The sequence below is a fragment of the Phasianus colchicus genome, chromosome 3 (genome assembly GCF_987193195.1).
Source record: "Phasianus colchicus chromosome 3, bPhaCol1.hap1.1, whole genome shotgun sequence".
In the NCBI taxonomy this organism is placed as follows: Eukaryota; Metazoa; Chordata; class Aves; order Galliformes; family Phasianidae; genus Phasianus; species Phasianus colchicus.
Window position 1 is genome coordinate 66,327,842 of NC_143438.1, and position 144,179 is coordinate 66,472,020.

At 38.4% G+C, this 144,179-nt stretch overlaps 3 protein-coding genes and 1 long non-coding RNA gene across 5 annotated transcripts; 3 read left to right on the forward strand and 1 right to left on the reverse strand.

Moving 5' to 3' along the window:
• The first annotated feature begins 25,819 nt into the window (after positions 1 to 25,819).
• On the forward strand, positions 25,820 to 60,558 carry ZC2HC1A (zinc finger C2HC-type containing 1A). 2 transcript variants are annotated; one of them, XM_031590920.2, is made up of 10 exons: positions 25,820 to 25,915; positions 37,557 to 37,630; positions 38,356 to 38,472; positions 38,672 to 38,807; positions 41,829 to 41,977; positions 42,981 to 43,083; positions 43,945 to 44,053; positions 50,200 to 50,322; positions 54,168 to 54,275; positions 54,845 to 60,558. In XM_031590920.2, exons 1-10 carry the CDS (start codon positions 25,900 to 25,902, stop codon positions 55,029 to 55,031), a joined length of 1,122 nt encoding a protein of 373 aa, XP_031446780.2. In that variant the 5' UTR covers positions 25,820 to 25,899; the 3' UTR covers positions 55,032 to 60,558. The 2 variants fall into 2 exon arrangements, with proteins under 2 accessions (XP_031446780.2, XP_031446781.2); XM_031590921.2 differs by lacking the exon at positions 50,200 to 50,322.
• A 207-nt stretch (positions 60,559 to 60,765) lies between these two features.
• On the forward strand, positions 60,766 to 72,718 carry LOC149918649 (uncharacterized). Its single transcript, XR_016465222.1, has 3 exons — positions 60,766 to 61,319; positions 71,139 to 71,194; positions 72,635 to 72,718. It is a non-coding gene; the product is annotated as an uncharacterized LOC149918649 (long non-coding RNA).
• On the reverse strand, positions 65,609 to 76,373 carry IL7 (interleukin 7). The gene is made up of 5 exons (XM_090137743.1): positions 76,243 to 76,373; positions 72,559 to 72,701; positions 69,051 to 69,137; positions 68,374 to 68,526; positions 65,609 to 66,652 (listed from the first exon to the last, which is right to left on the reverse strand). The coding sequence occupies exons 1-5, from the start codon at positions 76,250 to 76,252 to the stop codon at positions 66,500 to 66,502; spliced, it is 546 nt and encodes a 181-aa protein (XP_089993869.1). The 5' UTR covers positions 76,253 to 76,373; the 3' UTR covers positions 65,609 to 66,499.
• On the forward strand, positions 75,632 to 115,313 carry LOC149918651 (uncharacterized). Its single transcript, XM_090137742.1, has 2 exons — positions 75,632 to 81,517; positions 114,808 to 115,313. Exon 1 carries the CDS (start codon positions 76,297 to 76,299, stop codon positions 77,053 to 77,055), a length of 759 nt encoding a protein of 252 aa, XP_089993868.1. The 5' UTR covers positions 75,632 to 76,296; the 3' UTR covers positions 77,056 to 81,517; positions 114,808 to 115,313.
• The last annotated feature ends 28,866 nt before the right edge of the window (positions 115,314 to 144,179 follow it).

The following is a 144,179-nucleotide window of genomic DNA, read 5'->3' on the forward strand; positions in this document are numbered from 1 at the left end:
CACTTGAACTCTGATGGCTCTCTTTAGTAGTTCTCGTTGTTGTTACTGTTTTTTTTCCTGTGTGCCTGTAAGCATCCTGTGAACCTGTAAGTTTCATGTGAACCAGCTTAAATATAAAGCAAATACAAACAGCAATATAAAAAGATTAATCACCCTGATAGCTATATACTTCAGCACCATGAGCTTCAAAAAGCTTTTATTATAATATACCAGCAAGCACAAACCGTGATTTCATCAAGCTATCATTTTAACCAAAAGTTTACCATGATCTTCTATACAACAATTACTTAATTGTTTTTATAATTACTTTTGTCATGGGTTTTTTTCCCCATGGTTTTAAAGTTTCAGGTGGAAGAAGTGTAAGTTGGTATGAGTGGCAGGTCCTGAGGAGTTAGGTTTCATACACATAGCTGATGGAATTTTTTGGTGTCTGTAAGAAGGGGGCAACAACTGGTTAAGCTGGAAATTCACTGCACGTATGGCTTCCTCAGCAAAACAGTGAAGAATTCCAGGTGTGCTTTATGTTTATATTCAATGTTTCAGAAACATCTATGACTTTTTCATAAAGCAAAGACTGAGAGCTGCTGCTGAAACTGAGCACAGTAATACAAGTTGAACTTTGTCTGAGTTTGTCTTGCCTCAGCAGTAGTCTCCTGCTAAACTGCCATATGTCTGTGCCCTGACCTGTGTCTTTGTTCTGTTTGTTGCGTTTGGATATTTTTCTGTTCTTTGCTTCCCTTAAGTAAAAGAATACCCTAGAAGTCAATGGACACGGAGTACTGTATTGGATTTTCTGTATATTTAACTTACAGTCTTGTAGTAGAGTGTTTCTCTTCATCTTCTTGATCAAAGCACAAAGTTCCTAACGTAAGACAGAAGCAAAAGACCCAAAAAGGAAGTGTGAAGTCAAGAAGGCCAACAATATCAGGAGGATATATTCTCTTAAAAGTAAGGCATGTGAAGACCAATGCAGAAAATAGCTTCCTTCATTATAAGGCAGGCAGTCAGCATGTGCTGATCTCCAGTTAAAAGAAAGAAATTACTCAACTTAGAGTGATACTTTGACATCAAAACAACTTCAGATATTCAGCAGTGCTCCAGAAGATTACATAAATCTGTAGCTCCTACCACTGATACAAATGAAAATCATCAGGTTCTAATGAAAGAGAATGAGATAATACATGGTAGACTCTGAAAGGCAGAAACCATTAACAGCTAGGAAAATTACAGAAATCAAGGTAGTAGCAGGAACCTTCTTACTGTTCTCTGCAGCCTCATGGGCTGACTTATTTCCTTCTTGCTTTCTTGTCACAATCAACAGTACTATACAGAATGCCAGAGAACGCCTAAGGATGGAAGTGTTTAATGTGGATGTTTGGTGCATGTCATTTATGTTACATATTGTTAATATCTTGCAGAGAGTAAAATAATCAAACACAGTGATCTGATCAAATAGGTTAATAGGGTACTGAAACAATTCCTAAGCATATGGAACTAGACTAAGTAGTCTAGTTAACAAGAGTCAACTCTTAAAAGCAGAGAGTAAAGCTAAGAATAAATGCTTAATAAGTGCGGCAATTAAGCAGCATCTTGGACTTCTGAAATTAGCAGTGCACCATGCTGTACCCTCTTACACTGATGCTTTCATTATGGGTTGGATCTGCTTCTTTTTTCAGATGGAGGCAGGAAAGATGTGTCAACTCATGACGTGTACATACAAATGATCACTTAGTGTTTTCAGGCATTATGCTTTAGTAGCCTGAAATGATGTAAAATAAAAAGACTGATACTAGCAATGTCTAGCTTACAAGTCCTTAAGTAAGCGCATTGATGCAGACTAGCATCAGTATACATATTCAATCCTATTTGCCATTAAGAAATTTTCCATGTTGTTTAACGGTTAGTAACCTGACACAGACTTGACCAAGGCAGAACCTTGAGTGCTCCCAAAATGTCTGAGATGAAAACGAATACAAAAATTCCCTCTACCTTCTTTAACTAGCAGGCAGACAGTATTTTGTATCTGTTAAATAATAAACTTATTGAATGAGTGGTTAAACAGTTAATGCTTAATTCTATTTCCATGGGAAAGAAAAAAAATAAAAATTATTTCATCTTGAAAAGTCAATCACAGTTTGTTAGAAAAGAGGAAAAGAAAGAGGGGAAAAAAAAAAAAAAAAAAGGATGATAGAGGAAATTAAAAAAAAAAAAATCAGCTGTAATTTATAGCAAATAGTGACGTATAATCTGAGAGATGGAAGTGAGATACTGTCTGGGAGGTAAGATCTTGAACAGCTCTGCAAACTGTGTTGGGATTAAAGCTACTTGTCATTCCGTCAGCACTAGTGTGACTTAATAATGCACGTTTGCAGGTAAGCTGATCTGTTCTACATCTGTGAAGCTGCATTAGCATGTAAATTAAATCTCATTCTGTTCACCAAACATGGACATTATAAACACAACCAGTAACGATTTTTAAGTATAAGCAGATAAATAGTGGCTTCCAAGGCAGCAAAGGGAAAGGCAGATTTTTGCTGTGTAGCATGGTGACAGGTCTGCTTCATTACTGATACAGTACCATGCATATGTCACTTTTTTTTTTTTTTTTTAATTAAGAACAGCATAGATGTAATTGTGCACACATTATGATGCTGAATTTTTTTGCATCAGCAGAACTATGCATTTGTCTTAGCAAAGTTCTGCTATCACTTGGAATATCAAATGAGAAGAAAGGAGATTTAGATTGGATAGAAGGAAAAAGCATTTTACAGTGAGGATGGAGAGGCACTGAAACAGGTTGCCCAGAGAGGTGGTGGATGCCCCATCCCTGGAGACATCCAAGGTCTGGCTGGATGAGGCTCTGAGCACCTGATCTAGCTGTGAATGTCTCTGTTTACTGCAGAAGAGTTGGACTGGATGACCATTAGGGGTCCCTCCCAACTCTAAAGATTCTATGATTAACCATATCTCGAGTCATGGGACCGGCAGTATCACTACCGGAATTTCACTAAATCTGCTACTTCAATCAACTCACTTGCCTGTAAAGTAATTTCAACTGTCTACATTATTGTCATGTTAGTCATTTAGCTGTCTACTGATTTAAGAACACAGAATGTGAAAACTAACAGCTTAGAATCGTAGAATCATTGAGGTTGGAAAAGACCTCTAGATCATCTAGTCCAACTGTCACAGAATCACAGTATGGCCCAGGTTGGAAGGGATCTCAACGATTGTGGATCTCCAAACCCCCCTGCCACATGCAGGGCCACCAACTTCCACATTTAATACTAGACCAGGCTGCCCAGGGCTCCATTCAATCTGGCCTTGAACACCTCCAGGGACAGGGCATCCACAGCCTCTCTGGGCAGCCTGTTCCAGCACCTCACCACTCTCATAGTAAAGAACTTCCCCCTGACATCCAACCTAAATCTTCCCTCCCTCAACTTAAAACCATTTCCCCTTGTCCTGCAGTTATCTACCCTTTCAAGGAGTTGAATCCCCTCCTGTTTGTAGGCTCTCTTTAGATACTGAAAGGCTGCAATGAGGTCACCCCACAGCCTTCTTCAGGCTGAACAAGCCCAGCTCCCTCAGCCTGTCTTAGAAAGGGAGGTGCTCCAACCCTCTGATCATCTTTGTGGCCCTCTGGACCCTCTCCAATAGCTCTCTGTCTTTCTTGTACTGGTTGCTCCAGACCTGGAGAACTGTCCACCTACCACCAATACTGACTACTAAACCACGTCCTAAAGTACCACATTCTCACATTTCTTGAACATCTCTGGGGACAGTGACTCCACCACCTCCCTGGGCAGCCTGTTCCAGTGTATTACCACTCTCTGTGAGAAGGAAACCAACCTGAACCTCCCCTGGTGCAACTTAAGGCCATTACCTTTCATCCCATCACTTTTCCTTGGGAGAAGAGAACAACCCCCATCTCACACAACCTCTGTTCAGGATGTTGCAGAGAGTGATAAGATCTCCCCTAAGCCTCCCCTTCTCCATACTCAACAGTCATAGTTCCCTCATCCACTCCTCATAAGACATGTGCTACAGACCCCTCACCAGCTTCATTGTCTTATCTGCTGCATTTATAATTCTCTTTATCAACCAAACAGCACTAAGAACTACTCAGAAACTACCTGGAATTTCCATTTCTGGTGGGAATCCACTCCTGGATGAGCCATGATAAGTTTTGGTGGAAGGTGTCACAGACACATAGAAAAGCCCTAGAATATAAATAAACTCAGGAAAGGAGGAGTTGGTGGGGAGCTGCAGGGGTTGCTTTATTTGGGGAGCCATATCCTCAGTGAGATGTTAAGTCTTGGCTGGACCCTATTTTCAACGGACCTTATCAAATAGATTCAAATCTCTGGCAACAGTGTGTCACCACGCATGGCTGATCATATTTTATCAACTAATTATTTTTACCTATGTCATGCTCAGATCAAAACAGATTTACTATTCACTCTGATGTATGCTTAAGAATGCCCAAATGGTAATAAATGTTGGCATTGCTTTAGGTAAGCGTGCTGTATAGGAAGTCTTGTAGTTATTTGTAATGTTCTACCAGTCATAATGGATCTCTCCATATTTTATCCCTATATTTACACTGAAAATACACAAGAAATGCTTCAGTTAAATATCACAGACCAAATGGGGGGTGAGGGTGCAAGATAACAATATTGTGATATTTGGCTTTGCATAGTATGCATTCATCTTATTACTTTTAATTTGGAAGTTATATATGAATGCAGATAAGATGCAATTTAGCGTGTTTCCTGGAAAGATCTTCAATTTTACAGCCTTATCTTTGATCCTGCAATGCAGTCAAAATGCGGACTGTGTAACATCTCATTACAGTCATCATTTCCCTAGCAACAGAATGATATCCTCAATGCATTATACAGTATATTTCAGAGAATAGTGCATGCTGTAAGGGAGAAAAGATGGATGACTTACTAGGCATCTTTCATCTATAATTATTCTCATCCAGGGAAAGAATTCAGTGCACTCTCCAAACACAGCTATGACATCCTCATTTGTTCAGTAGTGAAACACCAACACTCCATAATAATGAAGATTCTATGTAAACTTCTACCACTGTTCTGTTATTACAGAAACTCCTCCCCAGCAAAATAATTTAAGAATGGAAGTGCGCCAGAAAGTAAGCAGTAAATAGCACACGGACACCTCCTGGTGGCACTGGGTAGTATTTTAAATAGCAGGATTAGAATTTATGCTGACAGAAACAAATCCAAAAAGCCATGCTGGACCTGGGAAGATTAAGGTGTTGAGAACCTTTTTTTTTTTTTTTTTTTTAAATTATGAGAGCAAAGTAATGGAAGTGCATCTTCTACATCATTAGTTTATAGGCTTGGCTTTCATCCTTTATCTCTTGAAACACCCATCATTTTTCAGAGCTTGTCCAGGATCTGCATCCCTGCCCCACAAAGAAAATTTCTGGAAGTGCTGGAAATAAACCTGTGATTGTACAGCAGGTCCTGCAGCTGATTCCAGCTGATGACCAGAAACCAGAAGTGCAGTATTCTCCTGTCTTTATGCAGCATCTGATTGCTAGAAGGACAGCACATAGAATCTCATTCTGGACTCACCAATCTGGCAACACCGTCAAAATTTTGTACCCTCCTGGTGACCTTTAACATTAAAAATTAAGAATCTGAGTGTATCACATACGCTTGAAATTGAAATAAGTCCTCACAGCAACAATAGAGAATTTTCTGGGCAGGAGGTGTTGGAAGCTTTTGGAAAGTCCACAATCTAAAATACTTGTCTTCCTAAAGGCAGTACTTGCCAAACTAAAATTTGGCGATGGCAGAATTGTTCATGCATCTCAACCACATTACATCTGCTGATAACAACATGTAATCAGTATTGCCACAACTCTGGTGAATAAATCTAGTTGCTAACTCTTCCCCTGATGTCTGAAAAAGGAATTGTGCTGCAGTGGGCCCCATGGTATGTAATGTTAGCATTGGAAATTTCATTTTGACAAATTTCTCATTGCATTTTCTATAATATGTTGCTTCTTCAAAATCAAGTGTTTGGGCCAGTAAGTCTTAGTTTTACAAAACAGATCTATATGAGACAAAACCACAAAGGGAAATTACATTTCCGTTGAAGTAGCCTATCTATGGCTACTTCCTCAGACTCAGGAACCCCCGAACATTGCAATGTGGTTCTTAATAACAGCTACTTATGTTCTCATATAATGTTAGTCCCAGCCATGGCACAATGTTATGCTTCTATTGCTCGAAGTGTAGCAATTGCTGTTTAGCTGTTCCAAACACAGTTCTACCACACACCACAGCTTTCTACAGTAGTGTTACTGGCATACATAAATATATACATGTGTGTAGCCACATGTTACCTTATCAATTGTGGATCCTGATCCTTCTTTTTGGGAACGCATTCTTCCCCAAACATTTCTTGGCTTTTTTTGAAAGGTGAAAATGATAAATCTCCCAGATGACAGCTGTGTTCTTTCCTGATTTATATATGAGAATATTCAAGGACTGGAAAATATATGTAGACATGCCTTTCTTCAGTGTGTTTTGTACTACTAACTGGCCTATAAAAGTAAAAAAAAAAAAAAAAAAAACAACTTCCCAGTATTCTTCTATTGAATTTTGAGCATAAAATATCTAACATAATTGTCAGCTGTTTGTATTAGCTGTCTCATAGAATCATAGAATCAAGGAATGGTTTGGGCTAGAAGGGACCTTTAAGATCATCCAGTTCCAACCCCCTGCTATAGCCAGGGATACCTCCCTCTAGACCAGGTTGCTCAAAGCCCCATCCTGCATGGACTGTATTTCTGTAAAGATATTGTGATTTCAAAAGATGAAGTGATTTATTTATTCCATCACAGTGATCTTACTATCATTTATGTTGATGCAAATCTTGGACAGAAGCATCTCAGCATATTTCTATCAGTGTTTGATGGCAGGAGACCTGCTTTCATCTCAGCCATCCATGAGATCAGTCAGTGTCTTCCCAAAAGCTCACAAGCTCTTGTCCATCCATCCCTGCTGCCCCCCATGAAATATTCACTTTTCTTTAAAGCATTTTTCTGTTTCTCTAAAATACTTCAGTGATTGCTACCCATGGTTGTGAATTCACAAAATATTTAAAAGTTACAACTTCTGCCTCCCAGATTATTATTCTTTCTCCATTTCTTTTACTTCTTTAGGAAAATTAAGACTATACAGTAGATATTCCTGCTTGCTAAAACAGTTTCGACAGGAATGCTGAGCACGGGTGAATGAGAAGAACTGAGCAGCTAACTGCAGGCGAGGAAAGAAGCAAGTAACTACTTTGAGTTTTAGCACACTACCAATACAAAAATAATAAGTAACCTATAGAATTACAGAATCACAGAATGGCCAGGGTTGAAAAGGACCTTAGAGATCATCTAGTTTCAACCCCCCCTGCAGTGGGCAGAGTTGCCAACTACAAGAGCAGGCTATCCAGAGCCACATCCATCTATGCTCTGTATGTTCCACAAAAATAACTCTTTTTTTTTTAAGGGCTTTGCAGAATTGGACACTAAATGATTTACAATGCAGTTGCTGTTGATAAGCACACAGAAGACACTACTCAGTACATAACAATGTACTGGGCTGGGAAAAAATAAAAAATAAAAAATAATTTTAAAAAAGTTTTGGGAGATATAATCAAAGCAGTACCCAAAAAGAGCACTCATCTGAGCAGTCATGCAAGGGCCTAAAGAAGCACATTGATATCCTTGGTAAGAGGCATCTGGCGCCTGCTTACTGCAGCATCCTTTCTGCACGTAACTACCACTGCCAGCTACATGCCTCCAGCTGTAATGGGCAGCTACAGGCAGCTACAAGGCTCTGCTTTTAAGCCTTCAGTGGTAATGGGTAGGAACTTGAAAATGGAAAGGATCATGACAACAGTAGTATATTTCACATTAAATTTCTCTGCATTACCATGGCAGAAGAAGGAGGAAGATGTATGTCATCTTGAAACATATTTCCTTTCCATTTACCACCGTATTCTTTTCTATTTTCAGACCTGTATGGAGCTGCAAAGCTAATGTAACACAAAACTATCATAACTAATTAGATCAGTGGTGGTATTTGGGACTGAACACAGTATTTAGCAGTCAATATAGCTGCATATAATCTAGTATGTTTTTACCAAAACACATTTTATACATATCAGTATAATATTAGTCTTTTCTTTCTCTGGTTACCTACCATACATTGCCATTTCTCTCAGCTGTTCCCAGAACCTTCAGAATCATGTTTTTCTCTGTTCTTGCTGTGGCTTATTTAGAACACTGTAACAAACATTAGACATCAAAATGGTTTGTTGTGCTGTAAATTGGCTTCTATTTTCAGTAAATTCTTTTGTTGTTACTTCTATTTTTGTCGTGGCACCACCTATATATCTTTTCCCAGTTTGATCCCACTGAATTTATTAAATGTTTTTTCTCAACAGGATTGATTTTCTGCCACTTTTTCTGCTATTCTTTTCTCTTTTACCAAATCATGCACCAGTGAGTTGACTACCAGCCCCACTACGCATGCTGCATTTTGTTCTTTCATTACTTTGTTCTGTTCACCACACGAGTTTGCTTTTGTTATGACAGATAACTTGGCCACAACAATTTCCATGTTCTGAAAAAGCTGAAAGGGGACTTCTAACAAGAATGATTTTACCACAAGCTAGGATTCATTCTTTAGTTTGCTTTAATCTGCATACTTAGTTACAAGGACCCTTGAGACCCTTACTTATACGGTATATGTTATCTGTAGGCTGTCATGCTCCTGTTGATGTTTCCAGAGCAGTTTAGCAATTTGTGATAAAATGTTGTATTTTGCTTTTCTGGTTTTTGGTTGTTTTTTTTTTTTTGTTGTTGTTGTTGTTGTTGTTGTTCTTTTGGTTTTGTTTTGTTTGCTTGTTTGTTTTTAAGTTAGTGCATCTCTCTTTCAATGTTTCCTATCTGAACACTTCATCTTTACTTGAAAACTGCAGATCCTGTCCCAACATCTTCCTTGATGGAGAATTACAAAAGCAGCTCTATAACTACTTCACTATTTCTTTCATTTTCCTTAAGGCCCAGAAGCCCATGAGCTATTGAAATACCTCTAGGTTCTATTCTCTCTTCTTTTTTTTACAGTTCAAGTCACATGGAAATCTGTATTCCAGCTTCATACGTCCCTTAATTTAAAAGATTTCTGTTAGGCTCAGAGATCTCCTGCTCACTTAAGTCTCTAAATAAGAGGAGGTGAAACTGTAGTTTCCCTTCTTGAATATACTGTTGGATAATTTTGTCAAGTTTGTTCTGCTACTGTCTGAAGACTTTAAATACACTGACTTAGAGTTTGAGATACTGACTTAATACTTAAAATACTGGCCAGTTTTGGTCCATTTTGGTTAAGAAAAAAAAGGCTTTCTCGTACATCTACAATCATGTGGAAATTCAGTCATTATTTTTTCAATTTCAGCAATAGGAAAGGCAGAACTTTCTTAACTAGTACAGGCAGGCTGAAGTTATTTCTGTCTTCATTCAAATAAATAAACCGCTTAATTCAAACGTGTATGTTTGATCACTTGTCTAATATGGAGATGTAATGGCAAGATAGCATGTACATTGTGACAAAGATATTGCACATAAATTAAAGGAAAGTACGTAATTTCATCTTAAAAGCTTTTGTGTTGTAGTTTGACAGCTTAGGCTTTGAAATCTGTGATTTCTATGAGCCAGTCTGTCAGACTGCACCACTAGGAAGTACAAATGCACTCTACATGAATTGAAGCTGTAGCATATGCCTTGAAGCTTACACATGGAAAAATAAAAGTTAACCCTTCCTTTCAGTCCTTGTCTTTTAGCTATGAACTGATATCCTCCCTTATTCTTAACAGAAGCCTGAAATAAATGTTGGAGATTCAAGACCAGGTTGGATGGGGCCCTGGGCAACCTGGTCAAGTACCAGTATCCGAAGGTTGGTGGCCATGCCTATGGCACGGGGGTTGGGACTTCATGATCCTTGGAGTCCCTTTCAACCCAAGCCATTCTGTGATTCTGTGATTCTGTGAAGGGTTCTCCCCAGATATTATTTTTGACAAAGCTCATTTCATGGCTCTGAGTAAGAACCTAGTAAGATACAAACTGACTGCCTAAAACCAGGAAGTTGGGTTCCTTTTCCTTTAAACAACCATTCATCTAAAAGACAACAAACAAGCAAACAAACAAACAAACAAACAAAAACCTTTTAAAGCCAATAGTCAAAACTCAAAATCTTAAATAAGGCCTCAGCCTAATGACACTGAGTCCCTTTGCTACTGAAGGTAAGATCTCTTTGCCTTTCCTGCTGAAAGCCCCAGAAGACTTGCAGCATTTTGCTCTTTGAAGAAATAGGGACTAGATAATCATGACAGTAAAGCATGTGTTAGTCTAGCTGTCAGTAACACTGGTCTTCATAGGAAATCATTTTATCAAAGGTTGTAGTAATAACACTTTTCTCAGTTCCTTTCCCCAACAGTCTGCAGATTAAAGTTTTGACCCCAAAGGTGACATCAAAGGTTCAGAATAAATCCTCTACTTTGCAGAGGCTTTGAATCTCCATCATCTGCTTTCTAAGCAAGAAAATATTCTGGTACACCCAAACCCTCCTTTTAAAGATTTCCACACTGCAAAACAAAGAACTGAAAGGCCTTGCCTTCTCCCAGGTGAGTGCCCTAACCACTGGATTACCCGACAATGGGTCCAAAACTACAGTGGTAGTTTTCTTCAAGTTAAAGTAAAAAGAGCCACATGGATGAACTCATCTTCAAAGGAAAGTACTGAAAGGGATTTACTTGCTTAATATGAACAGTTAAGACAAAGAAGAGAAAGGCAGCCCCAAACCAAAGGGAAAGATATACATCCTGGACAAGCAGGCCTGAAGCACCCCATATGCTATTCTCTGTGAGCTCATGGAGCTCAGCCCTCAGCACAACTTCTATAGACACTACTTTTGTGTACAAAGTCCATAGTTACTCTGAGCATTGTCAGAGGGTAGAGAATTGCCATAGCTGTGTCCTCCCTGTAAACAGAGCAAACATTTATTAACTCTTCAGCTCCCAAAAGGAGAGATCATAAAGCACTACTGACCAGAAGCATAAATATAATTTGCCCTCCAACAATCACAATAACAAAAACTCATAAAGTATAACTATCCAACCAACCCCAGAGTCATCTAGAAGCAGATTTCATGCTGGAATTAATATTCCAGGATGATTTTAGGAGAGGTCACTGAAGGACAGCTGTTTTTGAAACTTTTAGTTAACAACTTCCCTATCCCAGGTTATCTTTTTAAAATAAACATGCTTTTTCATGTATGGTGTTCCTAGTTCATACTAAACCCAAAAACATCTTCTATCAAGACAAACATACAACTGGAGGAATACAATGTTGGAATTTTTTTTTGTAACAGAGGGAAAAAAAATCAACAAAACCACTAGTGTAAGTCCTTTCCTGAGCCAGGAAGTTGCTTTCATAGTATTCTGAACAAATACTTTACCAAGACTTTTTCTAAATAAAGATCCATTCTCCCATAAGAATATAGATTTCAAAGAAACAGAAAAAAGCAACAGACCTTATAAAGCTGACTGTATTTAAAGGAAAGGTATGTGTGGTATGCATACAAATAGGAGTATACATATACAACAAAGCAGCATACCATCAACCTATGACTATTGATAGAGAAACTGATGAATTTGGACATTGATATTGAGTGTCCATTTTACAAAAAAGGAGAATTACAAGTGGGAATATTTTCTTGGCTCCATCTCTTTACAATTTATCAGCCTTGAGTAGATGTAGGACTGCTAGAGCAAATTCAGTTTTCTCTTCATATGATGTAATTCCAAAGTAATAGTCCTGAAGCAAATGTTACACCTACAGAGTTGAGAGTAGGGATCAACCGTACACTATAATTTCTGCATCAAGCCCATGCTGTAAATCAGCTTCATATTTTAGCAAGATTCAGATCTCTGTATAGATGTATACTCCTAGGGAGCTTGCACTGTACAATTGCTGCTTCAGGTGAGGGGAGGTTGTGTGTGTCAAACAACGGAATGGTGCTCCCTTTATGCAAAATATACCTCTTTAGCAGAATGCTGCAAAAATATATTTCAGAACTCAGTTCTTTCTACGAGCATATAAATGCAGAATCAGTATTGTTTGTAGTGTGACAGCCATATGACAGCATCTCAGAACAACGTACTGTTCTTAGAGTTAGAAGACCAAGCAATAAACTGGAAACAAAAATACATGAAAAAGAAACCTTCAGTCAAAACCTTTATTAAGTTATTCCTTCCATATTTATTTGGCATTAAACTTTGAGAAGTTATTTGAGGGATCATGAAGAGGGAATAAAATTATTATTGTATTATCATACTTTGACATATGAAATGATAATTATATTTCCTTCCAGTACTAGAAGGGAGCTTATAAGCAGGAGAGAAAACAACTTTTTGCATGTTCTGATAGCGATATGACAAGGGGGAATGGCTTTAAAATAAAAGAGGGGAAATTAGATTAGATTTTAGGAGGAAATTCTTTACTCAGAGAGTGGTGAGGCACTGGCACAGGCTGCCCAGAGAAGCTGTTGATGTCCCATCCCTAGAGGAGTTCAAGGCCAGGCTGGATGGGGCCCTGGGCAGTCTGAGCTGGTTGGTGGCAGCCCTGCCTGTGGCAGAAGGTTGGAACTGGGTGTCCTTAAGATCCCTTCCACCCCAAGCCATTCCATGATTCTTGTTAGAACTAATAATCAACTTAGTATCATATTATTGTACATCAGTATATTAAATGATAATTATTATTATTGATTAGTAGTTATAATTAACAGTTACAACTGACAGTTGTATACTGTGTTCCTTTTTACATGTTAATCTGAGTCTATCAGATTTTTTCATAAAATGCTCAGCTGAATAGAAACATTGTATTATCTCCATAAGGGGGAAAAAAAACACTGTATGAGTTTGTTTAATATATGGTAAGTAATTAAATTAATGTAAGAGTATGTATCAGCAACAGACATCTACATGCCTCCAAGTTTTATCCTTAGGACATACTCAGCCTGGTGACTAACATATCCCTGAAACTGAGTGATGCCACCTCTCTACTTCACCTTCACCATTTTTTTTTTTTAGTGGGAAGAATAAAATGGAAAGTCTTATATACTAATTCCTCAACCAGAGACGTGGTCATTTTTTGAACTCATTATTCATATTTGCTGTGGTCAAATGGTGTCTTCAGTACATCTAGTTTTATTATCATCCAGAAGAGAGGATTTCCAAACAGCAAACGCAATTTCTTTCTAAAGGAAACCACATGAGGAGGAAACCTCTCCTCTCCTCTCCTCTCCTCTCCTCTCCTCTCCTCTCCTCTCCTCTCCTCTCCTCTCCTCTCCTCTCCTCTCCTCTCCTCTCCTCTCCTCTCCTCTCCTCTCCTCTCCTCTCCTCTCCTCTCCTCTCCTCTCCTCTCCTCTCCTCTCCTCTCCTCTCCTCTCCTCTCCTCTCCTCTTCTCCACATGTAGTTTCCTTTAGAAAGAGGGGAGAGGAAAGCAGGGGAGAGCAGCTGCTTTTTGCAGTCTGTTTAAAAGAAGTGTAGTTAAAAATTAGTGGAGAATGAAGTACCTGTCTTTCTGAAAATGAAACCAAAATTATTTCCTTGCCATGTCCTACTATCAGATCATCTTGTGTGGTTTCCTACACCTGCAGAAAGCCTTGCTTTATCAGTATCACTTCCCAAGGAATTGCTGACACCAAGATTAGGATGAGTCATCTGTACCACAGCAGCATATATGTTCAGTCTCTCTGCTGTTTTCTTAGTTCATTCCTGATCTGTAAGAGTAACGTGGAAGTTTCATAACTGAACAGTGTTTTCTCTTGTTGTTTCTGGAGACTGAGATTAGTTGGAGTTCTAAAGCTGCAAACACACACACACACACACACACACACAAAGAGTTGTGATGGAACTTGGAAAGAAATACATTATTTTTGTTAATGAAGAATGAGGAGAATTTGCATTGAAGGGTGTGCATACGTCATTTCAAGAGTTTCATGTAGATGCCTGAATTCATATTGCAAATACAAACAACACAGAGCTCCTGCAAATTCCTGCACAAAGTAGAATGCCTGCTGATCTATATCCAGGATCCATATCCTCATAGATATCCATCTATCATTATAACATCCATGTAGGTACAAGACAGGGATCTTAGCCTGTATATAGAACTGAAAAATGTTTTATGTACAAAAATAATACACAGTAATTGTATATCAGATAGCACCACCAACAAAGAACCAATTACCTCAAAGAATGTCAGTGGCAGCTTTTGGTCCAATTTTTTATTTATGTTTACAGCAAAAAAAACAATAATTTTGTTATCAATAACAGATGTTTATACAGCAAGCACATTAACTGAATGCCACACACTCAAGTATAGGATAAAATACACAAGAGATGACTGATTAAATAATGGATGGTTAAACACAGCAGATGGAAATGGCTTTTAAGATTTTTATGGAGGACTTACATAGAAACATAGGATGGGAAAAGCTTAAAGTAGTAGTTCAAATCCAAGGTCCAAGGATCAAGTTATTGGAAAATGTTTTTCTGGACTACCACTAGAACACATTTGGGGTCTGAATGTAGAGAAATCTATTAATCTATATAAAAGACACTGTAACTCTGACATGAAAATGCTAGTGCAAGGAGTTGTCCAGACTCTGCCCTGGATTTGTTTGTTTGGAACAAGGCAAAAAACTTTGAGATGCCTTGATGCTGTAGGACTGACAACTAGATAGGATGTACCTACACTTAAGTATGGGCTAAATTCAGCAGGTGTGCAGACTGCTGCCTTGTAAGAACACCAACAGGACTTGTTCTATAATGACTAATCCACCATGCCGTAAGCAAAATTCCAAGTGTGTCTGAATGTACTGCATGCACTTTAGAAAGCAATTAGTGACACAATCATCTGAAGTGCAAATAGCCCTAGCTATTTGCCCAGAGCCTGGTTGGACAGCCCTCATGTATCCCAACCACATGCAGCGCTTTTACATCTGACACTGGACAGACACAAGAAGTTGGGTACTCTGAGGTGTAATTTCACACTGGCACTTCACTCAAGTGAAGTGATCCTAGGAACCAGAGGGAGGCAGCTGGAGCTGCAGGAAAGAGAATACTACATTGTGAATTTGTCAGGAGCTGTAACAAGTTGGCATCCTAGAGCTGTCAAAGATTTGGGCTGGCTTAGCAGCAGACTAAAATCACATTCAAAAATGCAAATTTGGGATTGAAGCTCAGTTTCATTTTTTTGTTATGCCTTTTTAACTTCGATCAGAACTTTCAAAGGATCCATTCTCCAAATGTCAAGTTTTTAAAGAAAAATGAAAGGCACACGTCAATAAGGAAGTGCCTGCCAGCAAAACACCTACTTTTTCTCTTATTATTGCCTACAGCTGACATTTGAATTTCTGTTAACAATACTTGGCACCACCTGATACATCTGAGATGGAAATGGCCTTCCCTAATGGACACAAAAAGCTACTAAGCAGAGCACTTAAAATGTGTTTGTGAGTAACAGACTGAAAAGATGTAAGAGATGTGGATGTACACACAAAATAAAAAACATGTAGTAGAGGAATTTTGTCCTGACCATTTTACCTTACTCATATTTTTATATATTATCTTTTCGGTAAGTATAATTGAATCTTGTTTAAAATCAACACATTTCTTAAAAATTACATGAAAGTGATATAAGAATAAAAACCAAAACAACCAAACAGACCATACTTCGATCACTGAAAGTGTTATAATCCATGTGTAAGGTTGTTTTCTCAAAATCTTCTTCAGTTCCTAGTATTAAATGAATGTCAAACTCACTTTCATTTATTTAAAATTATTTTGCAAGTATCCAGCTTTTTCTGTTCAAACAGTAAGACGACTGTGATGCCAGGATACAGAGGGGGTGTCACGGAAAACAATCTCACAACTTATAATTCTGCATGTGACATTTTGTGTGATTTTACTTCCCCTTTCCAAGTCTTATGCTGCCAGCTTCAGTAATAGTTTGAGAATAAAAAATGTCCTTAGCTGCAGGCTGTTGTTGTTGTAACTAATAGCTTCTACATCCAAATACTTTTCTTAGGCTGAATAGTTTAGAGCAAAGATCAGCTTACTTCAGGCTCTGAGTTCAGTGTGTTTTACAGTACAGGATAAAAATAGAAATCCTCAGTTGATTTCAGTTTCAAGACCACTATTTGTAGCTCTTTTAAATCAGTAAGAAATTTCATATTCATCCAGACAGACTGAAACATTGAGCTATGTGTAATCAAATACTTGCTGGTGAATCAAATAATCAAAGATTTTTGCAATTCCAAATCCTACAGTTTGATCAAATGACAAAAAGTATTTAGGAATACATTACAAAAATTATTTTCTGTTGGCCTGAGTCCCCTCTGTTATTGATTTTTATGATTAAAATGAAGTATGCCACAGACAAGTTGTTGAATTAAGCCAGTATGATACCAGCAATACTGTGGGACTATCGCCCAAACTGAAAACATTGACAAATAATTCAGTGTTTCTTGCTGTAGATTCTGTCTAGTTGGTGACTTCTTATAAAGATGTAAAGAAGAATACATTGTACTGTAAATCTAAATTTAAAAATAAAGAACATTGTATGTTTTTCTTTTATGGTAGAGCCTATAGTAATGACTAAAGTTACTCATGAGTAACTTTCATCTCCAAGAATAATATTTTACAATCTAGACTGTGCCAGATGTGCTAAGAAGTTATACAAATCTGCAAGTACCTGGTTTGAAGTATATACTGAAATCAATTTTTTGTCCAAGGGTCTAACTACATGGCAAAGTTGGCATGTACGGAGAAAGTCATCTCAGCTCATGCCAAAGGTCACTACATTTCCCATTATATATATATATATATATATATATATATATTAGATTTCAGTATAGCTAAAAAGCTGTCTATTGAAATACTTTGTTAGATTGGCTCTTAGAAAGGTTGAAGAGCCAATTTTCACCATGCACCACAAGTAGGTGTAATCAATGATAAAACGTGGGACATGTGAATATCTGGCATTCTGAAAACAAAACAAAACAAAACAAAACAAAAAACCTCACATAATTATGAGACAGAATGAATTCTCACCATGAGGATATACCAAATGCTTCTCATAAGAGCAAGTAAAGGGAGAAAAGGCAAAGATGCACATGGAGTAAAGTTGTGATATTTAAAGGAAAAATGTTATGAGAGACAATCACAAGGAGGTCAGCTCCAACTGGAGAGTGTCTGGAGAATTCACAGAATCACAGAATGGCCAGGGTTGGAAGAGACCTCAAGGATCATGAATCTCCAACCCTCCTGCCACATGCAGGGCCACCAACCTCCCCATTTAATACTAGACCAGGCTGCCCAGGGCCTCATCCAACCTGGACTTGAACACCTCTAGGGATGGGGCATCCACAACCTTTGGGCAGCCTGTTCCAGCACCTCACCACTCTCATAGTAAAGAACTTTAGTCTTCTTCTGTTTAATGCAAAGAGAGCAAATCCAGTGAAATGGCATTTGGGTTAGATGAAACTAAATGTACTTTTAGACTATTGCTTTTAAGTTTTACTTTGTTTGCCAAATTGCTATGTAAAAATATTTTGTTTTAAGAAGAATTTTTACAACCAAGTCTGTGAACACATATTACCCAACAGAATTAAAAATGTGTAAATTTAGTCACATAGCAAAAGGTGTTAAGTGATGACACTGCATAATCTGTATGTAGGTTTTTGTCTAAGAATAGAAGAATCATGAGATCACATTTTGAGACAGAGAACTGCAAGAAGCTGAGTATATTCAGCGATAAACAAAAAAAGGAAACAAACATAAGAATATTATTCAGTGATAAATAAAAAAGGAAACAAATATAACAATATTTATTCTAAGCATTCTGAAAGTTCATTTCCAAATGACTTTACATCACTAGTTACCATGATTTAACACATTTTCCTCTGAATATTGAAAAAGAACATTATAAAAATCACACAAAAATATAAATTAAAATGTAATCTTAGTTAAAAAATAAATTCTCATAAAAGAATTATGCCACCTTGTTTTATCCACAAGACTAAGAATACATACGTATAACTTTCATTTTAACTGTCATGTAAGACATTTGGATAATTCTAGAAAACTAGAATATTTTACCTGCTTCGTGGTCTATTGGTTTGTACAATACATAGATACAACTAATTTTTGCATGCCCACCCAGAAAAGTCAGTTTTCTAAGCAAGCACTTAGGGAACAGAAACGCATAAACTACTTTGCACATAAACTCATATCAAATGGCTTTATTAAGTCAGCTTTATATTGTATTGCTTCTCAGTAATCTCTCAGTTTTGGCTTGTGCCATGCCTCAGAAAACAAGACCATGTCCTAAAACAACAAGCTCAAGAGTAGCAGTGTGTTGGAAATAAAACACAAATGATACATGAGATTTACCAAAAGTCAATGTCTGGCTTCTATATACTGTGCTCTGATTTTCCTACTCATTTTTTTTAAAGAACTACCCTGCTAGTAGAGCTGTGAAAACTAACAAATACCCCAACATTTGAAAACTGTTATATAGGTTGCAAATGCCAATATATACCAATAAGTAAACGGTGGAACTACTGCAGTCTGTAAAATTTCAACTGCCTCTCTAATGAGACTTTTGAAGAAAAAGTGATACAGAAAAAGGGGGTATATCATGTAATTTTAAAGTTCAGTATAAAAATGTAGAGACTAGAAGTTTATGCTCAATGCCTAAGTCTGGAATTACTGAATTTTGAGCCCTGGCCCTCACAAATTAAAAGTCTTCTCCAGGTAGAAAGGTGCAGCTGGGGAACTGAGGGAGTGGAACATCAGTAATTCTGTTATACAGGAGAAAATATAAGCAAATATGTAAAATATAAGCACTGTGAAAGTAAAGAACTTAAAGAACCTTGTGTTCCTTCAGTTCTGAAGCTTGGACTTTACAATCCCAGCATTACTGACACAACAAGCATACTTGGTTAGAAGAAAGCTGTTATCAGATAGCAAGAGGACACTGACTCCACATCCTGAACCACAACTCTGAACACCAGGGGTTTGGTCTCGCTCTCTTCTGGAGCCCTGGATTCTGCTTTCTGCTCTGAGCAATGGCATAGGTTGATAGAAGAACATGTCCGGTAGAAGAACCTATTTCTTCAAAACTTCCTGCTGTTCTTATAGTACAGCACTTTCCACTGCTGCTATTTTGGCACAGTCTCTAAATATTAATCAATCTGGAAGAGTAAAATGTCAGGATTTCTTGAAAACACAAGGAAGAAATCCCAAGATTTCATATTTTAGCCAGACTGAGAAGCAAGAAACAGGAATGTCTACCTTCCTTGTTTTGGTCCTTCTATTTTCAAAATGGCTGTTACAAAATCACGAAAGGATTTGAGCTCATTAAAAAATAAATAAATGAATTAGTCCTATGGGATTTATATAATAGACTTGGTAAAGTTTCATATATGTTTTAGAGACAGCACAGCCCAATCCTACACACAGGGCTGTATTTTAAGTTCTTTGTTTTTCATGCTTCCAGATCAAAAGAAAGATGAAACATTTTAACAAGGAAGGGCTATTTACTGAAAAACAAAATCAGAGATCGGAAAGGATATGTAACATCAGAGTTAAGAGATGAGAAACCTGCAGGCTTTTTGCAAATCCTCAGACTTATCAACAGAGAAGATCCTCTGTATTTTGTCACTGCATCCAACAGACTAAGCTGAAGAAATTCCTGATTTTATCTTCTGTTTAAACTAATACAAACTACCAGTAGAAATGTCAGTTCTGTTTTCCTGAAAGATGCTGGCTACCCACTCTGATTTTGATGCAGACACTCAGCCTGTGATGGCTGTTCATGTAGTTCATGTAGTCACACAGGGAAACATAAAGACAAGCAGATCAGATGAGGGTTGAGTATCACTTTCCCAGCCCTGACTGGATAAATTCCCAATCTACTTGAATACAGCAACTTGGGCCAGCACAGTGAAGAGGTCAGAATGAAGAGCTGAGAAACAATGCTTATAAGAGAACAGCTGGGTTCAGTGGCAGCAATGGTTTACAGATCAAGAAGGTAAAGCAATAGAGTATCTGATGGAACAAAAAACAACAGCTTTTATTTTGTTGTTTACTGTCCAATTGAAGAATTATAGACTCAGATACTAAGTCACAATCCCTGGACTCCTCCTCTGGCTTGACAAAACACATCTAACAGCATGGCATGCTAGAATTTAAACTAGCATGTTTATTGTTTTATCAGTGTTTTGGGCATTATTACATCTTATTTGCTCTAACACTGTCAGTTGAGACTCAGCTTTATACACTGGCAATTCATGTTTGAGCAATTCACAAGCAAAATCTGTTCACTCAGGCACTGCTCAACAGTGTTCTTTGTGGCCTCTGGTCTTGTTCCATTTAATATGGGAGTCCCACAGCAAACAAAACTATAATGTGTAATGAAAAAAAAAAGCAAAAAGCTAGGCTGCTAGAAAGATTGATAGGAAAATCACGATACACCAGTTCTGAATATAAATCAGGTCTATAAGCCACAAAAGAAGAACAAAAGGCACTCTTATAGTAGTTCAATTGAGGAATTATTTCAGTAGGAAAGTAATCATTCTTGTCTGTAGTCCTCAATTAGTGTTAATTGTAAGAAAAAGCTTATTAGGAATATTTAAATTTTAAACTCCCCCGTGCAAGCATATCTGAATTCCCAGTAGCTAGTGTGAGTGCAAAGTGTATTAATTAAAATGCCACTTTGGGAAATCCTTCTTTATCCCATGTTCATTATTAAGATGAAAGATAGAGAACAGGTTTTGATTTTCTGTAAAGATCTTAGTCATTGTGACAAGGATTTAAATGGTGGAGGAAAGCATTTGAAATGTTAATGGAATTCTGATCATTTTACAAGACTTAGACGTTTTACGACTCTTCTGACCCAAATGAGGGATTTGCACAGGTTTGCAAAGATCTAGGACAATGCATTGCCAAAGTCTGGATCCCAGGACTTTTTAGTCACTTTCTAAGGTGACTAATGATTTTTGAATGCTTCAGTTTAGATGATCTGCTATATTAAAATATATGTAGATATTTATTCCACAAGTCCTGCTGGCCTGCCTAAACAATTTAAAAGTTTTACAGTCTATTTCATGGAGCCCTCTACCTGGAGTAACTGCTGGCCACATGAGTAAGGGCAAGAATTCAATTCCCATTGCATTTTACTAAATATATCCTGTTATCAATATGCACCTTTCAGATCATCATAATCCAATTATCTCTACATACGAGGAGCTGCATGAGAAGTAGAGAAGTAGAGCTTGCACACAAGAAGGAGCTGGAGTACCTTGTGTCAAGTCAAGAGCACAGTGAACAAGGAAAGAGACAGTCTCACATACAGTAACATCTTGGACCTGCGTGTATGGTCCTGCAGTTCTTCCACAGCAGGCCTTGACAGATTCTGGCAGAAAGATGTAGATTTTGAAACTGATGACCCTTTCACACCTCAGACCAAAATTCCAACTCTCTTGTCTCTTTTGAAAATATTGCCTTATGCAACCAAAGACTAAGCTGTAACTTGCTTCTATGCCCACAGTTGGCAGGGAAATTGGGCCTTTATAATCTGTCACAAGATCAGAACTTCTCCCTGGCAGCTGGCTCCTCTTTTATACCAACTAAAACTGAGAAACTCTCCTGAAAAAATAGCCTTCTGAGAGACACATAAGCCCTTTTGGAAACCGACTCTGAAGCTAAGAGGGTACCTCTATATTCCTGCTGGATGTTTGAGCTGACTGCAGTGCAGCTCTCACCTCCTTTGGAATTCCTCCTGGAATTTGGTCAGGTCTATGCCAGTGTTTATATTTCCACTCTTCTAATGATGTGAGTGGGGAAAATGCGACCACTACACTTAGGGCCATGCTTTCTTGTTCCTTCTCAGAGATATTGAAGAAACTGAACTGAAAGTGTTCAGACTAGAGGCGGACTACTGACTAAAGGCAAAAATTCCTGCCATTGTTGCCCCTGCAAAACAGCTGATATGGAAAAGAAGCTATATATAGACTAGGAGCCTACAAGCTTACAATACCATAGCAAATGTAACCTAAGATGCATTAGTAGAAATACTCCCATCAGAAGTGAAGAACTCTAGCAGATACTGTAAGTATCTTACTTACACATGTGAGTATGAGGAAAAACTTCTTTACTCTGAGGGTGACAGAGCACTGGAACGGTCTGCCCACAGAAGGTGTGAAGTGTCCTTTTCTGGAGACACTCAAAACCTACCTGGAGGTTTTCCTATCCAACCTTCTGTATGGAACCTGCTTTAGCAGAAGTGTTGGACTCAATGATCTCCAGAGGTCCCTTCCAAACCCTATGATTCTCTGATTCTATAATTCTTCTAAATATAAACGAATGTGGTATAGGTTGGTGAAAAAAAAAGGGTACCATGATGATTACTGAAATGGGAAACAGTTTATTAAGACAGTTCAGAAGAGCTCTACTTTGTTTAGGCTAACAAGGCAAATACTGGAACAGAACATAGGCTAATTGCCTATAAATACATCAAAGAGATAAACAATGAGGAAAATATTTAAACTAGAAACCAGTGATGGCAAAAGAAGACAAAGTGCAAACGAGTAATTAATAGATTTAGCATATAATTCAGAAAGGAAATCCTAAATATTATAGAAGTGTCAGACTTGCTTTTGGAGTAGTAAGTCTAGAGCAAAGTAGTATAGGCATGGGGTTTTTTGTTGTTTTTTTGTTTTGTTTTGTTTGTTTTTTGTTTTGTTCCAATATGTAAATAAGATAAAATTATGAGTGTGACATGGTGGCAATGATAATAGAGTATATTTACAACAACTGAAAGTCCCAGTATTGGGCATCCTTTAAGATACGCTGTCCATGTGCATATTTGCACAACAGATGTTCAGACACCAGCCACAGAAAACAGGAGGATCATTCAGTTTTGCTGCAGAACAGCCACTTGCCTAGTAGCTTTGTAAGTCATCTCTTACGTCCTTCACTTCTCAGATGAGTAATGAAATGACACAGTCAGTCAATGGCACCTTGGCAGAGCAAAACTAAGCAGTACATCCATTTCCAGTACAGGATCCAGTCTGAAGACATCTAGGGTAGGATTTGACTACTCTAATGTGGGTGTTGTCTACATTTGAGCTCATCACCTGGCACTAATACCTCTTCAGTTTGTAGTTAGTGCAGAGTTAGTAAGTCTAATTCATCCTCTGGCTAGAGGTTTGGCTCTGATTCATGTCACCCTGAAAAAGGCAGTATGTTTGGCCAGATGGATCTCACTTTTATCCCACAGAATACATAATCCACAGAAACAAATTCCTATTGACAATAATGGGAAATCTGACAAGCTCAGCTCACCATGTTGCAGACCCTTAAAACTGGGTGAGATGAAGTCATCTTCTGCTCTGGTTTCTAATAAAAACAACCACATTTTTCAAAGAGAAACAAGAAACCAAACCAAGCCAAATGACCTAATAAAAACTATTCACTACATTGCAAACATAGGATAAAAGTTGTGCTTACAGTTTCATTATAAAGGATTTGTGTGCTGAAAGATGAAATTACCCTAAGCCTCTGCTTTTGAATTTTCAGCCCAAGTATGGAAATATCACAAAAGAAACTGAACTTCTGCTTGCTACTCTCATAGCTAGGTAAGCAGCCAGCATTTGGAAGCTATGACAAACCTTGGCTCTTTCAAGTTTTATGACAAAGATTTAATGGACAATTTGCAAACATTAGGTCTCTGCAGCATAGTGGCAAATAACTTCCTTCTGCCAGGGCCTGTAATTTTACAAACATGAGCTCCACAGATCAAAAGCAAATTTGAAATGCATTTTCAGCATGGTTCTGAACCACCCAGAGAAACTGTAGCTAGAGTTACTGCACATCTTCAAAATTTTGACTCAATGGATGATTTAAACATATATTTGTCATAGTTTACATGCTGAATATTGGGCATGCAGCACTTAGATCTGTGGAGCTCATGTGATTGTAACAGTGATTCTTTGGACAAGGAAATATGGATTGACTGATTTATCTAGAAGAAACAGAGCCATGATTTCAAAGTGCACAGAAAAGACAGATATAATTTTGGTAAGATTTATTATTGCTTACAATGAGAAATTTGTTTGCCACCATAAAGAAAAATAAAGGAGCTTAAAAAGTAATACTAAAAAATTATTGAAATGCTTCTATTGCTACAGACGTGAAGTTTTACCAGATGAAAAGGAGCTCTGGTAAAAAGCACCACAAAAGCATAGTCACTGACAGTTCAGTGGTATTGTTTTCCAAAAGCAGGCCTTGTTGATCTTGTAGCATGAGAGAATCTCCGTGGATAAGGAACTGGGTGGAATGCCACAGCCAGAGGATTGTTGTCTCTGGCTCTGTGCCCAGATGAGCAGTGATAAGCAGTGTCCCCCAGAGGTCCATCATGGGACCAGTGCCCTTCAACATCTTTATGAGTGACATAGATGATGGGATTGAGTGCACCCTCGGCAAGCTTGCAGATGACACCAAACTGAGTAGTACAGTTGATAAGGGAGAAGTCCCTTACCCTGACAAACACAAAAGGTCCTGATAAACCTAGTGAGGTTCAACAAAGCCAAGTGCAAGATGTTGAGCTTTGTCCAGGCAATCCTAGATATATATACAGACTGGGAGAAGAATTTAAGAGCGGCCCTGCTGTGAAGGACTTGGGGGTCCTGGCAGATGAAAGACATAACATGAGTCAGCAGTGTGTGCTTGCAGCCTGGAAGGCCAACTGTATTCTGGGCTGCATCAAAGAGGGATGGTCAGCAACGGTGGGGAGGTGATTGTCCCTCTCTACTCTGACCTTTGGAGGACCCATCTGCAGTATTGCATCCTTTTCCAGGTTCTCAACACGTGAAAGAAGTGAAGAGCTTCCAGAAAAAGGACACAAGGATGATCAGAGGGCTAGAGGACCTCTCTTACAAAGACAAGCTGACCTGGGCTCGGCCAGTCTAGAGAAGGCTCTAGGGAGACCTCATTATGGCCTTCCAATATTTAAAGGGATATTATAAAGGGAAATATATATATATATATATATATATATATATATATATATATATTTTACATTGGTAGACAGTGTTAGGACAACGGGGGAATGAGGTTTTAAACTAATGGTGGTAAGATTAGATGTAAGGGGAAGCTTTTTTGTTGTGTGGTGAGGTGCTGGAACAGGCTGCCCAGAGAGGCTGTGGATGTGTTCCAGGAGGTGGAGGTGTTCAAGGGCAGGTTGGACGGGGCTCTGGGCAGCCTGGTCTGATGCCTGCTTTAGCGGCTGACAATCCTGCTCACAGCAGGAAGGTTGGAACTAGATGATCTTTAAGGTCCTTTCCAACCCAACCTATTCTATGATTCTACATGCATTTCCTTCATATATGTGCCTCTTTAATGAGGAGAAAAAGACTGCCTACAAACACAAAAACCATTTTTCGTGCTTTTCATTCGGCTGCCCCGTGTTTTCACACCAGCAAAGGCAGCGCACCACACACCGGCCGCCGTGCCCTCGGCCCAGCCCCTTCCCCCCCGCCAGCCGGGAGCCGCGCAGAGGAAGGCAGCAAGCCGCCCTACTCCCAGCCCGGCGTTGCGGCGCTGAGGGCCGTCCCGCCCGCTGCGGCCGCCCAATGGGAGCGGCGGATGTTAGCGGGCCGGGAGGTGGCGGCGTTGCCACAGCAGCGGCGGCGGAGCGGGGCTGGGTTGGGCGCTGGCGGTCGGGACGCGCCATGGAAGGGCTGGAAGGTGAGGGGCAGCGGCGGGGGGCGGCCAGGAAGGTCGCAGCCTTCGTGCGGGGCAGCGGGAACCGCTCGGGGTGGGCAGCGCTGCGGCTTCGCGGTGCTGCGGGCGCTTCTGGGCGGCGGCGGGAGCTGCGGGCCGGGCGCCGCCTTCCCCTCGTTCGGAGCCTCCGGGGCCGCCCGGCTTCGCCGCGCCGTAGTGCCGGGAAGCGCCGCCGGGCACGCTTCGGTGGTCGGCGGGCGGAGGGGAGAGGCTGTGGGTCCGGGCGGGCTGGGGGTGCCGGCGGGCGGGGCCGCGCTTTGTCCCCGGCTCCGCTCCACTGCCGCAGCCCGGCGGGCGGGCTGGGCGGTTCCGCCGCCCGCTCGGCGCTCGGGGGACGCTGCCGCGGGGAGGCCGTGCCCGCTTCGCTGCTTTTGCTCACGGAGGATGAAGTCATGGTACAACCGTAATTCCTGAGGAGTGCTCGGTGCCGCGAAAACGAGGTGTGTGTTTGCTGACAGAGTATTTGCAACTTTATCCCGTGCCAGTTGCTTCAGTGAAGATATCATCACCTTTCCGACCATCCGTCAGTGAGATGCCAGCCTGGAACTTAAGAAGTTGCAGCTTGCCTTAGAACGCTTAGTAAATCTGCCGTTACTGCGTTTGATGAGCTGCTGTAACCATATTAAGAAAAAATGCAGCTCTGTTCTGAGTAACTGTCACAAAACAGTCGTTGAGGCTCCCATGCTGTGCTTCGCAGGCAATAACTGTATGTTTAAACAGAGGTGAGCGCTAGCTAGCCTTTGTCCTTTGTCCCTCCGAGCATTGGAGTCGCTTCCAGTGAGTGTCTGTCCTTTCTCTGATAGACGTTATGGTCATCAGGCTCTTACCCTATGGCTAGCGACTTCAGCAGGACTATAGATCAGGGCAGCATGATTTGGCATTAAAATCCCAAGAGGTTCTCTGTTATTTAATTTGCTCTTATGCCTTCCCTGTTAGTGAGGTTTGAAAGGTGATGTCCAGTGTGTTATCAAATAATAGTTTGGGTTTGGTTTTGTTGTTGATTTTTTTTTTGTTTGTTTGTTTGTTTGGCCTCTGACTGATGACAATCCTATGCTGCCTGCTCAGAAGGGAGAAGCTTGCTTTGGATTTGAGTCAGCTGTCTCTTTGCCTGCAGTTGGGACTGCATATCATCTGCAGCCCATCTATCAATTGATTTGGCTGTGAGCTAATTTAGTGAAGCCAGCTGTGTTGTATAAGCTCCAGTACCTTCGTAATGGAGGGTAGGCAGAATGGTCATCTACAGATTACAGAAGGCTAAAAAAGTTAGTTGTTGTTGGGTTGGATTTCTCCCTGTTCTGACTGCTGGTTGGTGTGCCTTCTGGAGAAGGGTTACATTTCTATTGTTTCAGTAGATATAGGCAGTGGTGAGAGGAAGAACTTCTAAATTGTAGGCTCTCATGTTTACTCTCAGCCCTTCCTTGAAATCACTTTCAAAAGCTAGAGCTTATCAGAGTTATTTTGTTTTCCGTGGCATGGAATGTTCCTTCTGAGCACTCAAGATCAATTTGAACATAGCATGGGTATTAAGATATTTCTAAACCTCAAGATGACCTTTGTTCTGAAGACTCATATCCCACACTGTTATCTAGCTTCTTTGAAATTAAATAATACAATTTTCTTCACCTCTTTGGGTTAGTTTGTACTACTTTCTTGTCTTTAAACATTGCCAAAACACAGAATACTGTTTTTTTGGTTTTTTGTTTTTATCAAAGCACAACCTATTAGTGCTCCTTGAGCTGCAGAGTACATAAGTACAGAGAGCTTTTGTGTACTAGTTTTTCGGTTTAAAACATCTCATTTGAACATTAAGTTAGGCTCTAATGACGTTCATGTAGGAAGATGTCCCCAAGAGAGGAAAACCAGGCAAAACCAATAGTAAAGATGGATTATTTTGCAAGATGTTGTGCTTTTCTCCACTTACTGCTTCACCAGTGACTCAGAAGAAAGTTGCTGATTGTCATTTTGGATTAAATTTGTGTTGAGGAGCACAGTTGCCCAGTCATTCATCCAACATGGAAGCAAGGGCTGCTCCTGAAATCCAGCTCAACCTGCTCCTTGTCTGGTCTCGGGATGGGTCAGGCAAAACCAATTCCCAGGGCTGATTTGTGCAGCTGGTCTGGGGAGTTGTGAGGTGAGGGATATAATTAGGGTGCAGGGCAGGACTTTGGCTTTTGGCTACATTCTCCTGGCCTGTGGAAGGGCCCTCAGGCATGAATTGCCTGGCCAGAACTTCTTGACTTCAGAAGCTGATGCTTTATTTTCTGAAGCTCAGCGATGTAGAAGTGAGATCTGTTTTATTTCTGACAATTCAAGCATGCTTTTAATAAGAAGTAAGTTTACACAGTTTATAATGATTCTTTCCATTATGTGAAGAGTTGAATGTGTATTAGTTGGCTTGCTGAGCTGCATTAGTGACATTTAAGAAGTGGAATAGCACTTTTCATGTTGTGACTGCATTTTTCTCAATATGCACAAGTTTAAATGTTCAGTAAAATGGCAAAGTAGCTTTCTGTACAACTTAAATGTTGCTTTCAAAGTTCACTTGTGCTGCTTTTTTGAAGTCTGCTTTATTTTTTTCAGTTGTTTACCAGTACTGTTGTATTACTAGACTGGTGTTGAAAGTCAGATTTAGAACTACAAAGCTATGTAAAAAGGAATCTGTGCACCCATTTCAAGTGACAAATTTGTTACATGCTTTGAAAGTTATATCTCAGATTCCTGACTTGACATTTATTACTTTGTAGCCTGTGTGGGTTTGACTGTTCTTCACTTCATTTATTTAATTTGTTTAATTTCCTGGCGAACGTACTGAGAGCGATGACTGCAGGAAGCAGTGATCTTTAAGGTGAGTTAAAAGCCCTGCCCTGGGTAACCTAGTGTGTGCTGAGTCTGAAGGCCGCTTGCCATGGTTGGGAGTGTGCTGGTGGCTCTCACTGCTGTATGGCAGGAGGAGAGCTGTCACATCAGTGCAGTTATCCCTGTGCTTTGCTGAAGATGATGGAAGAGGGGCCCAAGCACTGAATTCCTCACTTGAGCAGGAACAGTCCAGTGTGGCATTAGATCAGCTGCACTCTAGGCTCTTGTTTTTTTTTTTTTCTGGGAGGGTGCTGGCAGCAGCTGCTGAAGCTGAAGAAATGCTTATTCCCGCACTTGTTCACAGCTATCCCAGCAGGTCAGAGTGGCTGCTGCCTGGAGGGTGAAGGGCACTGGGCAGCTGTGGGTGAAGGCAGCACCCACCAAGCCCCAGCAGCCAGAGAGGGCTCAAAGGGGATGGGTGGCTGCGGGCGGTAGCCTGAAGCCTTCCCTGCACATGCTAAGCAGGATCTGTTACTGCCATTAAGCTTTCAGGCTCTGAGCAGTCTGGGTGTGTCCCTGTGGACTGTTACTAATAAAGCTCGCTGTATAGCATCTCCTGGGAGCTGAGGGCTGTGCTAAAGGAGCATTTGTTTCTGGACCTTTCACTTATCCTGATAATGTCTGAGACTCCACCCCAAACAGTTGAGGCATAATACTTTTGGGGCTTAGTATTAGTAACATGACCACTGGATGCAAGTGCATGTGCTTGCTTTCTCAGTTTGTGAGTGAGCCAGTGTCCACTTCCTTTGCCTTATTCTTTTTTTATTTTTTTCTTTATGCTGTAGGAAATTATGACTTTGTTTTTGAAACAGAAATGTGAGCTTCCTTTCCCTTTGGTGTACATCTTTGTCTTGCCTCTGGATGTGTACAGCAGCTTCCTTACTTTGGCAGCCATTTTCTTAAGCTGCGTTTAAGGGAGCCTCCTGCGTTTCTGTAACATTCTGGCTTTTTTTTTTTTCTTCTGAAAGTATCTGATTTGTCTGAGAGAAGGAAAAATAAATGTTACAATTCTTAAATCAGCAAGCTGGAAACTACTGTCGTCTGAAATCCAAGACTAACATCAATGTATATATTTTTAAGAACATGTTACTCTAGTAGTTATGAAAGCATAGTAAGTAACTTTGCGTTGTACTTCTTTGTTTTACACGTGTTTGCCCCTCTGGTAAGTGATATAATTTTTACATTTAATACACTGAATAACCATGGATAAATTTAGTTTTTTCACACCTTTTTTATTTTTATTTTTGATTGGTGTTTATGTTTTGGGAAAGAAACTGAAATGAAATGTTTTGGGGACTGCCAATGCAAGGCTGGCAGAGTGTAAGGTCAGCGTGAGGAGGCTTGGCTGCGCCTGGCTATCTACTTACTGTCAACACAGTTCTTCAACCACACATAGATTTTTGCAAGTCATGTGCTTTCTAGTGGTAACTAGCTGATATTAAAGCTCATTAACAGAAGACCAAATAGCGCGTTTGGGAGTCAGATCAATCACGCAGCACTACTTAATTGCCATGGGTTTTGATGTGGTTCTGTATGCGTTGAAGGGGAAGCTCTCATAGGTTTTTGCATGTCATGACTGAGTGCCTCTCCAAAGTGCCTGCACACCTGTGCTCAAGTGTGTGGAACAAATTGAAGGAATTGGAGATCTGTGCTCAGCTGCAGGGTTGCAATGTCACTGTGGCCACAGGAACGCAGCAGTGGCTGCTGCATTGTGGTTGGGTACAGGCTGTGCAGGAAGAACCAGCCAGATGGCAAGCAGAGGTTGCCTTTGTGTGGGAGAGCAGTGGAGCCTTACTGTGGGACTGAAAAGGATCAAAGATGGCATGCAGAGCAATATGGGAAATGTTGTGTCTGCTACAAGCCACTTGATGAGGCAGAAGAAGTCCTCTTCAGATAAGTGGAAAGAGCCTTGGTCCTCACAGGAGACTTTACCCATCCTGTCTGTTATCTGCTGGAGGAACAAGTCAGTGGGGTATGAGCAGTCCAGAAGGTTTTTGATATGTATCAGTGACAACTTCCTGACCCAGGTGAAGATAGACATGGAGAGGTCTGCTGGACCTTGCAGTACAAGCAAGGAAGCATTGTCTGCAGGGGTGAAGGTCAGGGCAGCCATACATGTCTTGGCCATCAGGGGAATGCATTCAGGGTCCTGAGAAGAGAGGGCAAAAAGGAAAATCAGGACCCTGGGCTTGAGGAGAGAAGACTTTGGCCTGTTTAGGGGAAAAGTAGTTCCAGGAAAGATAGTGTGACATCAGCATGTTTTCACATTAGAAGTTATGCTTCAGATGAGAAAGGGAAGAAGAAAGGGGTAGAGAGTTGCAGAAAAGTGTAACACACCATGATACATGTTTTGCACGTGCATCTGTTACAGTTCTAGACTGCATGGAATTCACTTCTCAGTCACAAAAAGAACTTACTCACAGAATCCTCCTCCAGGTTGTCATTCTGAGGCAGAGGGGTTCTCCTCAACATGTTATTTTCAAGGAAGTAATACAGAACTCACCATAATCAGACTCATGTTCATTACAGTAATTTTGGCAAATATAGTACATTTGCATTGTCGGGCTGGAGAGCTGATAGAGGAATATGCAGGAGGTACTATGAAAGCCTCACTGAAGCTTTTCAGCTTGAAGGATTTGAAGTTTTGCTGCTTTCTGATATCTTTAGTAAGCAGAAGTGACAGGTTTACACAAGATTAGACTTCATTGTCAATACAGTAATAAAAAAGAATTAATCTCTTCTCTGAAGTTAGGCATAGATAGAAGTAGACAGAGTCACAGAATGACTTGGGTTGGAAGAGACCTTACAGATCACTTAGTTCCAAACCCCTGCTGTGGGCAGGATCCCCACCCACCTGATGAGGCTGCTTATGGTCCGTCCAGCCTGGCCTTAAACATCTCCAGGGATGGAGCATCCACAGCTTCTCTTGGCAACTTGTGCCCAGTGCCTCACCACCCTCTAAGTAAAAAATGTCTTCCTGTCATTCCCCTGAATTTCCTCTCTTTTGATTAAAGCAATTCCCCCTTGTCCTATTACTATTAGACCATGTAAAAAAGTTGGTAGAAGTAGATTGGTTTACTACTTATTGTGAATAACCCGATGGCATAAAAACTTTGAATTATGCAAGAAGGCTGAATATAAAGAAGGACCTTATTATGATTTCCTCTTGCTTTTTCTTCCTGCGTACTAGTGAGTAGCATGAGTTACTAAGGGCTAAGTTGGAATCTAAATCATTCCCGTCATCAAACACTTCAGCAAAGTACTGCCCACTGTTAAGCAGAATGATGTTTGATTTTATTTTTTTCATTTTTACTTCATACTTAATTTTTTCAAAATAACAAAAACTTGTAGAATTAACATTCCATTTTTTCAGTCATTTCAGCACCAGGTCAGTGCTGCTTAGCAGACATGTGTTGGAGTCTAATGGCCCCCAGGAAATGATGTTGTGGATTGATGATACAATTCCTCAGTCAATGAGGGGAGTATATGCACAGATTTTTTTTTTTTTTTTTTTTGTACCTGAAGCATGCAGATTTAAGCACAAAATAACTGACTTTTGGGGATGGGAGTTGTGCCAAAAAAATACATTCAATTTTCCAGGGGAATTTGGCATGTACTCTTCTACAAATAACTTTCAGTAGTTGTAGACCACTTGGCAAGTAGGTGATGCCAAAGCTGGAATTCATTCCAGAGTGTTTCTGCATGTTTGAATGCAGTTGGACTTGGTGGGTCTTGTTATTACAGTTGTCTGGCCAAAGTCATTTAGTACTGTCATTGCTGCAGATAAATTAAAGGCTTAGAAGGGCAATCAAACATCTCATAACATTACAATATACTGTTTTAAGACCAAGTACTGCTTTAATCTTCGTAGTCTTATTTCTTTGGAGCATTCTGCACCTTATATCTAAGTATGTGCAGATGTACATGGAAAACGCACAGCTTTCCAAAAGTGCAAACTGTAATGAAACTTCAGTTATTAACTGCTCAGCAATACTGAAGGCTTCTGCTCCTTCTCAGTATGCAGTCTATTTTACAAAACTGCTTATTTCTTCAGCATGACAGTAGGAGCTAACATTATGGCTGGGACTGCATCAAATCAAACTTTTATGTTTTAATGGGTCCACCTATTATTGGACAACAGAAGATAAATCTGAGAGCTGACAGCTTGTACTTTCCACTCTAGATTAGTTGCTGTGTGTTTGAATGTGGCGGGGAGAGGAGCTGTTCCCTAGAAATCTAGCTTTCAAAGAAGTTTAAATTCATCTGTAGTTGTAGTAAAAGGTCCGTGCTGCATGAGAGGCTCTATGAGGCTCTATTGTCAGACTTTGAGGTCCACCCAAACTTCTCAGCAAAACTCCAGCTTTGAGAAGAGAAGGTACAGGAAACTAGACTGTGACCACATCCGAAAGGAATGTGTGGAATAACTTACTGATGTGCAGGTAGAAAAAGAAATGAAAAATGAAAGATTGTTCAGAAATGCAAGTGATGAATCTGAGAATTTGGTATTGAGATTGGGAGTTTTATTAACAAAACTGCAACAATCTGATGACTTAATGATTGACAACCAACATCTTAGTGGGTTGAACTCTGTTTTTGAGATCTGATCTCAGACAGACAGTAGAATTGGATGTAAAGCTGCATATCATAGTTCTGGCAGTATTCAATGAAAATACTTCTTCTATTGGTATATATGTGATAATCTTGAACATAATTTTCTTACAAAATGATATAATTATTACTGTTTAAGTTAACTGATGTTATTCATGTTTAAAACTGGCACGTAAATTACTGGTGATATCCCTGCATTGTTGCCAGACTTCAGAGAAGACAGAACAAAAATTTACAAACTTCTTTGATGCTATCTTAGAGCCGATTTCTATTCTCCTACTCATGTGCCAAGTGAATCCTTTCTTCTGTTTCTTGATTCAGGTGTCACCTTTCTATTTTATCTTCTTCCCCACACAACCAAGTTGAATCTATTACCTTTCTTACTGTTGTATCTTTATTATTCTGTGTGTTGCTGTATTCCTTTTCCCTGCCCTTCTTATCTTGTCAGTGGATTTGATGGTGTTGGGGTGGTGGTGTGCTTCTCATTGCCCTTGCCTGAAGGCCACGGTAGGGGATCTTTTCCTCACAGTGTTTTACAGCCTAGGATGGAAAGTGATCATGATAGGAGAGAGTTCCAGTGCACAGCTGTGGTGGTTTCTCTGCAGAACTGTCCTGGGTGCTTGTACAATGCAGAGTATGAAGTACCAGAACTGTCAGCTTGTGCTGACTTATATGCTAACTGTTGTACTGACTGCTTAATAAATGGATGTCTGCCGTTTGATTTATTCTTACTTGTTATTGCTTTTAAGCTTTAAATGCACTGAGGAGTGCCTTATTCAGGAAAAGAGATCCCTAAGAACTGCTACACTTTGAATTGCTACTCTAGGGAAAACCTTGCTGAAGTTAGATGTGATGTAAATACAACTTCGGATGAGGGAGAAAAAAATAATTTTGTCTCTTGTTATTTGCATCCTTGTGTGTAACAAGTGCTAGGTATTGTATGTTATTGCCTTTAGGAAAAAAAAAAAAAAGGCAAGCCCACCAACTTTTTTCCAATTTTCACAATTTTACTGCCATCTTTTATTTTAAAATTAGCAGGTTTCATGTTGATGTTGCTCACCTTTCTGTAAAGGAAGGCTCCCGAGCTCTTAAAAAGGAAATGTTAACATGTTATGGATTTATTTTTTTAATTCTCTGTTTTTACTTAAGAATAAAAAACAATGAGGAAGAAGCAAAGGGATAGGCACAGTGAGTTTGGGGTCAGTGATCTGTGTTACAGGGGAAGTTTTGGCAGTAGCTCTTGACAAATGTGGCTGAGTACCTGCCAGCAGCACAGGAGAGTTAGGAATGCTGTAAGGAAATAGAGTGCAGTTACTGTAGCTGGTGAGTGCTAATTAGCATTTGCTATGTGTTGAAATGTCTTATGTAAATACTGCTGGATTAGCTGAGCATCTGTCAAGTCTGCTTTTTTTCATGGTGAATTCAAATATAAACATAAATTCCTGAGTGCAGTAAAAAGAAGAATATGGTGGAAGATGTAGCTATTGTGCTGTATTCGATTGTAGCTATCGTAGTGTGTTCAGTTTTGGGCACCTCAATACAGAAAGGACATTGAGGTGCTGGAGCAGGTCCAAAGAAGGACAACAAGGCTTCTAAGGGCTTGGAGAATATGCCCTGTGAGGAGAGACTGAAGGAACTGGGGCTGTTCAGTCTGGGGAAAAGGAGGCTGAGGGGAGACCTTACTGCTCTCTTCCAATACCTTAAAGGTGCTTACAGCAAGAGTGGGGTTGCTTTCTTCTCACTGGTGACAGGTGACAGGTCGAGGGGAAATGGCCTCAAGTTGCACCAGAGTAAGTTTAGGTTGGATATCAGAAAACACTTCTTTACAGAAAGTGTTGTTAAGCACTGGAATAGGCTGGAGGTTGAATCACCATCCCTGGATGTGTTTAAAAACTATTTGGATGTGGTGCTCAGGGACATGATTTAGTTGTGGGTTGTTAGAGTTAGGGTAGTAGGTTTGGGTTGTGGCTTGGACTTGATTATCTTTAAGGTCTTTCCAACCTGAGTGCTTCTATGTTTCTATTCTTCATTCATCAAGGCAGGTAATTCATCTCTCAGTCAAATCTTTAATATTATACTATACACCTGATTACAAGATCAGTAATATTTATTTCAGCCAATTTCTTGAAGACACAAAGGGTGTCACTTTGTATTTCTATGAGATGCCTCTCTCGCTTGTTGGCAAATCTGAGCATTGTATTACAAAAATGTCATAAAATAAAGTTATTTGGTTTTTTTTAAAACAAAAGTGACTTTGCACTGATATCTGTCAGCATTATTAAGAGTGCCGAGAATCCAGAAGAATGAAGTAATGAAACAAGAAAGTCTGTGCGTATCTGATGTTTTTGATTGGGTGAATTGAGGGGTGCCTCCAACCATTGCCTCTTTGCTTACCCTTGAGAAAAGCAATGAGGGCAGGTTCCAACTGTCAGAGCTATGTATGAGAAGTTGGCATCTTGCTACTTGTGATTAATGTTTAAAGGAACAGACCCGTGGTAAAAATTTCAGGTATGATTGTTTAAAGCAGAGGTTGGAAAGATACCATCAACAATAATTTAAATAAAAAAAAAACCCTTCCTGTTTTGTATTGTTGACATGCAAATGTAATTCAGATGCAAGAATAGAAGAAAAGCAAGGTTTACCTGGAATGCTTTCTTTCCTGCTTTCCCCTTACTTATATAAATACAAATGTGTTTAGATGACAGGAATGAAAACTTAATTATTACTTAAGCTCCACATCTCAGTTACTGTCTGTGCAGTTCTGCTATGCTGTGATAAGGGCCTAATTGTGTCTACATGGAAAAGGTGTGTAAATTAATGAAAACACGATATATACAGAAGTGTGTTAACTGGAGAACCCTTTTTGTATGATTTTTAATTCTTAAAAACTGCGTTGTAGTATATTAATTCGTTGTGCATATTTGCATACTATTAACATATATGTAAAATTAGCAGAAATAGATTTAATGGTTGCGTGTTGTTACTAGAAATCTCATTTAATTTCAACCTTTAAACTTGAAAAATGCATTTATTGGGAGCTGTGGCCTCTTGAATTTACATTTACTTGCCTTGAAACATTTTGTTCAGCTTTCCATTTTCTATAGGATCGATACACTGGTCCTAATTGATGTGTATGTATGTTTAGTTGGAAAACTGTTTACTACTGAGGAACTGGGGAAAAAATAATAGAAACTTTGAACTTTCTTATGTTTATAACTTCTGTTGTTTCAGCCAATAGTTTGCCTAAAGGGCAAATCAATTGAAGGGACTTCTATTTTAACTGCCTAAATAGAGGGAGCTGTACTTTCAGATTGACTAATTTCTTCCTCTGTACTCAGTCTTAAGTTACTTACAAATTTACTCCTCCTTTATTGATGTGTATGTGTTTATTCCTATAGCTGTGTTACAGTGCTTTATATAATAGATACATGTCATTCATAAACCTTATGTAGCTTTTCATCCCTGTTGCAACTCCATCATATAATACATACTACATGAATATACTGGCTTGAAGGAACTTGGATGCTGTGACTTGTTACAATTCTTTTTTTATCTGGTTCTATGAATCAGTCAGTGCTTTAATAGAAAGATCTGAAATGTCTGTGTAAACCGTCAGCTTATAACCTACATAAAATGTCTCATGAAAATAGCCTTCAAGAATTTTTCTAAGGGAAAGTGGAATGATTTAACTTAATAGAGAGAAATAAGTGATGAGATGTGACTTCTGTGTGATGTTCTGACAGGTGGTTCTCTTTCAAAAACATCATCCTCACTAAGAATTGTTGTTCTCCATGTCTGTGCATGTCTGTTTGGGCTGTCAGTGAGACTTGGAGTGAATGAGTCCTTTTCGTGCTGTTGTGCAGGCATTCCTTTAAAGGTGCAAAGTCTCATGTTCTAGGTCATTAGAATTCATGCTGACTTTTTGGCCAGGCTGCTTTGAAAAGTATGTAGGGAGATGAGTATTACCTTTTCCGTTCAGATCGATGCAGTCTTTGCACAGTTCAAAGAACACATAATTTAACAGTGACAGCTGTTGTTATTGCCAAGTATATCAGGTTAGCAAGTCAGAAAGAATTCTTTTTAGTACAAATTTAAGCAAATTTTCTTGAGAACTATGATTTTTTAATTTTTTTTTTTTAAGGTGAGATTGCAGTGCAAACTGGAGATCTGTTGCCATGTAGGATTTGTGGAAGGACTTTCTTTCCAGCAGCACTGGTAAGTGCTATGAGCGCTGTTGGCTTTTACATTTGATAAGTCGATATGAAGGTTAAGCAGTGATCAGAGTAGTTAAATAAAGAAGATCTAGATTATTGCTTTTTTCTAGTTTTATTTTTATTTTTTTCAAGTTAACAATTCCCATTGTCTCAGTCTTGAAGCTATTTAAAGATTAATTGTATTTTGGCATCCTGTCGCATTCTGAAAATTTAGATGCTTCTAAAGACGTTTTCTCTGGGGCCACAGAATCATTCCTTGCCTCTGCAAACGTAAGGCCTAACACCATTCCATACTACCTAGCAAATGAAGCGTTCTGTTAGCAGTTTTCAAAATTCCTGCCTCTTCAGTCTTAATATAAGTTGAATTTTCCTTTAATATGAATATGAATTTCAGACAGTTTCTGATCCATCTTTCTTCTTAATACAAATGCTGCCTACTTACCTATCAGTTTTTTTATTTGTAAGGAGCAAATACAGATGCCTCCCTTTCTCTTCCTTACTCAGACCCCAAGTTTTTGTGATCACGTATTTACATTTGTAAGTTCCTGTATGTCTGTTAAAAGAAGTAATGCTGGCATAAGAATTTGAGTGAAAGCAGTCTGATCCTACTCATCAGGTCCTGGGCCTCATTTGCTTATTGGCACATCTAGAAAGAGGAAAATAACATGTTAATAACATATTTCTAAAAATAAACTCTGCATTCTCTTTAATTTTTTCTACTTGAAGAAAAAACATGGACCCATTTGCCAAAAAACTTCTGCCAAGAAAAGGAAGACATTCGATTCCAGCCGACAGAGAGCAGAAGGAACTGACATTCCCACAGTAAAACCTCTTAAGCCACGGGTATGTTATAATTTACTCCCTGTATGAACATTTTAGGTAAAATATGTATACATTATAATAAGGTTTATTTCTGCTGGCTATTTGTGATAATTAGATCAACTAGGATCTGGAACGATTTTATAATAAATGTATTTAACATGAAGTAAGAGCTTCAAACAAAAAGCTGTGGGTTTGTTTTTTTGTTTTTTTGACTTCTTAGCCAGAACCCCCCAAAAAGCCATCCAATTGGAGACGGAAGCATGAGGAATTCATAGCAACTATACGAGCAGCCAAAGGACTTAATCTTAAAGATGGTGGAAAACTTCCTCCACCACCTCCGCCATCATATGACCCTGGTATGTACTAAACTACTGAGTTCCTTAAAGACTTTTTTTTGTAACTTAAACAATATATAAAATTTTGAATATAAAGGACTTTTTTTGAATACAATATTCACGAGTTCTTGAAGATTCCTGTCTGTTATCCCAATGCAAATGTTGTTTCATGACTGTGGATCTGGCTGGCTAGCATCCTGAGTGGTTTTTCATGCCTGTGACTTTGTTTTTAATGCACCAAAACATAGTTATAGCCAACTTGCAACTTGCTAGTATGTTACATACTGTAGGTTGTACAAATTGTTTCAGCACCTTATTTCTACCTTCTGCAGCGGAACAATTCAGAGCAAAGTGTCTTTTTAATTGGCTGCCAATTCTGGACATCTACATCCTTTATATATTGTAGGAATCTATGTATTTGTCAAGTGTAGTCTATCATTTTTTTCTGACTTCAGATGTAGTTTCATAATTGCACTGTATGTACTTAACTGCTCTAGGCATGCTTGTGATCCTCCCTCATGCATTGGGGAAGGCTTGTGTTTTAGAGTATGTGAGATCAGTGGAACTTGTATTAATATGTGAGTAACGTTTCTTCAGTGTTCTCAGACCTTGACTTAGGTTAAATATGGAAGCAGTCTGGGGTGTTAAAAGAAAAACACTTAAGTGAACTAATGTCGTGTGATTGTAGATTGGAGAATATCTTTGTTCTGGTCTTAAGAGGTAAGCCATTTGATTAAATCAGTGGTTGTTTTCAGAAAGATTGGGAAAAAACATAAAAAATCATCTCTTTGCTTCTGGCTGTCTGTGATATTGTGAGGACGTCAGTATTCTACAACTTGTTTCTCCTCAGGAAATGCATTAATCCCAGTATAAGGACTGTAGCTGTGCATTCATACTGAGAAGTAAAGGGTCATATTATTCAGGATGCTAGGAAACATCAGGCCTAATCATGGAAAAGATTAATAACCTAGTTGTGTAGGTTCTGAATTACAAGAAGAGAAGACCAGAATGAAATTTGCCACACAGAAGCTACTGAAACAGGATTCCCTTGGCACCAGTTTGCAAAAGAATGCAAGTAAAATGAAATGAAGAAAGTCGCTCTCTTCACTTTGCTTGAGTATGAAGATGTACAGGGAAGAGAACAGTATTACACCTTTGTTTATCTTCCTTCCTTTTTACTTTCCCAAGCTGTGCTTTATTATCTATAGTCTCCTTGCTTCATCCTGTTGCAGTGGGTAAGGAGTGAACCAGGAACAAAGAGAAGGTGTGTTAGTTAATTATGGACTCTTCCCACAAAAAAAAAAAACCAACAACCTACAGACAAAAAGACAGAGCAGAGGTAGCTACAGTTCTGCCTTTTTCACTTTATATGTGGGAAGAAAGAGGAATTATACAGTGTATCATGGAGTATATCCATCTTCTCCTACTCAGCTCTGTTTTTGGTATGCCTACTTCTAGGTAGCTGTTAGACTATTTTTCCTTTAAGTAGGAAATATCAATACAGAATATTTTTCTTTTAACTGCTTGCTTTGAATTTGGGAGAAAAAAAATAGGCGGTATTGTTCCTTCTTTGATCACCTTCTCCACTGTTTCTTAACAAACAATGTAGAAAAACTTGATGTTGAAAAGGATTTTAAGTCATTCCTATTTACACTGAACTTAGTTACATGTGTTTATTGCCTATTTATTTTGATTAGTTTACATTGAATCTTAACTGTTCTGGATGGTACTGTCTGGTCCTGGGCAACCTGCTGCAGGTGTCCCTGCTTGAGTAGGGAGTTAGACCAGATGGCCTCCACAGATCCCTTTCAACCTCAACTGTACTGTTCTATGGTAGCTAGGTGGCTGCCTGGTGCTAAGCATTTTACAAAAGGATAAAGATACAATCCCTTATACTTAAGAAAATACTTGTTAATCCTCTGTTGTCTGATCCACTTAGTTTAGTCAGCTTTGAAAGTCTTCTCTGGGTAATCAGGGCTTCCATAATTGCTTGATTACTAGATTATGTTTTTTTATTTTATTTTTATACTTTCTGTTTGGGCTTAACGTGGTTTGACCACAGATTTTTTTAAATTTTTTTTTAGATTTCTGAGTTTTCATCTCGTAAGGTGTAGTTTATGTTTGAAAATTCTGTCAGTAGTGGAGTTTATGTAAAAATAAACAGTTGGTGTTGCCACATGAGATTCCCATGCCATCACTTCTGTGAAGTTTTTCTTGTAGTCTTTGCTCTCTCTTTTTCAGGTCACTATTCATAGTTCTCCAGCCATTAAGCATTTGAACTATTTGAGATTTTCTTCTTTTAAAGGGATAAAAAGAGATAACCATGTAATCCAGATCTGCTGTGTTTGGAGTAGTAACATGTAATCTCAGTCTTACTTTGGATTGTTTAATATGTGTCTGTGATCTTGAAGGGCAGTGACAGTTGCATTTCTTTGTTTTCTTTAATGAACTTCTAAAAACACATGGGAACATGATAATTTAAACTGCTGTGATGGTGCCCACATCTTCTGAAGTTGATATTTACATGGCTTAGAATAATGTACTCTGAGGAATTAAGCATCCATATCTCTAGATGCTTAGATATCTATTGGAAACTGGACTATAACACTTTACTGTTCATGGGCAGTATATTTTAAGGGCTATATTATTAACACTCAGATGAAGGATTTTGAAGTACTTTAAACACTTAGACAGCATGAAATTTTGTGTACATATATATATATGTTTTTATTTATTTATTTTAAATGATCCTTTTTTAAGAATTGCAGTTGATACGGCTACTTTCCGTGCTGAATAGCATCTCTCAGATTATTCCTGTTTTCACATGAGTTATCTCTGATCTTCAACTGCTCTTCTCATTCTTATCATCAAGCAAGAAACATCATCACAAGTAATCTTTTCCCCAGTAATGTGTATTTCATTTTCAAAACCAAAAGACCTTAATTTTCTCTGGGATTTGAGCTGGTCTTTAAAAGATTTCAAAACACTTCTAACGCTTGTTTAAAACACATTACTAACATTATGCTTTTGGTTTTTTTTAAGATTACATTCAATGTCCATATTGTCAGAGGAGATTTAATGAAAATGCAGCTGACAGGCACATCAATTTCTGTAAGGAACAAGCAGCACGTATTACCAATAAAGGGAAACTGGCAGCTGATACCAAAGGGAAGGTTCCTACTCGAACACAGGTGAACTACAATATTTTTCTTAAATTGTAATTTGCTCTTGGTATCAAATCAAGCTTGTTAAATATTTTGTGTTGCCCTTAAATTGAATTAACTATTTTCTTCTGTAATTTTATTATTTTATGTGTTATAATATTATTAAATTAGGCACTAAACATGGAAGAGGTTTTTGTTTATGAAAGTTGCAATCAGAGGTTGAAAACTATCAAATATTATTAAGACTTGTTAAAATGACCAATAAAGGTAGCAGCAGGAAGTATAAACGCAGTGTTTGCAAGCGAAGTTTAATTTCTTTTGTGCCTTCTGAATCCACTTCAGAGCTGTTCCTTGAGTAGGCAAATAAAAGTACAGCATTGTTATATTTGGCTAAATAAAGGCTTAGAAAATTCAGGCAAATCGAACAAGGACTGCAGTTGTTAACTTAAGGATTAACAAGTGAAGGATTTAAGTGTGTTTTTTCATTTAGTGGTGAACCAAATGAAGAAGTTTTTTGGTTGTTTTTTTTTTTTTAGGAGGCTGTGAAGACTAAACAGACACAAGCAGTTAGTCTAGTGATTCTTGTACTATATTCTAAATCAGTATTGATTCAGTCTCATCAGGACTGAATGAGAACACATATCATTTTTGCCTTTCAAATCCTATTTTAACACGTTGCCCTGGAATAGTCTTAAAATTACCAGGTAAAGAATTGTTAATGTTAAGCTCTTGAGAAATCTACAAAAAAAGAACATTTGAGAAAAGATGTAGAAAAGTGGAAAGAATGTACCACGTGGTTAAATGAGAAACAAACAAGCAAAGCCACCAGGTTGGACAATGTATCCTACTAATATCATCTCAATATGTACAAGGCTGCAGGCTAGTAGGAACCTTTTGTCTAAGCCAGGTACCGACAAGCTATCTGCTAGTACTTAGTTTGTTTTCCCATAGTGCCTGAAATAACTAGCTGTCATATTGCATAGATAGTTAGACTTCATTGCTTAAATTTCTAGGCTGTATTTTGTTACAGTACAAGCCCGCTGCAGTTAAGAAGATGCCTTCTACAGTGTCAACACCACCGTCGTCATCATCACGTCTACCGCAGCCAAGTGGTGTTAGCAAAGCAGTTGTAGGTATGAAATGAACGTTAGCAATTTTGCATTTCTTTTCTGAATACTATTTTTCAGACTATGTAGTAGAAGTAGAAGGATTTCTAAAGATTGCCAAGTGATTTAAACTGAAGGAGTAAAAACTTCATGGGAGGAGATCAGTGTTACAAGAGTGGATAAGATGGTTTCTGTCTTTCATGATAAAATTTCTTAATAGTTTAGTTGCCTGATATTTTTTCTCATTACATAAATGATAGCTTTATACTTCATTGTTCAAGTTTACACCATTATTTGGAGATGCTGGGGAGATGGGGAAAGCATAAGTTGGAAGTGACACAGGTTGTTCCCTCTTCAGCAGAATTCTAAAGCGTGTAGGACTCTTGTGTTTTGTATATCAGGTCAAATTGGAGATTTTCTGAAAATTAAACTTGCAAAATCAGTTCATGAAATAATGCATAATTTTGTTTAATTCTGATCTTTTATATAATCTATTTCTTTTGCTTCATTCTGCAACTAACTTATATGCTGAATGTGATCGTGAATTGGTGAAAATACACGGTCAAGCCATGTATGTTATAATTATACAGACTACTCTTACTATGATTTCAGTTATTGGTAGGATTCTGTTTGTATATACTTTATTTCTGAAGAAATTGAGATCCGATTTTTTTATCAGAGTAGAAAATTTTTTCTATTGAATATATACTATAAACTTTTGGAAGCTCACCTGATTTTTTTTTTTCCTGGTATCTTTTTATTTGTTAATACTTTCATAGTTCTAAAACTATTGTTTTGAATTTTACAATAAATCTATAGTGAAGAATATCTTTCAAATAGCAAAATCTTATGCTTTCTTATATTTCCCTGCTTGCTTTCAACTGTAAGGTTCCTCTTCAAGTAAAGCATTGTCTTCAGCTGGATCCGGTGGCAGCAAAATTCAGTCATTATCACCAGCTCATAAAAACTCATTGGGAATGGTGAACCCACAAGCAGGGTAAGTTCTCATTTAATGTTGTCATTAATGGCTTATTTCATATTTATTTCTACTAGTTCTAGAAGAGGCTTTGGGCTGTTCTTTGTTGTTCTTTTATTGTCCTGTTTTCTGCAAGCTTCAAAATGCAGTACTTGGAATTCATCTTTTATTTATAAATGTAATTAATGTTTAAGGGACATTGGAGGAGGTGAAGATGCATTTTCTAATGTTAAAATAACAGCAAAGAATGTGAAGTGATAAAACTACATAAAAAAGATTTCATAGTTTCAGAATGTGCAGAAGCAGTTGGAACTGTACTGTTTTTCTATGTAAAAGTGAAAAGATTTTAAAAGAGAAAATATCAAGCATAACTTCTAGAATTTTGTGAAAATAAAGACACTTCTGCCATGGATCACAAGGCAATTGTGACAAAATCTTTCCTCTTAGCACAACAGAATGGACACCTCTCCTCCTCTCTTCCTTGTAAAATAGATGAGACAGCACATGAAGGCAGTAAAATCCTGTGCTCTACAACAGTAACAAGAAATGGTAGATGTAGATATTATTAGAGTTTCCTGAAAGTGTCTATTTTGCTTAAGGCTGTTACTAGTGTTTGGTAGGAGCATATTCAGTGCAAACTGTATGAAAGAAGAGTGTATTGGGGGGACTGAGGAAAAGTGCTAGAACTGCATCACAGAATGGTTGAGGTTGGCTGGAACCTCTGGAGCTGTCTGGTCCAACCCCTGCTCATGCAAGGACACCCAGAGCAGCCTGCCCATGCCTGTGTCCAGGTGGTTTTGGAAGATCTCCAGAGGAGAAATAGAGAGGTTGGGATGAAAGCCTTTGAAATCAGAAAGGAATCTTAGTGTTAGATGAAGAAATACATTGCAACTGGAGATGGGAAAGGAAAAGGATTGTTATTTTGCCATGCATTGTGAAGACTCTAGCTTTTCTTTCTTTGCCTTGCATCAGACTTCCGCTTTTCTGTTTCTGCTGTTCTCTTTTCCTGTGTCTTCCCCTCAGAACTGTAAGATTTGGTAAAAGTGATTCAAGTCATTGTGAGAGACAAGTGGCTACAGAGAATCATCAGCATAGTGTAGATAACTATGATTTGATCAGACATTGTTAACGCTTCAGAGACAACAAATGAGTAGAGTATGAGAGTAAAGGAAAAGCTCATTTTGTGCATTTCAGGCAAATAAGTTGAATATGAGCAGAAGGAAATTATTTTTATTGGAAGAAAGGGGGAATAGGGTTGGGCATGATGAAAAGTAAACGTTACTGCAGGTAGAGGTGGGTAAGCATGTTAAGCCATGATCATCGTGTGAGTGGCAGGGAATGGTGATGTAAGGAAGAAAGAATAGGTGGAAATACTGGTTGCAGAAGGCCATCAAGAGTAGCTAAACTGTGGAAGGGAAATAATTGAATTCAAAACAATGTACAGGGAGAATTAGATGGCTGAACAGCAGAAGTTGAATTAGCACTCAAAGTAGGTCTGCAAAGCCCTTCAAAATGAATCAGCTGAGATAAGTTGAAGGCATGTTCCTAACTCCAGTGGTAAATCCCAGCTATTTGGGAAAGATTCTTTCCTACTGACAGTTTCCAATTGCAGTCTGTTAATTTGTGAGTTTGTGAGACACAAGTTTATCTTCCCTTCCTAACAAAACTGTTATGTTGAATTCTAGCAGTCAGTTGCTCACAACTTACTACTTATTTTTGTCAAGGTTGGTGGAAGAATTGTGATGTGACCAGATCAAACAGTAATGTATGGAGAGGTGTTAGCGCATGTTCTCTGTTTTCACATGCTGTTGCATGCAAATAGATGACTTCTTTTTGGCATCACTCTCAGATAATGTTCTCTGCAGAGAGGCAGTGAATATTAGCTTGGCTCGTAATGGCACTTAGTTATCTGCACAATTGTACCTTTTTTAAAAAAGAATGTGAATGTGATGAATCCTTCTGCCTGCAGTCCTTTTTTACTTCCTTGTTGTAAAACAACAACAACAAACCAAAAAAACTCCAACAACAACAGAACTTCTATTCCATTCTTGCCTTTGCCAAGCAATCCTTTGTTTCGTTGGTGGTCATACTAACTTCTCAAGTTGACTTCTCAAGAAGTCAACTTAATGTGCATCTTTTCTAAGCATTCTAATTGAGAACTTTTCTATTGTGTGTGTTGTACTTCTGAGAACAAGCTTGTCAGGAATTATGTTGAAGCAAAGAGACACAGAAGTAGTTACAACATGGAAAAATTAGGTGCCTCACTTTGGTCACTAGTGGAAAATTTTGGCCTTACTCTACTCTCAGCTGTAATATTTGGGAGGAAGTGTATATATTTGAAATGTATAAGGTTCTACTGAAATAACTATAGACTTCTATCAGAGTAAAGAACGAGACATTAACAAGTCAACACAGTGAAGTCAGAGAGTAAAAATAATTAACATTGTACTGAAACCGATTTTAGGCATTGAAGTGTCAGATAATTAAAGCTTTAGCTAATTGCAGCTTAAAATATATTTTATAAAAGCTGCTCTTCCTTCTGAGTTGTTATTGAACTGATTTACTGAGCACAGTGTGCACATATATTGTTTTAAGTGCAGTCATTCAAATGTTAAGAATGTTAGTTTTCTGGGTTGTTTTTTCTTTTTTTTTTGTAGTTGCTCAGGAGCTGAGATTTTTTTTTGGGGGTTGAATTCCAGTCTTGCTGTAGGAAAAGACCTCCTGAAGTGTTATTCACACCCTAAGACAAACAGTAATTTTGAATGGTTTTTTTGTATTCATAAAGTGAGGTTTTCCATTTTTGCTTAGATTGTTTTAATTCCAGATTTCACAGAGGTTTTAAGGCTAGATAGAATTAGAATTATAATGTGTCATGTCAAGGATGAATTAAGTGGATATTAGAGAGGGAGCACTTTATTCCAACACTGACTCTTCCTCTTCAGGGCACCTGTTCACTGTGTGATGGTTATGTGAAGAGTCAAGAAACTGGAATCTTTAGCTAGTTTAACATCCAGAAGGGATTAAAATACACGGGAATGCAGTTTCTCTGTTGCTCTCTAGGTGGCACACTTGAACTGCTGTCAGAAGCTGTTGTGAAGCTGTTGGTGTTTTGTTATGTACAGAAAAAGTTATGTGACTTCATTTCATATGAAGTTCAACTCCAGTATTGTAGTATATGTTTTTATTTTATCAGAACACAAATGCAACCAAACTATATGAATTATGTTATTTTAACATTTTTGATATAATATTGCTATTCTTTTATTCCCCATGTAGAGGACCACAGTTAAAACATCACCAAAATAAGTTAAATTTAGCTTTATTCAGACTGATTTTGTGCATGTGGGTCTGGGTGTGTCAGCAGAGCTTGGCAGCGAGAGTTTTCTTTTTCTACCTTAACAGAATAAAAGCACAGCCATTTATAAATATGAATAGAAATGTGGCATAAGGGCATCGTTTTTGAGTACTAGAGAAACAAGTGAGAGTACAAGAGTAGAGTGTGACTCTGTACTGCTGTCACTAGGAAGAACTCCATTCACTTGAAAAATTCTACATAAATTTGTAGTTGAGTTTACATTTTGATGTGTGATGTTAAAACCCAAAGTTTGATATATCTTTCCTAAGAACACAAAGTTTAACACTTGTCTTGCATTTCTTGAGGGGTAGGGCAGTTCTCCTAAGCTGCCAGAAATAATAACTCCAGGAGGGAAAATTGGGTAGGTCCTTCCTATTCTACTGCTAAGCAAGCAGCCGGATTCCACCCATACAAACTATGTTTTGCATAGCAGAACTTAACTCTTTGTGGCCAGTCACCTTTTGCATATACAGATTAATTTCTCATCTCTGCATATTTCATGTATGAACATTAATATTTTTTTCAGAGTAGCTTGGAAAATTGTTTTTCAATAGGGCAAATGTGCCCTTAGTAATTACTTTCATTTTATTTGTGAGGTGAACATTGCTATTTAATGTTAAGCTGGGTACCGTGACTGGGAGTCACATCTGTCAGTGACACACCTAGTGCTGTCTTGCAACTGAAATGCCACATGAAAGGCTCATCTAACCTATGTCAGTATATTGTAAATTTCACATAGGTGTTTGCCATGCTGTACTGTAGCCTTTAAAAACAATCCTTATTAATCTCCTTAAATCAGACTCTAAGACAGCGTAGTTCAATGAAATCAAGACTAATAAGTCATCTTGGTGGTCAAAGATTCTTTTGATTGCACTTGTATTCATTAGTACCTGGAAGGGCTCAGCATGCTGTGGGGTTTTTTTGTTGTTGTTTTTGTGTTCTTTTTTGTCTGTTGAAGTGTGGAAGGATATTGCAGTTCTTCAGTTTGGCAGTCATGACTGCTGCTAGGATACTACACAATATTTTATACTGCAGGAGCCCAGAGTTCACCTATCATGTTGATGTGTTACTGGAAGTTCAAAAGAGAGCTAAGGAAATCACAACAGGTTGGAGTATGTGTCATGCAATGCCAAAAACCTCAGTCTTTGCTTCTCATTTTTGGGAAATATGGCTTTGGTCAAGCAGAAATTGATTGAACGTTTCCTGAGTTAATGAGCTTGAGCTAGAACATCTGGTGGGAGGAGGAGTGGGAAGAAGAACTCAAGGGAAACTCATCTGATAGCCTGCATTATTTGAGATCTAAATTGTCAGACTAGTATCTCAGTGCTCCCTTCTGATTTCATAATGAATGACTATCACTTAGCATTGTTCAATTTTTGCTCCCTATGAGGTGATTTCCTTTGATGCTTTACAGGTGTAATATGGATTGAAAGGTTCCCAAGCAAAGACTCTCCAAACCTAAATCTTGTAAAATTTATAGGCCCTGTACTTTCTAACGTGCTAATACAGAACAAGCATGAGAAGTTGTGATACAAATGTTGGAAGTTCACAAACTCTTTTTCTACTATTGTAATTTTTTTTGTGAGATATTAAAATCTGCATGAAAACAGTGAGCTTCCTTGATGGTGGTTTAGTAATTTTTCTAGTATTGCAGTTCATTGAGGTTAGATGACAAGAGTCAGAAATTTTTATCTTAATTTTAATATGTTATTTCTCTCAGTTTGAGAGTGTATTTTTTTTCATTATTACTTATGTTCATTTGTTTTCCTTATGACTTGCCAGGAGGGTAGGAAGCTTCAGAAGAGCTTAGCTTCAGCAGCCTAGACGTTTTAATCAATTTTGGTTGGCTTGTTTGTTTATAGCTCTTTAATTTCAGAAGGATCAATAAAAATACTCTGAGATTGTCATAGTTTTTCAGTTAGAGCTATTATTTTTGTTGGCAGTAAGAAGAAATGTTTTGTTACAGTACTGACATGGGAATGGAGATATAATTGAATTTTGCAAGTTTTACTGTTTTAAGATGATTTAAAAGCAGAATTTTACGGGAAGACCTAATTTTTCTGATACAAATTATGATTTCTCAAGAAATAGTGTTCCTTTTGATGATGTTGAAGGGAGAGAGGTAGTGTGTTGTGGATTTTTTTTTAATAATCTTTTTGGTGTAGAATTGTTATCCCCAGTAGTTGGGGAAAAAAAATTATTACAAAAATACTGCCTGTACATAGTGCTATGTACGTGCTGTGAGTGGGTGTTTTAATGATTAAAATGAACTTATTCTTCTTTCAGGCTTTCTTCTGGGTTTTTTTCCTCATTTCTTCTCAGATAACCTTCAGTGCTTTAATTTAAGAAAAAAAAATGGGGGGGGGGGGGGGAACATCTTTCTTTCCTGCTAATCCTAAAGTCAAAGAGGCTCGTACTTGCAACTTTTACTTTCTAACTTTCTATCTTAATACAGTTGGCATGAGTTATAAATAGGAAACTTGTTTTCTAGATGGGGATGAATTTAATGTTATGAAAAGGATTTTTAAGACAAAAAAAGCCCAAATGTGAGTGTATTGTGTAAACTGTGAATATAATTAGCAATAATTTTATCTTTTTTTAATAAACGTATGCACTGGAAACTTAATCCAATTATAAGCCTACAAAATTATCCCCTTTTTAAAGTAAGAATTCCCCTCTTGTTTGCTGGATAAATATATTTTTGGTAAATAAGAATTCTTTAGGAATATAGATGTAATTGTAAGTACTTTTTTGCAATAACTTAAATAGCAATCTGACAATCTCCTTATGAGTACCCCTTTATATATTTTAGTAGTAAGATGGACAAGTTAGGCCCACCACTGCGAACTGGAAGAGATGTGCAAAGGTTTTATGACACTGATAGAAAAACAGACAGTACCATCAAAAGACCAAATGAATTGTTGCCTATAAAGAAGTAAGTATTGCAAATGAGCTTGATTTATCAGTTATACAGAAATGTTCCTCAAAAGCATTGGAATATTAGAGGTGTGGCCTTGATAGATATCTGCTTTCCAGTACGTTTTCGCTATAAATGTTGTGGGAATGTAATTAGTGTAAGTATTTATTTCACATTAGGCGAACTGTGTCATGGTAGGAATGGAAAGGTGATGAAAATGTTCTTCAGGTTTCATTTCTTCTGTCACTGATTCTGCACTCAGAGTAATGTGTTCTGTAAAGCTGAGATAAAACTGAAGTGATATGATGCAAAGCTTAAGCAAGCATTTAAACCTGTAGAACAGCTGATAGCTTTATAAATGATTGCCTTACACGCTAATAGTTTATGGCAAAGGAATTTTATTTTGCTCTTGACGTCAAATATTTCCTTCTTCTGTAAGATAGCTGTGATTGTCCAAGAGTGTAAGTAAGGTAAGCTTTATGATGAAAGATTAAAATCAAGGCTGCTTTGGAAGAAATGATGTTCTATCTTTTAAAAAAGAAATTATTAAAACGTTAACATAATATAATTGAATTTGACATCTTCCAAATTACAGTGGACTGTTTCTTCATAAATACCTCAAAGCGTATTGCAGAAGAGTAATTAGTAATGAAATATGTAGCCCGTATTTGGAATATATTGATATACATAGCAGAAACGTATTTAAATCTTGCAATGCTGTTTTAGTGTTGTAACCAAAGCTGAAGTATTCTGGCCTTATCCTAAAAATATTTTAACTTTGGTTCCTATTAAGAAGCAAAAGGAGAAAAGGGGAGAGGAAGCCTTCAAGAGAGGAACAGAGTGTGTGTGTCTGTGTGTGTCTTCCTTTGCACACCTAGTTAGAGGCATGAATCCTGTGAACTTTTGAAAATTAGGTCAATTTAAATTTTGTATACATTCACTAAGACTTATTTTCAATATCTCAGTAGTTCCTAAGCATGCTTACAGTAGCCTTTGTAGAGCAGGGACTTCTTAAAAAAAAAAAAATCCTCTAAAGAATTTAGGCATTTAGTGTGCTCTTCATAACCTTGCTGTTTGAGTTGTACTTACTCAAATGTCCGCTGGAATTGTGGATTAAACCTGTCTTCCTTGCAGGAGGTTATTCAATACATTGCATTCGTATGGCACTAGAGAAGCGTGAATAACTATTAGCTAAATTCCACATAGTGATGTGGGTGATTACATTTTAGGGCAAAGACTCCTGGATTTCGGTGTTCTTGCTGAAAATTATTTATGATTTTGCCCTGAAGTATGAGCTATGGTCGATGACAGTGATATCTGTCAAGAACATCTGAATACTTTCTGTTTAGGAAGCAAACTTGATATTTCAGTCTTTTAAAGTAAAATGTGAACAAACTGCAAATGTCTAGATTAAAAAAAAAAAAAAAAAAGGCAAGCTTCTCATGCAAATTTGTTTCAGTTTTTGATTTTGCAAGCAGTGGTAATTCAATTAGATGTACAACATGAACTGCTAAGGAACTGCTTAGAGGTCACCTCCAGTCCTAATTCTTTTGAAATAGAGACATAATAATAAACATTTGTAAAGGTATGTCTAGACATCAAGAATTAAAGATGACACTGACAATCTCATCTGCTGTCAGGTTCCATCAGTACTTCATGTTATACAGCTTAGAACTGGTATTATATGTATGTTGTTTATAATTATACTAGACAAATGGCAAAAATAGCAGAGGTTGGACAGGTTGGAAGAGACCAAGCTGTATGACAGAAGTGGAGATGATGAAGAATCTCTGGCCATGTTGAAAGACATCTGTCTCCATAGATCAGATTGCATCCTGCATATTCAGTTTCAAAACTGGTTATCATATGTATGTTAAATCTGATGCTAATTTTAGTGTCCTGATCTGGGATGCATGAAGTTACAGACAGTGGCAGCCTGCTACTTCTGCTGTTGATTTACTTGTAAAAAGATAGAAATCAATGCAGTTACTTATAGGGTTAGTGTATCAGTCTAAGAATTTTTTTTTGCCATGTTTTTCAGTTTTTTGGTGTTTTTTTTTCCTGGTTTCATCAATAACTTGTGTGCTGTACTGGACACCATTCAAATGATGGTTTTAAGATGCTGAAAATCTGGGAAAAAAAAAACCAACAAACTGTGACTCATTAATAGATTAGAAGAGTGTGGTTTAAATTATCTGGCATTGCCTAAACCGGAATTGGGACTCAGTTCTATTCATTCTTTTATCATCACTGATCCATGATCCACTGTTTGTATTTCTTCATCTGAATTATTCTTAATACACTCTTCTAGCTTTCAGAGCGAGTGAAAGTCCAGTATGTGTTCCTGCACTACTGAGCTTTACTGAATTTTACTTGCATTTAAGGAACGGTCTGTCTCCAATGTGAAATGAGATAGAGAAGATAACACATGCTAGTTTTTATAACCTGTACAGTTGTGCATACTTATAACAGTATAATTTGAATTGGTTAAAACTTTTATCCCAAAAGTCTGTATCTTCGGAAAAACTGATATAACTTAATTTTATATCAGAATTAAAACCTATGTGGCGCTTTTCAATCCACACTTTTTTTTTTTAAATGAAATCATCTTTAGAATCTCTTTGCTGAGTAAGAGAGCAGATAGGAAAACTAAAGGAGAAAAAGCTGGTTTTCTGCCCAGTGAGCCAGAATCTCTGATAATTCCAATGTGCCTGTCGAATGCACAAGCCATTCCTATTAAATCTGAATATTCTATCCAAATGTAGCTTCACTTGATTCAATCTTAAATTTTGTTCCTGGATTCCATTTTTGTGATCAATCATTTGATCACTTTTCCATTAAATTATTTTAAGTCACTGGTTTTAAATGGAAGGAACTGAAAAGCCCTCCTTAGCCTATATTATTGACATGGAAGAAAAAGTTGCCTGAAATTCAGGTGTAGCACTAATGTGCTTCACTTGTGTCAGTGAAGCATTTGAAGTTTTTTCTTCATTTATACTTGAAAAACCAAACCAGGAGTATGCTGTCTGTAATTCTGAAAAGAGCAGATAGGCTCATCTGGAAAAAATCATTGTTGGGGTTTTTCTTACTGACCAGGTTCTTGGTGACTAAATTTTATGTGAGATCTTGTTTTAATATTTCTTCATATCCGTGAGCCTGTCCCAACTTTAATTTGTTCATCAGTGTTCAAGAATGAGAACCAAAAAACTTGGTTGGTCATGCGCGAGTTGTCATAGTTGCTGAAGCCTTGCAAGGAAGAAATCCTGGTGAATAATAATTCTCTTGAGCAATGAAGAAAAATTCTGTCCTTGATTACAGATGAAAAAAGGATGCCCATTCCCATCTTTTTTTTTTTCCTTTGTGCTGCAAAGATTTTCCAGAGAATTCTGAAGTTTTTACCACTCACTAAAGCAAGCACAGAGATGTTCAGTGTGTTTAGGATGCGTACTGGAGTTTAGAAATTATATACTGGGGCTGACAAGACCCACCAGTTCATTGTGATCTGCAGATTGCTGCTTTCTATTTCTCTGAAATCCCTGCCAATACGATAAAGTGGCTTACAGTCTGTCAAGAAAGACCTTAGAATATACTAAACAATCAGTAGTGTGGGTTCTGCTTGTATTTTGGTATGGTAACAAATGAAATACGTGAACAGGACAGGACTTGTGCCATCGCTTAGCTTGCAATGCAAGATTCAATTTATGTGCACTTCAAAGCAAGCAAAGATTTTCTATCTGGTGTTCATAGGAAATAAGCTATTAATACAGTAAAGCAATGGATGGATTATTGAACCAATTTTTGTATGTAACATAAATATCTATTCTTGTGTGTATATAATTAATCAATATTTTTTTCTGTTTTAGAGGTGCAACAAAAACACGGATGTCAACCCCTCCTAGTGTGGCAAGAACTATGAGTACGGGTGCTCTATCAAACAAAAAGAAAACTAGTAATTCAGACAGTTACTCAAGGTAGCTTTTAGTTTTGTTATTTTGTCAGCAATAGAATCTTCACTTAAGAGGAGTACTTGTTGCAGAATATATTTTCCCTACATCAGCATTGTCATGTGGTGTCTAAGATGTGCAGGAGATAGCGTTAGAAATGTCAAAAATCTCCTAGGAAATAGTTGAACGTTTGGGTGAATGATCTTTTGAATGACGTGGCTCAACAGAAGTTAGATGAAAGTTACATGCACAGTATGTAAAGAACTTGTCTGATGTGTAACTTAAACGGGAAAAAATTATTCTTCTAAACTTTCTAGTTTGACAAGTGCCTTTCTTATTTTGACAAGCTAATTTTTGTAAGTTTTCAAATGGTCTGTTTAACACAGTGACTCAGAAACTTACTTGATCTGGCTTCTAAAAATTTTGGCACTTTTTGTTGCCTTGTATCTGGAGCTAAGTAGGGGAATTTCAATAAATTTACAAGGTAAGCATGAAAATGAGGATAACAGCAATAATTCACTGCAAGGATTTAAATAATTTTGGATCAAGTTATACTGAACTGAGTTAGTCGGAGTTCTTTATATCTGTTTTTTCAGGTCTGATGGTAAAATTGGGAATGACACTGCTGACTACCTATCCTCAGTCAACGGAGGAAGTTCAAAAAACAGTGAAGGAAATTCAACTGTACAGTTATCTAAATTTTGCCATGAGTGTGGAACAAGGTATCCAGTGGAATGGGCAAAGTTCTGCTGTGAGTGTGGAATTCGAAGAATGGTTGTATGAATGCATTCTTAAAATCACAGTGAAAAGGAGATCCTGAAAGCATCTGCTATGTGCTGCTGCATGGAAAGCTAAAACACTCCTTCAAGTTAGGCTTCATGCTGCAAACATGTTGAAACATTATAATTTTCTGAGTGCAATCTGCTGGTTACGTAGTAATTTATATATAAATGTGCATACTGTATATAGAAGTAACAGGTACCTAAAACTGTGCCATTTGAGGAAATACTCTTTAATCTCAGTTGGAAATATTTTAAATTAGGTTAAAAATGTGTTAAGTAACTTAAGTAGTGGAAGTGGTTCAGTGTTACTTTTCTTATATAATTCTATAGAATTTATTTAAGTCACTTACCCATAGGGAACTAGCCATGAAGAACTTCTGAATCAAAAGTTTCTCTGTGGAGGCATTTCCTTCTTAGGTGATAGTAACTAGATGCTATCTATGTTGTAAGTGAAAACAACATGAGCAACTCCCTATAAATTCCTTGTTACAAGTGCAGAAAACTGGAGCCCATTACCCTCTTTACTGTAATACCCTAACTGAAATTTCCTGTTACTTGCAGGAATTTTTTTAATGATTCAAATAGGAAGAAGTCTGAAAATTCCAGTCTAAGAAAATCAAAAGTTGTGGTTGTTGCTGTGCCCATTCTGTTTTTGAATAAGAACTTGTTAATGTTTTATGTATTTATAAGGACAAATGTGTTATTTTAATCAGTTACTTTTATTCATAAATACTTTTCTTCTTCTCCCTGTGCTCTCCACCATGGCTAGCATATGCAAAAGCCCTCTTTACTTTTGTCCTTAAGGCTTGCAAATGCCCTATTTTTCTCTTTCCTCATCTCCTGAAGGGGACTCTATTATAACTGTACCTGAATGTTGAACGTATTTTAAAAAACAACCTTCTTATTGTGTCCAGTACAAAAAGAGTTCCATAAAAATGTGTACTATTAGAAAAGTAGAAATTAAGTAGTTACTGTTTTTTATACTTATTCCTGTGCAAATAGGTTCAGGTTCAGAGTTCGTATGTTTACAGCTCTACATGTGTTTTTTGTGGTGGATTTTCTTCTGTTTGTTTTTTTTTTCTTCCCCTTCCCAGTTCTTGGTATTCATAGGCTCTGAACAGCAGCCTCATAAAGTTTGTAACAGTCTTCATGCGAGTTCATTGGTGTGAAGTGTCAGGACCTGTAAGCTGTTCCTTTTTTGGTGGTGGTTTTGGTTTTTGTTTATTTTTTAAACAATGCAATCTACTAAAACCATTCACAAGCTGAATCACTTGTGTCTGAATGTAGTGATTTGTTAAAGTTTTATTTTGAAGTACTGCTACTGTCTTATTGGAAGAACAATCTGGAAGGACTTAATTGTGCCTTTACCACAGTACACTTTTTTTTTTTTTTTGTCAAAAATGGTTACTTTCAACTTACAAACACTATTAGAAGCAATTTATATAGTTTCTTTTTTAGCTTGTGTAAAATATACTGCAGTGTTGCACTATAGTAACTTAATCATTGAACACATTATCAAAACTTGTGATTAACATCAGTGTCACCAATTGTGAGTAAACATGAAGAGATTTATCTCCAAATCAAGTTCTTTTCTTGGAGGATAAGAGACTTAAGGGGCTTGATGTAGTCATCTTCCAGGCCAGAAGCTATTGGTATTTTAGAATTACTTCAATGTTATGAAATTGTCTTATACTTTGTATAAAATCTTATTTCTAGAAATTATTCTTTTACCTAGTATAGTCTTGTAAATATTTGGTATAAGCTGGCTATAGAGCGTGATAGGTTGGATAACCATTAATGATAGACCTGACAAGTTTTAGCCAAATTGTATTCTAGTTAGTTTAGGTCATAGGATCCATATTTTGGCACGTTCCTATCTGTACTTAGAAAAAATTGGAATCCTGCATCTTTAGCACAGATAAGTCTGCTTTAGAGAATTTCTCCAGGACTTGGGCCTTGGAGGTCTACAGTTGATGGAGGTTAGGAGCATCCATCAGAAAAGGTGCAAATCCAAAATAGATTTGATTGGTTAGTGAATCTATAAAATAATCAATTTCTATTTCTAACTTAATTAATCCCCATTTCTTGTTTCTGCTGGAAGTATGCATTTTACCACTTAATGAAAATACATTCTACAAGGAGAAATTTTGTAAGGAAATAAATATATTTTAGGTTTTCGAGGGCTAGTGAAGCTATTGAAAAATATATTGACTTTTTCTCCTTTGAATTGCAAGTGGTACGTTTCCTAATTTTAAAATCAATTCACATAAAATAATGATAATTTCTGCTTTTTGAGTTGTGTAACGCTGCTTCCAGAGCTGCGTACAGTAAAGTGAGAGGCACATGGTTTACTTTATTTATGCTTCTGTGATGTATAGCAAGAATTAGAGAATTAAACTGAACTGAAAGAAAAATTTTAAAAGATTTCCTCAACTTTTAATTTGGCATTACAAGAACGTCTACTAAGTATAAATGACTATCAATAGTAACATTTTATAATGTATGTTTGAATATTCAATAAAGATAAGCAGGCAATGAAAATGTATGACTATGCTGTTTATTATGGTATAGTGAGACTATCAGAAACTTAGTATGTATCTACTTTATGAGCTGTTTGTTTTTTTTCACTGAGTGACACGTTTCTGAAGTCTTTGGTGTTGCTGACAGTAGACAGTATTATGTGTATGATCAGAACAGATCACTGTAATTCCATCTAAATGCTTGCAAATAGATTAGCACTACAGAACTGAATATGGAAATGAATCAATTATAGTATTTAAAGAAAAAAAAAAACTGTAAGGGAGATAAGTAAAGAGTCTGGTCTTCAGGTATATTGCATGTGACAAGAAGTATCTGAATTCAGTTTAACAAGACCTAGGTTCAAACCATCTTTGCCCTACTCCTTCCCCTGCTTTTTTGTCTTGGTTCTTCCTGGGAGAAGAAAACATCGTTACATATTCTGAAAGGGCAGAGTTCCTGAATGCATCAAGAATCAAAATTTTTATAGTTGTAAACATAAAATATCTAGATGAACTATGCACCCAGATGCACTGCACTGCTAAGTCTAAACTTAGCTAGTGTTATCCTCTGGATGACTTGTTGACAGATACTTAACTTAAAAGCATAAATTCCTTAGACTAAATGTGTAAATTTGGGATGATACGATTACTTCATCTGTCTTTTCAGTTGTGTATTTGTGAATGCACATATATACTGTGTAAGTACTCTAGTCTTGCAAATATAAAAAGATGTTTCACTGAAGCAGAGTTGATACAAAACAATACTGAACACTACTGGGGGATTGTGAAGTCCCAGACAGATAATTGGTACACCTGCTATATACAGAAATTTATTGATGTGATTTTAATTCTACCTATGTCTATGTCTGACCCTATGACAGACTTTCTTTTAGCATCTGCCACTGTATGTTCCTGAAGTGCTTGCTAAGACATGAATAAAATGCAACTAATGAGAAAAGAAGGAAATAAAGGAAGGCTAATGGTAAAATTCCATGTAGAGAAACAAGAATGTTGTTGCTGAGGTCACAACTAAGCATGTTTACATTCACACTTTGGTTTTGTGAATATTTGATTTGATTTATAAAGGATGTCAGAGCAACAGAAAGGAGCTGTAAGAACTGAAACTGTACTGATGCAAGTGAAATGGAATTTTGAAATATACTGGCTTCAGAAGTGAAAGCAGGACAGCGTAAGGCCTAACCTTTTCATGATTTTACAAGTTTATAGTTACGCATGATAGTGATTCCAGTTCTGAAAGAAACAGTCTAGGGTATATCTACTGACAGCAACTTAAATGTATGGTTAGATAGTTATAGATAGTTATATCCTCAGTGTACACCTCTACAGGAAAGTGTGCAGTAGGAGGCAGAGCAAGCTTTAGCACCCTTTCAAATAGTAACTGTGGACATCTGCGCAGAAATTTTCAAATGTGCCAAAGAGATTTGAACAGCCACCAGCCTCCCTTAGGTGGATTTAAAAGGTTTAACCTGAAGAGTTGCATGGCCAGGGAGCTCTCCATGGTGCTCCCGGCACCAACCTTTCCCTGCAGTGTGCCTGGCAGTGTCTGAGCTCTTCCATGCAGCAGGTAGCAAGGTATGCAGAGTAGTAACTCCAAAATGTCTTTTAAGACCTGAGTTGAACTTCACCCATCGTGAAACTTATGTCATTTGAGTGAGACTAGGTCCTAATTCACAGTTGCAGTTAAGAGTTAGTGCCTGAATGCAGTGTGTGAAGAGAATGGTTCCATGATGCATGCTTATCAAGTCTGTGAGGGAAAGTATGATTGCAGTAATTGAAATGCTAACAAACAAGGCATTTAGCAGTGCACACTGATGTAAGCTATGTAATTAGAGTCTAAAATGAAATGGTACTGTCAGTGTCTTACTAAGTTCTCAAGAAGTACTGGTTTTCAACACGTAGCTTTTGTATCTGTGCAGTGAAAAAACTTTTTATAAGTTTTCTTAAATCTTGACTAAAAAATGTGGGTTTTGTAAGAGCAATTGTTGCAACTGCATTTCTTTCTGTTTAACAAAGCTATGAGTAATTGTTTGGGTTGTATGAGACAGTGGAAATATGGTCTTTGAAGCTGTTTTTGGTGACTGGTGAAAATATTTTCATTGACTTCAAAGAAGCACAGCTCATTCCAACTTGTGATGGTTGTATTGCTGAGTAAAACTTTGAATTACTTTGTTGTGTCATTGAAAGAAATGTTCAGTAAGAGATTCCTAGCTGTATTCAGCATTTACTTGGTTGATGCTGTCTTTCAAGCATTCATGATATAAAGGATTAATGTTGTGTATTAATGGATTTTGTTTTGTTCATTATCTTTTTAAATGTATGTTGTTCCAGAATACTCTATTCTGCTTATCCTCATTTTGTGTTGGCAGAAAACAGCCCACTTTTATTTTCTTTTAAATTACTGTTTGTTTGTTTGTTTGTTTGTTTTTAATAAATCATTTTCCTCCAATACAAACAGCAACTTGTGAGACAGCAAATCAAATACTCAGTTTAATATTTTTGAACAGTGAGCATAAGGTCTAAATGTTGTTTTTCATTGTTCTTGTATTTGAATTTCTGGCAGAAATGTAGATGGATTTGGGTCTGTTCTTGTAAAATGCTAAGTATTCCATGGCTGTTATAATACCTACTTTATATGATTGCTTTAACTCTCTTGGTGTTCATCTTTCATATGATACTTAATATGTATCTTCATAAGTTTATTTATTGATGTTCCATGTTTTTAAATGTTCATTCATGTATTTAATTTCATCAGCACTGCATTTATTATGTTTGCCTTGCCCTTCAGTATACTTAATATTTGTTTGTGACTATCCAGTGTTTTGTGGGTTTTTTTGTTGTTTTTGCAGAATGCTTGGGTTTGTGTTTTATTTGATATATTATTATTATTTTAGAACCTCAGTTCTGCGTTCATCAATAAAAGTAAATCACCCCCTGATGCTAATTTGCCACTTGTTAACAATAAAGTGAATATGCCAATAAAACTTCTTGACATGCATGCTTTTTTTTTTTTTGTAGTCATATGCAAAATCGCCTTAAATAAAATACCATAAAGATAGGTAATATCATTTCAGATTTTAAATAATGTATTTCATCTCAGGGAAACCATACCTACTGGGAGGACACACCCACTGTCTTTTCATAGGATAGATTTTTTTTAATTGACTTGCAAAATAAGATTTGTATACACCTGTTGCCTTGAAGAATAATCTATACCAAGTACTGAAGTTAGTAGTATTTGCTCATGTGAATTTAACACATTGCAGGAACCATCTGGAGTACGCATGCCTGGCCATGTTGCTTACCCAACAAATATCTGGATAATTGAAGTCCCTCATAAGAACCAGCACCTGGTATCACAAGGCTACTTCCAGCTGCTTATAAAAGGCCTCATCAAACTCCTCTTTGCCTGAAGACTGGAGGATAGCCAGTGTCATTCTGGACCTCAGAAAGGGCAAGAAGGAGGATCCAGGAAACTACAGGCCAGTCAGCCTCACTACCATCCCTGGAAAGGTGATGGAACAGCTTGTTCTGGATGCTGTCTCCAGGCAATTGGAAGAGAAGAAGGTTAGCAGGAATAGTCAGCATGGGTTCGCTTGTGGGGCAGTCATGCGTGACCAGCCTGGTAGCCTTCTGTGATGTCATCAGTGGCTGAGTGGTTGGGGAGAGATATAGTCTCCTTAATTTCAGCAAGGCATTTGATACTGTGTCCCACAACATCCTTATAACAAAGCTGAGGAAGTGTGGGATAGGTGAGTGGACGGTGAGAACTAGCTGACTGGCTAAGCTCAGAATGTTGTGATCAGTGGCTCAGAATCCAGTTGGAGGCCTGTAGTTAGTGGTGTTCCTCAGGGGTTGGTGCTGGGTCTGATATTGTTCAACATCTTCATCAATTACTTTGAGGGGATAGTGTACACCCTCAGTAAGTTTCCTGATGATATGAAGCTGGGAGGAATGGCTGACCCAGCAGAAGGCTGTGCTGCCATTCAGCAAGACGCTGGACAGGCTGGAGAGCTGGGCAGAGAGGAACCAGATGAGATTTAATAAAAGCAATTGTAGTGTTTTGCACCTAGGAAGGAATAATTGCATGTACCAGTAAAAGCTGGGGGATGACTGCTGGAGAGGAGCTCTGCAGAGAGGGACTGGGGGGTCCTGGTGGACAACAGGTTGGCCATGAGCCAGCAGCGTGTCCTGGTGGTCAAGAAGGCCAATGGCATCCTGAGGTGCATTTAAGAGTGTGGCCAGTAGATCAAGGGAAGTGATCCTCCCCCTCTACTCTGCACTGGTGAGGCCTCATATGGAGTATTGTGTCCAGTTCAATGCTCCCTGGTACTAGAAAGACAAGGATCTCCTGGAGAGAGTCCAGCAGAGGGCCACAAAGATTATAAAGGAACCTGGCACACCTCTCTTACAAGGAAAGGCACAGTGACCTAGGTCTGTTCAGCCTTGAGAAAATAAGATTGAGAGGGAATCTGATCAATGTCTATAAATATTTGAAGTGAGGGAGGCGTAGGGATGAGGCCAGACTCTCTTCGGTGGCAACGGGACAAGGGGAAATGACCACAAACTGAAGCATAGGAAGTTCCACACAATTGTAAGAACTTCTTCACAGTAAGGGGTGACAGAGCACTGTCACAGGCTGCCCAGAGAGGTTGTGGACTCTCCTTCTCTGGAGTCATTCAAGACCTGCCTGGACATCTACCTGTGCAGCCTGCTGTAGGGGGCCTGCTTTGGCCAGGGAATTGGACTCGATTATCTCTAGATGTCACTTCCAATCCCTACAATTCTGTGATTCTGTTAACTTAATTCTGTATGCCTTTCCCAGCCATTTGGGGTACTTAGTTAATATACAGATGTAGAGTGTATCACTGTGATACCCGTAGTATTGTTTTTTTTAAGCTGTAAGATATAACCTGTAACTAAACTTGATCTGGATCTTTTCTGTTTCATGTAAAGTCAAAGCATGTTTTGCTGACAAAATGAAACAGAAGTTATATTCTTCCAGAGAAGTTCTATTATGTGACCAGAAATTATAAAAAGGATTGGGTTCATGATTTTTTTTTGCTTAATAGGGCTGAGTAGGGACCAGTTCCTCTTTTTCTTTCTTCATTTCAGGGGAAAGTTCCTCCTGATGGCTTTCATTTATTTCACCACACTCTCTTCAGAGGAAAACAGACATTTTGGATGAAACTTTTGCTAAAAAAGTGCAAAATCTTGTCAGTACTAAGATTGCATAGTAACTCCCAAGAGGAAGGAAACTAAAGAAGAACAAAATCAGGAGTGAGATTTAGCTGCGGAACTTTGGCAGTTAAATGGTGTAAAATGAGATACGAACACAGTGACTTTTCTTTATTTGATTTCCTAAACACCAGAAATTCTTTCCTCTCAGAAGAGTGCTCTTTACTGTTAGAAATTATTTAAATGTGCTGCATTATCTTACTAAAAGGGGTTAATCTCTTTCTGTTCAGTTCAGATGGTTCCTTGCAACAATGGCAAATTGTTATTTGCCATTAAAAAAAAAAAAAATTTTTAACTAAATTAAATATCTAAGTTGACTTCCCTTGCTCCCCTTGCCACGTTTTCATAAATTTCATGCATTTCAGAATTGTGGCTTTGACCTAATCATATTGATTTATTGCAATGATGTCCAAATTTCAAAACAAATATATATTATATTAAAAAAAAAAAAAAAAAAGGAGGTAGAGGTAGTGGTTATACTTTGCAAGGTTCCCATCCCTTAGCCCATTTTCTGCAAAGCAGTTTGGTTTAAACACATCCATAATTTCAGAGAAGGCTGGAGAAGGTTCTGAGAAGAAAGATATCAAGAAGTACAAATCACTGTTTAGCAGTATGACTTTGCACGTAAGTGGTGAATCAGGAATCGTGGCTGTAAGAATTAGGCAAGCAGCATATTTATTAAGAGAAGCAACCAGGAAAACCACAATTTCATAACAACACAATTTAAAGTTATTTTCTGGACCTTAGTATGATCTTTCCCTAAGATAGGCCAAAAACTGCTTGGTTGGCCCCAAACTATGACTTGTGGAATGCTGCTTAAATTATTTAAAATGACTGAATGTTGTGATTTCAATAGTAATATTTCATCTGTGTATTCTTCTATTTCACACTGACTTTTCCTTGCCAAGTGATAATGGTTACTAGAAAATAAGTCTTGGCTTCCAACTGTTCCCAAGTTTCAAAAAAACAGCTGCTATTCTTCAGGGAAATCTAGTCCACTGCCAGGAGGGACATTTTCAGTAGAAGTGATTTCCAGAGAAGTCTAAATGTAGTTTTGGTACTCTTGTTTGCAGTACAACACCAGAAAGTCTCTTTCCTGTTTAATGAGAGGGTTATGGATTCAGAGTTGTTTTTTCATTTGAGTTGGTTTGATTTGGTTTTTGCTCTTGTTTAGTGGGTGCACTTCTCTCTCCCCAATTTTGACTCCCTTAGATCAAGAGCTGAAGAGAGTAGTTGGAAGCCTCGGTCACAGTCTTTACAAAGGTACTACGCCTAACTCAAGAAGTTCCCTAACCGTAAATAGATGTGGGATTGAGGAAGGAGAAGCAGCACAGTGTATTTACTTTGCCCTTAACTTCTTCCATCACCGCTAGAAGTAGGGCACACTCAGTTTCATGGATTCAGTAGAACAAACCTTAGTCCAATCAGAGGAGATCCATACAGTTGTTTGAAAGATATCCCACCATTTGGGGAATACCAAAGATTTCATAGAATCTTCAAATCATCAAGGTTGACAAAGACCTCTAAGATCATCCAGTCCAACAGTCCACCTACCACCAAAATTTCCCCACTAAACCATGTTCATTAGTACTACATCTGAATTTTACTTGAACATGTCAGGGACGGTGACTCCACCACCTCCCTGGGCAGCCTTTTACAGCATCTAACCACTCTTTCAGCAAAAAAAAATTTTCCTAACATCCAACCTGAATCCAGTCTGAATCTGGCACAACTTGAGGCCATTCCCTCTTGTCATATTGCTAGTTACCTAGGAGAAGAGACAAACTACCACCTCACTACAATGTCCTTTTGGGCAGTCATAGAAGTCTCACCTGAGTTTCCTCTTCTCCAGAATAAATGATCCCAGTTCCTTCAGCTTCTTGTCTTAAGACTCATGCTTCAGACCCCACACCAGCTTCATTACCCTTCTCTGAATGTGCTGTAGGGTCTTAATGTCCTTCTCGTGGAGAGAGGTCCAAAACTGAACACACTACCCAAGATGCAGCCTCACCAGGGGGGAGTACAGATCACTTCCTTGCTCCAGCTGGCAACGCTATGTCTGATACAAGCCAGAATGCTGTTGGCCTTCTTGGCTACCTGGGCACACTGGTGGTTCCCATTCAGCCGAGTGATGACCAACATCTCCAGACCTGTTTCTTCCACGCAGTCTTCCATCCACTCTGCCCCAAATCTGTAGCATTGCCTGTGGCTTGTTCTTGTTGAACTTCATCCCATTGGCCTTAGTCCAACTATCCAACCTTCGTAGGGCCTTCCTACCTCCAGGTAGATAGATTCTTCCTCATAACTTGTTTTCATCTTCAAACTTACCAAGGGTGCGTCTAAACCCATCATCCAGGTCAACCCAATACCAATCCCTGGGGAACACCATTCATGACCAGTTGTCAGCTGGATTTAATTGCATTTACCACCATTCTCTAGGCACGGTCATCCAGCCAACTCTTTACCCAGCATAGAGTGTAGTTCCACAGAAAATATTCAATCTGTTTCAGGAAACAGCAAACTTATTTGAAGATGTCCCAAAATATTTAGTCCATGGTGGATACCTGGTCTGGAAGTGTCTACTTAAATTTGCCAAGTTATAAGCAATTTAAAAAATTGACATCTTATAATGGCAATTCCCAAGCAGTTAGAAGTTACAAAAGTAACTGTTCTTTCAGTGATTAATAGTGGGGGAAAAAGAGGAAAAAAGGAGTAACAGCCAAAAAACTAACAACCCAATTCCATAGAAGGTAAATATTTTATTACCAAAGGAATTATATCAAAGTAAGAAAATGCAAAAGAGTTAAAAACAACTATAAAAATACCTCTATTTATCCAAAATTAAATATGAACACTTCATTAGTTAAATGCCAATATATTATTCTCTGAAAATATTCACACATTTTAAGTCGCGTTCATCTAACATGTTAAACACATTATATAAAATAATTGAATATAAGAAATCACAATCCAAAGGCAAGAAATTCTAGGTCCTTGTCAACTATTAGGATAACCAAACACATAACCTTATTGCTGTTTGCAGTCAGCTGAGTAGACCTACATTTGGGCATCCTATTTCCTCATATACCATATGCCTCACTGTCTTGTCTCTGCCTCAGCCAGCAGAAGCATGCTACATCTCTCAAAAATCAGCACCCTTCAAAGGCTTTTGAAAAAGTTAACTTTTCCTATTTTTCAAACTTAAATCGGTTTGAAAACCCATTGGATACTCACACTAAAAACATTATGACATCAGCAGAACAGACTCAAGAGCTGCTGCTTGTTTGATAAATCATTCATTCTGATAGAAGTCAGCTGGTTTTGGGGCCTGCAGCTTCTATTTTTTTTATAAATTGCAGTAGGCATTTAAGTAGATCTCTGTTGTAGGAAGGTATCATAAAGTCACTCAAAGGATCAAAAAAAATGCAGACTACTTTCCAGAACCTGAAGGTGGTACACAGCCTTCTCTGGAGTTCTTTGTATCAAACACCGGTTCTTATTTCCCCTTCATGGGCTTCAGTAGCTTGGTTTAGCCGTTTCTATTTATTCCATCCCTAGGAACAAAGTACAGTAGCTTTCCATCCAAACCCGGCATCAGGTGTTCATATAAGCAAACAGAGTAACTTGAAGAATGCATATAAAATGCCAAGGTACCAAGTAATGCCACTTTTGAAAGAAAAGGATTCACTTGTAATCACCTTGAAATTATTTTTTCAAATTTATTCCAGCAGGATCGAAGGCTAGATATATTTTCTTTCAGTTCGCAAAATTCTTGGTTGCATTTCTTTTTCAGTTGTTCAACTGTTTCTGTATCTTCGTTATTAGGTGCATTTACCTGCATGCAAACCTGAAAAATAACACACTGTTAATTAAAAAGTTCATTTTCTTTTTACATAACTAAATATTGCAGGATATCTCTACATGGTAATTTAGCCAGTGTTTTGGGCACCTCAAAAAATGTGCTGTTGTGGACACAGCCTGCCTCAGTTCTCCTGTTGGCATAGCCCTATTGCTGCTCCTTCCCACTGGTCTGGGAGCATGCAGCATTAATGCTCTGCAAGTAAGGACAGCAGAAACCAGCATGTGTAACTGAGAGCATCTACACCCTCTGTCTGGTTTGAAAATTACCCTCAATTGTTTGAAGGACTGGAAGAACAAAGCCAATTAAACTTTGAGCCAAACTTCCAAAGCTACACTGAGAAGACAGAACCAAATAGTCCTGTTCCTCAGGGCTGATGCTATGGCCTAACGTCTAGGGTCTCACACAAAGACACCAAGACTGCTCTTATCCACACTTGATGACTGTGACTTAACAGAACCACGGGACAGATGAGGTTGGCAGGGACCTCTGTGTCCATCTGGCCCATTCCCTGCTCCAGCAGGGACTCTCAGAGCAGGGGGCCCAAGACCATGTCCAGGCAGCTTCTGAAAATTTGCAAGGAAGAGACTCCATTGCCCCTGGGCAACGTGTGCCAGTGTTCCATCTCCTGTGCAGCACAGAAGTGCTTCCTAACGTTTGGAGGGTGCCTCCTGTGTTCCAGCCTGTGCCTCCTGTTCTGTCACAGGAAACCACTGAACAGATACTGGCTTTATCTTCACTGCATATAAACTTTTACAATACACCATAGACATTTATAGACTACCAAAGAGTTTTACCAGATGACTTTAATGTAATTTATCCTTAAAAAAAATTGGGCAGCCCCGACGCAAGGTGACGCTCCAGCTTTTGCAACTAAACTGAGATTCACCAGAAGTGTCTAAGCCAAATACAGATACCAATGTTACTTTGTAGAACTAATCTTGGGTTGTAAAGGCTTTACGTTTCTCTATTATAAGGGAGATAAAAAGTGAGTTAAATGCAGCCTTCCATCCAGCTATGTAAGACAACCATAAAGAATTACACAGTTTGGTGCCTATTATAGAAGCTTTTTGATGTTGACCTGTGCTGTTGTGCTCCACAGATAACTGTGAGCTACACTTAAAAGAATGATTTCTCTTTACTGTGATAGTCTACAGATCACTGCACAAGATTTGAGTCATATCTGAAAGAGTTGATTCTGCCAATGACTCAAAATCCAATTATTTTCGTATCTAATTACTCTGGTTAAGTTTGAGATGTTGTGATTAAAATTAATATCAATAATCAAAGGGATTATGGAAAAGAAAGAAACTCCTACAAATTATTTGTTGAAATAACCTAAACATTAATTTTAGGGTAAAACCTCAATGTTAACTAACAACTATGTTTTTACATACACAAATGTTCCTTGCATAAGCATGACCTTTATATTTTACTGGAGAATTAATTGAATCCTTTTATTACTGAACCAGGGTACCTATCTTGACTACAGACTTCCAGGTCCCTGACTTAACTAGTCTTTGCACTGGGCTTAATGCAACTGCACTCTTCTGTTACGAGATGTGCTATACAGAGCAAAATTCATCATGCATGTAAAAATGTGTATGATAGATGTACCTTTGAGAGGTAGATATGATAGTTTGTGTTGAAGAGCTCTGAAGAGTAAGCCATGTATTTCCAATAAGCTGAAGACCACCACTACAACTTACCTTTTCTTTTTTATGTCTTCCACATTTGCACTGTAGAACCTGTAATGTCCCACACGAGACTAATGCTGCTTTCCTTCTAAATTCTTTGTTGATTTTTTGCTTATTAAAGAATTTGAGCATATTACATGCCATACTCTGTAGTGATTCTATTTCCTGTAAAGAGAGCAAGAAAAAAATGACCTGATTTCTGGAGTCAGTCCTTTCATCAAGTCATGATAAAATCTGCAGCTACAGCTAATGATTTTACTTTCTGCATTTAAGATCTGCCCAAACTATTACTTTAAAGCTTTGTGATCTGAAGTGAAAAGCTTAGCTAATATGATTGATTTCTGCGGAAAAATGAAAACAAGAAACTGGGATTTTTTTTTGCTTACTTTTTGTTTACAAAATATAACCAGTTTTTTGTACTAGGTTGTATTAAAATTTAAAGCAACTCATGTAGTAGGAAAAGATTTCAGATATGGTATTGGTTAATATTTCAATTGAAAAGAGTATCTATTTGCTGGACAGATTCTATTATTCCACATTCCATGAAGGAACATCCCTGAATACCATGATTTGCCTATTAGAAGATCAGATTACTCACTATCAAAATATGTTATTTAGGTTGTGGATTATACATAGAATTTACTGTGGTTTATATTCTCCAAAGCAAATTCTGAGAAGTTAAATTTTACCTGAGTATCATTGCAGAAGAACACTTTGTTATGTTCATGTCTTTTATTCTTGCAGCATCTGTCACGATATTCTGCAGATATATTTACCTGTAAAATATAATATATATTGAATCATGAAAGTACTTTTAATCAAATGAGCCAAGTTTCCCACTAACAGCTGGTGACCTCAACACTAATTTGTTCCATAGGATCTCCTCAGGTGTAGCACTGTCAGTGTACAATTCTGAGCTTTTTCTTGGAGAGCAAACAAAGAGAACCTCAATCCAACTACCATTTGCAAGGATGTTCACAGAATTGCACAGAATCACAGCATGGCTGAGGTCAGAAGGGACCTCCAGAGCCCTCTGACCTGACCCCTGCTCCAGCAGGGGCACCCAGAGCAGGATGCTCAGGACCAGTCCAGGTAGCTTCTGAAATCTCCAAGGATGATGCTCAGTAAAGAAGTGATACATTTATTACATATTGCACATCTACCTTCAGAGGAACCTTCTGTGTTCCAGTTTGTGCCCGTTGCTCCTAGGTGCCCCTGAAAACACCTGGCTTGTTCTCATTGCACCCTCCCTTCAGGTATTCATAGACATTAATGAGATCCCCTTCGCCTCCTCCAGTCTGAACAGACCCTCACAGGAGAGAGCTCTGGTCCTTTGTCCATCGCCCCTCACTGGACTCCCTCCAGGATCTCCATATCTCTCTTGTAATGCAGCAACCAGAACTGGACATAAGTCTATTTCTCTTGAATCCTCATATATATATATCCTTAAATACATATTCATATTCTATTGAATTCCTGTCTTTTAACTTTTGAAATAATACAGACACCAAACACATTTGTCCATGTTTATCTCAATAAATACAAGCCCCAGGCATCTAGTATTCACTTGGCATGGGGATTAACAGAAAATGTATCTCTACATATCCAAAGCCAGGCCACTTGCTCCCTTTGTGTGACCATAATCTTCCATCAGTGTTTTTTTTTCCTCTCTTTTGTTTCTATAGTTGTCATCCAGATGACAACAGAGTCTAGCTTAACAAAAATCCTTCTGTTTCTTCTTCAGCCTGTATCCAGATAACTTAATGCAACCAGAAAAGCTTTAAAAAAAGAAGACAGTTCATGTCAGTCTTCTATTAGCTCTCTTCACTGAAGTGTGCATAGGAACACATTAGTCAGCCTCATTCTCAGGGGTTTTCTGCAGATTTTTGTATAACACCTGTATTTCAGATGCTCATCCAGGTCTAGTATGGAGCCCACCAGTCATCTCCATGGCTACTTCCAAATGTCGGGTTGAGGGACTGAAAGTTACTGACTTTGGCTATGCAGTTGCAGGACAGTTTCTAGCGGACAGCTGCTATTACCCAAAGGGCAATATCCTTAGGATTTGCTATTAAGTTGTCGTGAGAAGGCTACACTGATTTTACAGAAAGGATAAATAAATCTCTCTTGAATAAGGGAAAATATAGACTGGAGAATGAAACAACTTTACTGCAGTTGTTTGTGCATGCCCATTCTAAGAAGAACTTCAGAGTTCAATACATTCCCACCACCTTTCACAGTTATTAACTCTTGAAGATATTTTTATTTTTATTTACATAGAAAGCAGTTTCAGTTCTCACAAATCTCCTAAAAAAAAAAACTCTATGGATGGCAATACTATAACAAAAAACAAAAAACAAACAAAAAAAATCACCTTTCAAAATGAGCCAGGAAGAACTGGTGTGGACAATGTACCATTGCCCACAGCCCATGGCCCCCTCTGGCTCCCCTGAACCCTGCAGGCCTGCAGAGCTGGGATGCATCCAGGGCTCTCCCCCACTGGAAGGCAGCGAGGTCTGACTCCCAGACGCTGTTCTTCCTGCTGTACTCCTACAGGCCAGCTGCTCTATGACTGCTCAGTGAGTGGTTTCGTTTTTGTTATCCAGGAAACATCCATCTTTGTTAGAAATAAAATGACAAACTAAAGGAGCTACTTGTTTGTTCCAATATGGTTATATTTTTTTCCCTCATTTTTTCGTGCCATACTGAGGATAATGTGATTTATCTATGAAGAACATAGAAAAGCAGTGCCTTTCTCTCTCTGTGTGTCTTGGTAGATAAAGGCTGGGAACCACTGATGTAATGCTCTGGACGATAAACATGGTGGAGGATGGTAAGTGTGAAAAAATACAATAGCTGATACAAAGAGAAATACAATCCTTGTTTAACCTTTGGAAAAGCATCATATATCACCTGCATTTCATGCAAATAGACCTCAATTTAAGACTGCAACAGAATGGTGAGTTTTTCCTTTGGTGACAATCTGGCAGATTTGCATAGAAATGCCTCTGCTAACCATAGAATTATGGAATGGCTTGGGTTGGAAGGGACTTGTAAGATCACCCAGCTCCAACCCTGTGCTGCGGGCAGGGATGCCTCCCACCACCTCAGGCTGCCCAGGGCCCCATCCAACCTGGCCTTTAATGCTTCCAGGGATGGGGCACCAGTTTCTCTGGGCAGCTGTGCCAGTGTCTCACCTCTCTCTGATAAAAAACAAAATCCAACAGTAGAAAGTGCTTTTTCCTATGCAAATGTTCTTGACGGATGAATCTGTTAATAATTCTCAATGAAAAGTCACAAGGTGGGTATAGGACACGGATCAGTAAATTGTTACAGTACTTTGTTTACAAAGCTGTAATAAATATCTCTGATAAAGCCATGATAGAGGAGAGGCTGCTGTTTGTAACTGAGAAATTTAAGGTTTTATCTGCTTCTATCTAGAAAACTTGATTCTTTGTTGGTTAAATAAGATATATTAGCAGTAAGATACAAGTTAACTTTTATTGTTATATGTGTGTTTTAAATCATTTGCATGGAAACATTAATTTGTTGGCTAGTGTTAAAGAAGGTGCCTTGTAATTCTAGACAATTATGATGAGAGTGATATGAGTGATACCTAGGACTATTAAAATGATTATACCATCTGTTAGTTGGTTAATGAAGTAAAAAATCTTAGATGGAGAGTGAAAGATTTCAATCACTCTCCGTAAGAAATGTTTCAGTACTCAGAAATATCCAAATAAATCTAAAGGTTTAATGGCAGGGTTTCAGCTGTAAAATGCTGAATGGGCTCAGTGCCTGGAACAGAACATAGAAATCAGTCTGAAAATCAATTACTTGAATTTTGTGCCTCTGTTATTTATCTTCAATGGACGAGAAACTAAAGTTGAGAAGCCTAAAATTCATCAAGCAAATTGCAGGCTGTAGAATGCTTTCTTCTCTTGACCAGAAGATATAAACACATGTATTCATGAAATTGCTTCAGAAAAGTATATTTTTTAAATATATGATACTACTTAGGTCCAGATGGTATGTGTGTCTACCAACTGCTTGGCATGCAGGCACAAAGTCATGTATCAAACAAAGCCAGGATCCCAGTACAACACACTTTTAAATTTTTTAATGTGAGATCTGTTTATTTAATATTATTTGCCATAATCTAAAAGTAGTTAACATTTTGGGAAAGCTATTACCTACCAGCTCTTCGATGTCATGGCTGAGTATGTTCTCATACTTGACGCGGATCTCAGTTGTTTTATTTCCCATTGTACAGCTAGATGAATTCACTGGTGACAGAACAAGGAGTAGTGGCAGAACCCGGAAGATAGATCTAAAAAAGGCTGAATTACAATAATAGCAGTTAATTAAGTGCTGTATTAACAAATAAATTCTGTAACCTCTTAAAACAGTCTAAAGGGGACATTTATACAAGCAAATGGCTTGTACCTTGAGGGAAAGATTCTGCTCCAGATTAGAACACTGCCTGGATGTCTAAACTCCCTCCCAGTGAAGTGATTTAGCCCGTGTGGTTTGAGATCCTCCAGCTATGAGGTAGGCCAACCACGTCATATCTATTTAGGTTGAACTCATCTCTGGTCTTCACTGAAAGCTCTGATGAGGTCTCACCACTGACCACAACATGGACCTTAACCATCCAGCACATATGTAGGCAGAGAAGTGTCCTGGTCAAATAGGTGTATATGTCTGAGTACACCTTAATTACTGATTTTCATATGATGAATTCTACAAGCACTCAACATCTGTCATTGTGTGTTTAAGCACATTTTCAGGCTGCCCAGATAGGAATCCATCCTAGTGGCCACAATGTGAGACAAGGTAGCAGTGTATCCTTCTCTGCAAGTTTTTTGCAGTCTTTTGGAGTAAGTCTTACTGCTCCTCAGTTTCTCCCCTCAACACACCGCTGGGCTTCTGGCCTTGGGTGACATCCAGGAAATTGGAACTTTGCAAGGATAGGCAATGAGAGAAAGGACCAAAACACCTGGTCAGCTCCAATGGGCCAAAACACCTGGTCCACCCAAAAGGGCTGACAGGGCAACTGGAGGCTGCAGGTGAGCAGTCTGATGTTGGGAATGAGGAAAAATGCATACAGGAAAATACAGGATTAGGAAGCTAATAGCTGGGCACTGCCTACAGCTAGACTAAATAGGATGGTACTTACAAGGGAGATTGTAAAGAAAGAATAGATAAATAAATAAAAACAGAACTAGAAATTTAGGTTGGGAGATTATCAAAGATCACAGCATACTCTCACAGTAATATGAGCTGTTTGTATCCATCTCTTCTACTTGGTAAGAACAACAACCAACATTGAGAAACTGGCAGATAGCACAGCAGTAGGGATGCCCTGACCTGACTGCTTCTCTGTTTTCTTCCTCCCTGGTGAGGATGGGAACACTGGGCAGCACCGAGTGGAACACTCAAAATCTCCAGACTTGGGCATTGCCAGTGAATCCCAGAGAGAAATACTGAATTTCTAGTAGCACACTAGAGATGAAAGTAAAATACCAAATACATTTTTAAAATACATATTCTGGCTGTACTTCTTCAAAGAAGAAAGCAATGAAATTTGATCATAATCCTTACAGAGCCACCTAACTTCTATCATGCAAGCACCGGAGTCATAGAATCAAAAAATCGTGGAATCATGGCAGGGCTTGGGTTAGAAGGTACTTTTAAGATCATCCAATTCCAACCGTGTGCTGTGGGCAGGATTGTCACCCACCAGATCAGGCTACCCAGGGCCCCATCCAACCTGGCCTTGAACCCTTCCAGGGATGGAGCATCCACACCTTCTCTGAGCAGCCTGTGCCGTGCTCCACCAGTCATGCCATGCTTGCCTGCTGTTCAAAGATATAAACTCCCCCACAGTTCATTCCATCCCCACAACACACTGCTGCTTCAAACCAAAATGTATCTTAGTTTTCCTGCCTATCAAAGCCTTCTCTTCTGATATATTATTTGTGAACATGCCACAGCATGTGTACACCTCCGTCCTAGAAACCGAATAGAAATATTTTCACTTGTACATGGTGAATTCCATTTTTTGCCCTAGTGGAAATCTGCCTACCAATTTCGCAAGGGAAAACCAAATTATTCAACCTTTTCAAAATGATCTGCAATGGTCTATGAGTATCTAAGAAAGATCTAGCCTGAAGAGTTCTGATCCTAATGGATCCTACAAGCAGGAAATACAAAAGCAGTGACTGTGCAAGGCAGATACGTCTCCAGGGGGACATCTGACTTCCACAGGGCTCAATCTTTGCATATATATATATATATATGTTAACTAATCTTAGAGAACTATCATTGTTTATGTCTGGGATTTCTTTGATATTAAAAAGATGTTTGCACAAACATGCTAAAAGTCAATTATAGGACAATGTTATTTCAGCATACCACTGTACCTCATGATTCCAGCACCAAAAAAAAAGAACCTGTAATACTTACAAATAGCAGGATGCAAATAACTTGGTTATGTTACTTCAAAAATACATTTCAAAGGGCACAAAAAAATCTTCTGAATAATAATAATAATAATAATAAAAACAACATAACTGATTCCATTACTTCTAAAATTTGGTTTGTCCAGCAGCAAGTGGAGATAATAGGTGAAAACCGCAAAGTCACTTCATTCCTTTGGCTTTACTTCTTCTGTATTGGGCAGATGGGGAACCACTTAAATGAGATTCACAGAATCACAGAATTGGAAGGGACCCTTAATGGTCGATTGGTCCAACTACCCTGCAATGGACAGAGAGATCTACAGCTCGAACAGGATGCTCAGAGCCCCATCCAGCCTAACAGTGAACACCACCAGGGGTGGGGCACACACCAGCTCTCTGGGCAACCTGTTCTAGTGCCACATGACCCTGATGGTAAAAGGCTTATTCCTTATATCCAACCTAAATCTCCCCTCTTTTTGTTTGAAACCATTTCCTCTTGTCCTGTCACCACAGACCCTACTAAAAAGTCTGTTCCCTTATTTCCTATAGCTCCCCTTTAGATACTGAAAGGGTACTGAAATCACAGCAGGTAATGCTGAAATGGATGCTGTGTAGCCCCAAGGTCCCTGGACACGCAGCAGGACCACAATGCAAACAATTCAGACGTTCCTACACGAGTCCTCTGGAATGTGCTCGACAAGTGTCTTAAAACATCCCAGGGGCTTTGGACTGTTAGGTGACTTCCCAAGGAGCAGAAACGGCAGCAGCCCTACGGCTACAGTATTTCAGGAGAGGGGAAGCTCGTATTGCTGGGAATAGCCATCCTTTCAGTAACCTTCCCAAAAGCTCCTTAGTCGGAAAACCCCATGAGATTCTCCGAGGCAAGCCAGGAAAAGCCAGCATTCCAGTATTTCGAAATGTCAAAAAGCCCCTCTCTTTTCCTTTTCTCCCAGACTCAACTCAGTGCACGCGGCAGGGCAGCGTCCTACCAGGGGCATCCGCGGCTCCCTTCCGCGGGGCCCCCCGGCTGCGCTCTGCCCCTCTGCCCCACTCCGCGGCGCGGCCCCGGCTGCATTGCTCGATGGCTGCTCGGGCGGGGCGGACCGCAGGTGCCCGCTCCGCTCCGCGCGGCTCTGCCCTCCCGCCGCCCGCCCGCCCGCCCCGCCGCTTCCCGGCAGCGGCCGCTCTGGGAAAGCGGGAGCTTTTATTTTCGGGTAAAGGGGAAAATAGAAAAGAAAGAAAAAGCAAAAGTGGGAATTCCCCCGCCCGCCACCGCGGGGATAAAAGGGCACCGGGCGGCACCGCAGGAAGAGAAACGGCGGGGACGGCAGCGTGAAGCGGAGCGGCGGAGCCCGGCCGGGCGCAGGTGGTGCGGTGCGGTGCGGCGCGGTGCGGTGCGGTGCGGCGCGCTCCTTACCATGGGACATTGTCCGCGGGGGGGGTGGCGGGGAGCGGCGGCGGCCCGGCGGTCATGGTGGCGGCTCCGTCTCGCCCATGGTGCGCGGAGCCCGCGGAGCTGGGGCGAACGGAGCGGCGGCCGGACGGGCTCAGCGGGCTCCCGATGCCCGCCTGCAGGGGTTGGGCGCGGCGCTGTCAGAGCCGGCTGCGGCGCGGCCCCGCTCCGCCGTGCCCATGGGGCTTCCGCCGGCCGCCAGGTACTTTCGCTTTCTGCTCCGCGGCCGCCGCCGGGTTCCCCGCAGCGCCGCCGGGCTCCGCGGCCTCAGCGCGGCGAGGCGGGCGGCTGGCGGGCCGCCAGGGGAGGAGGCATCCCCGCTCCGCCACGGGGCCGGGAGCAGAACGAAGAGCCGCGGAAGGACGGAGCGGGAGGACAGCGGCCGTCGAGGCTCGCTGGAGCGGGGGTTACATAGGGCCCCGGTTACACGCCCAGCGCCGGGTGCGCGGCCAGGGACGGAAGGATGGACCTTGGCAGTGCGTGTGGAAAGAGCCGCTCATTCGCGGGGAGGAAATCCTGGAGGGGGTGAAGAAAAAAAAAAAAAAAAAAGCAAACAGCGATGTCGCGGAGCGGCTGCTGCGTCGTGGGGCTGCAGAGCGCTGTCCACGGGTGGGGCGGGGAGGCGGGACTGCCCCGGCCCAGGTCCGGGTTGGCCGGGCGGCCGCTGTCGAAGGAGAGGAACGAAGCGACGGCTTCACCCGAACTGCCGTTGTTCCACACGACGTGAGAAATCCGGAAGGGTTGAGTGGAAGCTCTGAATGGCAGAGGAAAGCGTAGCGTAGAAGCAGTTCGAGTTCTAACAGGCGCGGCTGTGGCTTGTGGTTTGTCCTCGGTAAATTCAGAATGTAAAAATTGATGCTTCACTGCAAGTGGAAAGGCTTGGAATAAAATAGGACATGAAATGTCTTTGTCGAGTCCTCTCCCCACCTCCTCCCACCCCGCGTACATTTTCCAACTCGCAGAGCCCTCTCCCGTCTACACGACTGCTTACCTGAGTAAGGCAGGAGCTACCAGGGTGTGACCATAAGGAACAACCATTAGGACTTGGCTAAGCTGTGCACTGCTCGGAATGGTTTCCACCCAGTCTCTCTGGAATTGTGCCACTTTATTCAGACACCCGTGCCCCGGCAGTACTTGGCACTCTACTTGCAGGGGACTTATCTTTGCTTTGGTTTGGCTGTACATTTCTCACTGGGATTTCTTTGGAAAGCATTTTAATTCTTCTTGTATTATAACAAGAACCAAGAATGAGGATGTTTTTCCTCCTGTTCAGCTTTGAGCAATTTGACTATAGTAACAGTGGCTCATCACTAAGGCACTGTTTGGGTGCAGTGATCAATACCAACAGAGCTCCAGACAGACTGCCAGATCCTGTCATTGCTTGTTTCCTTTATATATGCCAGGCTGTAATTTGGCAGGTGGCTCGGATTTTGAATTTGAAAGAGGATTTTGTCACCTTAATAAGTACCTGCTCGAATTCTTAAATGTTTCTTCAGTTGTACATTTTTATTATTATTATTATTTATTGTCTTCCTTCTTCCAAATGCTGTATGAAAATATCTCTCCATGCACATTTAAAACACGCTGTGGAGTATAAAGCCCAAATCACACAAGAACACAAGATCAGCTTTCCTTCCAAGCACATAGTCCTGTGTTCTTATGGCAGTACATGTGTGCTCACAAAATGAAGTCTTATGCAGATGCACAGTAAATCATCAGGTTGGAAAATACATGGAAAGACCCCCTTAGCTTAGGTTGAGCTCTTAGTTGGTTTGGTTACGTTGGTTTTCCAGCTGTCTGAAATGCCAGGCAGTCTGATCATTGTTCCCATGTCAATTTTCAAAAAACCTGGTTGTGATTCATGGAGCAAGTCAGCGTGGCAGCACTGCATCTTAGTGGGATCACTAAGATCATGGCTCTGAGAGTTGATGAGGGAGTGTGGAATTGGTTCTGTTCTGTGCTAGGGGCAGAATCCTTGCTGTTGCGTGGGGAGACTGAGAGTCTGCGTGCTGAACGGATGTGGAACTTTTCCTTTAGTCAAAATGACAAATTTTGAGCGATGTGATCTGTTCTTTGGTCCTAATCACATCTTTAGTTCCAAATGAATCCCTGTTCTGTGACCTAAACCTGGGCTGGGGCATACACTTAAGATATAGATGTTATTTGATGTATTCATCTGCGGGGAGTGCTTAAATATTTTATGTTGGACTGAAACTTTTATGCCTTCTAAAAAAAATATTTTGAATCATTCCATATCTTTTGTTTTCAAAACACTTTTATTAGTGATGAAGATTTTCCTCAAAAAAGATTATCCTGAAAACGATCGAATACAAACCTTCAGAAGAGTCATTCCACAGTTGCCTTCTCTTTTTAAGAATGAAGAGACTCCTCCCAGTTACAATTTAAGCAAAACATTTACTATTAATTATATGAATATCGTCTTAATAGCCAGTTTTAATCGAGAACTCATGCAAAGATTTTTGAAGGACTGCTTGAAAGTTTCCCTGTCCTGAAATCCAGCCTATACAACTGACATCAGCCTGCCCATCCTGCATGGTGCCAGGCTGTAGTAGCGAGCAGCCCCTGTGCGGCAGAACGGAGCCGTGGCTGTGGCTGAGGCTTGGGAAGGGCAGTGGCACTGAAAGCCTCTTCTTGGGTTTCTCAGGTGTTAAATGTCCCACCTCTTTTTAACAGAGCCGTTCATGGAGCTGTCTGTTTCGATACAGGTTTTCTGCCTTTGCTTCATAAATAATTTGACTGAGTAACATTACAAGTGACTTCTGGAAAGAAGCAGCCTTATGCAGGGCATTAGCACAGATGTATGTAGGTTTTTCTTTTGCTCATTATTCAGGAATAACTTTTAAAACCATAAAAGAAAACAGTTGAAACTGCAGCTGAGAACTGGAAGGTAATTTTGTCTGTCCAAGAATGAACACACTCTGTGTACTAAGCAGAACTGTGCAGCAGTTTCCCTAAGCATTTAATTTAATGATCTGATTGCCTTCTGACTTGCTAAAATCTGCTTTTTGGAAGATCAGCTATTTCACACATTAATATCCACCAGAATGCCAATATGCCAATATTCCTGGGTAGCTCCATGATTGCAAAGCATACAATTTCTTGTTAAGATACAATTATCAGAAAAATAAATAGGCACATTTCTGGGAATTTTGCTGTCTTGCTGCAGCTGTTGTTTGTCAGTTTGAGATCTTTTGCTCATGACTTCAAATTTGACTTCAGGCTGCTTGCAGACCCGCATGACCATTAATGAATTATTTTATTACTGAATAAAGTTAGTTGAAAAGTTAAAAAAAAAAAAAAAAGATTTTATTTTAGGACAAAAGGTAAATGCTGTAGTTGTCACGGATGGTGCAATTCAGGAAAGCACGGTCACTTTTTGTGAAAGTTTATTTTAAGAATGAATCTTCCTGGTGCCTAAATTGTCCTCATCTAATTGAGGAGGACGAGGACAAGCAGAGACATGTTCTGTCCTACTCACACCCTCCAAACAACCCCAAACCACAAAAGGATCTCAGCCGAACTGCCGTTTGGGGTTAAGTTTGTTGTACACACAAAGCTTTCCCTGGTTTTCAGGTTTGGGAAGCTCCTGTCATCTGTTATACTTAAGCAAGAAGAAGCAATCTAACTTTGTTGCACCAGAACACCCATCTTGTTGAATTACAGTTGCTGCTTTTTCTGCACAGATCACTGTCGTAGGAGCGTGTGCTGGAAGAACAACTGAAATGGCTGACACGCTGCTTTAATGCAGAATTGTATCATACATTCGTTCAGCTGCAAGGTGTCTGCCTCTTTGGTTGTGTTTTTGTTTGTTTGTTTGTTCGTTTGTTTTTTAGGGGGTGAGAATTTAAAATAATTTTATCAATGGAAGCTAGAAAAGAAAAGAAAATATTCCTGGAAAACTTAAGATAGGGAAAGTTACAGGAATTTTTTGTTAAACTGTGGAAAACCTTATTTCTTCTATAGAAAACAGTCATTTTTATTTTATTATGTGGGGCAAATGGATGACTAGAGAAACTTATAGCACAAAGGACAAGGTGATAAATGATGGGGTGTTGATAAACCCCCAGTGGGATGAGGAAGTTTCCTGAGCACATCGCTGCAAAGGCTCAGGAAACTGTATGTTCAGGGTGGTGCCAGTGGGAAGAGGCTGCTAGCTGCTGCCTGCCTGGGTACTGCCACCCAGCTGCAGCCCCACACTGCTGCACCCATCCCTGGAATCGGGCAGGTGAGGGGGTTGCTGGTGTCCCTGCATGCTACAAGGCTGGCTGTTGGTATCCTCACCCCACATGCAAGAAATGCCCTGAAATCCCAGGCCTGTCTGCCTGCCAGGATTGGAGTCAGTGACTTCAAGCCAGTGCTGGGTTTTGGGCTCTCTTGGCCTTTCTGCTAATGCTCTTCCCTTTGCTCTTGAGTTACCACAGATGTTATATGATGGCAGGTGGGAAGACAGATACAGTAGGAAGAAGGAATTGACTGACCTAACATCCTAGTTTTACTTTTTTTTATGATAGTTCGGTTGGAAGGATGCTACAAAGACCAGAGAATCACAGAATCACAGGGATCAGAAGGGACTTCTGGAGATCATCTAAGTTCACCTTCCTGCTAGAGCAGAATCTCTACAGTAGGTGATCAAGTTCAACTCCTGACCAATTCAAGGCTTGTTGAAATCTAACACATGCTATTGAGGGCATTATCCAAATGCCTCAGAAATACACTACAGAACTTTAAATGGACCATCAAGATTTTCTCTTAGTGCTCCCTCCCATTCCCTCCTCATCCAGTTGTGCAACACTCTCGGCAGATGCAGTGGTGGCTGGGTATTGGGGCAGGATGCTGGCCTGCTCCCTGGGAAAGGATGTGGACCTGATCCCTAGACAGGATGCAGACCTACTCTCCATGGCAAGATACAGGCCTGATCTCCAGGGCAGGATGGGCCTATTCCCAGCCACTGGGGCTTCTGCATGTCGGCACTTGGATGTGACAGCAGTCTGGCACTGGCTTTGCCTGTGGGTGAGAAGCAGCTTATTCTCCACATTACTGCAATGAAGGACTTTGGTGCAGGTGTCCTGATAATTGTGTGGAAGTGTCTGAGCTGCTTGATGGCTGTTTGATGCCTTACAGAAGAGTGTTGTGAATGGGAGAAAAAAATACCACAGCCAGGATAAGTGGAAAAGCCTACTTCTGCTTCAACAAGCCATAAAAGAAAGAAGGAATTGGGGTAAAGATTCTATTTTAATGCCTTTTCTCTTTCTTTTCCTATTTAAAAAAATACAGTTTCGTAGTATGTTTTGTCTTTTTTTTTTTTTCCTTTATGTTTCTTTTTGCTACTAGTACTGTCTTTACAGATAACCACTATACTGTACACCCATGTAATTATAAAAATTTCATTGTGTTTTACAGTCATGGGAGTTCATGTGGTTTTGGGCACATGGTTTTAGGAATGTTTTCCTAAAATTATAATTAGTTATATTTTATTGTTTTTGAAAACTCACACTTTTTTCTAGTGAGTTCTCTTTTTTTTACAATGTTACATATATGGATATGAAAGGGTATTTATTCCCTTCCCTTCCCTTCCCTTCCCTTCCCTTCCCTTCCCTTCCCTTCCCTTCCCTTCCCTTCCCTTCCCTTCCCTTCCCTTCCCTTCCCTTCCCTTCCCTTCCCTTCCCTTCCCTTCCCTTCCCTTCCCTTCCCTTCCCTTCCCTTCCCTTCCCTTCCCTTCCCTTCCCTTCCCTTCCCTTCCCTTCTTTCTATAGAAAATGTGTTTCAGTGAGTAATAGCCACAATAACCTGTCCCTGCAATTATTTTTTTTCTTTTTCTTTTTCTTTCTTTTTTTTTTTTTTTTCTTCTCTCTCTCTTTTTTTTTTTTTTTTCCCTACATTATTTTTTATTATTTCTTCCTTCTGGAGTCAAGAACTTCTCCCTGGGACAGGACAGCAATTTTAGTGAAGCCACTGCAAGGGGGTCAAATTATGTATCTTCAGTTTTCTAGAACAAATCCCTTCCCTAGGAAATAATTTCAGGCATGAAATCTTGGGAGTATATTGCAAGACACTCATGATTATTTTCTGTTTTTGATGTAAATTAATGAATGCATGTATGTGTCCCATTACAAGCATTCTGGTAAATTCTTTTTCCAGTGGAAAAGTTTATTACTACTGCTACTACTATTACTACTACTACTATTATTATTATCATCATGATGTGCAATCCCTTCTCAGAATAATGTTGTGAAAGAATATTCGGTGTCTTTTACATATAACAAAAAGCTAACTTCTAACTCTTACCAGCTTCTCTGAGGGCAAAAATAAATTCAAACATCATTACTTAAACTTGCTTAAATCCATGCACTTTAAAAAATTCTTACAAAATGCTCTGTTTTCTACCAAGCAGTTTCATTTATTGCATGATAGTAAATGATCCTGAAGAGGAAGTCTGTTCAGCACATCGATATTAAAAACCAATTGATAAAAACAGTTTTAAAAAGAGAGATTACTTATTGTAATTGTGAACTTTGTGAGCTTAACCCTGTGGACATGTGCCTGTTTAGCCCCTATTTCAGCATGCCTAACTTACATGCTTACTCCTAAGCAAAAGTTTTGTTTGCAGGTTTGAAACTTAGATGAAAATGGAGCATCTGCATTTTGAAGCTTAGGGTATTTCTGACTTTTTTTGCGTCTGTTTGCAATTACCCTAAAATGCTTGCAAACACGTATCTTTTTTCAAGACCCTGTTTACAAATGTGCCTTTCTTCATCATTTGAAGTGAACGGTAGGTAGATATGTGCATAGAATGGGAGAGGAGTGTAAAGGAGGACACAAAATTATGGTCAAAATATGGTGTGCTAATGGAATATGTCCAATAAACACCACTTGGCAAGTCAAAGCCAGTGGGTCGTGCTGAGACTTGAATATCTTTTTTATGAGATAAATTATATTTAAATATCACCTGAAGGTGTAGCAAATGTATTTTGTAATAAGAGCAGTATACAGATACTTCAGGTTTTGCTTCATTTGTAACATTTTAAAGGGCTCAGTCTGAAACAGTGAATTGGTATGTGGGTGCTTGTTCAGTGGTGTTTGAGACCTTCAGTGTCTGATTTATCTTCTTTTCTTCAGCAAAGGCGACAACACCACAGGTTCTCAAAGATATCAGTTGGCCTGAAATGAAAATACGTAAAGAGCTTTACATTGTTCTAACCTACAAAAATGGACCAAATTCTGATGTAAACTCTAAAACTAAGAGGAAGAAATGGTTGGTCAATAGTAGCTTTTTAATTCTTTTATATGACATTCAGAAATTTTTCTCAAAATATTCAACAGTTACATTTATTGAAATGATGGTGAATGACCAAAGCTAAACGTAATCTCCCAAACTCTCCTTTCCTCACATCACAATTACTCCACTTTTAATAAGACATTGTGATTTTGAAAACATTCCAGAATGCACCACTTTTCTGTGAACGTTTGCGTCACTTTAAAGGTAGAATCCTATCAAACAGGTTTCCCTAATCAGCAGTTTTTAGACTCACCTTTTCTGAAAATATTGAAGAAGTATGTATACTCTGCACCTCTTATCTCTCATCCCTGGTTTATTTGTTTGATTTCTGGGCCATACAGTTTTGGGAGGAAAAATATCTTGCTATTAATTCACAAGCCATTTCTCAGAAGAAAAAAAAATTCCATTTTGCTGCTGGTTTTATTTGATGTATTTTTATATGGGCCATGAGAAGTTGTGGCATTTTCAGTGTGTGTCACACGCAGTGTTGTCTCTTATCTTGTCTGAAGCAGGTGATGCAGTTTGGTGCCTTTTCCTGTGTATGGCTAAGATTAGGGCATGACTGTGGGTAAGCCAGCAAAAATATGTCTAGGTAAGACCACATGACTGTGACACTTAAAAGGGATAAGTGAGTGTTGCAGTGGGGTGAATGTGGGCCTCTGGGAGTTTTTTTCCCTTGCTAGCAACCTGTGCTCCTAAATCAGGAGTGGCTTTAGAAGGCTATGGTGCTGATGCATCTTATTCCACGGAGACAGAGTCCTGTAGATATCATGACATCATATGCAACATCTTCAGTTGCTTTTGAGGAGCACTCTAAAAGTGATCCCAGTGCCCCAGTGTTTTCATATTTCTGTTAAGAGCTCTTAAGGCATGGCTTTTACTTCTAGAGCTCCCATACTTGAGATACGCCTGGACAAAACATCAGTATCAAATCTATATTGCAAACTTCTTGTAATTATTCTGCTGCAACTCAGAATTCCTTGTCCCCCAGTCTACTTAAAAGGGTCTTGTCTGAATGTAAACATTACACAGTGTTGCTCATAACAAAGCATGTGAACTTGGACAAAAACTTTTCCCCAGTTCTTTATAGATATACACTGGCAGATCAAAACCTCAAGCATCTCTTTCATAGGTTTGGAGTGGAGCACTCAGTAGAGCAGAAGCTCAACTTTGGTCTCTTCCATTTCCCTGGCATGTAAACCTCTCCTCCTCTCTAGGAAGAGCCCGTAGGCTATAATCAGCGCTCACCATTATTATTAGTTTGGCAATCAGAAGATACGGGACCTTCCTGGGTTTGTGTTTTCAAGAAAAGAGGTTGTGGGGAAGTGAGTCAGAAGAAATGATACAGAGAAAATACCATGTGTTCTACCTCTGGCAAAAGAGAACTCTTTACTGATACAAGCTAAATAAACCCAGCTGCCTTGCCTCTTAGCACTTGGAAATGGTAAACAGAGAATGCACCCATAAAAGTAACATTCAGCATCTCATTGTGGTATGGAAAACTCCACTGATCCACAGCATCCTGTGACTTGGAACACCTTGTATGCAGTATGCCTCTCCCACTGCCTCATCACAGCTGAGTAAAACAGCAGAAAGAAGCCCCGTGCTACGTGACCAAGTTACAAAATAGTTAAAAAGCCAATGCATTGCACAGAGCAGCATTTTAGCCAATAGAACAGTAGCTATATGACTGCAAAGCTAACACTATGTATGAAGTTTGGACTGAAATATCAGGAGTGTTTTTACTCTTGACAGTGAATTACATAAAGAACAACATTAAGGTATAATGGTGTATGGGTGCTGCTGTCATCATGATCAGCTGGACTCTGTCTCTCAAGGACTAATCTCTCATGGGTTAGGTTCTACATGGACTTTGGCATGTGAGTGTACCAGCAGTCTACTACGTAGAAAGTGCTAGCAGCTGTCAGCTTTTCCACTTTGCTTCTTGAAAGATTATTAGCCTCTTCCTGTTCTGTCCTTTGTAGTCACTCTGGTTGGAGCCCACATTCCTCATGTAATAAGCTTCCTATAATCATCTAAAAGCCACCTGAGAAAGGTCCTGGAATGATCCGAAAGCAGGTGCCTGGAATCAAGCTTATGTTGCTGGAAACCTGTCTCTCTAACTCTGTCATAAGTTGTCTTACTAGCTATTGATCTGCAAAGAATCCATCCATTGCCAATGAACTCTACATCCTCCAGTGAACTTTCAAGCTCACCTAAAACCAAGATGGAGGTCTAATACTCGGGCAGTCCAGAAATTGAGGGGAAACAACATCCTTCTGATCCCTGCCCAGGAGATGTTTCCAACATGAGCTTCAGAAAGTGATCAAAGTGTTTTCCTTGGGATCTCAAATCAAGAAGCAAATGAGATGCCTTCAGTGGGATACCTATCCCCCAGATTCTCCAGACACTGATGAAATCTATTCTGCCTTTTCTAGAGCCACTTCAAAAAGCTTCAAGCTTTCAAGGTTGGAGTTGCTAGAGCAAAGCTTGGATAAATGCCTTAGGAAAAACCATGGAATATGCAAAGACAGGAGAGGACAGGAGCAACTGGAAAACAAACTTATTAGTTAATCAGGGATTCATTCCATCCCTCTTCAGCCCTGCACACAGGGCGTGCACTGAGGATGCATGTCCTGATATGCCAGCCTGAGAGTGCTGAGAATAAAGCAGTCTCACAGGTGGCTGGTGTTCATAGGAAACTGGGGTGTGACAGCCTTCCCATACCAGTTTTCAGGATCTCTGGGCACAGAACTACAACATTGAAAATCATAAATAGGTCTGATTTATATTTCCAGGAAGCCAGCCAACCAAAAAAACCCAAAACCCAAACTAACAACTAACCAACACACCAATCAAAAAAAAAAAAAAAAAAAAAAAAGGCAACAAAACCCAACAAATAGCAAAAAAGTGAAGCAGGCCTTACTTTCCCTGTACAGCACCAATTAAGAAGAGGTTAGATGTTGGAGATCATCTTTGAATGGACTTTTCTTTTGCTCTATCCAGCTCTTCATAATAGCCTGTTAGAGGAGAAGCCTGGTGATTAAAATACTTCTGCAGAGGAAGAATGAGACACAGATGAGAGCCGAGCTGGAGATGGGCTGCTGGCTGGGTGGGATAGTGGCAGGGTCAGTTCATGACCTGGGCTGGTCAGCCCCAGGGGTAACAGCTGGGACTGTGTGTCTAGCAGATCAGATGGAGTCACTGCTTAGCACTTTGTCCTCCCGTAGCTCATTGGCATTGCTGCATTTGGAAAAAACACATAAAGCAGCTGTTTAAGAATAAAATGATATAAATGTGAAGTGTTGGCTTGGCATCATGGATGTCATCCCCAGCCAGTTCCTGCACAGGTTTTTGCTTGGTAAATTGCATCTCCATATTTGTCTGCTAATCAGAGGAGGAGAGGAGCAGTAAGATGGTAGTCACTGTTGTCTCTCAACCAGATAGTTCTCTGTGTATAGCTCTGGAGAAGCTTTGGTCGTGCTGTGTGAGGTGAGTGCCACCTATTGCTGGCAGTACTTACATAAACAGTAAACAAAATGGTAAGTCAAGTTTGAGATGTACCTGAAGAAGAGGCAGGCTGGGAAGGGTTTGCTGGCATGTATAGCATGAGAAGGTGCTTCTTCTGCACTCTTTTAAGATCACATAGTTTTTTCTGGAAGGCTGTAAGCTAGGCAGTCTGGAAAAGCTAAAGGTGCAGGGTCAGGGATGAAGGATACTTTGGCTCAAAGAGAATCAAATTAATAGGATCCCTTGGTCACTAAGGGAAACCTGGCTACTTGTTCTTCCAGTAGCATTCATGCTAAATTGTCAATTTCTTAAAAATTGGAAGTACTCCTGGAAGTGAGGACTTGGAATCATGGCAACTTTTATTATTCAAGGAAATCTCTGTGATAAGCACTGGAGAGTTAGAGGAGATAAATCAGATCGTGCATATTACGTGTACTGGAATAGTGAATAAAGTACGTTTCATTAAGACTGATGGCTCTAGCTTCTATCATCAGTATATCTTGCAAAGCATTCTCTAATTAAAAAAAAGTCTTGAAAAAAAGATTGAGAGGCTTTAATTCCTGTTCAAGGTTATTTGGAGGGCAGGAAGTGGGCTAGAGCATGTTAGACTGGGAAACAGTAATGCTTAGTTTCAATTTTATGTAAAACTGGTGATCCAAGTGTTTCTTCTGCTTCATTCTTTGTCACTTAACTGTTAAACTGATGACAGGCATGTCTGTTCTCAGAATGAGAATATTATTGAAAAGTTTAGGAAAAGTAAAGTAAAAACAAGCTGGTTGAATTCTGAAAGGAAGGCAAGTGTTGAAGACAAATACTTGTTAAGACATATACAGTTTGTTCACTCTATTTACCCACAAGTGGGAGAAAAACTGGCATGGTTCCACACCAAGCATTTCTAGTGTTTCAGTTAAAGCTTAATGTGATCTGTCAGCTGTAGAATATATTAGTGCTGGCTTTTGCAGATATTGATCCATTTTTGACACTTCCTGCGTGCAGATGTCAAAGGGTGTCCTTCCCTCACTATCTGAAGCTGCTTGCTGTAGGATGGGAAAGAAAGACCTCTGCTCCTAATCAGCATCAAAAGCACATGGTCACAGATCATGGAAAGGTAATTAATTACTCTGCAGAGGTGGGGCCTAAGGAAAGGATTTTGCATGTGATGAAAATACGTGCATACTCGTCTCATGTAATAGGTATTTTGTCCTAGCAATCTGATCACCTTTCCTTCTTTTCAATAGTTGATGAGGATTTTGTTTTCTTTCTACGCAATCTGGAATACAACCAAATTTTTGTCCTTGTAGGAGCATGAGTAGAGATTGATTTCTGAGATACGTACTTCTGAATAATGTATGCAAAAAGGGTAGGATCGTTAGGAGGGCCGATGTTGAAAGGTGGTTAATTTGGTCTCCAGACTGATAAACTGCTAAGTGTGATACTAATAGAATCAAACTGTGGCATCCACCACGGGAGTTAAACAGTTAAATGCTGCAGCTTTGCCATGGTCACTCAGTAGTGTCTCTACAATTTGTGTGGTAACTACCCATACAGAACTATTACTAAGAGTCCCCCTCTGACACGAAAGAAAGAGCATTGCAGATACAATTATTTTTTTGCTATGGCATCATTTCCCTCTTATGCCAAAGTAATGCTTACAATTTTGTGAAGTAATAGTCCACGCTTTCACAAAGTAAAATGTAATTATGGGATATGACGTAATAGAAACCAGAAGGATTAATTGTGATACTTGTATATTCTTTCTGGTGGATGTTCAAGTGAAACAGGTCAGTAAGAAAAATGTCTGGACTCTGAATCATAGGTATTGATTAATATTGGGAGTTATTTTTGAATTGAATAATTGTACATCTCAACACTCCATCTTATTCCAGATGCTTTGATAGAACAAAAAATGAACTGAGAGGAAAAAAGATTTTCTCAATTTTAGGCTTTTTGCTTTTGACCACCAACTCCATTGCAGAATTCAGTTTTGATCATAACTAAAATCACACATGGGCTGTCTTAAATATGTCTTTCAATTTAATGAAAATTCTGCATAGGTCTTTAACCAAGAAAGCTACCTAAGTTGAGCAATTTGCAAAAAGGAGACTGTATCCTCATTCCCAGCTCTAAAACTCTGAATGCCTGCCAGACCTTATCTTCAATCTCTTCATTTAGGTAGGAGGAGCGCACTCAGTGTTTGAGAGAGCCACGTTACATAATGCTTGCTTAGTGTAACAGATTTTGGTCAGTACACACTAACTGAAACTTGGCAGTCTGGGGAGGCAGTGTTGATAAATTCTGTGTGGACATGTTTACCTTCTTGTTAGCTACAAAACATGTTCAGGGGATTTCATCAAATACTGTGCTCTGATAAAAGCAGCTGTATTTGAAAATTTAAGTGGCTGACGTTTACACATCAAATTTGCACAGAAATTCAGATGGCAGAAGCCGTCTTTAATGGATGCCCAGTTTAATATGGTCATTATAAAACATACAGTGTGTACTTTCAGAATTTTTATTAATTATGTCTATAGATGATGTTCATTTGAGATTAAACACTGTGGCTTCCTGTTTCATGGAGCTTCTTAACTTGTATTCTGAAATATTATGTGTTTCATAAATGGACTGGATGACTTTTCGTAGTACTTTGACAGCTACTAACTCCTTCCAAATGGACCAGACTTCCCTAACGTGCCAAGCATTATTCAGACATTTGTAAAATGGCTTGCTTTCTTATAGCACTAGGTTACGCGGTAATGTGGTAGTTATTGGAGGAAGCTCTGGGAAGCAACTTTGAGAATTAGACCACAGGCAAAACATATTGTCTGAATACCACAGAGCTGAACTTCAGTATCTTTTTAAAAAAAAAAAAGTTTCACTTTCTGGAATATCTTTTGAGATATTAATATAATAATAATCTTTTGAGAGTATTCTGTTATGCCTTTCGTATAATGAATATTTTTAAGTTATTCTAGAGTTTTAAATCAGTTACCAATATGCAACCAATACTGCTAGAGTACTAGTGTGTCGTCTTAGACTATAAAATATCTACAGTATTTACTTTACCCTTCAAGCTTCTACCTTATTAGTAACAGAATTATATTATAAATCAAATACATCCCATTATCCTCTTTTCTGCCAAATAGATATTAATTCTTCTGGTCAGGAGAAAAAAATTCAAAGGCTCAGTAGAACTGCTAACATCAGTTAGAAATGAAATTTCCAAACCTTAGAAATGTAATCAACTTAATCCAATTTTGGAAATGTTTCATAGTTGACAATATTTTACTACAGAGAGCTTATTTAGATCCAGTTAGTACTTGGCTTGTAAGAAAATATGTTGTCCAGAGAGTCTTTCCACACATGATACGCAGTCAATGCAACCTCCTTTTCCTATCCTAGCACTGTGTCCTGCAGTTGTTTCACTGGTGTTTCACCTTCATACCCCAACATGCTGGGTCGTTTATTTGACTGATGGAAGCAACTTTTGTGGAAATAAGCAGCTGGGTGGAAGAGATACGATTTCGTGACTGAAGAAGTGACTTTCATATGAAATTATACTTTGTTGTGCACCAGATAATCAATGTGAAAGACAGTTATGAAACCTGGCAGTTTGCAGCCAATCCGATGCACAAAGAAAACCATGTATAGTTCAGCCCTGGTCCATCTGCTTCTGTTTTCTCCATGTGACATTATACAACTGCTATATGCAGAAGCAAAGCTTGGCTGTATTTGTGAAGTATCCTAGAAGAATCACACGATTCTGCTTGATGGTTCCTCCTGACAGAGCAGAACCAGAAGTCATTTGCCCTTTTCTAAACAGGAAAGGTCAAAAGTGAATGACATCGTAATGCTCTCATGGTTTTGTGTCCAGGTCTGTATTACCCTGAGAAATTATTATAGATAACATTTATAAGCATGTATCTATATCTGTGTGCATGTGTGGATAACACATGTATGAATTTGGCAGAGTGTAAAAGGAGCTGCTGCTGAAATAGTCTTTTCTTGAGCCCTTTTTAAGCCTTCAGGTCTCACCAAAGAGTTAATATGTGGGTTTGAAAAATGTACTAAGAAAGCATATTTTGTAGACGCAAATGCTCTAAATATTTGCTCACTGAAGGCTTTTGGAATGGCTGGTCTGCAGAGCACTTGTTGGTGTCCTTAGAACAGCTGGCAGATGGTGTTGTGCAGGCAGTGCTCCAGACACTGAGAATTTACAGAATAGTATCTCAAGTGGTTCTGCAGGGTAGATGTGGATCTTAAGTGATCTGCAAATGGAGGTGGTGAGCTCTGTTGAGGTACAGCCCCTGTGATACAAGCATGTAAGTACTTCCATCCTAATATTAAATAAGGGCAATCCCCTACCCTCGGTGAAAGTACAGCCACCCAAGGGTTTTTCCTTAATAAAAAAGCAACAGAACAAACATAAATAAGCCATTAATTTTGTGTTATTTTTATTTGCACTTTTGCACATCTACTCTCAGGATTGTTTGGGGTTTTTTATTTTTATTCAATAGACTTATTTCATTTACTTCAGAGGTGTGGCATGGTATCATTGTAGTCTAATACTTGAAATCATTTTGAATAGATTTTCATCAACATAGTTGGTGAAGATTGTTTTGTGCAAGTAAAATTCCAAGATGCTGAGTTTCTGCCTGTATAGTCATGTCTGCATGGCGTAGTATTTTTCAGCACTTCACTTTGAAAACTGGAGGCATAACATAAGGCCAGAGTTTCTGTAGGTCAGCCCTTCATTTCTGAACTTGTCACTGGAGTACGAACAGAGACAGAAGAATAGCAAGAGGTAGAATAAATAACTCTAGGGGACATTATTTTGAGAGAAAGTCAAACACTGCTGTGACAAGTAGCTAGAAGTAGGTAGCCATGTACAATGTACAAGTTCCACGTATTGTGCATGCTTGACAAGGTAGGGATTCTTGAGCTGAGTGAGGGTGGGTCACTGTCCTGCTGACTCTGGTCTCTGTTCCTCGAAGTTCTCATCAAACAGGAAAGAATTTCCCTCCTTCTCTGACAGCTTCCTCTTTATAAGGGATTAAAGAACAGAGAATTTTACTGAGAGGAAAAAGGTATAAACAAAAGCAGTTTTCGGTACTTTAACCTCATTCACTGGAATTGCTTATAGATGTTTAGCTTATTTCACAAAGAAAAAAAAAAGTGGATTATTTGATTATTTTAGTCTATGACATTACATAAGATCAGCGTCTCTCAGTATGAATTCTTAGGAGAATGGTGGAAAGCTGTCAGTGATAGTTAAAAATTTTGTTTGTATTCAAAAGATATAGGAGAGAAGGATGCAAACTGAGTAGCAAAAACTTCCAGGAAAGAGGCAGTAAAGACATGAAACAGCAAGCATAAGGAAGAAAATGTTAAATTGTCAAAGACCACACATCTGTTTGGAGATACAGATTTCTGTCAGATCTCTGGTTTCAACAAGTCTTTCCTTTCTCAAACTACTCTGAGATCTACATTTGAGAATGTAGAGATTAGAAGTGTTTGACTATTCTATTATTTCATTAAGGAATGAGGAGAAAAAACAAAAAATATGCTATTAAGCAAATTATATAATATCAATGTCTTTTTTACAACCTTAATTAGGTTGTAATGAATTTTAATATATTCATCTTGTTCACTTTCTGTTCCCACTGTCCTTTCTTCCCATTTTTCAAACTAGGGAATCTCAGACACCCTTGTGTAAAATATGAACAGATTTTATTTTTTTTTTAACAAATTATTTTAACATATTCCTTTTAAATTGTTTGTGAAGTGCAATCTTCTAGACTTCACGTGAACATTGTTAAATTCAGTGGGGTACTGGATGTTTGATTTTATTCTGTCACTGGCTTGGAAATAATGGTTGTAGGAAGGAAGAGGGAGAAGGGAAAGACAAAGAGATCAGTGGGATCCACAACTGTAGACTAATCAGGTAACTCACATTTTCAAATAAATGCTGGAATAAAAATTCCAAACACCTTTTAAGTACATGAAAGAATAAAAATAGATGAATTGCAGTCAACAAGTCATGTCACGCTGATATTATTTCCTTCTTCCAGATTATAATACGTCTTTTGGGCAGATAGGAAGCAGTAAATTCTATCTGCCTTGTCATTATTAGAGATTCTGGAATTGTTTCGTATGACATATTCATACAGTAAATGGGCTAGAGAGATACGGTCAAGTTAATGTATAAACTAGCTGGATGCAAGACCTCAGATTCAATTTTAAACAACCTTGCCACTGAAAATACTGTCCAAAAAGTAGAATTGGTACTGGCGCCCTTGCTAGGGTCTTTTCTGGGTTTAATACTTACTTGCATTTTCTTGAGTGGGTTAAGTGATAGAGAGTGTGCTATACTGGAACTGGAAGGTGTTTAAAGCATGCTGAAGGACAGGGTGTATATTGAAAACAGTCTTGATGACCACTGGTGGTTTGGAGGGCAGATGAAAGGAGATTTACAAAGCGTTTCAGAAGGAAGATATACAAGATCTGCAGCTAGTAGCAGTAAGCCTATGCAAAAAAGTAATACAAATGTTCAAATGTGATTCTAAAGCAGGAAATAAATGTCTTTTTTTCTGTACCACCTCTTTCTGTTGTTTTTTCCTTACATACTGCATAGAGTGTTTCTTTTTTTTCCTGTATGTTCTTTGCCTGTTGGATCTGTCTTTGTACCTTGGCTAGCCTCATTCTGTCCTTACTGCTTCAAAACTTTTTTTGCTCCTCATTCATTTCCTGATGTATTTTTTCTTTGAGAGTTCAGGTTACTGAGGATCCGTGACTTTGTCAAGGTGATCTATTTTTAAGTTTCCTCTTTCTTCCTTTTAGATGGTGACATTTCTTTATTTCTTTTAATTTTAATTTTAATTTTTTTTCTGTAAAGACAGGTACTACTTTTCTGCCAGTGAAATATCAATTCCTCGAACATGGTATCTTATGGCTTAATATCTACTGTTCTTGTTCTTCCTCTATTTTTTTTCTTTTTTTAATAGAAATACTAAACTATAATGTGATGATTCTACTGCTTCTTACCTTTATACACCTGGTTGTCCTGGAAGTGTTGCTGTAGGTCTCCTTCTCTAGCTGGTTTTCTCACCTTCCCTATCTAATCTCAGCTTCTCAAATCATTAGTAGGGATTTGCTTTCCTGCCCAGCTCTAGGAGAAAGATTTACAGCTGCATGGGTAATTTTCTGACAGCGGGCTGTTTATCTTCACCTTTACCTGTATACTTCCAGCTGAGCAACTTCCATTATCCACGTGCAGCCAAGGAGCTTGGAGCACATGGTCTGCTGGCACAGGGCAGTGGCATATCTTTTTTCCCAGCCTAGCCAATCTATATGAGTAACTCCATCCATTCTTAGCTATGCTAGTTGGCATAGATAGTTCTTGTATTTAATTTCCCACGTTTCTTTTACTGGTACAGACATCTAAAGTGTTCCGTAGGTGGATTGTTTGGTTTTGTTTTCTTGCCGGGGACCTTGTATGACTTGTTCTATTAGTAAAAAAAAATAAAAAAATAAAAAGGAGCAGATATAATTGGCAGATCATCGGGAGAGATATTTCCTATGAAGAGAGGAAATATTAGTGGTAAGACACTATCGAAACACGAATCTGGAAGAAGAGTCAGGAAGAATAAATGCTGACATGAACTAGTCAGACACTTGTCATTATGGGGACAGAAATCCTCTAGTGAAAAAAGAAGCTAAGAGGCTGATCAGCCTACCAAAATAAAGACAAAGGGGTTTTGTTATTCATAGGCAAACCTAGAGGCTGAACACGAGGGAAAGAGATAGATAAGATAAAGGATGACTGATAGTGATATGAATGGGTGTAAATAGCTTGCAAATAACTTCAGGCTAGCACTGGAAGATGGCTGTTAATCAAGGGAGAAAACAAATTTCTGGAGCAGCTCCCATTAGGAGAGGGGTTTAGGTTATAGTAAGTCAGAGATAAAAAGATCCAAAGAAGTGTAACAATATGAAAATGCTTAAAGAACCTCCTCTGGCTAGGAGGTTGCAGCAGTCGCAGTAAAACCACCCAATGGTACCTCTCAATTCTGTGCTTTAGAAAAGATTTCATACATTAAATTCTGTCTCAAATACCTCTTTTTTTTTTTTTTTTTCTTTTTTTTTTTCTTTTTTTTTTTTTTTTTGACACAAACATTCATGCTGCTCTCGGTGGTGTGTAGCAATAGGACAAGGAGGAATGGCTTAAAACTTGAACATAGGAAATTCCATACTAACATGTGGAAGAACTTTGCTGTAAGGGTGACAGAGCCCTGGAGCAGGTATGCCCAGTGAGGTTGTGGGGTCTGCTCCTTCTATGAAGATATTCAAGATCCATCTATCTGTGCAACCTACTGTAGGGAACCTGCTTTAGAAGAGGGGTTGGACTCGATGATTTCCTGAGGTCCCTTCCAACCCCTATGGTTCTGCAGATCTTGTATCCCCTATGTAATTATCGGCAGGGATTCATTTAACAAAGCTGCACAAATCTACCCGACATGGGTTTTTTTGAAGCTACCAGATAAAAAGAGAAGTTACAGAAGAGAGAAGTTACTCCTTGGTTTTAAGGATTATCTAAAGGGCTGAGTGGTAACTGTTATGTTTACTCTTTGTATCCACGGATTGATTACTAATCTAAAAGTCAATGGTTGCCTAGTGACAAGCAATTATGCTCTAATTTGATTTCTTGCGTACACATAAAATATTGTCTTGGCCCAGAGCTGTGGAGTTTTCAACAAGACAATCCGGGAGTTTCTGTAATAAGCCTCCTGCATGTTTTGGTTAATTTGTGGGACAGTTTGCATGATGTTACTTGTTTTTACGTTCAAGGGCAGAATAAGAAGGCACTGTTTTGTTTGATTGTTGTGGCTTGATGTGTTTTGTTTTGTTTTGTTTTAATGCTTTTATATATTATTATTATTATTATTATTATTATTATTATTATTATTATTATTATTATTATTATTATTATTATTATTATTTTGCCAAATAAAAATAAACCATAAAAAAACAAACAAACAAACGAACCTGTACAGGTCTTCTCTGCTGATGGTCTGGGCAGCACTGACACTGGCAATTTGAATTGTCTGCACTCATTTATTTCAGTTCATTGGTACCTGAGGGTAAATTCCTGGTGGATGTGAATTTACTGATTGTGAGTTGCTTCAGAATACCGAAATAAGACATTGGAAACACAAGTTAAAAGAAATGTAAAGCAATCAAGCTGTAGTTTAAAAAGCTCTGCTTGTGCTTCTGCAGGTTCTTGCTATTACAAATCAAATTCTTTTCAAAAAGTAATTGTTGTTCTGAAAATTAAAGTGAATATGAAATACATAACAAAAGAAGGTAGTTTATGAGGTTGGTTAGTGATAGGGGGAATGGTTTTAAACTGAGACAGGGAAGGTTTAGGTTAGATATTAGGAGGAAGTTTTTCACCCAGAGGGTGGTGATGCACTGGAAGGGGTTGCCCAAGGAGGCTGTGGATGCCCCATCCTGGAGGCATTCAAGGCCAGGCTGGATGCAGGCAGCCTGGTCTGGTGGTTGGTGACCCTGCATATAGCAGGGGGATTGAATCTAGGTGATCATTGTGATCCTTTTCAACCCAAGCCATTCTATGATTCTATGATTCTATGAAGATAAATTTCCACTGTATCATCCTTCATTTATGAGGGACATGAATTTTTAAAATATGTTTATTATTTCTGTCAGATTTCACCAGTACAGAAGTTTCAGACCAGAATTGTTTTTGTATTGGATCTGGACTACATATACAATTCTGTGGGGGAGGTGTGTGAGCCCCCCCTCTGTTTATCCAGGCACACCCATGCTGGATGCATTATTTTGGTGGCAGTTTCCAAGGGAACATCTGTCCTGTTTGCCCTGTTGGCAGTTGTGGAGGTGAAGTGCAGCACCCAGCTGTGCTGGAAATATTTCACAACTTCACTGGAGGTTGGGAAAAGGGCAAGGAACCCTTTTTGGGAATACTCATGTATAAAATCATCCAGCTTGGTCATGGCAGTCTTGTGGGTGATTCTTTTACTTTTTAGGTGGGATATTTATTACCACTATATAGACCAAAAAAAAAAAATAATAATAATAAACAGACACATAATAGAGAATCTGCTTACTTTCTTAATGAACAGCAGAAGTAGTGAGTGACATTTCAAAAGCTACACTACTGTTATGCCATCACTTTCCTTTTTTAATCAATAAGATGTGCATCTTTCTTTTCCAAAAAAAATTATTCAGTATCCATACATAGAATTGTCTTCTTGCACATGATCTGTGCTTCGTATGTAGTGATAAATGTGTCATGACATGGTGGAATTCTGAGCTTAACAAAATGTTGCTTATTTTGATATGCCATTTCAATTTATGGTTTATATAGAATCATAGAATCATTAAGGCTGGAAAAAGACCATGAAGACCATCTAGTCCAACCATCAGCTCATTACTGTCATATCACTAAACCATGTCAATAGCATATGGAAGCGTTCATATGAAAATGAAGCAGCAAGGTGCTTTCTCACCTATCAGACACAACATGGAAGCACCTTATAAGGGTTTAAGGGTTTTTTTTTTTTTTTTTTTTTTTTTTAATCCCTGGTTCTTGTTTTACTTTGCTTTTTCCACTATTTAACAAAGAAATGGTCCAAGATCATGATGGACCATCAAATAAACATGAGGACTCAGTATGGTGATGTCATCTTCATATTTTATTCATCCACAGAGAGCTGAGTGGAAATAAGAAGGAAGTACAAGGAAGTGGGTATTACTTTTGCATGTGGCATCAATTATTTTCTTACAGCACCTACTCTAAACCGTATTTGGAACAGGTCAGAAAGGAAACACAAGGAAGAAGCACAAGTATTGCCTTCAGGAGAGCTGTGTGGGTTCAGTTTCTCCTGGAGAAAGTTGGCATCTGGCTTGGTCTTGAGTGCCAGGGCAGAGCTGCAGAAGAAGGGGTCTTCCATCTCTTCAGCTAAAGCCCAACTCGTGGGGTGGGTGGCAGTGGAGCTGGGGAAGTGCTGAAGTCGGCATGTGGAAAGGGGGAATTGCACGTTTTAGAGCCAGGAATATATCAGTATGTAACTAATGGGTCTTGTTCATAAGGAAAACATTTTCTGCGGATGATTCTCCACGAGAGGGAGCTAGAACTGTCTGGAAATGTCAGCGATGCAGCCTTCCCAAATACTGCAGCCTCGCCCCATCCTTCAAGCACTCGCAGCATCATTCGTGCAAACAGCTGCTGCAGGGGGACCGCTGCTCAAAGCCACCGGGAACTGCCCCAGACAGCTGCAACTGCGAGCAGAAAACAAATTCCCTTCCTTTTTTCTATATGTCTGACCTGTTCTATGCCAAGGAATTACTAGCAGTGCAAAACAATTCTGCTCTGGCAGTGCAAAGACCCAAGCGTCTCACTGCCTTGTTCAGATAATTAGCAAAATGTGCAGTCCTTATCTACATTTATCTTCGTGCACATCTGAGACAAAAGGGGCAGGAGGCAAACTGAGGGGAGAAGGGAACTAGAAATAAAATATGCAGCACCTTGCTGTGCAGTAAAAGGTAGGAATGCTTTCTGGATCACTGAGCTGGATCTGTAAACCTGTGCTTCCTAGTGATATAAACACATACACAGTAAAGTCTTAAAGTGGGATCTTCTAGGTATTACATGGGGAAAAAACAGAATTATAAAATCTGTTAGAAGCTGATAATGCATTTGGAGTTTTGAAATCATCAGTAATTAAAAGAGATTGAAATAACTGGCCTGAAAGAAGAGTCAAGGATTCAACAAAATACTACAGCTAAAATGGCACAGCCTCTGTTTCCTCTGGCAAGTCAGGATCCCTAAAGAAGGTCAGCTGGAGTAGTGCCTGCACAGATGGAGCTTGACCTGCACCCTACAATGGGGGATGTGAAGATAGCTGAGCAAGCTTTTCCTAGGAGATTCCTGGGTTAGAAAAGTGCCCATTGTCACAGGCAGAGATTTGCACACATGAAGACCTATAGATACATGAATGAAAAATTACTGAAAATTATTAAACCAGAACCTCAGGGAAACATGTTACAAACTAAAAGCCAATCTGCTTTGGGCATGAGGTGGAAGGATTTCAGGATTTGGCAAGTGTGCATATGTGAAAGAGAGAAAGCTTACAGTTCACTGAATGAAACTGCTGTGCTCAGTGACTGACCAGTGAGTGCTTAGTGCAGTGTCTGAGGCAAGCTGCATTACCATTAGATTCCATGGCAATATTGCTTCTGTATGATACTGGTTGGTCTTGACTTGAGCTGGTGATTGATACACCCGATGGCCAGCATAAAACAGGAGCAAAGGCTGGGCGAGAGGATGAATGGAAGGAAATGACTTCAGACAGGAGATATAGTCTTTACTGCAAATTCTTAGTTTTGATTTATTTGGGCAGAATGTGGATATACAAACATCTCCTTTATCACACCCTGTGGGAGAATTGTTACAGGGCTTCCACTTGCGATGGAGCATTGCAGGAGGAAGATACAGAGGCAGGCAGCTTCCCATTTATTTGAAGATTTCACTCAACACTGAGCTACACATAACTAAGGCCTACTACATTTGGTAACTTTGATATTGCCAAGGCCAAGAGCTTCTTACTAGGAGGAACTGCAGGTTGCAGTACCACCACATTGCCCTTTGGTCTGCTAACAGCAGCCAAATAGTGAAACACAACACTCTCAAGGATTATGCAAACAAAGGGAATATTTGCATATAGAGCATAATATTGACATTTGCATGTACACAGTGCAACTTTAAATCACATTGAACAATGTTACAATTCAGGCTGCTTTGTTAGATTTACATGCTGTACAAATTAGGACTGATTCAGAAACAAAATAATATGTGTTTAAAGCTTCCAATCAACTATTAACAGTGATGTAAACACCTGAAGCATTACATTCCATTCAAACCCATCCATCCAACAATTGAAGCTGCACTCTGATTTTTCTTCAGTCATCCAATTTTATCAAAAACATCCATAAGAACTACTATGTTACAATTATCATCTTTTCCAATATGACACTGTAGTTGTGTGGGAAGAAATATATCTGAGGAAACACCTTAGCAACTGTCTCAATTGTTAAGTAAAGAACAATTTTCTGTCTGAGTAAGGAGACATTTTTCCAACTACCAAGATGGTTATTTTTAAAAATTACTTGTGTGTAAATATTCTGAAATCATATACTGATTTTCAGTAATAAATATATTATTTTATCTGTTCTTTTACTAAAAAAAATGGGCAAAAAATGCAATATACTCAGCGTATGCTTTTTAAACAGAAGGGGAAAAACCCTAGGAAGTGAATCAGAAAATGTATAGTTACTGAATACTTCTTTTTTTGTTTGTTTTAAGTGACAAAGACAGAGCAGAGGCTTTACTGACCTTTATGAAAGAACAGATCTGTGAGGAAAGAATTTGTACGGCAGACAGGGGAAGGCAGGTGTCCCAGTCACTAGTGAAGGGCAGCAAAGGAGGGCATTTAATTTACGTTACTTCAGTGACTAAAATGCAACCTCTGTGCTGGTGTTTCTCTGAGGCCCAAGGTGCACTTACCCAGGGTGTCTCATTTGTGGAAATGATAAAATACTTTTCTGCAATTAGTTTATGAACTTGACCTATGTTAAAGTAAAAAAGCTTATCCAGTTCATTGTCTGTGAGTGTTTAAAAGGAAACTTTTCATTTAAAATATGAGTTTTCTTTCAATGCCTATTTTTCTCTCTATACATATAATCCCCGAATTATTTTCTCCTTATTATATTGCGTGAATATCCTTAGCTACTCTGTATTGTCAGGCCCCCTGCTAGTCAATTGTATTCCATTTCAAAACTTGTTGGTAGTCTTTTTGTCTATTTATGCAGGAAGATATCCTTGTCCCAACACAAATGTAGATATCAGCAATAGCTATAGACAATAATTGTGAGAACGAAGAATGAAGGTTGGGAATCACTGATGGATGTAGGTGTAGCCACAATACTGACAATAGCAGCTCACTAAGTAAATGAAATGGTTGCAATGTGTGGTAGGTGATTGATTAACCTATGAAATTTGGGAATCTAGAATCTAGAATTGAGCGTGGTACATATTTTGTCAAGAAAATGAAAGTAAAGATCATAGAAAAAAGGCATCCAGATGTTATATCAAAAGAGGAAAATCTTCCAGAGGAGTAAATATCTCTCAGCAGCTTGTCTTGCTTTCTTGGTCCTTCTTACATTGGACTGTGTGCCTACAGATATTCTCTTTGTTGTTGCTGTGGTTGTTTTCTGTTGTTGTTGTTTTCATATAGAGCCAGTGAAACACCATGATTATGAAAGTTATTATTAAGAATGAACTGATGAAGCTGTGACTTCTTTCATACTATGTAGAGCTCTCATTCAAAGGAATTCAAATGAAACATGTAAAACTGAAAAATGAAGAAGAATATTACTAAATAAGAAGTTGTGAAATCACAATAAAAATGCTGAATCAGTATCAAAATGAAATTGCAATGCCTAAATTTAGAGCACGGTGAACAGTAAGCAGAATACCAAGTGGGAAGGTAGCCCAGCTCTCCCACACTGAGTTTGATAATCCAGCTAAACAGCACTTTCCAACGTTAAAATAAAGCATGGAGTTAAAAATAACTCCATTTAAGCAGTTCAAGCTAGAAGTATTCTGATATGTGTTCCATTGATTTCTATGTAGCATGCCGTGTGTCACATGCCCACTAACTGATCACTGCAGTACACACTCTGGGAGTTGAGACTTGAGGAGAGGGATATGCTGCCTGAAGCCAAATACTACAGTGATGGGGAGCTGCCCACCAGCCCCTTGCTGCTTCTCATTCCTAGAAGTGCTGCTGCCAGAGCCTGGGCACTGCCAGCCAGCAACATCACCAGGGAAAACAAGTTAGGCAGAAATTGAAAGAGAATTCAAAGGCTGAGAATATGATGGCTGAATATTTGTGAGTGCTGTGGAATGCTGCTGTCCTGATGGTCAGATACAATAGCTTAAGTTGGAAGGGACCTTAAGGACCATCTAGTTACAGCCCCCTGCCATGGGCAGGGTTGCCATCCATCAGATCAAGCTGTCTGGGGCCTTGAGCACCTCTGGGATGGGGCGTCCACAGCTTCTCTGGGCAAGCTGTTAATAATGGCAATATAACATCCTCAAGCAATGACAGCCAGCAATTCCTTCACAGGCTTTATCCTGCATTGTGCTCTTTCAAGTCCTCAGACATAGCCAATAGGAGGTTTGCATTCCAGCTTTCAAAGGTTGATCTGTAATGAAAGCATAGTTCCCAACTTGTTTATCACCAGTCATAACAGAAATAAAATCTAGTCAAGAGAATGAAAGAGCATCTCCATGTTTTTTAAGGCAGACAGGAGGAGGCTTCAAGCTGCAAGTCTTTTAAAACTTTTGTTCATATGTGCAGGCACTTTGGTATTGCTTATGAACTGTTTCTAAGTTTGCACATCTTCCAATAAAATGAAATATTGTGGAATCAAAGCCTATAATCACTACCAAATATTAAGTATCAAATGCCGTAAGTTCCCTGAGTAGAGCTACATGTGAGTGATGGTGGGCAAGAATCAATTCACTGGTTATCTTTATCACAGGTCTGCAGCTCCTCATGATTTGCATGGCACACTTGGGATCACACCATGTCAAATGAGTGTGAGAGCTGGATGAAAGCAGTGATTGCATCTGCTCTACCTAGACTCACTGAGCAGGCTAATGGTTCTTCAGAAAGCTCCAGCATTAAGTATCTGCAAAATTTACAGAACTAGACCTACTTAAATTAGACAATCTTCCTAATCACAGGATCACAGAATGGCTGAAATTGGCAAAGACCTCTGGGTCCATCCAGTCCAGCCCCTGCACAAGCAGACATACCCAGAGTGCCAGGGCCACATCCAGATCATAGGATCACTGAACTTAATATGGACACCTGTTGACACTGTGGCAAGAAGCGACAGCCAGTACATTTCTGGTGGAGTTTCAACTGCAGAAGGCTTAATCCAAATCAGATCAAGAACATATGATAAAGCTATAGATTTTCCTTCTAGTTGAATCGGAGTGATTAGACTCCCATTATGCGCTGTAATATATTGGCTCCTAGTGAAAGGTAAGTGTAATTGCAATGTAAATTTTGAACAAATTCAATATGTTCATTCAAAGCTCTGTATTTGCTATTTAAAAAAAAAATTAAGTTTTTGTGGTTGAAAATAGATTCGTGGTGGTGCTTGGAGAAAATGTGAATTTAATGCTTTTTAGCAATTAGAATTGTTATAATGGTTAGAACCATTATAATGGTTTATTTACCAATGATCTGGAAAATAAATCACTTACTTGACAGGGAAAATACTGTTCTATATGAAAATAGACAAATTACAAAATCTTTACCTCAATTTATCTTTCAGGAAGGGAAGCTGCCACCAATTGTGTTTCAGTACAGAGAAAGAAAGGTACATTAAATTAGAGATATAAGGAGTAAAATAATTTATCTTCTTTATGTGATAGTAAAGACCAAATCCTAAGACATAATATCATACATACATAATATCAGATCTTCACTCACAGAACCTCAGAACATAAAGCTGAAAGGGAGTTGAGAATCTGTCTTCTCTGCACACTGAAACTATTGAACTATGTTTGAAAACTAGAACAGAAACATCTAAAACAGAAAAGCCCCTCTATGAGTCTGTTAATAGAAACAGACTGGTCTGTTTGCTGTTGTTGTTTTTGTTTGTTTTGTTTTATTTTGTAGGAATTTTTACAGTGATGGTAAGATCTACTAATAATCATTGGGCAAACAAACAGGATTTGCCAGGGGCGTTGATATAATCAGAAACTTTTTAAAAGTGGTTTGAAGATGTGAACATAAAAGTATGTGAAAACTGGATGCAGGTAATAACACTGAATATAGGTAATCTGAACATTTGAAATGAATAATTCAGAATGATTTGAACAACAACAACAAAACAAAGACTAACAAAAGCACTGAATAGGAAAATGGTAAAGAAAACAGTTTTTCCGAAAGGAGATAAGGGAATACAAGATTTTCTGGAATGTATCACGAGTGACTCAATAGATTACTTCAGTGTTTTCAGAAATGAAAGAGGATGAATGGGCTTAAAAGGATAATAAAAACTGAAGCTGAATATTATTTGTTAGCCTTGAATTCAGTGGGGTACACATCAGTGAGTGTTATTGAAAAGCACGGTTTTAAAGAAATAGCTCAATAGCCAATGCCTGTAAAACTCTATAAAGTACATATTTAGTGAACAACCTCTAAGGTAACATGAAATTTCTTAATGATGTGAAGACAATTTTAAACAAACAAGCCAGCTTGTCTGAGGCTTATCACAATAGGAAGATTGCTGGTAAAGATGAATAAAATTACTTCTTTGTTTTGTTTGGAAATACATTTCTTTGTTTAAATGCCTACTGCAAATTGGGAAAAAAAAAAAAAAAAACCTGAATAAAGTGAAAATAAATGATGGGCCAAATTAATGCCTGAGTAAGTTCAGGGTTAAGTGAATTTGCATGCTTTTCATGAAAAACTGAGGTCAGTTTTAAGTTTAGAGCTATGACTAATGCCACCACAGAGTTTATGAATGCATTTGTACATCCTATTTTTAATGTAGAGTATACTTTTTTCAAGACAACATTTGCTTAACAGTAGTAACAGAACATGTAACGTATGAGTATGGCACATGCCAGTTGATTTTGTACTACATTACTTTATATCTTTTGAATCAGAGAATGTTATAGTAAAGCACGGCATATTTATCCAATATGGGTATTTTCATTTTTGCGTTTCTAAAAAAATAATTTCACATTTTAATTAATGCAGTAAATTTTTTTCTATTTTTTTTAAATTATCTAATTAAAAGATAATTTCACATTATTTCAGAGTATTCCTGACTCCTGAGTTACTTTTCTTTTTTTAATAGAAAGCAGATAAAGGTCAATTTATTTAAAATGATTGAAATTTCAAATAGTACACACAAAGTGTGATCTTGGAAATAATTAGACTAATTACTATTCAATCTGTGATCTTAATTGTACATTTTTCTGATATTAAAAATTAAAAAGGTCCTAAATAGCAACAAACCTGGTTTTGTGCAGGTAGCTAAATTAGTTTTTTCACAATTACTTTTTGTATATAAGTGGATCAGGAATGAGGATTTCTTTCACTTTTCAGAGGAGCATATGCACAACTGTGTGCTCTCGATTTGGTATAACTTTCAGCTCTTTCAAAGCTTGATAGAAGGATACTGACTATAGTAAGTTGTGAAAGTGTGAGTAATTACATCCATCTAGTGGTTTTAACTGGCAGAGGGTAGATTTAGACTAGATATTAGGAATAAATTCTCTTCTGGGAGGGTGGTGAGACACTGGAACAGGTTGCCCAGTGAGGCTGGGGATGCCCCCTCCCTGGAAGCATTCAAGGCCAGGCTGGATGGGGCTGTGAGTCTCTGGAGAGACACATCCCTGCCTATAGCAGGAGGTTGGAACTAACGGTCCCTTCCAACCCAAAGCATTTTATCATTCTATCATTCTGTGATGTATGAAGACAGTGAGAGCCTTGGGGATCTGAGTGGGCTGAGGTGCCCATGGGGTGGGGATGTGGCATTGGCCTCCATGCAGGACTGGTAAGATCACTGTTAGTACTAAAATCCAGGCACCAAGACTCAACACTTTGCTGTGTGAAGAGGTTGTTACCACTTTTCTCCAAATTTTTGTGCAGTTCTACATTTATCACGTTCTTTTTCTGTTTTTTTTTTTTTTTTTTTTTAATTATCAAAGCTGCTCCACTTTTTGAATCCATGATGTTTGTGAAGACAAAAATAAAAAGTGTGAAATAAAAGGTTTGCTTATTCTAGAATATATTCAAAGTGATGAAAGGCTGTTGTTTTCTCTCACAGATGTTTATTATCAAAATTGGCTCCTGCATTAGAGAACCATGTAGTTTCAGTGGTTTCAGTCTTCAGAACTAAGGAAAAACAGATATTTTCTTCTCTGCAGGAGCACTGGAATTCAACTGCATCCTCTAAAGTTGTAAATGACAGCAGATGATAGTTGCCATAGTTGCCACAGGAGCATACGTTTAAAAGCCGTGTCCTTAAAAGATCTTTAGCCCACGGGGAGAAACATTTTCAGATGAAGAGAACGTTGTAAATTTTAGAGTGTTCCTCTTGAATATCTGACATATATGTTATAGAACTTCCTGTTTTATCAAAGCATTGCAACATGAATTGTTTAAAACTTGCCCTGTCTATACTCTAAAACAGTTAGATGCGTTTAGGTCCTGAATGGGACAGAAAGCATAGGTATGCCCAATCTGAACTATTCAGATCAGATTAAAATTTCCAGTTCTGTCTAGGCTACAACTTTTTAAGTTCCTATATTCCCTGGTTATAATGTAGGGATTGAGCCAGTGAGATTTGTGTCTGGAGTGTGTTAGCAGCAACAGGTTGATCAAACTGAAGAAGGGAAGCCCAGAGGTATCCTGTTCATGGATTGCTATCAGTCTTGTGTATTGGCTCTGTAAGACTAACTGCCACGGGCAGCACTATATAGCAATACAGCTGTCTTTTTGGAGCTGTGGAAGATACCATCCTGTGTACTACCATAGCTCTTTTACTCGACTAAGCTTCCACTACATTTTCTAGATTATAGGGTAAGTGCTATCACTGCTGCACACTGCTGAGAAAGATAAGAATTTTTCACATTAATTTCAATAATTTTGATCATTTATGGTGTTAACTGGCACCAGGTATTCTTAATATTTTCATACTAATTCTGTGTCAGGTAAAAGAAAGGGCACTTTAAACGCTGAATATTGGGAGGTTATAAAGCACTGCTGGCAGCAGATCCATTTCAGGAACTGTAACTACCATTTGGGAATATGGTTTTATGCTTTCCTGTAGCAAATGTGTTGATTGTTCCTGGAGTTTCATGGGAAAACAAATGTCAAGTGATTTAGCTCAAGTCTGCAAAAAAGTTACTTTTTACTTTTTTGTTGTTGTTTTCCGTACCATAAAAGTAGACTTTAACCGAAGGTGTTTCAGAAGTTCTAGCCAGTATTTCCCTGACCTTGCTGCAGGTGCTATTCTTCCTTGGGTGCCTGCCAGAATCCAGCAGCAGTAATTTTGCAGCACATGCCCTACTAGAGCCTTGCACCAATCTGAGGAATGTGCAAGTTCACGGTGTTACTTGGACATGCAATCATACATCAGCTGTGTTATCAGGATGCTGATGCACTGCCTGTGCAAAGGGTTTTTTTTGCAGAGTTTTATCACCTGCCTGGGTTGCTGCCCCTGGGAGCTGTATTGCAGTAACATCAGCCCCATAAAATGCCGGAGGGTTGCTGCAGGGAGAGGTATGGCAAACTGTAACTTCCTAAGTGGAGATGAGTTTGTTATGGTGATAAATCTTTTTCTCATAACTGCTGCCCACCATCAGTGATTTTGAGAAATTTCTGTTGATCCCTCAAGTCTCTCTGGGAAAAAAAAAAACTAAACAGTCTTAACAGGATGGGAAAGATAACCTGGCAAAGCTTCTGGCATGTCTGTGTCCATGATTCAGCTTTTCATAAATAGATAATTATTTAAGTCTGTTGGGTTTGGTTGTTTTTTTGTTTGTTTGGCATGAGGGGAAGGTTGGTTGGGTTTTTTGTTTGTTTGTTTGTTTGTTTTGTTTTTTTTGGGGGGTGTTTTTTGTTTCCTTTGAAAGCAATGCCAATGCCAGTGTTTTATGGATGAAGTGTTAACTTGCCTTTTTTTCTTTTTACACTTGGTAATTTGCATAAGATCTATTATTATTGGCATCCCAAGAGACTTTTACGATACTGTGGAGAAGAAAGGACTACAAAGAAACACACAGCCAAAGATAGCTGAAAATGTGGGCATGTGATATGTGATGAATTTGTCAGCTATTAATTTCTTAATAAGAGGCATAATAAATAGAGGAATCCCCTTAAGATGTGCTACTGGAAATCCCATATGTATTTTGATTTCTTGAATGCTCTTCTGGGAACAGAATTAACATTAAAATGCATATTATCCTCCTGCCAGTAATTTGGGCTGAAAAGCAACTTTTTGTATTTTTCTTCCATTCACCCACACCCTTGAAGCATTTTGGCATCAGTATCAGTAGGACGGTCACTCCTCTGATATCTGATGCTTTGCACTGTATGTTTGGGGTTACAGTGCCTTAGCAGCAGAGCTGGAGCCAGATGCATCTTCCAGCTTAGGGAGTAATTCCTGTTACTCACATGGTCCCCGTGATTAAGTGCCTCTTGGTCCTTTTAGGAAACCATTTGCTGTCCTGCAGCGTTCTCTCATTCATGCACACTTCTGTGCCTCTCCATTTAATTTGTCTCTTCCTCTGCTCAGCCTGCTGTGTGCCGTAATGCGGAAGAGCAAACCAAACCCCACAGTGATTTATGAGTGCTTCATGGATGGAGGCCAAGGCTGCTGCAGGCTCTGGTAACTTTAGTAACAAAATACTAAGGAAACATTACTGAATTTTCCAGCTCCCAAATTGATCTCAATTAGAAAGCATGTTATGACGAGTTCTATCCTTGGTCTCTTTTAGCACTAACAGGGTTAAATAGCAAAGTGAAAGGACATGCATTTCATTTTTTACCATGGAGGCACGGCTGGTAACTGTGATGACTGTATATCTTAGTAGGTGAAAAATGACCAACCCTAGATGAGCAAACACTGGCAGAAAACATAGAAGCAGACACATAATTCACAGGCCAGACAGCAGGAGATAAGGCACTGCATATGAATTAAGAGGATGTGGGTGTGAGAGCAGCGCTGAAAGAGGGGATTTAACTGCTTCGCTGAAGGTGCAATTACACAAACAGCTCTTCTGGCTGTATCTTATCTATAGATACCACCCAATAGCAGAAATTGGTTAAAAAAAAAAAAATCCACACACAAAAGCTATACGGAAATAGCAAGCTTGCTTCCAGACAAGATAAATAACAATCATTAGTTAAAAATCCCTAAAGATAATATCTGCCTTTTAAGTAAGCAGTCTAGTTCTTATTTCTTTCTCAGAATGTGTATTTTGGTTCACATTTACAGACATTTCTTTTGCTTTCAACAGACTTTTCAGCATGTCCTTTTCAAAACATGGATTCTGGGTAACTATTGCCTAGCAATGTCAGCTGCCTCAGTGTACCTTAGTTAAAATAGTTACCTCAGTGTACCTTAGGTTAAAACAGTCCTTCTTCTTTAGTTGTCTTCCATTAATATCCTTAATATCCATTAATATCCAGCAAGGATTTCCTCCAGGGCTGGGTGAGGAGAAAAAAGGGCTGGGAGTGAAGTTAGGAGGCATTTGTTGGAACAAGAAGCAGCTTCAAAATGTGAAGCTAAAGCAAATTTTGTTTTCTCACCAGGCTCTAATTGCAGCCTTTTGTATTGACCTCTCTGGCTCTGCAGTGATTCCTTGGGTCAACCTGTACAGGCTGATGGAGAGCTCATCTCTCCTGAGAAGCAACCTGCGCAATGCAGGGTCAGCATCTGAAGCTGTAGAGAGCTCCTGGATGTCTGAGGACACAGACTCAGGGAGGCTCCTATTCCCTCATTTATATATTTTGCTTTTTAAAGAAGAGATTTATATTTTCTGTGTAAAAATGTTTGTTCTCCCAGAGTCACAAAGCCCCCAGCAAAAATATTTTATTCCCATGGCTCAGACATGCTCTGAGGGACAATTTATGAGTAAGACACTTACACACTGTTCATCTTTCAGCTTGCCAAGCTCTGGGCCACTTAGGCAAGCTTTGTGGAAGCAGCTGATTGCACTTTAGGTTTATAAGGCCAGCCTAGGTTTCCTGCATATCTATTTAATTTAGCTGCCCTTAATGATCCTGTACATATGTCCTGGTGTAGTAATACTGTATTACAAGCCATCTAGCTTTTATGCTGAAGAAGCATGCAATCACTGTGACTGTTGAAATAAACCACTGTAAAACTTGGCAGGAGTTTTTCGTACTGGGTTTCAAAAGAAATTGAACTCCTTCAGCAAAGGCTTCTCTGTAATCTTGAAAAAGTTCGGGTGATCCTATAGGAATATTATTTTCCACAGGTTTTGTTTGAGCATTTAAGTAGTTCTATATGCCAGTGCTCAGATATAATTTTCTGGCATTTTTTAATTTTTATTTTTTGTAATAGTAATACTTTCCAGCTGGATACACTTAGATTGTCTGGTTCTAATTTAGCCAAATGACAAACAAACACATTCTTAAGTGACTAGCTCTCCATTCAGAAGTCTCATAGCTTAGTTTTCCAAATTATGCATGTGAACTATTCGATTTTTTTTGTAGCATGACTAGCATTAGATTTTACAAATTATTTATAAAACAGACAGAAGTGATTGTATAAAACATAATTTTCATGTATAAACATAGGATTCTCAGTCAAGATCTGCTATTCTAGCATTTAACTGCAATGCAAGTAGGGTCTGACTGCAGTGTTTCCTACACAGAAAAATGTACAGATAAAATGCTGGTTGAATCATAGAACCACAGAATCATTTGAGTTGAAAGGGACCCTTAAAGATCATCTGGTCCAAATCCTCTGCAATGAACAGGGACACCTACAATTAGATCAGGTGTTCAGAGCCTGACAATTAATGCCTCTAAGGGGTGGGGCGTCTACCACCACTCTGGGCAACCTGTTCCAGTGCCTCAGTGTCCTCACTGTAAAAAATTTCTTCCTTATATCCAATCTAAATCTGCCCCCTTTTCATTTGAAACCATTTTCCCTTGTCCTGTCAAAACAGACCCTGCTGAAGAGTCTGTCCCCTTCTTGCTTACAGGCACCCTTTGGATACTGAAAGGCCGCTATCAATCTACTCTGATCTCTCTCAGCTCTACTCTGTCCTGTTGTGCTCCTGCATTTTGCAGATGGGAGGGAAAGCATGAGCAACACAATAAATTCCAGAGCCATGTGTGTTCATTCACCTGAATGAGATGATTTCAACACAATTTTACAATATGTATATATAGCGTGTTTTGTATCTTCCAATCACAGTGCTTTTCTTTGTACTATTGAGATATGCATGTCCTTCAGGTGTGGTAAAATTAGCATAGTCCCTCCATAGCTCTATATGTACTCTTACCATTAATTCTGCTTATGGAAGAGTTCATTACTCTTCCTGGAGTCGACAGAGCAGGGAATTCATTGTGTAAACAGTCAACATCCTGCCTAGAGATATGAAGCAGAGCATCACCCAGCTCCCAACCTGCTTGCTAGAGCTCTGTGAATCAGCAGGGCCCTGTTGCAAGGTTTCAGCCTTTCAGATTTCATTGCCATTCAGTGTACCACTTAAGTGCATTTCAGACCTTGCATTTTAAACCAGCTCTAAGTACAATCTAGAGATCTATGCAACTGCACTTAAATTTAAATTCCATTATGTGACTGAATAATTTATAAGTGTGTACAGGAAAGGTTAATTGATGGTAACCTTACTTCTTTGGATGTCAAAGTATTTCAGCATTTCCTGATGTTTTGATTATCTCTTGAAATGTCTTAAATTTTCTTTTCCAAGTTTGCTTTAAGTTACACAGAAACAGCCTCATTCAATTTTACCTCTCTCAGTTTCAGGAAGACAGTTCTCTCATTTTTGTATATGCTTTATAAGATGTTACGAGTATGAGCATCACTGCTTTGTGGAGGGACAATATAGAGCAGAGAAAAATCAAGTAACTTTTTAAAAAGTGTATAAGAAGTTATTAAAAAGTAAGACTGGATGTTTTTGAAGACTTTGTCAGCCAGGGACCTGCATGGGAGAGGAGGGGAATTTTGATGGCTGTGGGTATGGCTAGAAGACTATACCCACAATGGCGAAGATAGGACTAGATGAGAGATGGTTTAGTAGGCATGGTTGTTCTGGGTTGGTGGTTGGACTAGATTATCTTAGAAGTCTTTTCCAACCTTAATGATTCTAAGATTCTATGGTTATATGCCTTTCTCCGGCCCCACTGCCACAGCCTCGAATAATTATGTATAGATGTCCATTTGTTTTAAATTACTTGTAAAAGTACATTCCATAATGCTCTCTCTCAATATCATTACAATGCTCAGATCTTATTGTGACTTTGAACAAGCTCACAGGGTAACATTTATAAGCTATGATGCTTTCAACAGCTTTGCTTTTATGTCTGCCTTTAGCCACTTTGTGCAGTCACAGCAAATATGGAATAGCTGCTAAGACATCAGAGATGGTTACCTTTTCATCTCTTTGTAATGTATCTTTCTTGTAAAACTGAGTCTTCTGAATGATAATGTCAAAAGTTGTATTTGATGTCTTGTATGTAAGGAGATTATGTACCAAGAGCAATAGCATCTAAGTAGGATTTCCTTGCTTTTCAATATTTCAGACACTCATTTTCTAGTCTTCATGGTTACTTTGTGCTACAGCAAATACTCACGTTATGGTAGAGAAATGAATGAGACCAGACAGGGCACAGAATCAAGTTCTAACAGTTTCATGATATGCAAAAAGACAATGACTGCTTTCATCAAATCTCCCCACACAAGTATGCACTATTTAAGCTGAAGTTCGATAGACCTGAGGTGCTGAGGTGCCCAAAATGGCAGACTCAGGCTCCTACAGTCACTCCTAAAAAAAGTTCTGCATCTGATCACATTTAAGTGTTAGATTTTCCTTCCCATTCCGTTTGTTATCCTCTTTGATAATGAACGCTTGTTTAATGATGATTTTAGGGATCTGCACAGACTTTGCCTCTTATTGCTGTCCCAACTATACAATCTCTTTGATTTCTATAATTACATTGCACCTTACAAGTGCTGCTGGGGACCATCTTATATATAACATGAAAACTGTAAGAATTGTCTAGCATATACTCACAGTATACCTACATGAATGTCAGTGTGCCCACTAAGGACTTAAATGAAACTGTAGATACAATAAGTTGCAATATCCCTGTATAAGTGTTTATTCTATGTCAGCTAAATTCTTTGTCAGGATCAATAGTTTCATTTCAGAGATTTTTAAGACTGAGATACAATAATTAATCTAACAAAAGACGTCTTTCAGCAGAGCTAAAGGTACAAATAGATGTTAAGAAGGCTTGAAAACTCTTAACAGTAGTTGGTAATCTAAGCACTGAGTGTTAAATTAAGCCATGGTAGAGTGTTGAGTCATTACAGTCATCAGTTAACAATCAGCCTTTTTTAATTGAAAACAGAATGCTAGTTTGTATTGAAAGAAAAATAATGGGAGAAGAAAGACAATTTACACGTTGGCAAAATGTTTTTGAAAGATATTTTAATAATAAAACCAGCTTGGTCTGAATGGTCTATAATGTGTGACAACTGGAGATGCTAGGTAAAAATAAATTTAGACTGCTTACATTCAGAAACATGGGCAATTGAAACAGGTGGTTTATGTGCAAGTTCAACCAAGATCTCATAACGGTGAGTTAAGGAGAATAAAAGTGCAACTAACTTTAGCTAACTCAGCCCAAAAGAACTGTGTGAAACAGATAGGAATAAATCATGCCTTTGGAGGTGTTTGGCTTCTGCATTGTCCAGATAGTGACTGCAGGGCTAATTTCTGTGGTTAGTAACAGTAGTGATAGTTGATATAGTTAGAGGAAATTATATTCATTGGGAAATATCCCTCTACACTCTTCCCACTGTAGGGAACCTGAGTTAGCAGGGGGATTGGACTAAGACGATATACGAAGGTCCCTTCCAACCCTAAAATTCTGTGATTTTGTGATTTTTAAATAGATTTAGTCCTATATGATTACAGTAAGTGTCTACAGATGCAAATAGGAAGTGTACTTTTGTGTAGAACAAGTTATACATTTACATTTCTCTTTCTGCATGTGGAATATCCTGGCCACATGTGAGCAGAAATGCTTTGCTTCTGTAGGGATCTGTAAGAATCCAAGTCATGATGTGTAACTGATACTGCTCTGAAACACAATATCAAGTAATACTCTTCTCTGTCCTCAGCTTTTCTTCCTGAACAGTTGGCTTGATTCAGCCCACTTAATTAAACACTTCCTTGGAAAACAAGATAGGTATTGTAATTGTAATTCTATCATGAAATCATGGTCTTCAGATTAGGAAATCTAAACATTCCCTAATAAAAGACAACAAAAAATGAACTTCTGTTGATTTAAAATTTAGAGGAAACTTCATGTGGTGGAATAAACAAAAGCTAACCAGCTAATTACAAACTGAAATATATTTTCGACATATGAAAATTGCAAACAATCAGTTCCAAATGTTAGAAATACAACTAATGGTTGAAATAGAAACAATCAAGTTTTACTCACTATGCCAAGTGATTTAATTTCCTATCCCGTAAATCACAGACAAATCTCTATAAACAAGAGATCCACTATAGATGTGATTAATGAGTTTTTACAAATATGGTGGTGCTCACTGACCAATTTTAGACAATGAATATGGAAAATGTGGGGAATAAAAAACCAAAAGGATCTTTCTCAATACGAATGAAGAGTGGGAATATATTTTCTTCCCAGGTTGGGTAAAATAGCCTTGTGGAGGTTGCTGCAAAGGAGCTACATTGCAGCCATCTCCTGCAATGCTCCTGTGGCCATGGTGCTGCTGCTTCAGCTGTGCACCATCCTAGCACAACTTCTGATGCAACTGGTCTGCTTTATCCACAGGGTTTCTGCATTACAGTGGACAGAGCAGTCCTTTGGCCACCCACAGTCATCCTTCTGCTCTGATCTCACAAACAACAATCGTTCCATGCAATGATTCCAAGGAGAACAGCTGGTGGTTTTACCTGAACCAAGCGCTAGCATCCATGACATTTAGAGAGACTGCCTTTGCAAAGTCATTTTGGGAATAACGTCGCTGCAGTGACAGTGGAAACATCACCTGAAAAATTATCCTATGAAGTGTTAAATCTGCTTGTGTTTATGAATGTCACATGGCAACAAAGTTTTTTTAGAAGTGTGAATCACCAGTATGGAATTGGTACTAGTGAGTCTGTGAGAAACGGTTTGTTGATGTGAATCTTATTTTCAAACAGTAAAGCATGCTACTTAAGAAGTATTTCCTCTGGAGTATTGAAGAAATCTGCTCTTGTTTTTTGACTGGCTGATTGTTAATTTATGCTATAAGTGATGTGGTTTAAAACTATGATTAAATCGATTCTTATACCTGGGTTTTCTTCAGCACTTCTGAAAAGTATTTATTTCTGTCTTTGATAAAGATTTCCCCCCCACACACACCCTTTTTTTTTCTTTCTCAGCTGAGTTGTAAGAGGAAATAGATCATAATTTGGGACACAGACAGGTGTCTTAGCAGGACATATACAATTGATGCTGTTCTCCACAGACTCCTAAAAGGTTTTTCAACACAACATGCTATCGCTGAACTAGCAAGTGGCCCTTGTTCTGACAGCTCTGCTTCAAGAATGACGATTTGAACTGATGACATTGCAATGCCAGTGTTTTGCTGAAAAACAAATAAATATTGCAAGAAAACAAAGCTGCAAGCCAGCCAAACAAAAAGCTCCATAAATATTGGTGTCTCTTAGTATCAGGGAAGGCTGAATTCAATGCAAGCCATTAATTAATGATTCCAGTCACTTTGGAGCAGTTTTAAAGCTGTTATTTCAGCAATACTGTTTTCAAGCCCTGATCCTGATCAATCACCATATATGAATTCTAGTCCAAACCATCTTCAGCAAAATGCCATTAAACCATTTTAATCTGTTGAATACTATTTTAAAATCATTAACTATCACAAATATTCACACTCTCCCTATCACAGACCACAAACGGAACCCAAGTAAATTCAGGGACTGGAGGACAACAATCTGCTTTCTGGTGCCCAGGAGTCTGACTGAGCTCGTGTATTTTACAGAATAGTGGACTAAAAACAGGACTTCCCTTCTTCAAATATACTTTAGAGTGTAATCAAAATACAATTTTGAAGCTATGATTGTATGTTATGAAGGTTATGGAGCAGATCATCTTGAGTGCAATTACACAGCACGTGTGAGACAGTCAGGGGATCAGGCCTAGCCAGCATGGATTCATGAAAGGCAGACTCTGCTTGACTAATCTCATCTCTTTCTATGACCAGGCGACCCACCTGGTGGATGAGGGAAAGACTGCTGATGTAGTCTACCTAGACTTCAGCAAAGCCTTTGACACTGTCTCCCATAGTATTCTCCTGGGGAAGCTGGCAGCCCATCTTCCTAAAATCCTTGTTTGTATACAGCAGGCTCCTTAAATGCTATCTGCACATGAAACTGTGTTCCAATCTAACACAGAAATCACAAGAGTTTGAGTAATGACCCTGTGTTTATTCTTTACTTCGATTGTCTTCTATACAGTGGCATCAATGGGGAAAAAGACAACAATATTCTGAAGGCATTGACATAGGTTAAATTAATTTACTGTCTCACTTCAACCTATAGTACTTCTTGGAAGAAATATTAATGTGGGATTTTTATCTATTCTCATTGTGATCTTTGTCAAGAGAATGAGATGTCTGAAACAAGTTAATTAAAAAATCTTTAAAAATATATTTCCTTCTGAAACAGAGCTGAGAAGCCTGTCACATTAAATAGCATTTCTTTTATTCTAAATCACAGAATCACAGAATCACTAAGGTTGGAAAAGACCTATAAGATCATCCAGTCCAACCATCCACCTATCACCAATGGTTCTCGCTAAACCATATCCCTCAACACAACATCCAAACGTTCCTTGAACACCTCCAGGGAAGGGGACTCAACCACCTCCCTGGGCAGCCCATTCCAGTGCCCGACCACCCTTTCAGAGAAGTAGTATTTCCTAATACTACTTGTACCTAAATAGGCCCCCTGGTTATGCCTGATACCATACTTTTTGAGTTTTGAAGCTCTGACTCTGGAAAAGTACTCAGCACCTCACTAGAATAGTATGATAAAAACAGTTTATGGACCTATTTTACCAAATAAATTTTTGCAAGGAGAAGTCTTCCATATTCAAATTAAATAAACAAAACAAAACAAAACTATGAGAGATTGTTTCATGCTGAACATCTTAAAAATAAAATTTTGTATCTACCATGCTCTAACTGCTTGCTCCATAACTTACTGTGTAAAAATCTAGAACTTTGCAGCTCTGATAAATCTTTTTAGCAGAGCAATAGCTTTTCCTCTCACTTTTAGGACATTGTTCTGATCTAAAAATTGCTTCTAATTAGCTATGAACATTGGTGTGCTGACATACTGCACTTTTCTCACACATAATGAAAATATGGACTCAATTCTTTACTGATATTCTTTTTTTTACCCCCAAACTAGCAGAAATATACTGTTGCATTCACAAAAGCATCTGAAATATTACATACAAGTATCATAAACTCAACTTTTGAAATTACTCGCACGTCTTCCATTTGCATAGTACACAGAAATGATAATTTGTGACAAAACATTTTTTTTTACATAGTGAGCTACTGCTGCTTTGGAATAATAATAATTCATCCAGATTTCTGTGATCATCCTCCCAAGTTCACAAATATATATTTGTCCTTAATGCTGTTTTTAGGTACCCTATGTCTGGGTTAATGTGTGTTGGCAACAAACAAGAATTTGACTGCTTCTGGAGACACAGATGAGGTTTTGCAGTGTTCATTTTGCGTGGTTTTCCCTTTTTAAACATATGGAAGAACAAGGAATGTAGATCTGCAAATTCTCTTTTTAATCAAATGGGTTATTGGTGGCTTCAGGTAACAACAACATTCATCCATTTTCAGTTGCAGATAGTTGTAAATATACAGCTGCTCATGTGGGTATAACAACACTGAAAACAGTAACAAAGATGACATCTTTTGAAAATCTCAGCGTCGTAATTTCTGTTGGACATATCCTCTTGTATCAATGAAAAAAGAGTCTTAAAACTCTTTAAACTTTCATTTTAAGAGTTTGAAAAACATAGGTTTCTGATTTTATTTGTCTCAGGTTTAGCCCCCTCTGTCACACACTTTGAAATACTGATGAGTAGCAATTAAAGAGTAACTGTTTCAGAAAATGAACACTCACTGAACCCAATTTCCCAGAATGGCTGTATGCAAAAGCCTCTCTTACTTGCACAAACAGATTTGATGGCTACATGCACAAATTGGTACCCTAAAGTGGCCACAGAGGCAAGGTTCCTATTAGTCATGAGTGCTATGGATGTGGCATTCATGCCATATACATTTTAGGGGAGCTTGCTTGCTTTCTTGCAGTCAGGAGGCTGAATGTTTTACTGTTTGGAGAAGCATTCCCTGGGAGCACATCTTCTGGTTTGGTTTCATCTGAAGCTGTCTGTACGTGGTTGCATCTGAAAGGAGGCTGTCTGCACTTGGTCCTGGCCTGTGCTCTGGGTGTCCCTGCTGGAGCAGGGATTGGGTCTGATGGCCCCAAAGGGCCCTGCCAGACTCAGCCCTTCTGCTATTGTATGAATTCAGGTGCTCAAATCCTGCTGCTGGCTTGAATCTAACTGGTAAGTGCAGAGAATCAGAAGAATCATCATAGCAGTACCCTCCTGGACTGAAATAAAACATTAATCCAGGATATCAAGGGTTTGTAAAGCATCCAGTTGTCCTCTTCAGCATACTTGTACCAAATTCAGGAACATGATTATTTACAGAAGAAATATTGCAATGTCTGTTCCCTTTCCTTTGCCATATGTGATTTTTTTTTTTTTTTTTTTTTTTTTTTTTTTAATATTCTATATCTTTCCTAAAACAAAAGAGAAGCATCCTAAGGGATGTAGAGTACCAATGTGATCAGGCATCTCTCTGCCAAGTTTCTGAATGAGTGCTTTGAAAAATAACACTCCTTTCCCTGAAACAATGGATATAATTCTGAGGAAAATTGTGTAATCCATCAATTCTGCATTGGTTTATGGACTGAAAGGAAGGTTAGAGAGAGGGAACAAACAGAAGAGGAGGACTCTGTGCTGGCAGTAAACACTATTAAATCCCTGTAGTTCCTGCAGTTTCAAATTTGCAAGCGTATGATATGTCATTTAGTCACATATGCTTTGTCTGAGTGTTCTCAGGGAGCAATAGCCTGGCCTTGAAAAATATGGTGGTGGTTCTGCCTTGAAATATGAACAAGAAAAGCAGCATTCCTGCTCTCTGTACAAGGCTGAACCAGATGGGGAACTCCAGCCATTGCCAAATCATCACCAACCCCAAAGGATTTTTATCTGGTAGGTTTTACAAAATTCCTAAAAGAAACACTGTCTTTGGAAGCAAAAAGAAGAGAACTCTATACTTGTAGATGTTTTTGTTCATATATCTTAGAACAGATGAATACAGTGCAAATTAATCTTACATTTTTATGCATGATTTATATGAAGTAGGAAAATCTTAGCTTTTTTATGCATTCAGGCTTAAAGAGATAATATTGTAATCTGTGAAACAAGGGTTGTTTTTCCTCCCTTCAGCTGAAGGAATAGAAAATAATTTTTATAGAACAGTTCTTAAATTTAAAGAAAAGAAGCAGGCTACACTTTTGGTCACATTTAATGAAATGCCAATCAAGAATGTATTCAAGCTTTGTTCTAGTGAGTATACGCTTCAGTCTTACTATGAATGCAGGTGAGAAGACTGTGGTGTCCTGAACTGCTATGTACCACTGCATGTGCTTTTAATGATAATAGACCTATCCAGTGACAGAGTATTTGTCATAGCACTGAATACTGTGTAGGCAGTTCTTAATAATAAAAAGTAATGATAGTATTAACCACACAGCACATTTTAAGTTCCCTGGTATATTTTTGAGCCCATGCAAAGTTATTATTATTTATTCTTATCTTTAGAACTTCTTAGCAGTAGGAGAAAATGCAGCTGATAAATGTCCTGATAATGAAAGTTTTTTTGAAGATGGTGGGCTTGCTCATGAGCTATCCTTTTGAATGTTCACCTTTACAAAGAGCAAGCAGTGTCCAAGGGAATTACTGAGTTTCTCATCTTTTCTGTGGTTAGTCCCAGTGGCAGAAACAGAAGTTTTTAAAAACATCCTAATCTTGGTTGTTTTTTTTTTCTTTCTGTTTGTTTTTGTTTTCTCTGGGAATACTAGAGTGCAAATATAGAAGGTTAGTTTTATGGAGATATATGTTTGAGCCTGTGTGTTCTCAGCGTTTGGCAGAGAATCCTGGAACTTCAAAACTACAGTGATTTGGCAACTAGAAAAGGAAGAAGCCTGTCTTTGCTAAAAGGAAATGTAATAAAATCTATATGCCTCACTGCCTTTGTAGTGTTCTCCTGTGATGCATCGATTTGATCAGAAATTACTAGGCTAATAAATAAAGAGTATATTCCACTTTTGCTGAGGCCTATCTCCTCTGAAGAACTACTTTTCTGCCAGATATTTCATTTCTGTTATATATCTGTTTTGCTAGTGTTTAGTCAAATTATTACTTCTCTAGTGAGCCCTCCAAACACTGATTGATAAAATTGTCCATAAGATTTGATTTACAGATGATGCTAGGCACTGAGATTTCACTTTTAGAGCCATACAAACCTTGATTACCTTCTACTATATAGTTTGACCTCAAGGTACTGTTAGATCTTGGTCTGTCTCTGTCATGCCATAAACACATAGAATCATAGAATCATAGAATCACAAGGTTGGAAACGACCTGCAGGATCATCTAGTCCAACCGTCTGGCTTCTCTATTGCTAGCAAGGAAGATGATATTTGGCTCACAGCTCCTCCTCATTTTCTTTGCCATGGTACAAACCAGCTATCCAAAAGGATGTTTCTGAACAGTTGTAGTGGTAAAACTGGAGGAAGAACTGTCTGTAGTGCCCTATTTGGCAGTCAGTACAGAATAGAAATCTGGCAACAAAAAGGATATTTATATTGCCCAATTTTACACACATAGTCATGGTGTCTCTTTCAAACTTTCAACAGTAAATTGTACACAAAATGTGTATGTATAAAATCAAACAAGTACCACTGTCTCATCTCTACATAGTACCAGAGGATATAATTTGGATTTTTCATGATATTTTGCATGAAGCAAATTGTGTTTAGTAATCTATTAGTTGAGACACTGCAGATTTTTATTATTCATCATTCACATTAATGTAATTACTGTAAAGTAAAACAAAATTGAGATTTCTCTGCATATGTTCTGCAATTCTCTCCTTAGATGCTAATTTTAGTTCTCTATTTTCACTATGATTTCTAGAAGTGTTCATAAATAAAATTTAGAAATGGTCATCTTGATATTTCGCATAATTGCAATGCATGGATGTGCATGCTTAGTAAGTTTGCCATAAGGACTTTTTTTTTCCTAAAGCAAGTGAAACCTTGTTGTAAATAAAACAAAGACATAAAAATGATAGATTCACCCTAGCATATATATTCTGCTATAGCGTCTAGTTCTGCAGAAAAATGTGGTGCAGATCAGAAACTGTTTACTATGATACGGGCTACACTCATGCTCAAGTAGGCAGGAGAGAAAAGGAAAATCTTGGTGTCAGGACTGAATTTAGACCCTATGGCTCCATCTCTACCACTACACATACCTCATGATTGGGATTAAACTCTATACATAGCTATTTATTCCCTTGAATTGCTAGTGTACACCAAGGAATAGTTTTAGTCCATATTCATGCCAAAAAACTCTCTGCTCAGGCACAGGTAGGAATAATACAGGCTATGGTAGTAAAAAAGAGTGCTGCCATTTGGATGTAACCAAGGTGTGGCTTGTGCTCTGTTCTTGTAGCCCTGGTCTTTATTTTCAGCCCTCTGAGTACTGAGGCGGAGCCAGATATGATGAGGAGGTGACAGATATTATTGTTTTTACTGCAAAATCTGATTGGGAAGGAGTTACAAGAAACAAGATCATCAAGTCCATGAGTAGTAATTTGTAAAATACATTTGTTCCTGCTGATTGAGCTAAGGAAATGTATATCGGGCCCTTCCTGGGGATTGGTATGCCTTCACTTTAGGACAGTAGACCAGAGGGTTGTAACTCAAGACGACAGTTCTTTTTCCATAACTGTACTACACTTCTGGTAAGTGGATAGCTCCACCAACAGATTTTGACTGCCTTTTTCTTCAGAAAGTGTTTTGCCAACATTTCCCAATGAGACTGTGATTATGGGATTTGGTATTTGGAAAATGGGGAAAGAAGGATATTATGTATAACAAAGTGTGGGTTAGCTTAATCTTGTTCACATACACTGGAATCACCAACATATAAGACACTAATATACAGGCTCTAACGAGATGCTTTGGGATCTCCACATTTTTTGTAACAAGCAATGTATATGTACAACCAGAAAATAGATGATTTATTTTGCTTAGTTAAGTACTCAAGCAGAAATAATATGCATTAAACAAACATATTGAAAGAGTATTTGTGATGCACATAGGTTTCATCAATGCAGTCCTTAACAGAACTGTGTTTAATTTCCATTTTTTATTATGTTAAAGAGAACGAAGAACCATTTCAAATTTGAAAATAATAGTGTTAAAGTCAAAATGAACCATTAGGGGGAAAAGGAACTACCATTCAGCTGATGAAAAGAAAATTTTAACATGAAGTTGCCAATATTTGGAAAAATTCTAAGCATTTGGAAATAAGTCCTTTCACAGAAAGCAGTGTCGTTTAGATTCAATGCCATGTACAGCTATAGACACATATGGCCTTTTTTTTACTTTTGACAAATATTTCTTAAAAAACATCTGATTTCTGTGGAAATATTTATACCACTGAATGCTCAGTGAATAATTTGTAATGCAGTTTTCCACCTGCAGGTTGTTTAGGAACAACTTAGTTATATTTGCTCTCTTGGGTTGTGTGATTAATTTTATCATGAATTACTCACACTGACAGCAGTCAAACCCCACATGTGCTGTAGTTATGGCCAAGCACATGTACTCTTTGCCCATAGCAACTTGCTTTCTAATACAAAACAGATCCCAAGAAGCCCTGGGGATGACCACAGACAGCTTGCGCTGTTGAGCATAACAGCACGAGGACTATGCTTTCATGCTGGCCTGATTCTGTCCCTTTGCCAGTAGTTGGTTTCAGTGACACAAGTCCCAGATAAGTACTATGCAACGTGGAAGAAGTAAATAATTTGAGATTCTATTAGAGGCAAAAAATCCCAATGTGTGTGTTCACAGACAGATACACATGATTACAAGCATCTCAGTCTGTTTCTCAATGTCCCATTTGTCACTGCAGCCTCAGCCTGGGTCTCATTTTGCTTCCTTGACAATGGCAGCTCTGTCAAGAAGCTGTGCAGCAGTCCTAGGCCTTCACTTGCAAACAAAGAGGAGCAGGGCCGCAAATATTCTGCTATCAGCAGTTCTTGGGGTTTGGATATAACTTATAACAGATCTTGTTTGTAACTGAGAATTAAGAGTATTTATACAGAATGTCTAAAGTTGCTGAGGAGTCACAAACTATCTTGCAAATAGATGTTGTCACAATGACTGCAAATAAAAATAATCCCACAGATAGCAGCCTAGCCCTTGTTCTGTAATATCACAACCTATGCATTCAGCTAACTTAAAATTACTTGTGCAATGAGTAAGCTATTAACTTTCGTATGGAGTAATTAATCAGCTGTATGTGTTCCTTTGGTGATGTTGCAATCTCTTTACCCTGTAATTAGGATTTGGCAGGACTGTCAAGGGAAATCAGTTTCCTGAGTACTAGAGGCAGGAACAAAGTTGTTCCTTTGGCTTGCAACTGTGATGTTATAAATGATTTTTGTCCTCTTGGAAGGCTTACTCTGTCTCTGCCCATACCCATCCTGCTTGATCAAAGGTGGCCTTCTAATAGAGATTTGAAGAATATTTGTAAAATTCTCCAAATAATGTAAGTACAGTTACTCCAGTAGTTCCCGCAGTGGAAGGCAGTAGTCATCCCTGCAGGATCTCATTTGCTCTGGATACTTGTAATTGCAAGCAACTGGCAACGATTCCCATTGGCTGATGCATTTTCTTCCCCAAGTGCATAAGGAAAGCAAAACAGTGATTTACTTTTTTGTTTTCTTTGCCTAAGGATCAGTAAGTTTGGGTTGTAACCACCACAGGGCATGCACAGAGTGTGTTTTAGAGGCTGCTATTATAAATATTGAGTAGGTTCTACCGGGGCAAGTCCAAATACTACATCAGGCAGTAGCATGATTTTGCCTTACTTCTTTGTGATATTTTGCTTACATACCACATTCCCTGAGTTCCACACCAAAATATAATGTATTATTGTCATGTAATTTAAGTAGCTTCTAGGCATTACACACACAAACACATAAATGTACAATTCACAGTTTAAATTGGATATTTGAAGAATTAAAGATGACATAAAATAGTAATTTTGGTTTAGTGGATGCACTTGGATCTAACAGATCTGTTGAGACCCTGTTCTTCATTAGATGAAATACTAGGAAGTTTAAACTGAGTCACAGAAGGAAATGGGAGGGCAGCTGATGAGCTAGTAATGGCAGAAGAACATTTAACCAAAATGTGCAAGCAGGAGAGGAGTGAATGATAGGTGCAGAAGAAAAGGCTGTTTGCCTGCCAGAAAGGAAAACACATTAATGCTCTAACAATTGCAGAGACTGGGCTTTAGAAGCATTAATTGGCACCTGTCCGGTGATTATGCAAAACATTTCTGTTCTGGCCAATGCTGAATATCAGTGACTGCAGTTTTGATTGTCCAAGTTTAGATAAAACAACATTTTAAGAATACATGTTTCATGGTACCTGCCTGTGAAATCCCTCAAGACTGCAGGTGACCATGCCTGAGATATCTTTGAATCTTGGGATAGATATTAAGCTATCTTAAATGGGAGTATGAAGGTGCCTCTTAACTTCCATTAGCTTGTTTATGTTTGCAAGGCATTCAGCTCTCCCCAGTATTTCTCCATTACTTCTCCGGAGCTGATAGAGAAGGTATGAATACTTAGTGGGGATTGCTGTTGTGAAAAAAAAAAAAAAAAAAAAAAGAGGATGGTGGCTTGATTAGAAAACCTGTGATTTGGTTAGAAAGCAGGATTTTGCTAAAAGACACAAAATCTACATTGTTGCAAACTGATTCAGATGCATATTTAAGCTGCGTCATAATCTAAAAACAGTTTTTCTGCACATACCCTATTTTGACTTTTGTACCTGTTTATAAATATGCAGTAGATAGAAGAAAGTAGATGTCAGACATCAGAAGTAAGATGTAAATTCATATGCTGCTCTTGCAAGAACCAATATTGTCACAAAAGTTGTTAAAATCTTCTGACAGTTCTTCTGTCTATAGAAATGGTTTATAAGAGCATCTGATTCTTACTGATCCATGAATAGATCAGTCTCTGTTCTGCTCTGGTTTGAAGATGTGTTGGATTACTATAGAACTCAGAAAGAAAATAATCTATTTAAATTAATGTTTTGTAAAACACTTCTAAAAGAGTAAAGAGTAGTTTCCCATCCAACTTCCATATACATTTATTTAAACAAAAAATCTATGATAATTTGATTAACATCATACACACCATAAACTAGATTTTCTGCTGCCTTGGTTTATTAGAAGCACTTATCTCACATCTGGACAACCCACCAATTTGGAACATGCTGTTGGCTGCGATCACCACAGGGACCTGATGTAGGCATCACTGCCTGACTACACTCGGAGGGACTGTCAACACGGATCTTGTGTTTTGGCAGGTGTGGCTTTGCTTTCTCTTCCTGGTTTACTGAGGAAAAGTCCCTTTGCTTCAGTTTACTGGTGCAAACAAGCAGGTGAGCCTGTCCTTTACAGTATTTTTTGTAACTCTGGTTGCAAGCTTCACCTGCTTGTATAGCTGCGCAAAACATCTGTAGCAGTGTTTGACTTTACTGCAAGAAGAAATAAAGGCTTGAGTGTTATGAGCAGTTCATGCACCACTCAATAGGTAATGGTGCATTTAGGAGACAGTAGTTTGAATTAAAGTCTATAGCCACACATCAGAGACAAAGCAAACTACACTGTGAAAGCTGAGGAAGCTAATTTTAGAGGTGCTCTGTATGGAGTAAATTAAGGATTTTAGTGTCTAGATGCACTAAAGAGATCTGCACTGGCGTGAAGGCTGGTAGACACTGTGGTGGGAGACAAAATCGCTGTTTTGACAAAGCTGGGCATGCATTCCTTCCCCTTCCTTGTGAATTTTTCTATCTGGTACGTTGCTATTCATCAGAGTCACCAGCTATGAGTTAGACATCTAGCCAAAACACATTAAAGTACTATCACAGGTATGAGGGTTTTGTTCTTTTGTCACAGAAAGTGTTAATTTCCCAAGTTTCTCAGGAATGTACAAAACTATAAAAATGGATCCACCTCTCTCCAACTCATGCTCTGCCTGGTTTGGTTATATTCATTTTCTTCTTGAGAAGAAGACCCTTTTCCTGAAGGGCTTCCATCTTGACTAAATCATAGAATTATAGAATGATTTGGTTGGAAGGGACTTTTAAGATCATCTAGTTCTAATCTCCTGCTATAGGCAGGGACACCTCCCCCCAGACCAGTCTGCTCAGAGCCCCATTCAGACTGGCCTTGAATGCTTCCAGGGGGGGGTCATACACAGCCTCACTGGGCAATCTGTTCCAGCGTCTCACCACCCTCATAGTAAATAATTTCTTCCTGATATCTAGTCTAAATCTACCCTCTTCCAGTTTAAAACCATTTTCCCTTGTCTATCGCTACATGTCCCTCCACAGCTTTCCTGTAGCCCCCTGTCAAGACAGATAAGGCTTGAAAACTGGACAACCTTGCAAGACATTTGTATCCAGTGCAGATGACTTGCTCCTTTTTGCTACTCAGCATTCCTGATGACATATCTGGTAGTCATACCAGCAGACATGATTATGTTTTGTACAAATATGGAATAACAAAACTTGTAAGGCTGCCATGAGGGCTCCGTACTATTGGATCTAATTTAGAAAGTCTGGGTGATTTCAGATGCAAGCGTACGTGATTGTCACTTCATTAAAAGCACGAGGGGCAGGAAATAATGAAAGCATAGTCACAACACAGCCAGGGCTGGATTTTTAATCATCCTCAGTCTCTAGCTCCCAGTGGCTTTTTTCCTATTATCAAAAGCAAACCAAAATTCCAAGAAATAAATAAGGATTTGATTATATCTTCGTGTTTTTCTAGTGAATGCGTGTTATGATTCAATGTGTGTCTTTGTAACCATTTGTAATCTCTCCATTGATCTGTTTTAGGTCTGATCAGAAGTACTAAATGTCAACTGTCTCAAAAATACTTCCTCTCTCTCAGGTTAAAAGAAAATCTCCAATAATAGCCTGGATGAACAATAAAAGAATTATGGGCCTCTGTAGGAGAAAATCCCATTATATTACTATGAGAAAAAGAAAATACACTGCCAATATTTGGCCTAGAATATAGAAAAATTAGAGAGCACTTGACTGAAACAAAAAAAGTGATTAAAGGCTCAGGAAAAAAACCACAAAACACATTATTTTCTTCTTTTTATTTTTATTTTGCTGTATCTTTGTGAAACTCAGCAATATATCGAATTAGAGGGCACTAAACTGAAGATCAATAAGAGGAGTGCTATAAGCCATGTGAGAGCATGGCTGTGCTTGGATGCTTGTGTGCATGCATAAAGAGAGAGAGAGAGACATAAAAGCTGCATTATTTTCTACCACATAAAGAAATGAACTAACAGACTGTGGGTGGAATAATTGACCAGAAGATCTTATGAAACTATACTATTTTCTGATGTATTTCTCCTTTTCTCTGACATTATTATAAGTTTTCTAACAACATCAGTATATAAAATTATGTGGTATTATGGCAGCTCTTTTTTATCTATGAAATACAGAAATTCAAGATATCTTCAGAGGCCCTCCTTAATAAAGTCTAATGCTCATCATTAGTTTATAGTGTAAGTCAGGTCAACTCAACACATCAGAGTGAGTGAAGGGAGGAACAAATGGCTTATTGTAATTCACATTGCTAATCTATCTCATCATAGTTATAAACTATGTAACTGCTTATTTGACATCTAGCCACACTGGAAGAAAATTTTTAACAGCCAAATATTTTACTTGGATATAATTTTTCAAACAAAAGATGAAAAGAAACACTTGATGGGCCAGAAAACACTACTCTTGATCTATTCATTCCTTAAGAATTTGTGCCGAGATCTTCAAAGAACTCATGCATCATTTTGTTTGTGCTTTGTGTTGCAATATGCATTCCTTAAAAATTGTTTAGTTGCTTTTTACCACTAAAGTGTTTCCTGCTTGTGCAAATTATTTCAATATTAACTCAAGGAAACTTTGCTCTAGAAAAGAGTTCTTAGTCACTGTTAGTTAACTCTGTCTTAAATATTTTTATTCTTTTTTTAATCAACAGAAGCGTAGAATATTTTAAGCATTTTTACTAACTTCAATAAAGCCACTAATATATTATGTGCATAACACACATTATAGGTATGCTGTCTAATGCCAAAAATGATACAAACATTGAAAATTAATGTTTACTGTTCTACAATGAATCCCTTCTTCCTCAGTATTTTTGGATGTTTATTTCACATGAAAAGGGGGTGATAATCTCTTTCATTCTGCATTGGAACAAAACCATGTTTTGCAACATTCTACTCTGGGAAAATATTTTAACTCTTCCAACTCCAGGGAGAGCATTCAGAGCAGAATGTGAGCTATGAGACAGCATGTGCATCTCTCACAGCTTGGCATTGCCAGCCACAGAAAAGCAGTTCTATGGGTATCAAGAATGCACAAATGATGAGTTAGGATGGTATGATTAGCTTGTGGTTGGACTTGGTGATCTTTAAGGTCTTTTCCAACCTGAGAAATTCTATGATTCTATGATTCTATGATTCTATGACAATGGGTATCTTAGGACTTTTGAAATTCTTATCTTTCCTAGGACTTAGAATGTAGTTCTACTAAGTTCTATCCTACTTTTCTAATTGCGTCAGATATTTTCCTGTTTTCCTGGTATTGTTTTGTGTGGGTTTTTTTCTTATATCACACTGAACATTGGATATTCATTAGCTATGACTGTGCTTGAGGATTGAAATACTAGATGGATTCGGTAAACTGGTAGGCAGTCCATTGATTCAGTTGAAAATCTGCTGTTGAAACCAAAGGCCAAATAATGTTGCTAGCCTACTCAGTAATTTAAAATATGTTTCATAAAAACTGCTGTTCACAGAACAGTTACAGCCACGCATGACTAGCATTCACAGAGAGTTTTTTGATGAATTTGGTTATCTTGAGAGATTCATTCAATCTTGCTGTGACAGCTGAGTGCAACAAGAAACAGAGAGTAACCCACTGCTCTTTATCCTTCTAACCACAGAATAAGGGAGAGAGCAGCTAACACTCTTCCATTTGTTAGCAATGATGGAAAGTAAGCAGTGGTAATTTGGACCGCATCTGCACATCCATCTTTTTATAGCAGATAATGGATTGGGCTGGTGCCAGCTTGTTTGCTATTGAAGCTCTTTGCACTCATGCTGCCAGTTTTTTTTTATGCCTACAGCTGAACGCTTAGGACTGAGAATTATTCAAAGGCAGCTTGAGGTTGTACTGATCATAAATCCTACAACTGTGACAGTCTGCAGAACTGTAGTCCTAGAAAAATTTTTGTGGCCAAATGGCTATCCATCATCAGCCACATAGCAAGAGCAGCTGGATAGTTCATTGTTACCCCTCTCAACTGTATGTGCATGCATGCACTGAGTGATAAGGATCCACATTTTCTCCCTCATGATCTCCTATTATAAGCTAAAAATTCTGTCCTGGAGAACAACAGACTTGTCTGGCTTAAAGAACGGGCTCAGAACTGCCTAAATCACAACCTAAATGTCCATGCTTGAGATCTTTTTTTCCTTCTCCCCATAGCCTCTGGCCAGTATTGGGTAGTCATGCCACTCAACTAACCGATTTGTTGCAAGGATATCCTCCTGATTCAGGTAGGAAATATATATTCTATTACTTTCCATCATTATTCTGTGATCTGCAAACAGGTTGGAAATATTTTGACTAAAACTATCAGATGCATTTTATAGACACTAGAAATTTTTGTAATGCAGTTGTAAAACATGTGGTACCATTTCTGCTCTGCAAATCAGTATATATTCCAGGAGACTGCTGATTAATGAATAGCTAGAGTGCTTTTTTGCTTTTTTTTTTTTTTTTTTCATTAGAACTCACATAAATAAATTGTGAATAATGAATAACAAGATTTTGAAAGCCTTGCTGGATTCAACTAGAAGTTTTGTTGAATTATTATCTGATTCACTTTCATTGGAAAGCTTTTATTCATTTGTTTGTTTTCTGGGAATATAATTATGTATAACTAAGAATGCAGTAGGTTTTCAACTGAAAAATTCCCTTGCATGACTTGTATACTGTAAGTCTATCTTAACTCAGATAGGTATACTAATTCAGAATCTAAACAGTCTTTCTGTGACCAAAGGATCTCCTTAAATATAATTTATTTCTAAATGCAAAACTGTTTAAAATTAATCATTATGGACAGTTCTCAATCAAAGATATCTGTGCAATAAAAGTGCAGTGAAGAAACTAGAACCACTGAATCCAAGAGACACGGAATAGTTTGGGTTGGAAAGGATCTTAGAGATCATCTAGTCCAACTCTCTGCCATGAGCAGGGACACCTCTCAGTAGAGCAAGCTGCCTGAAGTTCAATCCAGTCTGACTGCAAGGAGAAAATGAAGTTCTTACAAGCAGTTCTTGAAGTGACTTCTGTCATGTCTGTAGTATGATCTCGTTACAGAAATGCTGAATAAGGTGATGACTCATACAGTGAAGTCAAGGCAACATAACACCACGAGAACTTAAAAATTCAGATCCAATCCAGTGTAGCTGAATTTATATCATGATATCTAGTCCTGCTGTTCACAATATGTGTGTATGGACATTTCCATGTGGTGAGCTTGCTTATGACTACAGTACTTTTAGTCATGATGATGTCTCAGAAGGAATCAGTTCTAGCTGTAACTTGTTCTTACAACTGTTCCCACTACCCTTTTTTCCTGAGGTCCTCTCAGCCATCTTTATGTGTGTCTTGTGACTCCCCTCTTGCACTTTTGCCAGTTCATCCTGGGGATAGATGAATGCAATACTTTTAACATTAATAAATAAAGCTTAGGTCTGTTTACCTGTGTATTATAAATGATCCTTTAGACAGTAGCATGAAGGAAATGCTAAGTGATTTGGTGAAAAGACCAGAGCAGAGTTTCTAGAGTCCCAAGAACTGGAGACTGTGATGCCCAGAAACAACACTGACCAAGTCGCTTCCCTCCAATTTCCACATATGCAAATAGCGTACACACAAATGTACAGTACCTACATCTGGAAGATCCCTGACTTGGCTTATTTCTAGAATATAAAGTTTAGGCAGTTTACAACATGTGAATTCTTCAAATGAAACCCAGAAATTCAAATGAAAATACTATCAAGAAATAAATGTATAGAGTGAATTTGATTAATGTGCTGGGTATTTAAGAGCTCCTTTCAGTCCATGAATATTTGAACTTACAGCTTAGTTAGAGTGGAAGTAAACATGCCAACAGGTCATATTAGAAAGACAAAACTCAGAGAGATACCCAAAGCGTAAGATAAGACAGACACAGAGTACCTGAAGTGGACAGTGTAGAGCAGGCACTTACTATTGGTATCCAATAGAATTTCCATAGAAAGTCAATGCGAAATAAATACAAAACTTAACCTGGGTGATTTTCTAAACACTGGTAGGTACTTACCTACACTTTTAAGCAATGTTTGGGAATTTCATCACACAGCTGAAATCTATAGAATACCATTGCTTACATAATGATATATTCAGTTGTGTAATTTTTAGGCACCGCTGAAGAGGTTCCCCTTTTAATACAGTTATTTTTGAGTGCAATGTCTTTTATGTGGAATGTTGTGCAATGCAGAATTATACTTCATGGCACTTGCAATGCAGGATTGCACTTCAACACATTTGTAATGTTCAATTTTCAACTATCTGTAAGGTTCTCTGACAGTTAATGATCAGAATGGAATCATGAGCTTCAGATATTAGTAGCTGTCTTTATGTGTGTGAATGTTAATACCTTTCTGTGCCAGGGGAATGTATGAATCTGTTTTCACAAATTTATCAAAGATTTTCAACCTCAAAGCACAGAAAACAAAAATGTCCCTCGGCATTCTTCTTCTTGTTCTTTCTTTAAAGTCTTTTTTCTTCAAAATGTTGATTCTCATGTGATCTTCAATGTATTATTTTCTCCAAGATACAGTAAAAGTATTTTAGCCAATAAATATCTTTCTATATATTCAGATTTTCTAGTGAGATATTCTTTGCTTATTCGTATTCTGTGAAGGGCTTGTTTCTAATTACTGATGGATTAGTGTGCATTTCAGCTCGAGGTGGAATAGCTGGATGGAAAGAACAGCTGTCGATACTTCCATAATAATTTAGAAAGCTGGTGCTTTGTAGCTGCAAAACAAATGAGCCAGATTGCACACCTTAACCATGTTGAGTCTGAATTTACATGGAACAAGTTTTGTTCCATTACACAAAGAACATCACTGAATGAATGGTCCCGTTGATCAATAAAAGTAATTACAGAGCACAGTACTGTCAATAGATACCTGGCAGAACTCTTTTTGTCTCAAATTGCCACCTGCCTCTACTGAATAAGTTCTTCTCCTGTAAGAAAAGCTGCTCTCAACTCTGAGAACTTCAGTTGATAGCAGTAGGCATTTTTTTGTAAGTGAGTTGGCAGAGATTACCATTATTTGTCAGTAGGTTAATTAGTAGCACAGACCTCACTCAGTAACTTGGTCATGCAAGGCCAGTTACTTAAGTAATATGGCATTAAAATATATGTGTTACTGTGTACCTCACTGAAACTGCTAAAGATTGCAATAACATGGACATGAAATACTTGCTATTGAACTTTCTGGCATTTTTTTAAGTTAATATTATCATTTGTGTGACAGTATCCTTGTGTGTCAGTACCCTGTGCCTAATCTGAGCAGTCTATCCTATCTTCTTATTAGATTCCCTTTGAACACTTTTCTGGGTGACTAGCTCTCTATTTTGTGTGAAAATGAGATGTCCTCTCTTACCTCCTCTGAGTCCCTGTGGCTTTGTGGATGGGATGGGCCAGCACGTTGGGCAGAGGCAAGACTCTGCCCCTGCTCAGTAGTGTCTGTACTGGTTGTACTATTATGCTCCCGTGAGCTCACCTGAAGCCTCTGCTGGAGGCTCTGCTCTCATCTCTGGAGGAGATGACTACAGGCATCCTGGTGAGAGGTCGCAGCTCCCTCCTGACAAATATATGCTATGTCCTTTTCCCTTCCATTTTCAATACTTAGTACAGCAGCAAGTTCTTGATGTCTGAAGAACAAGATTAACAAGGCACGAATGTCTTTTGCGTATGTTGTGTTTACATTCTCATTCTATTAAAAAAGGCTGCACTTTCCCCCATGCCCTACTGAAACAGCTTCTCCTCTGACATGCAAACCACTGGTCTTCCAGTGGTTACATTCATAGAAGCACAAAAATTAAAAACAGAGAGGCAACATTATGGAATCCTATTTGTCAGCAGTGATAAAGAATTGTTTGTTAACGTGAGACTTCTTTTTTTCTTTCTTTTCCCTCCTCCTTTCTGGGAAGGAATCTCTTGTGGCATTGTGAGGGTTCAAAGAGTTCTTGCATGAACATCCCGCAGTGTAACACTGCTTACTGTTCATGACAAGTGGCCTCCACTGTCCTGCAGAATTTCGTGCCATTGGTTAACCTGTGCACAGCCCAATTTGTTAATTTTTTCTTTCCTCCCTCTCTAAGCATTCCCAAATTTCTGTAGAGTGTGAAAGAAAGAAGTGAAAACTCGTGAGGATATAAATAAAATATCTTTAAAATATGCTGCACCTAACTGTATTCATTTTATGATAAGATTCTTTTCAGACTTGCAAGTGGTTTATCTGTTTGTTATCACAGTTTATCTGGACTAAAATACACATTAATTATAGCAATGTAAACTCTGGTACTCCTGGAAGTAAGCAGAATAAACAAAAAGAAATTTTGACAGAAACACAAGATTTCTGGGCAAGTGCTGCTTCCTAAACTGATTGACTTTTAAATTATGTTCCTATAATAATGTTATTTCTATCAAAACTGATTTACCATTATATGGATTAACAACTTTTAAGAACATTCTGCACATGGGCATCATGAAGTAGCAGAAAATCCCACAACAGCACATATTTGAAGGCCACAGTGCATTAGAACAACATCTTCCTCCTGATGAAATGCCATGACCTTTCCATATACCTATTCCACATCAAGCTGTCATCGTTAAATTGTCACTGGTGTCACTGGTAAATTGAAAGTAGCCCTTGAGAACAAGAGGTTACATTGCCTTGTAGTTTTAAAGCTTACTTTTTTTTTTTTTTTTTTTTTTTTTTTTTTTTTTTGTCTATAAAAGAATTTCTTACAACAAGGCAAGAACCTTTGCTCTGTATCATAGAATAATAGAATCATAGAATGGCTTGGGTTGGAAGGGACCTCAAGGATAATCAAGCTCCAACCCCCCAGCCGCAGGCAGAGCCACCAACCTCCACATTTAATACTAGACTCTGTAGTTACAAAATATTGTCCAAACAGAAGTAGAATGTATCAATAATAAAACTTTTCCATTACTAAACTCAACCCCTGATCATTCTTTTAACTGGACTTGTAGACTGAACTAGCTTGAATTCTGATACTATTCAAGCTTAGCACTTGAATGGTAGTGGTCACAGAAATTATGTTAACTGCCTTTGCTATTGATTTAGTTGGTTTTCCTCTTGAGGTAACATGAAAATAGTTTATTTCGGCATATGACAGCCGTGTACCAATAGTAATTTACTTCCTGCTTTTTTCTCCTGTTGGTGGAAGCTTTCTAACAGTACTCTTTAACAAGGCAAAAAGCCTTCTATACAGTTTTACAGGGAAACTCAATTCCAATAAGTTCGTAAACAAACTACTTCACATTTGGCTACAGTGTTTTTCCACCAGCACAAATTCTTTTTCTGTGAGCTTCAGCCTATTAAAAATTAATTCTACTCTGAATAGGTAAGGGGTACCATGCTGAAACCCTACAGAACGCCCAAATTCTTCTACACAGTTCACAGAAAGATGTCAATAATTAGAATTTTAGAAACTGGTTACCTGTGGCTTCCATGTCCTTGGTCTTGTATTTTACACCTGAAGCATTTGCAGATGTAATTATATTAGCTATGTGAAAAAAGTTGAAAGTTGATTTGGTTCACTGGTGATCAGGTAGAAAGTCATCCAGAAAAAACATTTTAGCATAGCTAATGAGAAGACTACAGCCATTAGTTCAAATTGCTTTTGTTACTCATGTATCTTTCACCTTGAAGTTAAATGCCTGCAAGACCAAAAAGATAAGTAGACTGAGGAGCTTGACTCTCTTCAGAAGCTGAAGCTGAGCAAGATCTGGCAGCTTGCTAATTATCCTTAAAGCAGCTCTAAAAGTTTTTAACCACAGTACTTGTCATAATTGGGGATTAACTTTTCATCCTAGCGCACTTGGCAGCAGTGTTGCGGCGTTCACTGTAGATAATGTTTCTTTAGAAATTGAGATGTTGGAGATGAATCTTAAGCAAAGCATTTGCTAATGCAACCTGCTATCAAGAACAAGGTAAAATAAGACAGACAGAGAGACGCGAGCATATCCAGTAGCAGGAATATATTGTCTAGGCCTGCTCTGATGAAGACAATAGCTGTGACATGATAAGGAATGAGTGGGAGAAATTCTCTGCCAAGGAACACTGTTACGGAACCATGATTTCAACAAGGTTTTACAAGGAGCTTTGCTCCAAGAGGATGTCAGAGAGTCTTGTGCACAGGCAGAAATTCTGTTTGCTGCTGCTAAATGGTGGTTATAAAAGATGCCAAAATCAAGTGGCAACAAAGAAATTAAACCTTCTGCAAAACCTTGCATTTTATGCATTTTATGTGGACAACTATTTTGGATGAAAATGAAAGACAAATATCACTAATAACTCTGTATGGCTATACACATATACACATTTGCAATGAAAATGATAATAGAAAACCTAGAAAACCTTCTTTCACAGAAGAAAAACAAAATAAAACAAAAAGAAAAAACAAAGCAACAACAACAGAACAAAAACAACTAAAAAACTAACCAGAAAACTTACAAGCAACCAACTGTTTTAGAGGAAAAGTGTAACGTACAAATTACAGTTGACAAATCTGAACACGATCAAGAATGCATTAGAAGGCAAATTACTTTGTATTCCATACTCAAAGCTAAGGAATCCTAATAGCACTGCTATTTATTATAGATATTTGCTATTTTTTAGATTTCTGTTCCACTGGAAATTGAAGTGAATGAAAATGAAAATCTGTTTATTTTATCTTCCTAAACCTTCTTTTTAGATATACTGATATATTATTTGACATGGATCCTGTAGAAATGTTTTATTTAATACTGAAACATTATAGAGATCACTGAAACCAAGAGCATGAACTCAGTGAAAAGGCAATGATAAAGCCTGTACCTTTTTGGGTTGCCTTCTTTGGACGTATTATTATATCCTAAGTATTAATCTTACAACAGAATCTCATTTTTTTGTTTACTATGTAAATGACAATTAAATTTGGGTAATTATTACAACTGCTTCTCAGAGTCAGAAATGCAAATAGCAAAATGAACTTTTGATTGAGCAGCATGAAATCCATCAGTGCTGCCAGAAGTTTTGCTGTCTTTTCTGAGCCAAGATGATTCTTACCTTCCAAATATTCCAGTAATATATATATATATATAAAGCAGCCTTCAGGACTGTAGCACTGAAAAGAGCCATCTGAATCCTTGTGTTCACTCTCCCACAGACACAAGCACCTATGCAGTAGTTGTTGAGACCAAAAGGCATGAGGGAAGCCACTTAATGCTTCTCTGGTCTTGTAGGAAACATCTGATCTCCAGCATACAAGGCTTCAAAATGGTGTCCTGTGAGTCTGACTCTGAACTGCAGATACAAATAAAATTATACTTAGTCCACTTAGTACAATGACCAATGCATTCACTGTCTTTCTTATGTCATATGGAAACTTAGGGAAAAGTAGCACTTTGGTTGATTATTCTTCTCTGTGATTATAATGCTGATAAACACTGCAGAAAGTAATGGGAATTCTGTACTGTGATGCTGTAAGAAGTGGCATCCTTCCGTTTTTTATGTTTTCCTATTGTACTGTGTTAAAAGTATTGAGCCAAAAATATGGAAGGTCATGACATTCTCAGCCTGGTGGATAGACAGTTGTGTATATGACTCATGATCCATTCCTTGTCCAGTGGAAATTTACAGCAAATAGAAGAGGTTTAATAGAGCAACTGAAGGAGTTTCAGAACCAGACTCTCTCGTACTCCAGAGTAAGGTTTGTTCCTTATTCTGATAAGTCAGAGATTTTTGCTTAGTTTGCTGCTGCCTTAGCAAATACAGGAGAAACCTGAAATGTTGGACTTCTCCACTTGTGAGTGAATATTTGAGTTGCTGATCTGTTTGTTGCTTTTGAGCTTTGGGCAAAAAGATGGAAGTGATTATCTTAGTGAGGTCTGTGACTTCAAATCCACAGCAAGAGAAAGTGTCTCCTTCCTGCACAGAGCTGTGCATTCAAAATCTGGATAAGGCTCTCCTACTCCCCCATCCCCTACACCATTCTATAGTGGGCATGTAAAGGAGCCTGGAATACCTCCTACTGTACAAATAGCAAAAACATGCAATATTGTGAGCTCAATCCAGCACACAGTTCCATGCAAACTGAAAGCTCTACTGCAACTCCTTAGCTTCAAATGATATCAGGAATCTCATGGTACTTCAGGCCTGAATACACAAACTATCATCTAAGTTCTTGTATTTAGCATTATGCTGTTACAAAGAAGAAAAGAATGATGTTGTTTAAGACAAATAGCATTTAATTTTTGGTCCATATGTAGGTAGAAATAACCTACAGGAACTTACTTCTCTTATGTAGTATCTTGTTGATGCAGGATCCATGTAATTGTAATAAATCTAACTAGAGTAAAAGGAAGCATGCTGTTGCTCATCTTATGACTCATGCTTTAAACAGTTATAATTTCTAACCTCTTTTGGAACTTGACATCTAAACATTGAGATTTAGCAATTCCAATTCTGCCCTTGACTCTTTTCAATTCTCAATTATCAGAGCAAGCAAAAAAAAAAAATAGCATTTTCTCTTGTTATTAATTTTACTCTACCAGTCACATGTTTTACAAACCACTCCTTTAAGAATTTCTGTTTCTTCATCATTTCACATTTCTAGTAAATTCTGACAAGTGAGATAATCATAGTAGAAACTGATGGTAGACAAACACATGTAGGGTGATAATCTCATTCAAAATATTAGTATTTTGTCTTTTAATGCTCAGTAAAGGTGATGCATTAAATGTCCAATGCTCTGAGTACCAATCCACAATATGTCACATACATGTCAACTGTCAATGAATAAACTCTGAGGGTTGCAAATACAAAAGGACTTCTTTTCAGATTCCATTTCGCAATCACTATTCCAAACCCTTTTATCTTCTCTCCTGCTGATTGTGCTCTTCTTCAAAGCTATCAGAATACGTGTTTGCGTTCTCTTTTCATGGGAAAACTACAAAATGTAAACAAGGTATTTGTTCTTTCTTAGAAGGATAAAGATTCCGCATTTATTATATAAGCATTAGTAAGTTCAACAATATTCCATACTTGTAAAGACTTGAATCAAGCCTTCTAAAACAGGACAAAGTTCTCTCCAATCTTTGTGTTTACTGTTTCTGTCAGTCATTCATAGATCACCATTTCCTTTTGTAATGACATCTTTACACTTCCTTTATGCTTTATGCTGTTTATTTTCTCTATTTTTATTTATTTATTTTCTCCATATTTCCTCTCCAGTTATATTACTAGCAAGAAAGGAGGAGGAGGAGGGAGAGAGACAGTTGTTTATTCATGTTATTGGAAATGTGTAAGCATGGCCAAAGGAGAGTAAAGTATCTTTGTGGAACTGGTTAAATACTAACCTGGTTAAACAGTAAGAGGAAGAAGAAAGATTTCGGTTGAAAAATTTCTAGACTTCTTTCCTGATTTCTTAATGAAGACAGAAAGATATTTCAAAAGCAAACTTCCATACCACTGTCTTTATGTCTGGTCTTGATGGTTTACTATGAAAATATGCCAAAGACCAACATGGCTTGCCAGAAGGCTATGCCAAATGCAGCTCCTGACAGATTTCTGGCATGGGATCCAAGTTGACTCCATTTGTGCACAGCAGGAACATGTGATTGTGCAGTCTTTCCTGCTGAAAGCACTGTATCTGCTTCACAGTACCTGGACAGCAAGCTGTTGCAAAGAGCCCTTCCATGGGAAAAAAAAGATAATTCTGTGTCAAGGCACACATCTAGGATGGATTTTATCCTGCCAGTCTCCATTCCCAAGGAAGTCTGAGGGAACCCATATAAGCACCAGCGTGACTACTTGGAGCAGATGTTTGTATAGCCATATGCTGAATGACCACTGCTCTGATATATGTGTTTTTAATGGAGAATTCAAAGCAAATCTCCAGAGAGAAATACTGTCATCACTCAGGAAATGTGGAAATAAAGACAAAGCTGGATCAGTCTATACAATTCTGGCCAAATTCTGAGAAACAGACATAAGTGTGTATACAAAGGAAATGCACTCTTGAAGATCTATTTACTTTTCTTAATTTTTACATAGGCAAATCAGAACCTGTAAATAGAGCCAAAACAAGAGCAGAATGACAGCTGAGGGTTATTTCATCAAATCCGTATTAGAAATGTAATTCTTGCCAGCCTTGTTATTTTATTTTCTATTTGTTCTCTGGGATTTTTTTTTCCTGAAAACAAACAAATAAACCAAAACACAAACAAAAGCTCAAAAAATATGAAAAAATATATCTAAATAGTGAATATGAAAAAATATATCTAATTAAAAATGTATCTAAATAGTAGCAGCAGCCAACACTGTCCCTACTGAGAATCCTTCCTTCACTCTCAGTTTGATGTTGAGAAATTATTCTTCATTTATGATTATAATCTTTGCCTTCTTCTGTCTGCAGTCACTCATTATTTTTTTGTAATAGAGACAGGCAAGTATCTGAATTCTCTCTCATTGATGTTACTTCACTGAAGTTCATCAAAATATTTTTGAATGTTTGTGTGGCTTTTTTATTATTATGAGAAACTACAAAAGCTGAACATAATGTCTTGCTTGTCTGGAGAAAATTTAAGCTGCTCACTCTCTCAGATAGAGCTTAACTGGAGTTCTGCCATAGAGACTTGGAAGGAAAAATGGTCATTTTGGGTATAGGCTGAAATACAAATTACACGGAATTGGCAAGTGCATTTTCTAATTCTTATTCGTAAGTTAAATAAAAAACAGCACCAGAAATGTACTAATCCCCTAAAAGAGCTTGACATCTTCCTCTCACTCCAAAACTTCTGCTGGCAGTAACCTAAGTACAATAAAAATATTGGAATTTTTATCTAGGAGTCTGCATGTATGACAGGGGTAATTGGAGTGCTTCTGATAAGAAGAATCAGGATAATATTTTAAAAGATTAATAGAATTTCAGTGTCAGAAAGAGAGGTCAGATATTATTTTTTTAAGGCTCATCTTGTGTTGAATCACAGGGCATGTGTAAGGCAACCAGGGGATCAGACCCAACCAGCATGGGTTCTTGAAAGGCAGGTCCCGCTAGAAAAACCGGAGCTCCTTGTATGATTGAGTGACCTGCCTGGTGAATGAGGGCAACTTGTTGAAGTAGTTTACCTGGAGTTTAACAAAGCCTTTGACGCTGTCTCCCATGGTACTGTCCTGGAGAAGTTGGCAGCCCATGGCCTGCAGGTGTACTCTTCACTGAGTAAAAAACTGGCTGGATGGCTGGGCCCAGAGTGTGGTGGTGAATGGGGTTAAATCCAGCTGACAACCAGCCACAGTGGTGCTCCCCAAGGGTCTGTATTTGGATCTGTTCTGTTCAGTGTCCTTACTGATGTACTGGGAAAGGTGATTGAGTGCATCCTCAGTGAGTTTGCAGATGATACTAAGCTGGGAGGAAGTGCCGATCTGCTTTGGTTAGGGAGGCCGTACAGAGAGTTTGGGATACCTGGACTGATGGGCCAAGGCCTGTTGTATGAGCTTCAACCAGACCAAACATTGGATCCTTCACTTTGGTCACAACAACCCTATGCAATTCTACAGGCAGAGTGCTAGAAGGTTATGCATTAAATATCTGGTGCTCTGAGTACACTACTTAATACCAACTGTAAACATTGGTGTTTTATCAACAGTGTTTTCCTTCTAGAGCCAAAACACAGTATCATAACAGATACTCTGAAGAAAAAATTCCATCACAGCTGAAACTAAGATATATTTAATGACAACTGGGTATGTTCTGGAGAACACAGACTTACAAACCCAAGCTTTTCTTAGTATGTACAAATTGTTGTTTGTATAACTCAAATCTAATTACACAGCTAGCAATTAACAAGCTGGCACACAGAATGAACCGTTATGCTCATACTGAAAATGTCTAATTTTGAAACTCAAGCCTTCTGCTGCATCACAGAACAGAAAAAATTTCTAGGTCTTTGACTGATTTTAGAAAGATTGCCCTAAAAAACTGTTATCCTCTGCTTCATCTTGCTTCCCCAGATCAATAACAGATTTTCAGTTTCAAATGTCTAGAAAGTAACACATGTGAAGTCTTTTCACTTCCACACTCTGATGCCATTTGAGAGTGAAATCTGATAAGAGAATTCTACCTCTGATAAGTCAAAATTAATATCATTGACTCAGTTGCTGAGCCAAGTTGTTGGCTCTGTGCTTACTATCTCAGGTATATGCAAGGTGATAAAGCTTGAAAAAGGTACTAAACTATTATGCTTACACATTTTTTTAGAAAGATATAAACTACATCAGTCTATTTTTTTATAATTCAGGAAATCATTCTTCCTTGTGTTCCATCATATTCAACTGAAGAATAGAAAGCACTGACAGAACCAGATAATTCAGTGCAGTAAAAGGCAAGTTGGATTTAAATTGCACTCTGTATTTGAGATAGGTGTTTAAAATTCAATGTGCTGTATTAGCTTTTAGGTCTTTATTTATCTTGGTTTAGAGTTTATTTGTATGACCAATCTTAACTTTTACTTTTCTCATTGGCTCTGAAAATGGAAGGCCAGTGCTAACAGATCATTATAAAACTTTATCAGGGTTGCTGGAAACTAACCATGAAACGTTTCATAAGGAAAAGGAATTGAAATATTTTTCCCATGATTTGTTATAAATTATGTTGGTCCAAATTCTTAAAAACATATATACAGGTATTTGAGAGTGCCCTCAGACTGCCTTAGTTAAAAGATTACTATTTCTAGGATAGGTTGAGATACAGTTATATTTTTTGCTACTAAAACGGACTGCTTTCTAAGTAATGCTTTTGTTGCTGTTCTTTCAAGCCACAGAGTAAAAAAGAAAGACTGCTCTATGTAGCATGGTTCTTGCTTGTCTTCTGAGGTGGTAAGAATCACAGAATCATAGAATTCTTTAAATTGGAAGGGACCTGTAAGGGTCATCTACTCCAACTCCCCTGCAATGAACAGGGGCACCACAGATAGATCAGGTTGCCCAGGGCCTGATCCAGCCTCACCTTGAAGGTGTCCAGGGATGGGGCATCAGCCACATCTCTGGGCAACCTTTTCCTGTGCCTCACTGCCCTCACTGCATAAGACTTCTTCCTTATATCTAATACAAATTAATTATTATTAATCTTAATAATAATATTAATCTTATATATACAATATATATATTATATGATATTATATATATTATTATATATATTAAGATATAATATATAATCTTATATAATAATAATATTAATCTTATAAACCTCATTAATCTTGAAATCATATCCCCTTGTTCACCACTGAGTCTGCTGAAGAGTCTGTCCCCTTCTTTCCTGTAGCTCTCCTTTAGATACTGAAAGGCCACTATCAGGTCACCTCACAGCCTTCTCTTCTCCAGGCTGAACAGCTCCAGCTCTCTCTGCCTATCCTTGAAGAATAGGTCATAGGAGATATAATTCTGTTATTGTTTTCTACTTGAGGCCACAAATCTATTTTTTCTACTAAATTAATGCAAAACCAGTGATTAAAGTTATCCAATTCTTGTGAATTCATTTGCATGAAAATTATTATGCAACCAGCCACAGTGATGTTCCCCAAGGGTCTGTATTTGGATCTGTTCTGTTCAGTGTCTTTACTGATGTACTGGATAAGGTGATTGACTGCATCCTCAGTCTTCTGCTTTCTCTGAGATTAGTCAGTTCTGATCTGAACAAATTTTTTAAGTACATGGTTATTATAAGATCTATTTATTTCAGACAAACTCTATAGAATCTATTTTTTTTTCTGTTCCCCTGGTCTTCATTGCACTCTTACTCATATTTTCTTGTCTTTTTCACTTCAGTAGCAGAGCAAGAGAATTCTGAATCCTAAAACAATGAGATCCCACCTTTCTACAATGAGATGACTATGTGGATATATGATAGATAGTTTCACAGTACAAATGCCTTGTTGGGGTTGAAATTGTAATTCTAGGATAGAAAATAAAAATTTGGAGAGTAAAATACCAATGTACGTCTGAATTACAGTTCAGTAAACTTCTTCAGTAAACTTGAAGCCTGCCTGTAGCATTGTGGTCTGCCTACAAATAACAGTTTTATAAAATACAGTAAAAGATTTGATGAGAATCATAGTTAGATAAGGCAGTTCTCCAATGTCATCTTATATCCTGCACAACCTCAAACAATGTCTTGATGACTGCCAGCTCGTAGGCGATATAGTGTTATCTGTGGTGCTGAGGCATCATCAGTTGAGTTATTACTTCTCTTAACAGAATCTGTTCCATCATCCCTGGATGTAACATA

What these genes read in the sequence shown, in the direction of transcription:
- LOC149918651 (XM_090137742.1), top strand. Translation starts at nt 76,297, where the DNA reads ATGGTGGCGGCTCCGTCTCGCCCATGGTGCGCGGAGCCCGCGGAGCTG.
- ZC2HC1A (XM_031590920.2), top strand. An exon ending in GAATTGTTGCCTATAAAGAA is followed by an intron (nt 50,323 to 54,167) that starts GTAAGTATTGCA and finishes TTTCTGTTTTAG; the next exon opens with AGGTGCAACAAAAACACGGA. An exon ending in AATTCAGACAGTTACTCAAG is followed by an intron (nt 54,276 to 54,844) that starts GTAGCTTTTAGT and finishes CTGTTTTTTCAG; the next exon opens with GTCTGATGGTAAAATTGGGA.
- IL7 (XM_090137743.1), bottom strand. An exon ending in GCCATGACATCGAAGAGCTG is followed by an intron (nt 69,138 to 72,558) that starts GTAGGTAATAGC and finishes TATATTTTACAG; the next exon opens with GTAAATATATCTGCAGAATA. An exon ending in GAAGACATAAAAAAGAAAAG is followed by an intron (nt 66,653 to 68,373) that starts GTAAGTTGTAGT and finishes GTTATTTTTCAG; the next exon opens with GTTTGCATGCAGGTAAATGC.